Here is a 141,407-nt window from a genome sequence, read left to right on the forward strand (position 1 = left end):
CTGCGTTGGCAAAGTCATGGAAAGGATGGTATTGTCTAGATTAGAGTGACTGTTAGAGAGCAATAATCGCTTTCCTGCGTTCATGAATGGCTTTAGGAAAGGCCGATCAGCCATTGACGGGGCAATCAACTTGGTCTCCGATGTTGAACTGGAAAGATGTCGAGGCAGATTAGTGGCTGCTGTTTTTCTTGACATTAAAGGCGCCTACGACAATGCCTTACATTATGCCATCCTTGTTGTGCTTGAGGATCTAAAAATCGGTGGACGACTGTATGCATGGACCGTGAGCTACCTTAGCGACCGTACCGTGTTTATGTCAACAAGCGATGGAGATACAGACCATTATAACATTCACCGTGGTGTTCCCCAAGGGAGTGTTCTCTGTCCGACACTTTTTAACATCACCTTGATTGGACTTGCTATTGAACTTCCTGACACGGTGAAGGTGAGCACATATGCGGACGACATCTGCATCTGGGCTTCTGGAGCTACGCGCCCCCAACTGCGTGCTCGACTACAACGTGCAGTGACCATCACAGCAAGGTACCTACGTCGCCAGGGTCTCACACTCTCAACTGAAAAATGCGCAGTGCTTGCATTTACACGAAAACAAATGACAAGGTACGCACTAACTGTGAATAGAACAGAAATTCGTGCTGCTGTGCAACACAAATTCCTGGGTGTTATCCTCGACCGGAATCTATCGTGGTCAAAACACGTCACAGCCTTGAAGTCAAAGCTCAAGAGTTTTGTCCACGTTCTTCGGGTCATGGCCGGAGCAAGATGGGGCCCTTCGGAGGCAGCTCTCCTGCAACTGTAACAATCTTTATTCGTAGGGTACTTACGATACAGCATGCCCGTGCTTTCAAGCATGAAACTCAGTTGTGCGAGCACGCTAGAAAGCATCCAAGCTCAAGGGTTGCGCACATGCTTGGGCTTACCTCAATGCACATCAACCAAGGGAACTCTCGCCGAAGCTCGGGCTTGTCCACTCAAAGTATATGTGCTCCGCGAGCCTCCTCGAGTCCACCTTTGCCTGTTGACTCGACACAGGCAACATCCGCTATCAGCGATCCCTGCCAGCCACCGAGACTGCAGTTATTCAAGAGCTATATCGTGGCTCGAGAACACCATACCGCCAAGATTCTCTCCCTCACGTGTTCCTGAGACACCTCCGTGGCTCCTGCCTAGACCACTTGTCATACTTCAGATTCCTGGGATTATGAAGAAGTTCCTTGTATCATCGATCGGCCTAAAGCAACTTACACTGCTGCACATTTATACTATGTACGATGGTGTGGCACACGTATATACTGATGAATCTACCACGTCGCGTACCACCGCCGCAGTCTTTGTCATCCCGCAGATGAAGATAGCTCGACGTTTCAAAATAGACCACAAGACCACATCAACAGTCGCGGAACTTGTTGCTATTCGGGAGGCAATACGTTTCATGTCGACAGAACCCGCTCGTAAATGGACGATACTGTGCGATTCCAAAGCTGCTCTTCAAACCATCGATGGCTTCATGAGACAAAGTCCATATCATACTTTATCGATTGAAATAGCAGAGCTTCTTGGTATTGCTACAAAAAATGGACATGATGTAACATTTCAATGGATACCTGCTCATTGTGACATAATGGGCAATGAAGCGGCGGACGCTGAAGCTAAGAGAGCTTTAAATAGTGCCCCGGAAGTGTGCATAGCATTTTCTCGACAAGACACTACCATCCTACTTCGACGCGTAATGCGCAACTCCATCATAGAGCACTGGCAGAAACCAGAACACCAGCACAAGCGGCTGCACAAATGGGACCCGGAAATGAAGTTCCGTATGCCTCACAAGTTAAAGCGAAGCATCTCATGCATTATCTACCGCATTCGCCTTGGTGTGGCTTACACGAGACGTCACACCCAATTGATTGGCTGTAATGACACATGTCCCAATTGTGGTCACTGTCGGTTGCCAGAAACGCTCGAACATATATTTTGCGACTGTCCAGCATATGCAAGCGAACGTCAGCAACTGATATCTTCGATTGGCCGATATATTAGTCAACCATTAACCGATGAGGTTGTGTTAGGTCCTTGGCCTGACGCCAGCAGCACACATGTGGTTATACGAGCCGTCATCGCTTTCTTAGAAGCCACTGGACTGGATGCACGTCTGTAGAGTTACCCAGCCTATTAAGGACATATAATCTCTCTACCTTACCATCGTCATTCATCACTCTTTCACTCCCCAGTTACCCTTCTCCAGTGTAGAGTAGCAGGCCAGAGCAAACTATAGCTCAGGCCGACCTCTCTACCTTTCTGTAAATAAATTCTCTCTCTCTCTCTCTCATATCGGAGGCGGTGTATATTAAGCAAACTGGAGATCAATGCGTATCCACGTCTCGTCTTTGTCTCTGTATGAAAATGATCTTGCTTTCTTAGCTCATATGTTCTAATAATAGGTCCTGGTGCATTGCTTTTGTCGATGAAAATTATTTATTGTGTTGAGCTTAAAGCGGTTGCTAAGTCTTATGTCCGGAGTTGTTATCGTCCCATAGACGTACTGCTGGAATGGTAGTGAAAAGGCATTCCAACCTCGAATGGTTAAAACTTGTTTATTCCTACTCAGTCGGAGGCGGCAGCCGAACTGCCGTGGGTATCGTTGTGTCGAGTGGGGGACGGAGGAGAAGGTGTCTTGAAGAGCGGAGTCGTTTGCAACCGGTCGTCCACCGCTTTATTGTAACTGCCCGGAGGCTCGCTCGGGATCCAGGGGTGGTTTGGGACACAATATCTCCTCCCTTCTTAGATTGTCGCTTGGAAGCGACCTGGAGGCCACCTTTGTCGCGTAGTCGCTCTGGGAGAAAAAGAAGCCTCGGCTCGCTGAGTGTCATTTCCCTTGTGTTCAGTGCCGGTCAGCGGCGGCACCGATTCATGAGGTGCGAGATGCCAGGCTAAGTGGGACGAAATTTCTATCGGGGTGCCTGCTTGAATGGAAACTTCTCTCGGCAAACTACCTGGACGACGTAGCTGATTAAGGTGACGGTGGTTGGCCTTTCCACCGATGTGGACGAGCTATGACCACAAACCTGTGCATTTGATCACCGTCGCTTTAACCCTGCCAGGCCCTCTGTTAACTGGCGGGCGTATATGCGCTGTCCACTTTCAATTCTTCTGCTATGCGGGAGCTTTTTTTTTCCTTCGAAAAATGTCTTCGTCGAGGGCTCCGGTACAATTACTGTCAACTCGGTTCACATTTATGGGCCAAACGTCAGTTTCGCTAGTGTTTCTCCTGTAGAGCTTTGAACAGTGTTGTGCTATCTGAAGAGAAAGCGCGCGACATGGCGTTGCATTGTCCCAGTTTGATCTTTAGCGAGGGTGTGTTTGAGTTCTGCCTCGTAGCGCTCAGCTTGCTCGTTGGTCGCTGGGTGGTATGAAGCTGACGTAGCAGACGAGACGCCGTTGTCTCTATAGAACTTGAGAATCTCCGTGGACACAAACGAAGGGCCGTTGTCGGAGACAACCTTGCGTGGTAGTCCGAACGTTGCAAACAACGACCGCAGAGTGCCGATAACTGCCACCGATGTCGTTGTGGCCATTTGTTTTACCTCCAGCCATTTGGTGCAAGCGTCAACAACCACCAGGAATGAACATCCCTCGATAGGTCCAGCAAAGTCAATGTGCAGGGTGTTCCAAGGCGTTCCTCGTCTTCCCCATTTCGGTATAGGAGCTCTTGGTAGGGCTCTGTGGTTACATTGGCAAGGCTGGCAATCGTGGACTGTTGAATCAATGTCATGGTCGATACCCGGCCATAGCATGTAACTTCTGGCGCATTTATTCATGGCAACAATGCCTCGATGACCTGCATGGACAAGCGACATGGCTAGTATGCGAAGTGCCGCAGGAATCACTATGCTTGTTCCCAAGGGGACGCAGCTACGATGAGTGCTCAAGTCTGTAGCTCGCTCGCGGTAAGCGTTGAAGCGTTCCCCCTTTAGCTTGTGCGCGTTGCCTTCCTGTATAGCTGCGTAGACTTCCTTCAAGAACGTGCACTCCTGCGTTGATGCTGTTACCGTGTCAGCCGTTAGCGTTCGGCAGTGCTTCGAACATGGGTATATCACCTGGTGGGGTTGGTTTGTCTATATTGGTGTCTAGCGGCCGGCGGCTTGGTGTGTCAGCGTTCTGGTGTTTCTTGCCAGTGCGTTCTACGAGTTCTTAATCGTACGCCGACATCTTGATACACCGTCGTGTCGTTCGCGGTGACAACGTCTGTGGCATTGGTTTCTGGGAGCTCATAATGCACAATAAGGGCCAGTGATCAATTATGAAGGTCACTTTTCTGTTGATAATATACTGTCGAAAGTGGTCTGCTACGTAGACGACGGTAAGTCGCTCTTTGTCTAGCTGAGAATAATTCCTCTCTGCCTGCGATAAGGCGCGCAATGCGAAAGAGATCGCGGCTTCCCGTCGCTGGTCGTCAGCCTGGGAGAGGACTGCTCCCACTTCGTATATGAGGATGCGTCACAGGCTAGCAGTAGGGGTCTCCTTTCGTCGTAATGTCGCAGAACAGTAGACTTCCATAGCAATTCCTTAAGGGCAACAAATGACTCTTGGTGGCGTGGCGACCAAGTCCATGGGACCTTTTTCTGCAGGAGCTCGTATAGATCGTTGGCCACTGTAGCTAGATCTTCTAAGAACCATGGTCGTAGAACGTTGATAGCCCTGAAAACGACTGTAATTCTCGTTTGTTAGTAGGCGTTCGTGCTTCAGTGATTGCTCGCACCTTGTCTTCAGTGGGGTGAATACCCTGCGCGTCATTCTGATGTCCAAGAAACTTAAAACTTAAGGCACCGCGAAAACACATTTTTCCTTGCTGATGCGCAAGTTAGCATTTGATAGCATTTCAAGAATGAACTCCTAACATTCTGTGTGCTCTTCATTAGAGGCGCCCCCGACAATAACATCATCTAAGTATATCGACGCAAACTAGCGGGATCCTGCTAAGTGTAGACTCCATAAATTTCTGGAAGATTGCTGGTGCTGCAGCTATGACGAATGGTAGCCTTTTCACTTCGTAGAGATCCTTACTGGTGCTTATCGTGAGCAGTTCAGATGTTCATTCGCTCACATTAAGTTGCTGGTAGGCTTGTGTAAAATCCAAGGTGCTGAAGATTTTCCCACCCCGAAACGTGCTAAAAACCTCTTCCGGTGTCGGCAGGGAGTAGGAAGGTGCCTTTGTAGACAGGTTGATGGTGCTCCGGTAGTCTCTACAGAGGCGTAGAGTACCGTTCTTTTTTCGGACGACAACGAGTGGTGTAGCCCATTCTGAATGCTGCGTCGGTTGGATGATTCCTTGCGCTCCTGCAGTCGGTCAAGCTCATTCTTGACTGACGTTCGTAGGGCAAAAGGTACCGACCTAGCCTTCGAAAATTTCGGTGTTGCGTCTTCTCACAGCTCCAGTGTGACTGGAGGTCTGTTGCTTCTTGGTATTTCTTTCGAAAAAAACTGTCTTGTACTTCTCTTGGAGCTGCCCCACTGACGGATAGTTGGGTGCATGGTAAACTCCGCCAACGACCACTCCAAGAGCGGTCAACCAATTTCGGCCCAAAAGGCTTGATCTAGGAGCCGTGGATGACTAGCAATGGCAGATGGTGGGTCTGGCAGTTGTAGTAGATCTCTAGCTACCTTGGCACAACCAAGTAGTGGAAAGGAATGTCCTGATCATGTCCCCAGCTGCCTGTCGTCTTGCTGGAGAGTTGGCGCGTTCTCACTCCAAGTGGCTCGAAAAGTGTCCTCACTGATGAGCATGCATGCTGTTCCAGAATCCACCTCAAACTTGATGGGGCGATATAATGTACTACGATTTCTGTCAGTACATTCGGTCTCGTTCCGAGATTCGCAACGGCGTTCAAGTCGTATATAGCCGCCAACGTTAGTGATGTTCTGGTTGTGCTATCTTGCGTCTGGCCCTCTTGAGCGTCGACATAGTTGTTACGTTGCGCTGAACCTATGGGCATGGGCTGTTTGCGTTTGGTTATGCATGTCTTTTCGATCTGTCTCCGTTTTTGGCAAAAATTGCCCGTAGTTGTCCTAAATCGACATACCTGGGGATCGTGCATGTCGTAGCATCGCCAACAGCACTGTGTTTTTTTTCCCCTGAGTTGGCCGTGGTAGCAGAATGGCCTGCTACGGACTGATGTGGTGCACTGGCTCGACGTTCCATCGGACATCCCTCTGCTGGTAACCAGCGCTCTGCGCTCACTGGGCGATGTCGTATACGCTTTGGAGAATGTGAGACCCGTCTCTGCGAACAGACGTTGTTGTAGGCCTTCGTCACGCAGTGCGCACACAAAACAGTCCCGCAAAATAACGTACAATGGGAGCATGATAGTCGATCCTCCCTCCTGCGCAGTAGCTGAAGTTGCTGAGGTCGGCGTCCCGAAATTGCAGTCAGCAGCGATTTTTTTTTAAGCGGCCACGTAATCGTTTACTTTTCCACCTTCCAGTTCGTCTCGCTATTGGAAGCGGACTCGGCTGTAGACCTCCGATGGCCTTGGATCATATAGTGCTTTTGTAGCGCAGCTACGATGTCGTCGTAGTCTATACAGTTGCTGGACTGCGTGGCTGAACCAGGGCACAGACTGTGTCATATGTCTGCTCCCCACGCAGCATTAGCAGGTTGGCTCTTTTTATTGCTGCATCAGTGATGTTGATAGCTTCGAAGTAAAGTTGCAGGCGTCCAAACCATGATGCCCATGATGAGCCGTTGAATTCGAGTAGCCGATTCTAGAGCCCGTGCGTAGACATGATTGTCAAAAGCGTTGTGTAGCGCTGGTCCTAACACAGTTCCTCGTGGCCACTTTTATGTCCGGACTTGTCGTCGTCCCATACACGTACACCTGGAACGGTAGTGAAAAGGCATAGGTAACCTCGAACGGTTAAAACAGGTTTTTTTTTTTCTACTCAGACAGAAGCGGCAGCTATACTGCCGGTGGTAAGCGATCGACGGATCGTCCACCGCTTCATTGTGTACCACTGGTGGTTTGGAACACAACACTAAGCTATGAAAAATTATGGGTGTGGGGGAGGGGGGAAATAGCTGATCAACACAGTGATCAACACATTGTGTGCATTATTACACACACTACCCGAAGTTAGATGTGTTTCACATTTCCTTTAGGCTGTTAACATCGGGAGAACCATGTGGTCTGACATAGGCAACACACTAATTGAAGAAATCATGACTTGGAAATTATAAAATTTAACAATAATAATTATCGGTAGTTTAGCCCACGTGAGTTGCAAGCGTAATAAAAGATGATCTTACGCATACTAATTCAGTATAGGAAAAAAGAAATGCTGTAAGCGTCTGCTTGCTTGCGGTAAAATCGCACTGCCAGGAAACACAGGTGAAAACAATGCGAGCTGTCAGCTGATTGGTAGATTACTTTGGATTAACTAGACGCCGAACCATTGCCAGAAGAAGAGACAGAAGGAAAAGAAAGGGCATCGCTTATTTTGATTTATTCGTGGTGTTGGTTCGGCGTCTAGTTTATGCAGAGTAACTGAGCTGCTGTATTGGAAGTTAGGGGCGCCTGTAAAGCTGCGTGCTGAAAATACTACCTTATAGAATGTAACCCGAGCCGGAGGGCCGTAACAACGATGGGAGGAGGATGGGTTCTGACTCTTTTCCTCAGCCATAAAGTTTTTATAATGCGGTAACCTTCCAGGTGATACTAAAATATTTACATACATTCAAACCGACCGCAAATTCATTTAGGTTAAGTAACATGCTCACAACCTTCTCCACCCCTTGGCCCCCCCAAAAAAAGATTCCTGGGTATGGCCCTGCGCCGAACATTACCGTTGGCGAAGTTGTGTATTTGTATGTTTTCGAGATTATGAGGTCTCAAATATGTCACAAGTCTAACGTACGTGACCGAGGGATCCACCTTGTACACATCGTGGCGGTCCTCAGTGGCGTTGTGCGGATATTGTTAATAGGGTGGGGATAGTGTGCCTTTACTGCCCGTACTTACCCACGTATATGCAAACTATCTTTCGCAAAGAGTAAAGATTCCGACTGCACTTTTGACTCATTTTAATTTATACAACCAAATTCATAATACAAAACATGAGTATAAACGAGCGTTTGCTGGCTTGCAATGACACTACGCCAATAGAAGATCTGGAAAACAGCGCAATATAATCTGTTGATAAAAAAGAAGAAGAGTTTATAGTTAATTTAGGCAGTATAACAGATGGACACCTGCGCTTTTTAAAAAGGGCATGTACATAAATTTTCAAAGGCGAGATAATGAACTAGATAGATTTATGCGGAGACATACACAGCATCTACGAGATATCAAGAGAAGTATACCTTAGAACACACCGCGCGACTAAGTGAGGCGACGCCAACATCAACGCAGGGGCAATGTAAACAAACGTACGTCACGAGTTTGTGTTGGCTGGTTGCTGGCACGCGCCTTGCTCTTTCGACCTTTGATTTCGTTCTCCGTGCCTGCGGCTTCGCGCGTGCTGGTTGTCACTGCGGGGCCCGCTCGCGCACACACTCGCGCGCGGCACCGGCCACGTCACCCCTGAAGCGTACGGTTCATGCCTCGGAAGTTAGCGCGCTCCTTCGGCTTGGCCTCTTGGTATTTTAAGCCCTCGGAGGTTTCATAGTTGGTGCACAGTAACCGCGAAAGCCCGCGGTTGAAACAAGAAGCCTTTCAGCATTATCATCGACCGCAAATCTGGTAGAATAAAACTGAGTCGTCTCTGATATGAATGTTCTGATAAAGTTATTAGTGCTCAGGTTTCTCATAAAAGAATCGATCGTATGCGCGCTCATATATAGATCAATGCTCTATCGCCGAGAGAACGAGCAGATGCTTTCCACACGGGTTTCGCCCTTCTTCAATCTACGTAGTGCGCCCGTAGCATGACCGTGCGCTGCTTGCAATCTGCGCCAGATAGTAAGCAGCTATAGGCGGACCTGTGCGAATTCTGACTGAACGATCGCCTTTTCGGTGGGTTGGCAGGTTCCTGAAACAGAACATGACGCGGCGCAATTTTGGCATGTTCGCATGTTCAATCGCTTACCATGTCACATAGCTGGTGTTAAAAGGCCGATTAAGGCCCAGCAATGCATTAAATCTACTGAAAACGCGCAATCACGCACTTTTATAAGATACGACTTGCGCGCGCCAAACGCAGACATTTCTCGTCAGTTTCAGTAGCTCACTTTAGTTTCAGTTTCAGTACAAAGTGACTACAGCGCGCTGCCATTACCACTAGCCGCCAGAACATCACCTGAGGTGCGGCGCGACTTTGTTTGTTTTAATGCCATTTTTTAAACACTGCGACGTTGTTAAAGTATGTTGGTGTTCTGTAACTGCGCAACAGAATCCCCGAGTGCTCGTCTAAATCAAACTACCTTTAATTCCAACATACGCTGGGGAAAATTATTTTTGTTGTGCTAATAACGAGTCAGCAATCACTGATTAGACGCAAAAAACACTGGCTCGCCATTTTTTTTTACCACTTCTCTAACTGCACAAAAGCAGCAAAATGAAAACGCAGTAAGAAACTTTTTTTTTTCTATATATATATACAAGCACCACTACCTACACGGGGAGACGAAGCCGCTGGTGGCGCCACTTCGTTTCTGTAGAAGGTTTTTGTAGTACTTTATCACAGCATGGTTGGCATGGTCGCCCAAGATGGCGCCACTTTCGTGGCCGGAAATGTATTTCGCTTGTTTTTGGGGTACCATCTGAAGGAGGGGTGCAGTGCTGTCAAGGATTAGCAAAAGTGATGGACCGCGGTGAGCGTGATTGCGTTGAACCAAGCCTGCGAGGGCCATCTGCAGTACTCTCTTATGTGAGTAATACCTCTCGTCCACAGCACGGGTGTTCCCGCCCTTCGAGGAGGGTCACCAGCGTCAAATAATGTTAGCAAACCCTTCTCGACACACATCGGGGTTCCCTTTCGGCGAAACGAGCCCCTGTGAGTGAGCGCGCACCACGCGTCTCCCACGGAGCTTTGGCTGCGCTTTGTTGCGGGCTCTGGCCGCCAACGCCTTTCGATGATGAGTGCCGTTTCTAAGCTGGCCAACCCCAAGGCCGTGGCTGTTGGAGAGTTCAGACACCAACCTTAGGAAGAAAGCGTTTCCGATCAGAGGCCCAAATCTGAGGCCTTCATCGTGCTTCGACTTCATTCGATTGAGTTTCTTTGCTGCTTTCTTTTCCTACAAGCTCACATGTTGGGGTATTTCGATGCGTGCGTACAAAGCCCAGCCTGTATTTTATGTCTTGTGTACTCGGAAGCAAGCGCGTTCATGCGATAATCGAGCGTCGACCGAAAAAAAAAAAGCGGAAGCGATGTCACGCATGTTGCCGTAATCGCGGTTTAGATCTGAAGCATGGTGGAAGCCCTTAACTGCGCGTGGAGAAGACTCTGCATACAGCACTATCGCTGTGTAGATGACGCTATCTAAGCACCTGCACTTAATATGGGCCATTGTATAAACGACGCTGATTTGAGTTGTGGTTTTACTTGAGCCACGAAAAAAGAAAGAAAGAAAAAACTAAGAAAAAGGAACTGAAGTTGTCAGTATGCGAAAAACAAAAGGTTTATGCTACATCAAAGTGGCTTGATAGAAAGTGAATTCCGGGTCAATATATGTTGGTATCGCATGAAACATTTCAGCTGTCGCTGTGTTGTGGGTGGCTCATTAGAATACTCGTTTCTTTTAGCAACGGTTCATGTGCTCTGTTCTCAAATTGGATTCGCAAATTACGTGGAAAGTTTGGTGTTACATAAAGCAATACTAACATTTAGTTGATTGCTTGTACTATTGGTTAAAGCTATTTTGACAGTGTAGCTGTGTTGCGCCAGCCATTCATATTTGACCAACAGAAAACTATCATCCAAAGTGGGACAAAGTGAAAACACACACACAGACAGCATTAACTTTCAATGTGCTATACCTTTATATGCTATAGATCGCCATTAAGCCTGTGGTGAAACCTAAGAAAACTATCAATATCCTTAACTGGCACACTCAATGTTTGTCCTCTTCATTATTTTTTTCATTTCCTGCTCTGCTCCCAGAACTACTCTACTCTACTGTATTTGTGTGCTGATTTGTCAAGCGTGGAATGGAAAAGCTTTGATGAGTGAGAGACATAAGGAGACAGAAAGGAAAAGGAAAATTGAAATAAAAAATTATTCTTGATGAGGTGAGATTCGAAGTTGTGCACCCCCATTTGAAGGTGGGCATCATGACAGCTCAGCTATCCAGGCAAGCTAGCAGAGCCTTGTATAGCATACTCTAGCAAGGGTTTGGGAAAGTGAAGTGAGGGTGAAGAGGAGGAGAGTGTAATGCATAGCATTGAAAGAAACAAAGAGAAGTAAAGAAAGGAAAGAGAATGAAAAACAAAGAGAACTGTGTGAGCAGCAAAATATAAAAAGGAAGTGAGTAATAGCAAAAGAAACAAAAGGGTAGAAAGAAGCAAAAAAGAGAAAGGAATATGAGAAGCAAATGATAATAAAAGACAAAGAAATTGTAAAGAGAGAGAAAGGTGAAGGGGAAAAAAAAACACTTAGCCTGCGCGTAATGCGTAGCACAGTCACAGCATAAGCTGGAAGAGCGGCGTTTCTAGAGTTTTTAAACTCTTTCGGTAACTACTACAAGCATGCTTGAAGTGTGCCCACTACATTGTAAATCATCATAATTTTTATTTAGTAGGGAAGCATCCACGATATCATTCTTCATCATTATTCGGAGAATGTGGTACCCTCGGCCTTCTTACAAGGAATTGTGTTAATTTCGTTCATTCTGTGGCTGACGACAAAGAAGAACTACACCCGAGGCTTTTGTAATGGGTTGGAGCATTCGACCACCCACTCGTTACGTGATTCGCATCATGTCGTGGCTGGTTGTTTTTTCTTTTTTTTTTTGTTCTAGAACACTTCATTACACATATTAACATCATTCCTTACCCTACATGAAGCCTGCCTAGGCTTAGTTTGTAATATAGTTTCGAGCACTGGCATAGCTCAGTGTTAGAATACTGAAGTGCCAAGAAAAAGGTGCGGGTTCAAATTTACTTCTGCCCTGGGCATTATTTATTAATTTAGTTTTTTCTTATTCGGCATGCTAGTGGTTACAGACACCAGTGGTGATGGCGGCGGTGGACAGCTACGGAGCCAAACACAACCCTTGTTGGGATCTCAAAACAGCTTTCGCTGTATAACGAGAAAAAAAATATATGGAGAAATGAAGGTGACCCAGTTCACTTCCTTCAGGCTTGGCGTCGCTCATGTGAAAATGACCTAATGTTCTAACTACTTCGTGTAAATGCAGATTGCATGCTGCATCAGCGCTTTATAGAATGAAGAACCTACAAGGCCAGTAGTAGTATGCACTGATGCATTAAGCATCTTCAGTTTACACTTGGTGATTTCACTCATGTACCAAAATGTGTTAACTTGGATTTATGGTGCTGTCTTGAAGACATCAACCTAAATTTCATTTAACTGTGCTGCAAGTTGGACAGGGTCTGTCACTGGTGAACTCATTATTGGCATGTCAAGACATGTGCAGTTCTTGGCCATTATACTGCACAGCCACGGACCAAGGATTACTCGGCAGATGAAACAGCTCTATCATGCATCGTTTACATATACTATTTAGGAGAATGGTGATTTGGGCAAGTTGGTTGGTATTCATCTTGAAAACAGTGCATACACATTAGTGTGTACATGTTGTTTTAGAGATGAATACATATACTATACCACATGCAGCCATTCAACAAATGAAATGCTTGTAGATACTATAAACATAACTTGTGCATGTGTGTACCGATCATTCCACGATACCATTCATAGTCCCTATGCAGTTTCTCTTGTTCAGTGCTTAAAGCCAGAAAGTCCTAGGGTTCCAAGGGTCCTCCTACCAATACTGACGATAAATCTGAGACTCTCTCCCCCCCGGCTAGAATGTAGAGTTCAGTTGTGTGGGAAAAATCTTGTCTCCTGTGTGTACTACATACTGATGTTTCAAAGTATGTCGATATAGAGAAGCACACACTATTTTCTCACCTTTTCTCGGTGAGGCTTCCTTTACTATAGATCTTGTGCTACTGAGATTGCCTGTGAAGGCTTCATCTGAAAAACGTTTGGGATACTTGCATGTGTGCCCCCGCCCCTGAATAGTCCTGCACAAGTCTCTGTCACACCAGACTGTATTAAGACTGTTCAGAAAAAAACGCCACCTTTCTTTGGTGCCGGGAGCTCTCCTACAGCAGATACCGCTGAGGACCTTGGCAGCGCTTGGAAATCATTTGTTTCAGGTTTTCAAAACCGATTAAGCAAAATAAGAAAGAACTTTATACCATTGGCATGGCATGCAGCAAGGTATCAACTCTGTCAGCAGAACAGAAAGCTTATTGAGAAATGCGGCACATATTTATGGGCGGTTGAGTGGTAGGGAGATAACTGGGAAGATGGGCTACTAGAGACAGTCTGATGTTGTGCAGGCAGGCCAGATTAGGTAGCAATAAGTGTGCATGTGCAAAGAACATCTGAGGAGGCAGCAACCTTGAAAAATTATTTTGCCTGTAGGATGAAATGATGTGTGGGAGACAGCTGAATATTTTTTTTCTCTCTTTCTCTAATTCCCTCTCCATATTTGCCTGAATAATCAGAGGGCCCCCCTTTGATAAAGTGAGACTTTAAGGCTGGACGGTGAGGCGCACTATTCATAGAAGCTTGTGATCTTCAGTCCAATCGGTGGCGATCAAGTGTGCCGGTAATTCATTGGCTGGAAACTTCTGTACCGGAAACACTGCTGGTATCTCATTTCAAGCACCACATGGATTTTGATTGAGGCGATTTTCAATGATCAACCAATGGATCCGTACCATCGACTGAAAAGAAAGAGAAGCCTGCTTTTGCCTTCGAGTCATCTTGGGAATGCGCAAGACTGGACTGTGTTAGTTCAGTAATAAGGAACTTTTGAATGGTGCTTCATTTGTCTGCTACTTATGCTGATTTAAAGTGCAGCATTTTATTGACAGCAAAACTGTAGATTCATGGCAGAAGCTCCTCAAATCGATTACGACATAGTTTTGTTGAGAGTGGTACTTCAAGTACAATTTTATTGATTCAGTTTTATGTTTATTTGATTGTGTAAAAAATATTACCAAGGAGGCTATTTCAGAACATCCAATGGCATGGGACTCTAATATTTGTACAATTGAGTGAAATAATGACTGCTCCAGAGAACATTTTCTCCATGAGATTCACAACGAATTGATATGTTTAACTAGCTCTTCATAGCAACCCCACAATTATTCAGGTGTCTGAATGTAATGCATCTTGCTTCTCCAACGCACTTCACAATGTGAAATGAGGTGCTCTCCCAGATGCAAAATTTCTTTCTCTGAAGAGAACCAGTATGGAAGCCTGAAGAGTAGCTTTTGCCGCTGCATAATGCACCAGAATGAAACTTGCGAAAATTGCTCAAAGTTGGAAGTTCTCGATGGCATCACTGTACACTTCATCAGCCATTCTACTCAGCGCAGTCACTGTAGACGCGTGCAGTTCGATTTAGTTTTGGAATGTAAAACATCAACACTTATTAACAATTGAACCTGGCAAGATTCAGGCCATAGTCAACGTTTCGGCCACTGCCCAATATAAAAAATGGAGAAGAGGCCTTGAAAGGGGGAAGGGAAAGAGTGAACAGTATAGGGGGCTAACATTTTCTCAAGAATCGTAGAAGACATATTATCATTGCTGTCATTGTAGGTTTTGTGCTGCCCTCTCTCAATAGAAAGGGTGTCGAAGTGGAAATTGTAGCTTTGTTCGGAACATGGTGTCACCAGACTTAATCACATGAGTCATGACGTGAGAAATATGCTCAGCCACGGATGCTTTCTTTTGCAGGCAGCTTCGAACCTGGTGGCCCGGCTCTGCTGAAGCATGCCTCGCCCTCAGTCACTCAAGTGAGTGCTGGACTGATCACTTCTTCATGCATTTTCTCTAGAATACCACAATGACTCTGTAACAGGGCGGCTGCTTGGGCGGGCTGGTACTGCATTTTTGAAGGGAAAAAATTTCTCTTGTTACTCGCACCCACTCGATTATATATATAACTTAGCCATCAGCTGAGCAAATAAGTGTTTGTAATTGTGCTCTCTGTCCTATCAAATTTTTTTTGTGTGTGAAACATTTTGCGCACAAAAAATGGTTTTCCCTTTAAGAAGTCCATGTGTATTTAGAACTGTTATCCAAAAGGATAGCTACGGAGAGTCAGAGTAAACGCATGTAATATATTGCCGCGCTCGAAATAAACAGAGAACGAAGACGATGCATGCGCCAACAGTCTTGTGAAAAGGGACACTAAAGAAGAAGACGTGCTTTTGTTTATGTCTCTTGCTCTTGGCTCCTGCATAAAAACACACGCCGTCGATTCTCAGACTCAACGTCTCGGTGATCTGCTTATGTTGAACCGCGACACTGGTGGAGGTGCTTGACTGCAAGCCTGCCGACGCTCAACAGCCCATCTGGGAGCCGTTCATCAAGTCCCGACACGCAGCCACCTGTTACGACACCAGTGCACCTCTTCAGTCTGCGGTTGCTAGGCTTCTCTCCTGAGCTGACCTCCTTGGACGAACATTCTACCAGGCATTTTATGCCTCTGTCAATGGCTTTTGCCAGCCAGCTACAGGTGGTCCAAGGGATACAAGGCAGCCCCGTTTCCAGTCCAGTCCAGGTAATACATCTTCAGCCACTTGTACCGGATCGCTTCAGTGGTGCCCCACATGAAGATGTTTTAGATTGGCTTGAGCATTACGAACGCGTTGCTGACATCAACCAGTGGAATCCTCAACAGAAGCTCACCTGCATGTACTTCGCTCTCGATGACAGTGCTCACACTTGGCTTGAGAATCGAGAAGGCCGTATATCGACATAAGATGAGTTTCGTCAGCAGCTGAATGACACCTTTGCTAGCGTCGACCGTTGAAAGCGGGCTCAGCAGTTGCTCGAGTTAAGACTTCAAAAACCTAACGAAACTGTGGCAATGTTTGCTGAAGACGTGTTGCGCCTATGTCGTCGGGCTGATCCCAATATGTCTGAGGAAAAGAAGTTGCGCTACTTTATGCACAGCATGAAAGAACAACTGTTCGCCGGACTTGTGCGCAATGCTCCAACTACCGTGGCCAATTTTATAAGAGAAGCCACTGCCATTGAGCGTGCTCTGCACCAAAGATCGAGGCAGTATGCTCGCTAGTCTACTACCACCCCAATCAACGTCGCTTCAGTCACTCTGGACAATCGGGGCTTTCTACGTGACCTGATCAAAGATATTGTCCGAGAAGAAATTCAGAAGCTTTGGACTCCTCCAGTGGATACACCAGGGACCGCCGTTGCCGCAGTCATTCGTGACGAACATAGGCACGCCTTTTCAGCAGCTGATCTGCGTCGCGAGCAGTGTCAAATGAGTTACGCCGATGCTGTCCGCCGTCCACCACCTGTCCCGCCTATTACGTCATACTACCAGCCACCTACAGTCGCACCTTCGTCGCAACATTTGCAGGAGGCTTTCAGACGTCAGCCCATGTCTCTAATGTCTTTATGCCACCAGCCTTACTCACCATCACAAGAGGACATGGGATGCCCACAATTTCGCAGAAAGGACGCTTGGCGCACTGTCGATCGGCACCCTCTCTGGTTCAACTGTATTGGTGCCGGCTATATAGCTCCCTATTGTTGGTACCGTGACACATCGCTTCCCCCGTCTCGGCCAGGGTATGACGGTCGTCGTGCCAATGCTGACTGCATTGTTCACCATGACAACCCTGGTTTTCGAGGACCTTCAATAACGTGGTCTTTCTATCGTGAGTCTCTTGCCAATCGCCAGCACAACTCCGCCCACAGGTAGCGCTCTCCATCCCTGCTCAGACATCGTCACCGAATCGACGTACTTTTGCTGACCTTCGAGGAACAATGTCGCCCAGCCTTTGCCGGGGAAACCAAAGGCGTCGACCTCTCGGTGTAAGGTCGCAGCCCGACCACAAGACGATAAAAAGTCCCCAGTATTGCCACTACAGAACGACTCGACGGCGACGAATACTAACAACGATGAAATGGGGAGCGCCGACCTCAATGTAATTATTGATGGAGAGCGAGTGACGGCCTTAGTCGATGCGGGTGCTGATTTTTCCATAATAAGTCACAAGCTGGCTGATCATCTTAGAAAAGTAAAAACGCTATGGACAGGACCACATATAAGAACAGTGGGTGGCCAATCGCTGCTCCCTACTGGAAGCTGCACAGCAAGAATCAGCATAGGAGATTCCTCTTTTGTCGCGACTTTCATAGTTCTCCCAGAGTGCTGCAAAGATTTAATTATAGTAATGGACTTTCTCATGGAGCATCGCACAATAATCAACATCCCGGACCATGTAGTTTGGTTTTACAAGAGTGCCCGTCTGACTGATTCTTCATCATAAGAGCACAAATCCTTTTGTCTCAAAGACCACAATATAGTCGTGCCGCCTCGATCATGTATCCTCGTTTCAGTAGCATGTGACGTATTTGACGGTGAAGGGGTCGACGACCAACTAACATAGCTGCTTTTCACTCGGGATTTCAGTAGCACGAGGAATAGTCAATGTCACCGACGGCCGAACGAACTTGCTGTTCACGAATCTCACCTCCGAGCGACGGCACCTTCCAAAAGGCACAACTATGGCTTACTTTGACGAGATAGCAGATGTTTGTGACTGCTTTTCAGCACTCGAAGCAACGCCTACACAAGACCGAAATGACCTAGCATCTAACCTTGACGTCAGCCCTACTTTAACTCAGCAACAGCGGGAACGCCTGCTTGGGCTGCGTTCCACGACTGTTTTGCGTCGACCTCAAAAGTTGGGCGGACGTTCTTGACCAAGCACCGAATCATCACAGAGGACACGGCTAGACCAATTAATCAAAATCCGTACCGGGTGGCTTCAAAAGAACGAGAAGCGATAAAACAGCAGGTAACAAAAATGCTTGAAGACAGCGTCATTCAACCGTCGAAAAGCTCTTGGGCGTCACCTGTTGTTCTGGTCAAGAAGAAGGACGGCAGCGTGTGTTTCTGTGTGGACTATGGAAAGCTAAATCAGGTTGCAAAAAAAAGACGTGTACCCGCTTCCCTGCATAGATGATTTGATCCACAGGCTTCGAAATGCACGTTACTTCTCTTCCACGGGCTTAAAGAGTGGATATTGGCTAATTGAAGTCGACCCCAGGAATCATGAAAAAACGTCTTTTGTGACGGCGGACGGACTGTACGAATTTAAGGTCTTACCATTTGGCTTGTGCTCCGCGCTTGCTGCTTTCCAGCGCCTCATGGATACCGTGCTCTCTGGGCTTAAATGGAAAACCTGCCTAGTGTACCTTGACGACGTCATTGTGTTTTCTACAACAGTTGACAAACACCTTGAACGATTGCAGGTGGTCTTGCAGGCCTGACGCTCAAACCGGAGAAGTGTCACTTCTGCTTTGAAGAACTACAGTTTTTTGGTCATGTCGTCAGTTACGCAGGAGTTCGTCCAGATCCCGAGAAAGTTGTTGCCATTACATAGTTTCCGACACCATCAGATAAAAAGGCAGTTAGCCGTTTTCTGGGTCTCTGTGCATATTATCGGCAGTTTATTCAAGATTTTGCACGCATTGCGTCGCCTTTAACTCGTCTCACGAGGGATGAGGTTGCATTTGTTTGGGGCGACGAATAGGATGCTGCTTTCAATGACTTGCAGCAACGTCTACATACGACCCCCATGCTTGCCCATTTTGATGAGACAGTCCCTACTACAGTGCTCCATACTGATGCCAGCAATGTCGGCCTCGGAGCTGTGCTTGTGCAGCGCCAGGACGACGAGGAAAGAGTGATTGCTTATGCAAGCAGAACTCTGTCATGCACAGAAGCAAATTACTCGACCACTGAAAAGGAATGCCTCGCCGTGGTGCGGGCAGTTATGAAATTTCGCCCATACTTGTACAGCCGCCCATTCAAGGTTATCAATGACCACCATTCGTTGTATTGGTTAACAAGTCTGAAAGATCCTTCCAGGCTATTGGCAAGCTGGAGCCTTGGATTACAAGAATTTGTTATAATGATGGTGTATAAATCAAGAAAACGACACACGGACGTCGACTGCCTGTCTCGATCACCCATAGAGTCCGCTGCTTCCCTTGATGAAGAGACATCGTTCTTCGGAATCCTCGACTCGTCAACCATCGCAGATCACTAGCATGACGATCCTGAGCTACTTGGCTTGATTAATTATTTAGAAGGACGAAGCCAGAACGTGCCCAAAGCCTTTGCAAGAAGACTATCGTCGTTCTGTCTGCGAAACAATGCCCTTTACAAAATGAACTTCTCGTCAGACAGGTCCACCTACCTGCTTGCTGTGCCTACCACTCTTCGTTCTGAGGTATTTATTGCAAGCGTGCCACAACGAGGTCACATCTGGACATTTAGGCTACACGCGCACACTGGGCAGATTTTGAGGGAGGTATTACTTGCCTAGACCCACCGCTGCCGTGAAGCATCATGTTCGGACCTGCCTCGATTGCCAGCGGCGCAAGTTACCTCCGACGAAACCAGCCGGTTTGCTACACCCTGTCCAGATCCCGACAACGCCATTTGACCAGATTGGAATGGACCTTTTGGGCGCACTTCCCACCTCTAGTGCTGGTAACCGCTGGGTTATAGTGGCGACCGATTACCTTACTCGCTACGCCGAGACAAAAGCCATCCAGAGAGGCACAGCTGAGGAGTTGGCCCGATTCTTCATAAAGAACATTGTGCTGAGAAACGGTGCGCCGTCGATCGTTATAACAGATCGAGGAACATGTGTTGGTGCTCAGTGGTACTATTCATCGCAAGTCGACAGCTTACCATCCACAAACCAACGGGTTGACCGCCAGCACCGACCTGAACTTGTGCACGTAGTGCGCATTAAGCCTTACGTCAGCGAGTGACTCTGCGAAGCACCGTCGCTTGTACAAAGTGGCTTTATGCACGAATGACTGGCTCAGCCATAGCATCGGGCCGATGTTCTTTTGGGGGCATAATATTGGGGGCATAATGTTTTACTGCTCCAAGTATGTCAAATCTCTATTTCACATGCTCTGATACGCATTTTGTTCAGCTCCAAATTTTACCAATATACAATCTCTTCTGCTCTGAAACAGGAGTTTTCCTGCCCTGAAAATCGCTCCAAATCCTAAATAGGCTGAACCACAGCTGTTTTTTGGAAAAGGGTCCCTGAAGTACCATGCGTACTGACAACATTCCTGTTGCATGGGCGCTCACTGGAAACACAGGTGGTGTGGCCTGTCACGTGATGCAGTTTGGCACCGATGCTCAGGAACACCATCTGTTATGCTACAGGACAGCTCTCTAATTAATTAGGCAATATAACAATTGATGTCTTACAGCAATATTTTAATGTACCTGTTTATTAATTAACACAATAACTCGTAAGCTATCTTTTTACCATATCAAGAGGGGCTTATAAACACTAACTGTCCACGTCTTGCATAAAAAGGAAGTTTACTATTACCAAGAGTTTGCACTAATAGTGGCCAAAAAAATTTCGTCATTTACACCCATTTCATATTGGGAAATTCGTCATCACACAATCTAAGCCATTATAATTAATTATTTCTTATGTCAATGTTAGATTGTGTCACTGTTGTGGTAGCATTCATTTTTGTCGATATATTTATGGCTGATTCTTATAGCTTAGATTTAGCTAGACGTAGTTGTTGTCTATCAAAGCCTCATTAACTTTTTCTTTATCCTCCGCATCTGCATGTGCGTTTCCATCATGGGCTGCTTCCTCTATAAGGTGACTCCACAAGAGATGGAACATGCATCTCCGGTCAATATTTTTGTATTGTCTGCTCTATTTGTATGTTGGGTGTGGACATTCAAAGTGCACGGAACAGAAAATTTTATTTCCAAAAAGACGCTTTCAGCACGGTAAAAAATATTTGAAATTGGGGGCACTGGATACGGGGGCGCAGGCATTCTGTCCTTTTTTGCCAACTTTAGTAGTTTCTGATTTCATAAGTGAACTTCATGCTAGCTGTAAACATAATGTCAAAAGCTTTGTTGCCGGTTTTGATAGGCATCATTGTAAATTACATTTGTGCTTACCTTATGCTGTGCTCAAAACAAGAAATATGAAAAAAAGGCAAATATGGCCCAAATAAAAAAAAAGTTAGCTAACATTGATGCACATTTGCTTTGACGGAGAAGCTTAAAAAAAATGTAAATTATATGAAAAAGCCTTCACAACGTTACTGAAAAAGATAGCTTTTGTACAGACCGCATAAAAGAGAAAATATAGTTGAAAACTGAGTTCTTTCAAAAATGTTCATTTTCAAGGAAAAAAAATCCAGTCTCGGTTCATAAGAAAATTTTTACTGGAGAGCGCCCATGTCAGTCAAACACGGTTTCAATATTCTATGCCCTCATTTGCTTTGTTCACGAGATAAAATGTGCGAAAATAGCCTCAACAGTGTGTACACGCTTTACTATCATTGCTGGTTATCAGCTTGCATTGTGGAGTAGACCTACAATTATAATTATTCTGCTGTAGCAAAGCTTTGCTTCGGTGGCTTGTCTTCACAAAAAAATTTATTGTCAGATTTTACTTGTGTCTAGTATGTGCGGGGTGGGCAGCAGCCCTCTAAAGGAATCGGGGAGCACCTTAATCTGAGACAGTTTCATTGGTGTTAATTGCACTGCTTCTATCGCACGGTCACGAAAAGAAACAGATTATCTTGCGCAATACCTTTGTACCATGAGCTCCTGTTGTGTGACAACATACATGTGCCTCGCTTTTATTGCGGTGTATGGGGGTGCATAGTGACTGCAAAAAGAGCCAAGAGCCCATGTTTCTGTGCAATAAACTCTGTTGAAGACCAGCGTTGTTACGGTCTCTTTTTGTTCATGTGTCTGCTTTATTTTTCTATTTCGCTTAAAACGCTAGAAATGCATCACGAGTTTCATCAAGCAGACATGGCTGTTGTCATGTATAAGAACACCAATTCGTGACATGGTGTCACAGTAAGCGATTGATTGCAGGTCTGAATGCAGCACCATGACAGCTTGTTCATCACGGCGCACGCGAAGCAGCTCGGGAGACGGCGCCTACAGCTCGACGAGCGAGGCTGAGCTTGACTCGGACCACGAGCTTGACCTGGACGCTGAGGTGGACCCCCAGAAGTTGCTGGGGGCCTGGCTTGGAGAACTTGACGCTATCCACCAGGTCAGCCACATGATTTATATCTTCAATGGCTCTTTAAAATGTTTTCTTTTCTTTTTTTTAAATTCTTGATCTATACTGAAAAAAATTTCCAAGTTCGTGAAAATTTGTGTTACAATTCTAAAAAAGCAATGTCATAACTTTCATGGTACGTTGGCCTTACAAAAGTGGATCATTGTCGCCTACCTGCTTAAATGCCCCACTTTTTGGGGGGGTTTTAAATTACCTCTAAACCACCTCAAGCTAAAGTAAACACACGTGTCATGTGCAGAATGCCACTATGATCAACGATGCCACATGTGGCAGCGCTACAAGGTGTGGGCATGCCAGAAGTTCCGAGAAACAATCTTTTCACCTCTTCGGGCTTCCCCATTTACGTGTGTGACGTCAACATGTTCAATCTAGGGTGCGGTTTGCAAGCAAAGCTGCGATTGATTGAACAAGAATCTGACTTTTGGTTAGTCTTCAAGCAGTATCCCACACTCCTCACTCTTCTTGCTCGTATTATGTGCGTGTGCACGCTCGTTAGTCAGCAACTGCGGCCCATAACACAATTGTCAAATCGCTTGCGGACTATCTCGACTTGAGACAACGGTGCTTTGCAGAATGTGGCTTGGTGTCGCTTTCACCAAAGCTTTCGCCTTCCGAATCGGCATGGAAGACAGTGCTGCTTGCGACCATTGCGGCAGCAATGAAACGATAGAGCACGTTCTCTGTCACTGCCCTCGTTACAGCGCGCAAAGCCGGCAGGTAGCTGCTGCATTAGGTCATCTTGACGAGAGACCCTTGTCAGAACAGTTAGTGCTTGAAAGGCGACATGATCTGTCTTGGCACAGATAATCAGTGAAGGCCTTATTGAACTTTTTTGAGCTCTCAACTGCAGGATGCACACTGTATCTTGGTCCTTGTAACATATGAGCATATGCCACCTAGTGTGTGCCTTTTTTCTAACCGTTTTATTGTTTTCTGGCAGCACAAACAGTAATGTAGCCTAAGCAGAGATACTATTAGCAAGACGTAATTGACCTTTATAAAAAGGGTGCTAGAAATAGACTACGAAGTGTTTTCTTAGAATGTTTTCTTGTACAAGCTGTGGGAGGTCTTATGGCAGCCATAAAATGGATGCACGGTCTTGCATGCAGAACCGGTTGATTGTTCCCACTTCGTCTTGCGAATAGTTCCCTTAGATAGGCTATTCTTTGTTGCTTTTTATCACTTGCTGATGTAGAAGTGCCATTTTGAGACTGGACAATGAATTGATTTTGGCATATTGGCTGCATTTGCTTGGGAGCTCAGCTATGATGTGGGTTGCATTGCCATCATAATCAGTCATGGTTGCGCACTCTGCCTCACTACTTAGTGGCTGTTCTTCGTCATTTTCTTCAGCTATTCACCGTTACTCTTGGGCAACTCGTGAACAAAGTCAATCTGCCACGGCGTCGCAGAGCCACGTGCGAAGTGCCCTTTAATTATAGTCAAGTCTTTAATAAGTCTTTTATTACATTATAGTCGGACCCTGCTGCAACGAAACTGAAGGGGCGCGGGAAAAATTTCGTTGTAGTGAAATTGAAAAAATATAGCCGATCTGAACTAGCAAAACAATGGAACGTTTATTCTCAAAATTCGAAAAATGTCCACTGCTTCCTATTCTTTCCCAGCAATGTCGCGACGTGATTGTCACCCATGCATAGCGATGCCGCGGTGAAAAGCACGCTCAAACAATGCCTAAAACCGCCTTTGTGAATGAACCAAACAGTTGCATTAACACGTTAACACCAGCAGCTGTCCGCCGTCAAAACGCCGACGGCAGCAGTGTATCGTGGAGCAGTGATTTATGCCTTATTTTATGCCATTCTTATCATCCATCACTCGCGGCTAGCTGATTTTGTTGATAATTCTGACAAACAGTTGCTCTGATTAGTTACAACACTGGCCAAGCGGGAACAAAATGATGAGCGTTGGAATCGAAAAAGGCATCGTTCCGCAGATGCACCCAGCAGCTGCGCGAAAGCAACCATGATCTAAGCAACTGAGCTTTAGCTTCGAATCATCTGCGGCTATAATGTAAACCCAATGTTTAACATTTTGATGTATTTTCAAGTTCTGAAAATGCACCAAAATGTTAAAGATTGGGTTTACTGTACAGCAATAAATATCTGAGGCTGGAATCGCATCGTGAAATTTCGTTGAAGCGGCATTCGTTGTTGCGGTGTTCGACTGCAGAACCTTTATTGTACAAATCTTGTTGGCTCATCAAAAATCTTCGTTCCGCCGAAGAACATGGAAGCCCATAGTGGGTTACAAAAAGAAGTATGGAGAGGCCCTGCCTTGATGCAGCAGTTGATTGATTGCCTTCGTGACTAAAGAAACATTCCTATTTATGCACTCAGTGATGTCCTCTGAAGTTGGGGTTGCCTGCCGTGTGGCTCTTGACGTCAATATGGAGTGCGTGCCCACTGAGGAAGGCGTGTATGCAGCTGCCTTTAAGGAGGAGATGCCGTAGACTTGTGAACCTGTATATAACTTCAGTGTGCCAAATTAGTATTGTACTGTATGCATAGCATGTAATGAAAGGAAATACTTTTTGGTATTGTTTCTCGGGGCTGCAGCATTGTCACAGACTGCTCTGGATGAGTTTTTAAACATCAGCGAGCATACTGGTTATTGTCATTAAATGACGTCTACACATGTGTGTAACTGAGGGACGAAATGTGCTGTGTCATGGCTCATTACCCCTTTCCAATCTTGCTAAGCATTATGACACCAGTGAGCTAAGGCAAAACCAAACCGGCGGTTAGCCAGCCTGCGCTTCAGTTCTTCTGACCCATGAGGGATTGCTATACCTTGCGGCCATGTGGGCAGTGCTTTTCTTCTCCTGTAGGGCAGTGCACATTCGTTTCAAGTGTTACAGTGTGAAGCAACATTACTGCAGCACTTTGGGAGCTAATGAGTCTTGGCCTGACCCATACTAAGCTTCCTGTCAACCATGATTCAACTGCAGAAATGAATGGTCTCGGTCTGATAAGAAAGTCTGCATGTGTGAGCCTGTTGTTTTGTTACAGGATCTGAATGGGCTGACCAGTTTTCCAGCTGGCATGGCGACTGACCCAGCTTTGATGTCCACACCAAGGCTCGATGGCTACCGCTTTTCCATGGTCAACTTGGAAGGTCAGTCGAAGCTGTTTTGCAAAAAACACAGCAATTCTCGCACATTTTTTTATTTCACAATTAAGAAAAATGTATTTTACAAATGATTTTTGTGAAAGAGCACTCTGGCAGTAGTTCCGGCGTAGTGTGTATCTGCTTCTCTCATGTCCTGTGGTTCGGCTGGCCTTTCTTCAAGTATCGTTAACCATCTTGCTCAGATATCGATTGTTGTTAATGGAAGTTGTTATTATTACTCAGGCTTGTTTGCCGAGCAGGAAAATATGACCAAAAGAACTTGGTTATTGCGTGCACTGTAACTTGTAACTTATGTTAAATTCGCATGCAGAGAGCCAGGATGTGGAGCTCGATGCCATCCTAGGTGAGCTGTGTGCCCTGGAGACACAGTTTGAGCGTGAGATCAAGGCCACTGCAGCGCCTCCTCCATCGTGCACTCCCACCGCTAGCCAACGTTCATCCACTGGCTGCTGCCGAACCAAGCTGGACTACCAGGTCCGACTATTGTTGACAACATTTTATTCCCCAGCATTTTCTGGGAAATCTGTTTCATGGGCTTGTCGGAATATTTGGTGCTTTCTTACGTCAAATTGGATATTATAATTCATGTTCTGTTGGATTCAAATTTTAGTATCTGGTGTACTTGATTATAGCAACCGGTTAAGGTGTTCCACCACACTTAACGGATCCGCATGAAGTCATGTGCACCCTTTTTAAAAATTTCATCGCGGTGTTTTCATGACAGCATGACTTATGATACCACAAAGTCATAACCACGAGCATTGTGGGTATTTTCCTCACTCACAGAATTAGAGCAGCAGGGTAAACCAGTACGTGTAATGGCTATACTACTGGAACAAAGAAAGTGGCATTAACTTCCTTATTGTTTTATGTTTAATTCTATTGATGCGATGTTACATGGACAAACCAGATGCTATTCGCTGCCAAATGCACTTGCCGGAATTCATTCAACGGCAAAAGGCATACTCTAAACACCATAAGTTGCACAGTACAATATAATTGAGGCATTCGATATGACATGTATCGCATAAAAAATATTCATTCCAAACATTGAACAACATTGTTGATGTCAGGGCTTGTGTTTGGCGGACTTTTTTAGGTCTGCGTTTCAAAGGTCTCGATTTGATAGATGCTATGTTGCGTTTGGTCTTTGGATCTGACATGCTGTGATCGAAGTTGAATTTGTCAGCTGCGACATTGTAAAAGACAGGAACAAACTCCAACTGAAGGGAGCGCAGAAATTCACTTGTCTTGCAAGCAGGCTAAACTCATAAATGCATGGTTACTTTTTTTCTTCGTAATTTGAGTGTTAATCACTCACTTCACAAGATCGCGTCATTGTATCAAGTGTCATTAAATTTAAATGCAGCTGCATGTCAAGTTTAGTGCCTCTACAATCTGTATAATTCATTGTACTGTGTTACACCTTGGACATAGTACTTAGCTCAATATTTTATTGATAACAGTTGTGGGGTGTCAAAAAAACTGCGATCATGGAACACACACAGTCATGCTACGAGCTCGTGGACATTAACTAATATTTTACGGGACGATGAGCTTGCCAATTGAATCTGAAAATTATCTGAACTATGATGACTTATAATATAATGCCAACAAAACATCAGAGAACATGACACACACTAACAACAAAATCCATACAATGTACTGCGTTCGTGGCGTCACCGTCGTTCATCTTTCCTCGGGAGTCCATGGGAATGAGCCACTGTATCAAACCAACGGACCTCCCACGAGTGACGTCCATTTGAGGCCATGCCAATCACTAAAAGAGATTGAGCACCTCCCCATGTGTGTTCAAACACATGGCCTGCAGGGCTTTAGAGGTGCAGCCCATGGCATCATACGAAATTAACTTTTGTGATTCTGCTGAATATAGTGCTCGCATTATTTTCTCTCCTATTGTAATTGACAGCACTTTGTTTGGGTAAGTTACAGAGACAAGACCAGTCTGAAGCATTTTTTTTTTTCGTGCGAAATTTTATGCGGTCAAGAAACTGAATATAGGCATGTACTAGATTTAAGTCATTGTGAAAATCAGTATTGCTACATTTTTTTTTTCACCTAACCTGATGGGTAATCGCTTTCAGAAATGACCCACATGTGGGAGCTGTTCTCTCAAATGTCAGCGTTAGGTGACATTTTCTGCAACCCTACCCTCTCCCTTTCCTGACCTTCCCTGCCCTGGCCCTTACAGGGCTAAATTTTGAGACTGCAGCCTGTTAGTTTGAGACTGCAGCCTGCAGTTTGAGACCCCTGCGCTCTATGGGTGTGCCCGTTTCGATTCTTCTTTCTTCTGGTCAAGTATAAATAGAAACATCGAGGCACTCTTTGGTCGAGATGTTCGTGGTGCTGTTAATCCTAAACCAATCAGTCAATCAGTATACCCATTCCTCTGAGGTTCACAGTATTGCAGTGATGTGCAACAGGTGATTGGCAAAAGGCTTTCATTGCTTATTATTAGGCATGTGCGGATAGGGAATATTGGGTTCGAAGCAGATTTCGAAGTGCATAATGATTTTGGTCGAATAATTTGATTGAATGATATTAGATGCATTACTTGAATAGTTGTGCTAGCTCAGTATTCTAGGAAGGTTTACTTTCTAATTTGCAACATTTTCTTTTCCCACCCCAGACTCATTGCAGCCTCGGTGATCATTGCAGCCTCGGTGATTGGTCTGAGTGAAACCAAATTTATTTACTTTAGGGCACTGCTTTGGGGAAATATTTAGGTTATGGGGTGAATGAGTCATGTTATGTACCATTGGTGCTATCAGTTTCTGCCTCTGCACAGTGTCATGTTGTAAGTGCGGTCCGATTAATAGCGTGAGAAAAGCATGCAACATGCTACTCTGCTACCAGTATATGCCAAATTCTGGTGTCTTTTTGTGCTGCTTGTTTGCAACAGGACGGGACCGTGTCTACAAATGGAGGGGTCGTTGCTCGGACAGACAGCCCTGACAATGACTCGGCGTTCTCGGACAATGTGTCCATGCTCTCCTCCGAGTCCTCGGCCTCGTCCGGCGGTGGAAATAATGCCCCACGCACGGAACCAAAGCCCAACTCTGGCCTGGCATCATCACCTTGTCAGGTATTACCGTGGCATTTTGGAGGGAAACCTGATGAGGTAATCCATGTGTGTGTGTTGGTTTCAAAATACAGTAGACTCTCAGTAAACGGAACCTGAAGGGACCGGGAAAATGTGTTACATTTAACAGGAGTTCTGTTTACTGAGAGGTGAACATGAGTGCGAATACAGGCCCGAAACCAAGCAATGCAAAGGCAATAGTTCCGTTTAACAGATTTTCGTTTACTGAGAGTCTTCTGTACGCATTTACTTTTTCTAGTAAAATGCTGTACTTGCATAATGAACACACCCACATCTTTAGTCAATAGTCGGATTTCTCCCACATTATTTAATTAATCCACTCCGAACTACGACCCCCTGCAGTCCTTCAATGGCCGCACTCACTTTCCTATTTCGCTCTGTCTAGCTAATGTGATGTGATCCGAGTTCGGGAGCATTTTTGCTGTAGACATTGCTACAACGCTCCATATAAAGTCTAAATTGACAGCATCGCCCTGCACGACGTATGTTCTATGTGTGAGTTTTGAAAACATGCCAAGGCTGCCCATGAATATTGCTCGCGCAGAGAGGATACACCCTAGTCGTCTTAAGTTGGGCAAAATGTTCATGGAGATAGGCGTAGGCAATGAGCACCTCCTGAAGGAAATGAGCCCTGTGACAGTTGCACAAGTTGTCTCCGATACCTTTTGGGGCAATCGGCAGACGGCGTTGTATGTATTGTGCTCTCATCGCTAAGTTTACATTGAAGCAGTGATAGGGATGCTGCGATATCAATGCTATGAATGAGCACGATTGCGCTAACACAATAGTTCCACCTAGCAGATTTCTATTTACTGAGAATCTACTGTATTTACTCCAACCTTTGGTTAACACAACGGCCAGTCTGGCCAATGTACCGTGAAAGCTCGTTATTTCACACCTCATTAATTTGAAATTTTGGATAATTCGAAATGGTCGCCGCAGTCCAGTCCGCAGTGCATAGGAGACCATGTGTAAAACGATCGGTTAGTTCTAACAGAAATTGCTGCTTCTATGGATAATTCGAAGCACGCGCCGCCGAACGTCATCATCGTCAAACACTTGTGGAAGCTTTTACGGCCGAACGATAGGTGGCACGACCGGTTTTTTCGAGCTTCAAGTGGCCTCCGAGCAAAAGTCGAGCAAAGTATGGCTTCCAGAATCCAGGGAGCAATTTTTTTTTTTTCCGTAGCCCTCCCGCTATCTCAGCGCCTGGTGCCACTTGTATACGCGGGACCCGCGGGACGCTGAGGAGTCGGCGGAGTAGTTCTAGCAGTCCTAGGCCGCACCCGGCAGCGTCACTTTGTTCCTCGAGCACGTTGTTCGTTCATGCCGTCAAGCCGTCTTATTCCGCATCAAAGTTGCAAGATGCCGCGGGGAAACTACTGCGCAAAGACTGTCAAGGAGAAGGTGGAGATTTTGCGAGAGGTTGACCAAGGGAACTCGAGCAAATACGAAATTGCGAGGAAGCACGGCATACCTTTGAGCACGTTGTCAACCTACATACGCAACAGGACGGCCGTTGAAAACGCCTATGAAGCTGAGGATTTTGGCGCCAGTCGAAAAAGGCTAAAGACAGCGAAGTTCCCGGAACTGGAGTCAGCTTTGATTATCTGGGTTAAAGAAATGAGAGCCCAGAGTATCGCATTGAGCGGCCCTATCATCATTGCCAAGGCAGCCGATTTCGCCCTGCGCTTGGACATTGAAGACTTTGTCGCCTCCGAGGTACGGTTTCATCGTTTCAGGGAGCGGCACAATCTCGAATTCCGCACGTTATCCGGCGAGGCCAAGGAAGTGGACGCCGAAACATGCGCTACTTAGAGAAGCGACACCCTGTAGCAGTAGTTGGAGAGCTACTCACCACAGGATGTGTTTAACGCTGACGAGACAGCGTTATTTTTCAAGTTGCAGCCAGACAAGACGATCACCTACAAGGGAGACAGCTGTGCCAGCAACAAGCACAGCAAAGAGCGTGCCACTGTTCTGGTCGCCGCAAATATGACCGGTACGGAAAAGGTCCATCTTTTTGTGATTGGCAAAGCACTCAAGCCACGGTGCTTCAAAAACATTCGGTCACTGCCGACGGAGTACGCTGCAAACAAGAAAGCCTGGATGACAGGTGACCTATTCAGGAAGTGGCTACTGAAATTCGACAGGCGAATGGAACTGGGCGGCAGACGCGTTCTTCTTGTTCGGAGCACAATTTCGACGTTGAGCTGAGAGCAACAAAGTTAGTGTTCCTTCCAGCAAATACGACTTCGGCCCTACAGCCAATGGACCAGGGTGTGATAAGGAATATCAAGTGCTTTTATAGGCGTCACGTGCTGGAGAGAATGATTTTGTGCGCGGGCGACAGGAAGGACTTCGGCATTACGCTGCTCACTGCCATGCACATGTTGGTGCGCGCATGGGAACAGGTGACCGCGACCACAATCCCAAACTGTTTTTGCCACAGTGGATTTGCAGCTGGAAGAGCGCAGGATAGTTGTGACGTCGACGTGGATGGGGCTGAAAGCTCATGCCAGTGGTATTGCGCGACACTCTTCGGGGCGTACGTTTTGCCGATTATGTTGAAGTTGACACTGGTGCATCGGTGTGTGGTGCCCTGACTAATGAGGACATTATCGCTCAAGTAGCCGGTGCACAGCCTGTTGCTGAAGAGCCAGAAGGTGAGGAAGACGAAAATGACGAAGCGCCTGTGCGCCCGTCAGCTTCTGCGGTGATGGAGGCACTTAATCATCTCTTCTTCAGCTTTGAAGAGGGTGAAGAGGATTTCCTGCGCCGCGTCCGCGCGCTGGAACAGAGAGCCGCAGCTGTGGCATTCAGAGAAAAGAAGCAGATGGTCATCGCCGACTTTTTTGGCCAATAAATATTTTTCGTGCCCCCTACCCCGAAATCCACCCATTTTTGCTTACTTTCATTATTTTGAATTTTGTTTAATTCGAAATAGCTCAGCGTCCCCGTGGAATTCAAATTAACGAGCTTTTATTGTACACACTAGCGCATGGCAATGGGACTGAATAAATTACTCCTTTAATGCAATCCACAAATTTCTTGCTATGTTTAGTGGAACAAGCGGTACCGTATTTACTCGCATAATGAATGCACACGCATAATAAATGCACCCCCAACTTCAGCCATCAAAATTTTTATTTTTGTCCCCCCGCGCAATAAATGCACCCCCTACATTCATCCGCTGCAGTCCTGCTAACCGACACCTGGCATCTCTGTGTGGGACGGCGGTCCCACGCAGAACACAGTTTGCGGCGGTCCCACGCAAACCGTGTGGGACCGCCGTCCCACACAGTTTCTACGTCACCTGCAGCACCTGCTTGGGGACCAGCCGGACGGCTCGGAAACATGCATACTACGTGAGTTGTTTCTACAGCGTCTTCCACCTACCATGCGAATGGCTCTTGTCACAGCTCAGGATAAGCCACTGTCGGAGCTGGCAGAAATGGCCAATGACATGATGGGCGTTGCTCCGGCAGTCATAAACGCTGCCCACACCTCTCCGATTTCTGAAGCAGATTCCCTTCGATAAACGGTAAAAGATCTCGCAGCTGAAGTCGTCAACTTGCGTCTGCCATTGCTGAGCATTTGCAACTTAAATGACCAGCCTCGTCCACATCGACCATCTCTCACGTCAGCTGCTCAGCAAGGGCCCCTCCACCAGCCCTAGCACTGCTTTTCACCGCAGAACACATGCTATTATCACCGGCGTTTTCGTGCCGCGGCTCGCAGATGTGTGCTACCTTGCTCATGGCGCATGGGAGATGCTCCGGCTGATCGTCAATAACAGCGGCGGGCGATCAAGACCAAGCATCAAGCCGCCTCTTCCACATCACCCACAGAACCGCAGGTCTGCGCTTGCTGGTGGACACTGGAGCAGAAGTCAGCATAATTCCAGCGTCCAAAACTGACCGGCGTCTTCGCGAGAAGTCAACTCCTTTACAAGCGATCAATTCTTCGGTCATCGCAACTTACGGACAGAAGTCTCTGACCCTTGATCTCGGTCTTAACAGGAAACTGCAGTGGTTATTTTGGATACCAGACGTACGCTACGCAATCCTAGGCGCCGATTTCTTGAGGCATTTTCATCTCGTAGATATGAACCGCTGTCGCCTGGTGGATATCTATACCGGCTTATCGGTCAATGGTTTTCTGTCACGCGTTACGGCCCTAAACCCCACTTTCGTGGAACCGCCCACGTCATCATATACAGCTCTGCTCAACAAGGTTTTGGAGATTACAACGCAGTCTCCCATGGATAAGACCCCCAAGCACACTGTGACTCACTGCATCATTACCACAGGCCCACCGGTTCACTGCTGCCCTCGCCGACTTGGCCCTGATAAACTTCGAATTGCTCGCAACGAGTTTGAGCATATGTTACAGTTGCAAATCATTCGTCCGTCATCAAGCTTGTGGTCGTCGGCGCTACACATGGTTCCCAAGAAGAACAATGACTGGCGGCCCTGTGGTGATTATCAAGCTCTCAATGCCCTCACCGTTCCAGATCGATACCTGTTACCCAATATTCAGGACTGTACTGCCTTTTTAACCGGCACAACTGTATACTCGAAGATTGATCTTGTGAAAGCTTATCACCAGATCCCCGTTGAGCCTTATGACATTCCCATAACTGCAATAATTACCCCATTCGGGCTCTATGAGTCTTTACGAATGCATTTCGGTTTGGGAAACGCAGCTCAGACATTTCAGCGTTTTATAGACGAAGTCACAAGAGGCTTGCCGTTTGGTTTCGCCTATATCGACGATCTTCTCGTTGCCAGCAAGGACACTGAAACGTACAAGGCACATCTACGTCAGCTTTTCACTCGACTGCGTGATTACGACCTTGTCATCAATGTAGAAAAGTGTCAGTCTGGAGTCTCGGAGATAGCATTCCTCGGACATCAGATCACTAAAGATGGCATCACTCCTCTACCTGACAAGGTTCAAGCTATCCTCGAGTACCCGCCTCCCACGTCCATACGCAGTCTACGACGTTTTCTCGGACTCGTCAATTTTTATCGCCGCTTCATCCCTACATGCTCTACACTGGTGCAGCCTCTGGAAGCACTACTCTCGACTTCGCAAGCCGAGTCAGCCGCACTTCCCTGGGACACGGTCGCGGATCAAGCTTTTGCCGCCGTAAAGACCAAACTCGCCCAGGCCACCCTCCTGCACCACCCTTCACCAACTGCTCCCACTAGCCTCATGGTGGACGCTTCTTCAGAAGCTGTTGGGGCCGCTCTTCATCAATGGATCAATGGTGCATGGGTTCCAATTTCCTTCTTTTCCTGCAAGTTACGCGACACTGAGCGCCGATATAATACTTTCGGACGGGAGCTCCTCGCGGCCTACCTTGCGGTGAAGCATTTCAGGTACTTCCTTGAAGGGCGACAATTTGCCATTCTTACTGACCACAAGCCCCTTGTCTCGGCTTTACGTTCCTGCAGTGCCACGCACACTCCTAGAGAACTTCGACACCTTGCTTTCATTGCCGAAGTCACCACAGACATACGTTATGTAAAAGGCAGCTTTAACAGTACAGCGGACGCTCTCAGTCGTATTACCATTAATGGCACGACAGGCACCACCGACCTGTCATTGTCCTCGCTCGCGGAGGCACAGGCATTAGACGGTGAGCTTCCACGACTCCGATCCTCTACTTCCCTCCGACTGGAACAGGTCAACTTTCCCGACGACGACGTTACGCTCTGGTGTGATGTTTCACACAACTGCACTCATGTCTATGTTCTTTCACAGCTTCGTCGTGCTGTTTTTGACACCCTCCACTCCATCTGCCATCCAGGCATAAGAGCTACGCAACATCTGGTCACTGAACGTTATGTCTGGCCGTGCATACGCACTAACATTCGTGACTGGGTTCGCACTTGCAGAGCATGTCAGCGTATCAAGGTGCAACGGCACACCAAGCCTCCGTGGGGAAAATTCCCTCTCCCTGATGCACGTTTCGACACCATTCATTTGAACATTGTCGGGCCATTACCTCCATGTCGGGGAAATACGTATTTGCTTACGTGTATTGACAGGTACACAGTGATGGAAGTGCTGCGCCAATTGCGCCAAACTGCGCCAAGACAGAAATGCTGCTACATGCTGCGCCAAATGGCTGTTTTTCGCGTATATTGCGCCATGCCTGCGCCGAGGCCAACGTTTTGTGACGCTCGCCTCCACGGCCAATGGTTCCGAAACCGAAACAGTGCCGAAAAAGCAGCCAAGCCAAGCCTATTTTCAGCCACTGCTAGCCGTGTGCGAAGCGTTGGCTAGTGGCCAGAGAACGTCGCACCAGTCACACGTGCTGGGCGCATTGGCCGTGCTGGGCGCATTGGCTATCTGACAACGGCTCCGGCAGGCAACGAAATGGCTTTTACGAGGAAAGGTAAGCCTGTGACTTGTGTCGTTGATGCCTGTTTTGTGTTGGCTGATGTGGATATAATGCTTGAAAAGTTAAAGTTGAAGTGTTCGAGCCTCCGATTGTTAATTTTTGTAAAACCCTTGATGTTATTGTGCTGTTAAGCCTACTGTTTATTGTCGCGTTTTTGACGCACATTTCGTGCTGTTTTTGGGCGCATTTGCTTTGGATGTCCCCTGCTGTGACACCAGTAGCCCCTAAATGTACCGGAATCATCGAGGGGCTCCTCTTTTCTTTGTTCGACATAAGTCCTATTTTTATATCGCACATTATTAGCTCTGAACTGACGTGAACAAAAATATAAAAGGCACAAGTGCCAATAGGTGCATTTATTAGCAAGTTATTCGTGGAGACTTGTATTGCGGGATCACAGCTCATTATTTTACATTGTTTGTTTGAGATTTGTAACTGTCTCCACGCAGCACGGTTCAGCGCAGTAGCGGCAGTAGTTCGTACGAAGTGACCGTGCGGCATCAGCAGCCACGTGTTATGTATTGATGTGCGCATGAAGTTAATATCGTGTAACCTTGATCTGGGCCATATCGCGCTTATCTGTACTGACTGAACTCATAATATATCGAATTTTGGATTTTTTTAAAATTGGTCGGTAGCATATGAAACGCGGTTGTGAAAATTAGCAGCGCGCCTGTCGCCGTGAATTTTTATGTAATCATAGCATTGTATAATGATATTACCGCGCCTTGCGATACCTATTTCAATTATTATTTGTGCTATAGTGTGGCAGCGCATCACCAAGCAGGGAACACCAGAGCTTGAATTCAGTCGAATATCAGAGTGGGCAATTGACCTTTAAAGTATATCGGTTGCGGCGGAGCGGTGTGCACGGAGAAGCCAAACGAGAACGCAGCGGGGTTTGATGTCGGTCGGAATTGCGCCTCCTAATATGTAAGCAATCGCGCGCATTTGTACCAGGCAGGACTGAGCGCGAGCGTCTGAGGGTAGTGGGACGTAATCAGGCGCAACATTCCCGACTTTCCGTTCGCGGAGAGGCGCCTGTGGCGCGGCGATTTTGTCGTTGTTTGGAGTCCGTTTTAATTCTGTAGAACGGCATCGCGAAGGTGATTCTTACAACGCTGGTAATAGTTTTGCCTCAAAATTTCAGACACTATTTTCTCTTGCTCAATTTACCGTGCATTTGCAAAAATAGATATCCAAGTTTGTGTTTAAGTTGTATTATCAGAAGTTTGTCTGATCAGGGCAACATTTTCTTTCAGGTCGTCAAAGCAAGTTTAATAGCCAAGTGCTCAATGAGATTGACTCCAACGGTGACATCATCTCTGTTTGGTGCAGACAAGGGATAAAACAAGAGGAAGCGTTCTGCACCATCTGCAACACTATCATAAACTGTGCACAGCATGGTGTAGCGGCTGTGAAGCGTCATGCTGCCAATAAGAGTCACGTTGAGTTGTGCACTCAACATAGAGATGCTTCTGGTGTTCTAAAGAAGCCTGCTACTAAGCAAGTTCAGCTGGAATCGTGCTTTGCAACTGGGCCAGGACTTTCGGAGGCAGACCGTGCTGCTCGAGCAGATACTTATTTTGCGCTTGGAGTGGCGTTGTCTGGGATCCCTTATACATACGGGGATGTAGCAACGAAGATGATGCCATTGATGTTTCCAGACTCTAAAATAGCCAAGGAGTTCCAGTGTGGTAGGAAGAAGCTATCATACATTATTTCAGATGGCCTAGGTCCATATTTTAAGAAGGCAGTCACAGATGAACTGAACAGGCCACACACATATTACACAATTCAGATCGACGAAACACCGCTCCCAGAGCAACGCTGCCAACAGCTGGACGTGATGGCCAGATATTTTTCTGATACACAGAAGCGTGTTGTTGTTGAGCATTTGCGCTCTTATCACTTGGGCTCTGCAACAACAGAAATCTTGCTGGCACATGTGAAAGAAGCCCTGCAAGATTTGCCTGCAAGGAACATGCTCTGCTTTTACAGTGACGGGCCCAACGTCATGCAAAGTTTGAAAATACGTTTGAAAGAAGATGTGAATCCAGCTTTGCTGGACATTAGTGAATGTAGTTTGCACAAGGTGCATAATGCATTTGCAAAAGGTCTCGAAGCATTTGGTGATACTGTAGAAATAACGTTGCTTGACATATATCACTTTTTCAAAAATTCAGCCGTACAAAGTGCTACGCTGAAGGCAACACAGAGATTCCTAGGCTTGCCTGAAAATGTCCTTCTGCGGCATGTGAGCTCGCGATGGCTGACGCTGAGTTCAGCTTTGGATCGATTTATCCAGCAACATGAAGCTGTCAAGGAAACAGTTCTGGGTGCCCAACAAAAAAGTCGAGCGGGTGGCAATATTTATAGGCGTCTGAAGGAAAATCTAATGAAAAAGGATCTACTTCCCAAGGCAATCTTTCTTCGAAATGTCGCAGATGTGTTTGTTGAGTTCTTGACGTTATTTCAACGACGGGAGCCACTCCTCCATATATTGTATGAAGAAATGGTGAAGCTTGTGAAAAGAATTCTGGGACGTTTCCTACTGATCGGTGCATACAGGGACTTCACAGGAGTGGAACTTCAATCCCTTAATGTAGAGTGCTCTGCGAATTGGAAACAGGTAGTTGAAATTGGTGGAGACACTGAAAATTCCATTAATTCTTTCACGCCTGAAGAGAAGAAGATGTTTAGAATAGGTGCACGTAGCTTTTACATTCACGTTGCGAAGTATCTGCTTTCAAGGCTGCCCTTTGGCAATCAGGTGCTTAAAGATCTCAAGAGCATTCATCCAAGTGCTGTCAAGGAGGAGAGCGCCATTGTGGCACTCAGGAATTTGGCACAACAAGTGCCAGAAGTGGTACCACCGCAGGAAGTGTCTGCTCTGATGGACGAACTAACGCTCCTCTCCACAGAAGAGTTTTCCTCTAATCCACACGAGCGTCTCGACGATGCGTGGCAACACATATTCAGCCTCTTGTCAAAAGACGGTGGTCCCAAGTACCCCCGAACAGTGAAATTTGTTAAAGCTATGCTGTCGCTTGCGCATGGCAATGCTGACGTTGAAAGGGGATTTAGTGAAAATCGTCGTCTTCTCCATGAGCGAAGTAACCTTTCAATTGCAAGTGTAAATGGATTGCGTTCTACTAAATCATTTTGTAGCCGGTATGGCCAAGATGCCTCAGCCGTTCCTATAAAGCCCGATATGATTAAAGCGGTAAAGGGCTCATTTAAAAAGTACCAGGAACGTGTGTCTGCAGAATGTGAACCCTCAGCCAAGAAAGCCAAGCTTCACCAAGACCCCGTAGGAAGCAAAGTGGATGAGCAGCGAAGCATACAGATAGATATCGATTCTGCTAAGAAGATGCTAGCCAATGCCGAACTGCTTATTGCAAAAGGGATGAAGGCTAAGAAGTTTGATGATATTGAAAGTGGACAAACATTGCTCAAGGAGGGTCAGGCAAAACTTGCTAGCAGTCTTAGCAAGCTTGAAGATTTAAAGGAAAAGAAAAGCTGTGCGCGCCTATAGGACTAGTCTAAGTTATGAGGTTTGCATGTGAATGTCACTGTGATGTTTACTTCTTTTTTAGAGCTGAAGTACTCTGTTTAGAGACTCATGTGGTGAGAGCTTTTCTGTGATAGTCATCATCATCAGCCTGACTACGTCCACTGCAGGACAAAGGCCTCTCCCATGTTCCGCCAGTTAACCCGGTCCTGTGCTTGCTGCTGCCAATTTATACCCGCAAACTTCTTAATCTCATCTGCCCACCTAACCTTCTGTCTCCCCCTAACCCGCTTCCCTTCTCTGGGAATCCAGTCAGTTACCCTTAATGCCCAGCGGTTATCCTGTCTACGCGCTACATGCCCTGCCCATGTCCATTTCTTCTTCTTGAGTTCAGCTATGATATCCTTAACCCCCTTTTGTTCCCTAATCCACTCTGCTCTCTTCTTGTCTCTTAAGGTTACACCTACCATTTTTCTTTCCATTGCTCGCTGCGTCGTCCTCAATTTAAGCTGAACCCTCTTTGTAAGTCTCCAGGTTTCTGCTCCGTAGCTAAGTACCGCCAAGATACAGCTGTTATATACCTTCCTCTTGAGGGGTAGTGGCAATCTACCTGTCATAATTTGAGAGTGCTTGCCGAATGTGCTCCACCCCATTCTTATTCTTCTAGTTACTTCAATCTCGTGGTTCGGCTCTGCTGTTATTACCTGCCCTAAGTAGACATAGTCTTTTACAACTTCAAGTGCACTATTACCTATCTCGAAGCGCTGCTCCTTGCCGAGGTTGTTGTACATTACTTTCGTTTTCTGCAGATTAATTTTAAGACCCACTTTTCTGCTCTCCTTGTCTAACTCTGTAATCATGAGTTGCAATTTGTCCCCCGAGTTACTCAGCAATGCACTGTCATCAGCGAAGCGTAGGTTACTAAGGTATTCTCCATTGACTCTTATCCCTAACTGTTCCCATTCTAGGCTTCTGAAAACCTCCTGTAAGCACGCGGTAAATAGCATTGGGGGAATTGTGTCCCCCTGCCTTACACCCTTCTTAATTGGTATTCTGCTGCTTTCTTTATGAAGCACTATGGTAGCAGTTGATCCCCTGTAGATTTCTTCCAGAATGTTTATATATACTTCACCTACGCCCTGATTCCGCAGTGTTTGCATGACGGCTGATATTTCTACTGAATCAAACGCCTTCTTGTAATCTATGAAGGCTATGTATACTGGTTGGTTATACTCTGAGCATTTCTCTATTACCTGATTGATAGTATGAATGTGGTCTATTGTTGAGTAGCCTGTTCGAAATCCTGCTTGTTCCTTTGGTTGATTGAATTCTAATGTTTTCTTTACTCTGTTAGCAATTACCTTTGTAAATAGCTTGTATACTACAGAGAGCAAGCTGATCGGCCTGTAATTCTTCAAGTCCTTGTCATCTCCTTTCTTATGTATTAAGATGATGTTAGCGTTCTTCCAAGCCTCTGGTACTCTTCCCGTCAGGATAGTATTGCATTGTAATAACTGTAAAATGATACCTGATAGTGCAAAAATGGCAGGCATTCTGCAGATGTTGTGTGTTCTGTAAATGTGTTCATATTTTAGTTGGAAAATTTGTTAAGTGCAATATATGATCAATAATAAATGCAATTATTTTTAAAATAAAATTTATTTGTCGTGTTTCATGCACATATCGGTACCTACCTGCTGCGGTGAGACTGCTCCAAACAGTAGTTAGCTTGCTACAAACAGGACATTTTTGTGCTCCAAGGGCACTAATTCTTGCTCCAAACTTCCATTTTTCCTGCTCCGAAAGCTGCTCCGAAATGCCAAAAGCCACTTCCACCACTGGGTACACTAGGTGGCCTGAAGCAGCTCCAATGCCTGACATCACGGCAGAAACAGTTGCTCGTACCTTTCTTGCTACCTGGATTAGCCGTTTTGGTGTACCATCAACGGTGACCACTGATCGAGGCACACAGTTTGAGTCAGCGCTTTTCACCTCTGTCACATTTCTACTGGGTTGTGGGCGTATTCGCACAACTGCGTATCATCCAGCATCAAATGGCTTAGTGGAGAGACTCCACCGTCATCTAAAAGCAGCACTCGCCTCGCAGCCTCACGCCGAAGATTGGGTATCACACCTCCCCATCGTGCTTCTCGGCCTGCGTTCAGCACTGCGGCCAGAACTTGCATGCTCTGTAGCTGAGATGGTTTATGGCTGCACACTCCGTTTGCCTGGTGACCTCGTCAGCCCCGTTATTACGCAGAGTGTTTCGGATCCATCTTCTTTCGTCCAGCGTCTGCGGATCTTCATGCAAAAGTTGCGCCCATCACCAACTTCAGCTCATACTAAGAACGACGTTTTTCTGCCGGCAAACCTACAGACATCTTCACACGTTTTTGTTCGTGTCGATGCGTCTCGCCGTGCTCTTATGCCTCGCTATGACGGTCCTTTCCCAGTCATCCAGCAATCTGAACATCAATTTACAATCCTGCATAACGGGCATGAAGACACAGTCAGCATTGAAAGGATCAAGCCGGCACCCATTCTGACAAGCTCCGTCTGATCATTTTTTTTTTCTTCAAGTGCCCACGGCCACTTGTCTGCAGGGGGGCCTATAGCATACTTTTCTTCTTCTTCTGGCTGACACACTTGGGACATAAGCTAGTAGTGGGTAGTCTGCTGAGGAGAGAAGAGAGGTAGTTGGAACAATGGCGGAGATGCATTAATAAACCGCGCTGTGTTTTCGAAACCGCAATTCAGAGTGCTTTACCAGTGTAGCTGCAGGACAGCGTCCGACGACGTAGACCTGCCGTTGTCGCTGGTTTAATGAAAAGGACGAGACGGACAGGAAGCGGGCTGCTGAAGTATAGCAGCGACCACAGCGTCCCGCCAGCCAGAAGCAAATGAACATTCTAGGCTCTGCGCCCCACGAGCCACCGGCGCTTGTCATCTTTTTCATTAGCCGGCTGGCCGCCACTAGCGCTACCCTACAAGGGCTTCACGCTTAGAGTGTTACACGATAAAAAATTAACAAAATGTACAAGAGTGTCCGGGCCGCGAATAGAAAGGGCCCGTGAGCAGTCCAGGTTGTCAATGGAAGAGACTGTTGACAATCAGTGGGTCTCTGGCGGGTGACACTGGGAATGGCGCAGCGTACGAGGGTGGCGACGCAGGTACGCTGTTAGAAGGGGCAGGCTAGGGTCGGGATGAAGGAACACTTTTGGCGATAGTGAGTACCAACGAGCCGTTTCGGTGCGGTTGGTTGTCGCGCGCATTCGGGCACTGATGCTTAAAAGATGGATTGTAGCATGTGCGTAGTACGGCCAATCCAGTGGGTCCAGTTGTATGTACATGTTGGTGCTGGTGGGAACGTCAACAGGCAGTGCGGTCAACCCAGGTAATGTGTTGACGGTGCTGGTACGGTCGCATTCGATGGCACATTACTGGCTGTGGCAGCCACCTGGTCTGCTGAGTAGGGTGCAGACAAGTTGGAAGTCGGGCACTCTGGACCAACGAAGTGCGGCATGGCTTAGCGTGATGACGAGCTGGCTCAGGGGGCACTGATAGATGGCTTTTTCTGGCCTTTGACGACATGTAATGCGTAGGCATACGCCGATGAGTCGTCGCGTTGTTTGAGCGAGAGCCGATGTTGGTCGACGCGAAATCGAGTGGCGGGTCTGGGGCGTTACAGTTGTCAGGGGCCATCGACGGTGTTGAAATGCTTGAGCACTTGTACGGAGCGGTAGGCGGATGGCTTACCTGCGCGTCTGTTGGGGCATGCACGGTGTGCTCCACCTGCAATGGCAGAGTCTTCGGGATTTCCTGACATCGTCGCAGCATCATGCACGTTCAGCCGTACATGCTTGGAGGCTTGAACTTCTGTGGGATACATCGAGGATGATGTTAGTAAGTGCTGGCAGTCCACAAGGTTTTGAGCAGCAGGCACCGGTGTGCCGGGGGAACTGATGTTGTGCAGCGTCACAGCGGGCTCCGAGTGGTGTTGCGGGCCTCCACAGGTGCCGGGACAGGCGTGGAGTCTGCAGGAAGGTCAGCTGGCCCAGCTGAGGTTGTCGAATAGCTCGGGGCAGACAGTGCAGCTGACCAGGTCTCTGCAGTGAATCCGACGGTGCACGGGGCAGCGGCCGGTGTCAAATCTGCGGCGAAGAGAAGTGTCCATGTCTTTTTGGCAGAACCGGCACATCGGAGGCAGAATCCGTGAACTCCGGGGTCGTGGGTCTCTCGAACAACGGGTCGATTGGCGCGAAAGGTTGGTCCCCGTTACCCGTGGCCAGTTGTTGTTGGTAGAGGAATCATCTAGACTGGCTGTGGTGCTGGAGGCGTCCTGAAAGGTAATGAGCCAGATGTTGTTGTGTCGCTTGTGGGAGGAGGAGCGTGTTTGAGGCCATAAAACGTGAGCACGGCATCTCGCAAGTCATCGAACTGGCGAGGGCTCCAGGAGAAGTATGTGAAACGGCGTTTGATGTCTTGTGGAAGATGGTATTTCAATACCTAGTACATGAGCTCTTGGATCCAGATGCCGTTGTGATACAAGGCCGCCACAAACTCCTCGAACAACAACTCTGGGTGAGAGGTCCGGAACGATGGCAGTGGTGGGTCGAATTGGGGCTGTTTGACTTGCGCTGGCTGTAACATGGCCGCGGAGCTCGGCAGCAGTTGTGCAGTGTTGGTCGCTTGTCCTTGTGTCCGTGGTCACCAATTTGTAGCGGCGGGATGGCATCTGGCGTAGAGGTGCGGTCGTCGCTAGTTTAATGAAAAGGATGAGACGTACAGGGAGTGGGCTGCCGAAGTAGAGCAGCGAGCATAATGTCCAGCCAGCCAGAAGCAGACGAAGATTCTAAGCTTCGTGCACCACGAGCGACCGGCGCTCGTCATCTTTTTCATTAGCCGGCTGGCCGCCACTAGCACTACGCTACAAGAAAAGGTAGCCGCAAAGCGTTTTTATGGTTTGCACGGGGCGGCCCAGGGACAGCTTGCAGAAGATAACGCCATCAACCACATAAGATCAGTAAATTGCAACAAAAAAGCTGTTTCCAAACAGTGTACGCGTATGCAAATTGCGAAAGGCTAAGCGACATTTCTTTGCATTACCGCTTTTTTTCCTTCTCCCGAAAATGTTTTCATAAAATTTACCCCACGTAATAAACGCACCCCCCAACTTTGCTCCGATGTATCAAAAAAAAAAAAAAGTGTGTTCATTATGCGAGTAAATACGGTATTTTTTTTTCAATGTTGACCTACCTACAAAGTATCTGCTGTCGCATAGGCATGGAAAAAATAATGTCCACACCGTACCTTCTCACAGTCCTCAGATTCGGAGGTAGGGTGTGATTGTAGGGCACTACGGCAGCCTTTCTTGTTCGAGTGGCTGCTTGAGTGGTGCTTTCAGGCCCATTTGGGCTGGACTGATGTTTCTTGCTCAGGCGTTGCATTACTACCAAGTCTCAAAGGGTAACCAAAATTGCACAGATGCTTAACCTGGCCCCACAAACTTTCTCAAACCTTATGCTCGCATGACTTTTATAGAGAATGGTGAAATAGTGATTGAATTATAGCACACTCAACTAAATTTAAATTTGAAAATGAAAGTGGTATCACTGGCTTGTTAACTCTGGGCTCCAACAAATGCCCCTTGAACAGCAACACAATCCAATGTCCGATAATCTGATGAAATTGTCCTTTGGGATTTTGTGTGTCGGTAAAAGAGAGCTTTCGTCTCAATAGTTTATTTCAATCAGAATAATGTTATTTCAATCAATCAATCTTGCTATTCACATTGAGAAATGTGGCTTTGTTCCAATGTTCGATAAAACACATATGTATTGTTACGGTGCACGGTGTTACGGTGCTGGGACCGCGTGATTGCTTACGCCAGTCGTCTTCTTTCACCTGCCGAACGGAAGTTCTCCATCACTGAGCGTGAATGCCTAGCTTTAGTGTGGGCCGTGGCGAAATTCAGGCCTTACCTGTATGGCTGAACTTTTTCCGTTGTTACGGACCATCACGCTCTTTGCTGGCTGTCATCGCTAAAGGACCCATCTGGACGTTTTGGTCGCTTGGCGCTCCGTCTGCAAGAATACTCATTCGGGGTCCACTAGAAGTCAGGACGCCTCCACACAGATGCAGACTGTTTGTCACGTTATCTGGTTGAAACACCCGACTTGACAGACCTTGATTCAGACCCCTGCGTTCTCCCCATCCACGCTTTGGGTGATATCTCCACCGAACAACGACGTGACCCGTCGTTACTCTCCATCGTCGAGCGTCTGACCTCTGCTCCAACAGACCCTTCCGTTCGCCTGTTCGAACTGCACGACAACATTCTGTACCGTCGCAGCTTCAACGCTGATGGCCCGGAATTACTACTTGTGCTTCCCCATCACCTGCGTACCAGCATTCTCGAACAACTACATGACGTACCTACAGCCGGTCACCTAGGCATCTCTCGTACCTGCGGTCGTGTGCGATGTCGCTTTTTCTGGCCCGGACTGTAGCGTTCTGTGGTTCGCTACGTCACTGCTTGCGACCGCTGCCAACGCCGCAAGCGCCCCTCTGTGCTACCGTCTGGCCTCCTACAGCCCATTGACATACCGACGGAACCATTCTTCCGTGTTGGCCTTGACCTGTTGGGCCCGTTTTCTACGTCCACCTCCGGAAATAAATGGGTTGCAGTCGCCACAGACTACGCCACACGCTTTGCCATCACTAAAGCACTGCCGACAAGCTGTTCCACTGATGTCGCTGACTTTCTCTTGTATGAAGTCATTCTTCATCACGGCGCTCCGCGGCAGCTGTTTACTGATCGAGGAAGATACTTTCTTTCATGTGTTGTAGATGACATTCTTGCTATGAGAGGCCCAAGTTTTTGCTGTCTTGTGTTTTGCTCAGCTTTTCTTTAGGGACTGTGTGAGCTGCTGCTCTTATAGATCTAGAGAGTGACTGCACTCAAATGCTGTTCATTGTGCACTGACTAAGTTGCAAGTTTGTTGTTTGTGTGCAGCTCTTGGAGGCCATCAATGTCAAGCTGCGGTCTATTCAGGCTGGTATTGAGTTGGATACTCCACCTCCAGTGAGTCAACTAATCTCACATTCGTCTCTTTACGATATAAATCAGTCTATCTAAACTGTTGTTGCTTGGTCAATTAATCTTACATTCATCTCTTTGCGATATATATCATTCAGTCTACCTAAACTGTTGTTACTTGGTTGGAAGGTCTGTCACTTTGGGGGCTTAGACACTGCGCTGATTGTTGCATTTATATTTTTAACATTCATTTTAAGCTAACAGTTCTAGTTTTTTCCCACATGAGTCTCGACAAACATTGAAAAAAAGTTGCGGAGAGCGTACAACTTTGCCCATTGCCGAATATTTTAGAAATACTGCCGAGTATGTGAACCTGTCTATTTTCGATCTTCTGAACCTTTGCTTAGGGCACAAGCTTCTCCTTATAAAAAGCACACAACTCTGTCCATGACCATTTGAGAAAGACTGCCAAGCATGCACACATATGTATTTTCGCTCTTCTAAATTATCTGTTGGGTGCGAGCTTCTTTTTACTAGAAGCACACGACTTTGCCCATTGTCATGCATTCGAGAAAGACTGCCGAGTACGCACGTCTGTATTCTAGATCTTCCGAACCATCTGTCGTTCGTGAGCTGCTGCTTGCCATAAGGTCGAAGTCTGGGTCAGTAGTTACATGACAAAAGTGGTGTCTTCTTGCTAGGAGTGCGCGGTTTTGCCCACCGCTGAACATTTGAGAAAGGTCACTGAGTGTGCACCCATCTGTACCTTCTCACTTCTAAATCGTCTGTTGGACGCAAGCTTCTTTCTTCTAGGAGCGCACGACTTTGCCTATCGCCGAACATTTGAGAAAGACTGCCATGTCTTAGGATAGACAGGTCACTATGTTCACCACAGGTTATTGGAAGATAAGGGATTGCTTACTGGTAGTTGATCATCTAATCTCTCTGCATTATCAAGAGAGTAAGTGCGCGCTGTAATTCAATTAATGCGCAGTTATGTAGTGTCCACGGTGTAAGAATAAGTTAGGTGCTGACACCTGCCACTTCGCGTAAGGTAAAGGCGCGGGCAGATCGTTTCACTAATGACCTTGAGCTACAAGTAGTTTCCATCACGCGAGTTGGGATGGCGCTACTATATGGGGCGCCCTCGGGAGCCTTCATGTGCGCGCTGCCACGGAGGCGGCGTGCACATGAAGGCTCCCTAGAGCACCAGGTATTTGCACGCAATGGAATATATACCTGAAAGATTTGTGTGCATAGGATTTTGTGATTTAGAAACGCGTTTCCCTGTGCCTGTGAGTCTTTTCTGTGCATTTGTTTTGCTGATTTGCGATTTGTGATTCAGTGCATGTATATATACCCTGACGCTGCATACCACTTCGAGTTCGCGTCAGCGGTCTTTTCGCAGGCGGCACCTTGAAATGGGCAAGTGTGCTTTGTCCCGAATTGCAAGTCTAGGTATTGGACTTGTACGGAGCGTGTGTTGCTTTTCAAGGCTCTGCATAAATCAGAGCGCTTGCATAAGTGGCAAGTCACAGTGTATTAATTTAGTGGCTTCCATGTACTTATGTATATCGGGCGTAATAAACAAGCGAGGCTTCACAGCAATTACCTTCTACACACAAATCGGTGTCGCTCCCCAGTGAACGCCATCTGTTGCATCAGAGGGACACAGCCCAGGAGGCGAACACAACCTGGATGCAGCGCCGGCCGCAGTGTCATCACCTAACATTACCTATTCTTACACCGTGGTAGCGTCACAGGAGTGAAGAAGAGCATCTAATGATCGGAGTATGGCATATCATGAATTGTGGTAGCTCATGCGTGAACCAGCCATCAATTAACTTGCACTAAGAGGAAATCAGATGCGTTAACATAGACAATCTTTCACGTAGACCATCATGTGTACGGGAAAGATAGGCTCGTCTTTTGCCTGGGCATGCACAGATAACTTTTCGTGCCTTCTTTCTGTTTCGCCATTATGCACATTTACAGTTGTTAATCGGCATTTGTAATGTCCTGACTTCTATCTTGACTTCTTTCTTGTGTCTGCGCTTGCACGTCCTGTCTTCTAGAAGTCACCCATGCCTGTAAACAGGCGTGAGTGTGCCTCTCAACTGTGCTTCCTTCCTCTCATTGAACTCTCTTCTCACCTCTCTCTCTTCAGGCTGAGCAAGCTGCGCGTCTCAAGGCTGAAAAGATTAGGATAGCTTTGGAGAAAATGAAGGAGGCCAGCGTGCAGAAGGTAGCCTTCTTCTCTTGTGCTGCTGGCATGTGTGTGTGTGTGCGTGCAGTGGATGTAGCATCGCATTTGGCCATGACGACACAATATACAGTCAGACCTTGACATAGCAGAGTGCCATTAAATGTCCTTCGTGTGTCTAAGGATGAATGTAAACAAAAATCACAGTCAGACTTGTACGAAAAAAATGCAGCGAGATATTCCATTCTGTGTTCATTAAAATGCCTTCAAAGAACAAAGGAGACGAGGTCATATCTCTGTAGAAGTAGTGCAGCATCCAAAATGCTTTCCCAAAGGGACACATCTTGTGGCGACAGGTTATTTCGGAAACCTACATGTGTGTTCACAGGATTTATTTTGTACCAAGCTGCTTCTAATCTATTCAAGACTACATGCTCTGGAAGCTTGCCGTGACAACACGTTAGCGCTGTGCAATTGCTGTAGCTTTTTAGATGCTAAGCAGCTCTTTGACTAGCCTGTGTAACGCTGTTCGTCCGTGTTTCTGTGCCGATGGGCCGCTTCGCAGTCCCCTCGCCACAGGTGTCGGGGCAGTGCCAAGTAGGTAATGCCTTCCCTCGTAGTGTGGGTTGACGTCACTCTCTCCTTCACCTGCGCCAAAAAGCAAAGCTCCTTTGCCCGCCAAGATATGGGCCAAAGAGATTTAGGCAACCCGGCTGTCACCGGCGCTGCGAGGGTTATCAAAGCCAATTGTGTTTGGGAATGGCGACATCGCGGCTTCAACACCGACAAGGGGCGAGCCAAGGAAGTCGAATGCAAGGGTCGGCAGTGGAAGACCAACGACTCTTACGAGGCGCGAGTGAAAAACGCCGATCGCATCCGTGCGCAACGCTGCTGCTTCACATCCCATTAGGGTTTCCTTTGCGAAGATGTCATTAATTTTTGGTTTGGGTTGTGTGTTTCCACTCGGCAGGCGCTTCTGAGGTCGGTCATACAGGATTCAACCGGTCCAATTTTGCTGCAGTTAACTTTTCATTTTGTTTGTCACCTTACCCTACCTTGGTGTAGTAATTTTGGCTAAGCTGCTTTGAGTAACTCGAATATTTTGATGGACTTCTTAATTATTCTCAGCTCAGTATTTGTTACGCAGCATTGAAACAGTGACTGCATATTCAAATTATTCTTTTCTATAAATCTTTGATGATTTGTGTCACTTGGTGCTTGGCTTTTGCTTGGATCTTGACAGCGGCCACATTTTATCGGTTGCCAGCATCCCCTGCAAGCGGTTGGAGGTGTATTTCTAATCTTGCTGACAGTTTAGTTGCACATGTTTTCGCTTCTTTCGTAAGATTGGCTATGTGTTTTTTCAACTTGTCATTGCATTGCTGCCTATCTGCTTAACAGGCGTACCACCCATCGATGGTGGACATGATGACAAGGAGGGCTTGCCTTTACTCCTCGCCTAGGACGACTTCGTTAACTGATGACAATTTGTGTACACAGAACAACTTTTCATGACAAGTGAATGTGAACAACTTCTCCGGTTGTGGACTCTGTAATGGCCTTAAAGGGGCACTGACATGAAATTTCGCGGCCGAGATAGCCTGTGGGATCCACTCCCTGGAACATTCGTATATCATTAGCAAAAATAGCTGGGAAGGTATTTTAAAAGAATTTTGAAGTTTGCAAGAGCCTTTAATTCCATCGTGTCATTGATACTATCGAAGGGAAGCCTTCTGGGACCCCCTACTTTTGTCACGTCACCACGCTGGACCCAACAAAACAAGTCATGATGACATCATAGCCGCCATTTTTGTTTTGGCGCGTTTGTTCGCGCTGCATATATTTTTCGGCGGCTGGTTGCGGGTGCGTGGTTGTGGCACATGCTTAGAAAGTTTTGCGTTTGTGGACATTGTAGTCCCGTTTCCTGTTGGAAAGTAATTCTTGATGCGGACGGTGCGGAAGTGTGTCACAGTTCAGTGTGTTGACGTGGTCAAGAGCTGCACATGCTAGGTGGCGACAGTTGCACACAGTTTTCGGAGCTCTCAAACAAAAACCGACATTGATCGATAATGAGGGGCCTCTAATTAATCATCTGTCACGTGCTACAAGAAACGATGTGTCGTGTCATGACTAACAAGCCCCAAGCAACACATTGCAGCTGAAAAACGCGAGGCCAAAGTTTTCGTGTCAGTACCCCTTTAAGGTCCCCACAAAGCAGCAGCTTATTTGTTGTCGAGGCTCCCGAGTACATGCGAGCCAGGTGTTATAGCACAGCACTCAGCTTGCAGTTTGTAATTAATTCTCAAAGTCAGAAATCGTTCGCTTATCTGTTGACAAATGATGTCATATGCTCAAATGATTACTCTGTAAACCGGAAGTCCACGGCCATTGGCTAATTTCAGCATTGTGAGCTCCATAGTTACCATGGCTGCTGTGAGATGCTGTCAAGTTCTCGTGCTCGTAATAACACTGGAAGTAAGTCACGCATTTGAAGATAAAAAGAAATGCTTAGTGCTGAAAGTGGGGCACATCCTTTTGCCTCAGTGTCACCCCCTTCCTGCATAGCTTTCGGTGTGCTCACCACTACTTTGTCTGGGCACACTTCATCGAAATGAAGCTGGACCTGCAAAGTGACATGTTTCCTTTGTTGTATAAGATAAATTGTACCTGTATCAAGGTCTGACTGTATTGAATTGAGGCTTCCAAAAGGAAAATAGTTTTTTTTCCACCTGTGAATATTTACCAGCTCTTATTATATTGCTGGCCTACAATGTACAGTACTTGCAACTGCTCTGTTGTGTCCATGAAAAAAGCTGCTCTTCCTGGTTGGCACCATGTAATTCACCTATAACGAATTCTTGTCATACGTCCACATGGGAGAGGTCAGTATGTGAAAGTCGTACCCTGCTTGGTATTGCACTACTGTACGAGGTGTTTTTGCAGTGACAAACTGTGGTACCGAGTACAAGCTAACTACTGCGCACGTGGTGTGTCTCAACAAGTGAGTTGTCACTGCATTTGCAGCTGTTCATCAAGGCATTCAGCGCCGACAACAGCGCCAAGAGTCTGCTGGTGGATGAGCGCATGAGCATCGTTCACGTGACGCGCCTGCTTGCTGACAAGAACCACGTCCCCATGGATCCCAAGTGGGCCATCCTGGAGAGCATCCCACAGCTCTACATGGGTCAGTCGAGCATGAAACCATTTGTTCTAAGCATTTTGTTCAAAGAAAGTTTCAGTGTGCTCATTACCAACCGGTTTTATCATGCGCTCGAGGAGCACTTTTATACCCATAATGCACATGTCCAAAAGATTACCGTGTCAACGAGGGTTGCATCAAGGCATTTGTCTAAGCTTTATTAATACTAGTCATATAGTGACATGAATGGGTGGCTTGAGCATGCTACCCATCCTTGTTGCTGCATGTCTTAGTCATTGACTGTGTTTCGTATGATCACATAATTTAAGAATATTTGCGATATGATCAAGTTGTTTGCTTTTGGTCGAACTTTTTTCCATTGAGGTGGGAATGCCTTTTCTACTTGGACGCAGAACGTGTCTATGAGGACCACGAGAATCTGGTGGAGAATCTCCTGCTCTGGACTCGGGACTCATCTAACCGGATCCTATTCGTGGAACGAGAAGAAAAGTACGACCTCTTCGTGAGGCCAGAGGTGAGACTAAGTGGGCAGCTTCGTTTTCCAATTATCAAACGATGTCAGGTTGCTTCCCTAGTTGGTGCTGCAGGAAATATTGAAATTCCTATATTGTTGTCGTCTTACAGCACACTGGCTCTACAGCTACTTGAGACTTGTCACGTCCCAAGCTTATGGTATCGTTGAACAAAATGCTAAGAGTCATTTTGCAGATCAGTGCCTCATAGTCTGAAGGGTGTAGGGGGCCAATGATGAAAAAAAAAATGCATGGACAGATGGCAAGAAGGGATGTACTAGTAAGCAACAAGTACACTAGAAACTAAGTCACAAGAAATTAATGCATCAACAAAAATAAAAGTGCAGTAACTGCGATACAAGGTAACAAAGACAAAATAGAGTGAATTACGGTGACAAAAGAAGGAATTGTGGAGCTTTTTTCTTTGAAATTGTAGATTACATGACAACACTAGATTGAGTGCCAGAGTTTTATAATAAAACAGCTCTATATGACAGATTTCATGCCATAGTAGTTGCGAGCTTTTGATAATAATAAGACACCTTCGGAGGCATGTGGAAATTGAGGCAAGCCCGCTGCCTTTGCACGGGCTTTGCCGTCTTTTCTGCCGTTCTCATGTCCCGACATGACTCCCCTCCTCCGCTGTCTGCCACGCTAGGAGAGTAAGAAATGACGTTTAACCCCTCTCACCCGGTAGCGGATGTCGACTGTGACGCCGCGCGCGGGGTCTCCCAAGAGGTGTTGCGCGCGTGCGTCGGGAGTGAGTCAGAGATTCTCTGGGACAGCTTATGGTGAGCACACATTCCCTTTTCCGTCCGTCAACTCCCGTTGTTTGGGGCTCTTCGGACTTCGCTGATGGCGCCTCGCGCCCGAGGTGAACGCTCACCTTTTGTTGCCCCTTTTTGAATGGTACCCTTTTTTTGCGGTACGGTGTCCTAGTATGTGGCCAAGCTGCGTCGACCCGTATCTCTCCGAAGCCAACGCGAGTGCCTTTGCCCTTGCTAGAGCAACTGGGCCTTGGTCCTGGTGTCTCCGTGAATCACTTTTACCACGAAGACGTGCTCGTGGCACCCTGTGTAGTACTTTTCGCCCATGGCGTGGACAAGCCCATTTGCTTTCTCGCCGCACCTTTGCAACAGGCTGTACTGCATTTTGGTGTTTCCACAGACAATGAAGTGTTGCGACCTTGAGCAGTATCGTGTTCTCGCCACCTTGACGGTTAACGCGGGCCCTGCGGCTTGCTAAGATCGGACTCACGCTAGTGGCCGTACTCCTTCGGAATACTTGTCACTACAGGCAAAACATACAGGGTTAGCATTTTTCAACGAGTAACAGTGATTACGGTCAAAAAGTTAGAGAAGCTTTATTATCTTAAAGAGAGAAGTAAATTGATTCAATCTAAATGCATTCCAAGAGATAAAAAGTTGTATGGCCTAATTAGTATGACAGCGTTACAAAGTGGAGGTTTAAAACAATACAAATCGCTTGAAGCATGGCGACAACAACAGAGAGTTTTAGAATAGCATACATAAAGCTTTGCATTAGCATTTGCTGCAGCTGCGCATGCATGATATGCTAACCTCTTCTAGGCTCCCATTAAAGGGGTTCTGACACGATTTGGAGACATTGCAAAAGGGACATTTTCGTTTCTTTGGTATACAGTGTCAACGCTCTCCACACACTGAAGTCTGCCAACATGTACCAAATATTAAATGCGAAGCATTTCTTTGCGTACTGCTGTAGCTAGGCTGCCATTCGCTGAAGTTGATATATGTAGCTTTGGCCAGGGCTACCCTTCTCGTGAGCACCAGTGCTTTGTATCAACTTACCATTTTTGATGTTGCTAACATTCATGAGGGTTAGGGTGAGGGGGGGCTTGGCATCACTACACAACTGTAAAGAACTGGATATATATAACATATCTGGCTGTTTAACATATGTCTGTACGTGCATTTGTACGTATCTTTAGCGCCACTTGGTAATGTCTCACTCAATAAAAAATTACAATGCGGTCACCATCCATCTGCATGCTCCGCATAAAATTGATCTCTAAGGTACTTGGGATCTGCCAAATTTTTTTCTTTGATCTTAAGAGTGTTCATTGCTGAGCACCAGCAGGCCAGCCTCATCGCAATGGAGATTATCCTGATGAGTCGACACAGCTTCACTGCGTGCATACTTTGCGTCCTCTATGCAGCCTAAATTACCGAAAACACTGTCGGGTTCGCTGGAAACAGTGCACCTGTTGCTGTTGATGGGCACCACGAGCAGATGGCCAATCTGCTACTAGTTAGTTGTGAATTGCTGTCTGCCCGTGATGTGAGAGTGCCATGACATGTTACGGAAAGGCCGCTCCCTCGATATCGAAGCAAAGGTGATTTTTCATGGTAGCAGTATTAAAAATATATACGATGCATTCCCGGGCACCCTGGTCTTATATAGAGTGACAATCTGAAAATATTTAATGTTAGTGTCGGTGCTCCTTTAACCTTTTAGTGCCGAGTGTTGCTAATTCGCGACATAGTGAAAAACTTTGAGCAAACAAGTCACAAAACCTGTGCCTCCTTTAATGCCAGCTGTCAAGTACTCACGGGGAACGTAGCTTTTAGCGTAAAAAATCTAGCGCCGTCTCGTCTAAAGTATTTTATGCTAGAGCCAATTGTTTTGTAGCTAATGACTAAGAGCGCACAGCGCTTGCAAAAGCTTACTTTTTCGTTCTTTTTTGCGTGGGTGACATGGTAAGTTCCATCTTCAATGACTGTTTACTTGGTGTGGACGCACCGAAGAGGCGGCGCATGACATGTTACGATGTTCTGAAGTGCTTTTTTTTTTGCTGTAAGGTTCTCACTTCTGTGGCATATCGAGAATTCGCGACATAAGTAAAAGTATGCACTAACGTCGCATTTTAGAAAATTTAATTATGAAATCATTTAAATGTTGCTATTTAAAGCCGGAAAATTAAAACAGTTTGTATTTTGCTCTGCAGTTTCAGAATTCAGGCATTAAAAGGTTAACTAAGTGAGGGAAAGAGTGGGCAACCACAACAAATGCAAATTGAGTGTATACTATTCTAAAGCTAGCTCTATAGCAGTTCAGTCCAGCTGGGTGGTGAGCATTCGTTCCTTTAGTGAGGAGGCTGATTCCTACCTTTGGGAATGACTCTGCTTCTATTCAGTCTCAAGTATTCCTCACCAAGAACCATATTTTGTTGCACTTTATTACCTCTGCCGTTCTTTAAAGCTGCACTAAAGCTACATTAAACTTGCGTTGGTTTGATCCTGAGTAAAGTAGTGTACTGGACAAGCTGGTATTGATCCAGGGCGCGACTTAGCACGTGAAAAACTGGTCTTAGAGGAGAAGACACAAGATAGTATAAATATGCTTCATTGTATTCGGCTAACATGGTGGTAAAAAAATAAGTACCTTATTACATTGAGAATTTCATTCATGTTGATAATGGTTTTGTTGAGGTTTATTGAAGAAAAAGAAAAGAAGAAAATGATAAGGAAAAAAGTGTGCAGATTAGCACAGGCGTGAGCAAAAAGTGTAACTTTCTCTGGTGCCTCTTTTACCCCTGCACTTCTTTTCATTCGCTCATAACGGTAGTGTGCTTTTCCTCACTGATATGCACGTATGTCTTTCCTACGCAGAACTACCTGCTGGGTGGAAGTTCTTCAGAACATGGGGCCGAGCTGGATGACGATGCCAAGTTGTCATTGATTGACGTACGTACCTTCTTTTTCTCTTTCTTAGCATTTCCTCACAGACTCATTGTGAGGAAATGCCATACTGAAGCCTGACCAAATGAAGTTTTTTGACATGCTGAGGGTTGTTCTGCATTGAAATGCTACAGAAGTCATAACTAGTGCGGCGCCTAGTTGTAATTCATTGTAAGTGTCAATTGGCAGCAGCAGGCTTATGTTAGCTTCATTCCTTGTGAAGCTTGCATGTGCTTCCTGTGTGTGGTAACTGCATCCATGCCATCAAAAGACGTCTATTACAGTCATGGTAACTGTTCAAGTGAAGCTTGTACATTGCCTCCCAAATGTTATCGGTACTGCGGGAGTGCAGGCACACAGACATGGACCTACACATATGTGCTGCTTACTCAGAGAACCGGTACCCCTCCACTTTATTGGGCCGGAAGATAGTGTTACAGAGGGACGAGTCTGTTGGTCAGCCATCTTTACTCTTGCCTGTGTCTTTTCCTGTAAAATATGACACCAACACCCATAACAATATGATATAGTAAACGCTTGGTAATTCGGATTTCATGGCACTGAAACAAAGGCCGGAATTAACTGAACGTCGAATTAATGAAAGCATCAAGAAAGCAGTAGACTAGAGAGTTCTACATCAGTACACTTTTATTATGTTGATGAATGCATAAATCCAGTTCATACTTTGCATAGTAGCCATGCGACTGACACAATTTTTGCCATCTTGCAGCTTCACTCTCATTGCAACCACAGCACCAGACTCCAGTGTTTAATTATAATTAGTCCGATAAGTGTTTTGTATTCTTTCATTATTATGTGCCTCTGCCACATCATGCACGATGATTCTTTGCAGGCGAAATGGCCTGTAACTGGTAGTTCATTCATCAAATTGTAGCAAACAAGTCTTATTCCAGGAGCACACTGACCATTGCAGCGAGCTCTTCATCTTCAACAGCTTCAGCCATATTTGCACTTTGTGATATCTGCGCACACATTGCATTTAAGTTAAAGCAAAACTGCTGAGTGTCGTTTGTGCATGTGGACAAAACCTTACGGATGACGCCACCTTGTTTTAGTTGACTTCAAATGCCGTTTTTGCTCTTGTACACCACAAATGTGCCGCACTTTGCGCTCTACGTGCTCTGAGGATTGTCTGAATTGGCCTTGTTGTGGCCAAATGTCACGAACGTAACGATTGGTTGATATCATTAAACAATACATATGTTGGCTAGGACCACAGAAGAGATCAGAATGATTTTTTTAATTAGCAAGGGCCTACTTAATGAACTTTTATGGTATATTTGAGAAACGGCATAACATAAAGCTTTCCTAGCTCATGGGAGTACTGCACATTACATCTCCCGCATCACTTTGCGGCACTTAGCATCAGTTTCCTTTTCCTGCAGCAAACGTCGCGCTGCCGCTAGGTGTACAGGTTGCTGTGCTTAAGGAATATTTTTTATTTTCACCATGTAATGCACTACTTTTTGTTGCGAAAGGGCTACTTGACCAGGTCTGCGACTGGGAAAGAGCACAGTCACCTGGCCTTTGCAAAAATCATGTGCAAAAAACTTGTGACCTGGACCCGATACCAGTGCCATTGCGTAAAACGTCATCCGCACCACATTGGTTGTACCAAATCATACGAATAAACACCTATGCTTTATCCCAATCTTTATAAGACATCTAGTGAACAGGATTTGGCAGGCTCTCCATTCATCAACTTACACAAAGAGATCTTCATATTCCTATCTCGTAATAATATGTCTTGGTATTCCCTTCAACTTCTTTCTGTAATTTCGTTTTGAAGTATCGGAAAAATATTAGACAAATATTGATTCGATTAGCACTCAAGCGTCATTATTTGAATTTGCTTCCCGCCCGAAACTTGGCTATCCGCACAGCTCTAATACTAAGTTAAGTGCCACTGTGTTCTATAAAAAAAATGTGGCTGATCTCCCTATATAGGATTTTGTATAACACGAAAGCGAGACTTACCTTTACAGAGGTAGTTCAGCATTTATTGTGCATTGTTTCAGCAACAGCAAAAATTGCGAGGACTTGCAGCCCACACCTCAAGCAGAAAGAACGCATGAAATTAGCATACACAGGATGAGTGTAAACTAACAACTGTCACAGCTCGACATTTAAAGCACGCTGTTCAAACAGAAAGATGCACGAAACGAGCGCACAAGTATACACAGAACAAGCACGAATAACTGTCACACATCTTCCTGCATCGTGCGTCAGCAGCGTGCTCCTTTTGTCGAAGGCAGCATGCGAAGTGACCTTCGTCCTCTCCGGAATTGCGACTCTGATAAGCACGTGTGCAGGAAAGACCACGGTCTGTGGAGGCAACGCTTCGTCGAGGCGACGACTTACGGAGCGCGCCCAACGCGAGCCTGTCGGGCCATCTCGCCACAGATAACGAAAACGCACTGAAGTTTCAAAGCTCTAAGGACTGCAAAATGGTGTATGGTGTATATAAATGGCTTTCTGTAAACACTCCAGACAACGTATGCTCCGTGATGTAGTGGTTAGTGCCGCGCATTCAGAATTGAGAGGTTGCTGGTTTAATTCCGTGCGACAAATGCTTGCCTTCTGGTTTTTGTTTTTTTTTCTTTGCAATCCTTTAGTATACCGTATTTACTCATGTAATGAACCCACTCGCATATTCAATGCCCCCCACATTTACCATAGAAACAATGTTAAATCAAGCTGTCATATCACAAAATACCATATTTATTTCATTCTACCATTCCCTCGATTGTATCGCGCACCCAGTTTCCACGGCGAAAAAAAAAAAAAAAAGTAAGACATCGATTGTAACACGCACCCATTTTTCACGACTGAAGAGAAAAGAAAAAAAGTTCATAGGAGTCAACCTTCGCACATTGAGAACAAGTATTTGGGTTTTAATGCACTGAAGTTTCGAAAGATAAAACATAAAGTCTAACGGCCAGCCCTGTAGCTAAAACTGTGACCACTGCGGCGGCGTTACGAGTCGCATAATAGGTCAGTCCTTGTCGCTGTCGGACAACTCCTTATCGCTGTCAACGGCCCAAAGCATCTCATCCTTGGTACCGTTCATGGCATTCTATATGCCACATTTCCTGAATGCCTTGATGACCATGGCTGCTGGTATTGCACACCAAGCGTCCTTCATCCACGCAGCGAAGTCTTGGAGAGAGGGGCACTTCATCCTGTTGCCTGGTGTGAAATCGTGTCGTCCATTGATCAGCCAGTCAGTGTAAAGTGCCCGTATCTTTTCCGTCACCGGCTTGTTCAGGCAGACATCTAGCGGTTGAAATTGTGACATCATGCCGCCAGGTATGACTACAAGGTCCGTATTGTGCGCAGCGAGCTTTTCCTTGATCCACTGGTCGAGATGGCACCTGAACGCGTCAAGGACGAGCATCACTCGCAGGCCCAAACCGGCGCCGGGCCAGTTCCGCTAGACGTGATAGACCCAATCGGCGACCAGGTCTGTCGTCATCCAACCATTCTCATCGGCCCGCACGATCTCACCACTCTGGAAAACAACTCCTTTTGGGAGCATCTTCAGTTTAAATATCAGGTACAGGAGAAGCTTGTGCCCATCTGATGTGCAACAGAGCGTTGCCGTCACTCTAGTTTTTTCATGGCCAGATGTCAGCACACTATCTTGCTTCTCCCTCTTCTTCTCGACAGTTGTGGTGCCAGGCATGTCGAAGTAAAGAGGCATCTGATCGGCATTCCCGATTTGCTCAAGCAGGTAGCCGTTGTTGTGCCGCAAGTTGAGGACCAACCTCTGAAAACTGTGAATCTTTGTGCTCCTCCAGCAACTTCTGGCATAAGCCCGTTCGTTTTCGGAGGGAAAAGCCTTTCCTCTTCATAAAGTTAGTTAGCCAGCACCTGCTCGCTTTGGACTCGCTCCGCGTTAGCCCCTTTTCTAAGGCTAACTGCACAGCTTCCACATGGAGCAGTTCTGTCGTCACGGGCCGCTGTGCCGCCCGCTGCTCAAGCACATACTCGGCGAGCAGCTCCTCAATTTGCAGGAACCAACCCTGCAGTTGTCCACTGAAGCCTTTACGTGAAGCTTTGCTGTCGACAATCTTCTGCTTTTGTTTCCGCCTGTCCCGCACGCATGTTTTGGGAACTTTGAACGACCGCGATGCAGCCCGATTTTTGTCTGTTTGTGCACACGCAATGACTTTTCTTTTAAAAGCGGCATCGTGGTGCACTCGTCCAGTCTTTGGAGTCAGCCCTTCCATGCCGTTGATGTGAATGCACTACAAGATGACGAACCCCTCAGCACACGAACGAAGTGCCGCAGACAGGAAACACATTAGTAGAAATGGCCGACACGCAATGCCGACGCACGTAGGGGGCGACCATTTTGGAAATGCCGATGGCAATAAAATGACCGTATTCATTTTTTTTCGTACACGATTCTAGTGCGCATGCGATTTATGGACCCACTTAACCGGAAAAAAGGTACGCGTTAGATTCGAGTAATTACGGTTATGACACAATAAAAGTAAAAACATAGTTTGACAACCATGCTAAACAGTTGTAAGCAGTGTGGCTCGGACGACGTCAATCAAAATTTAAAAGTCTTTTTATGGCAGAGTGCCATCTGTCGAATGCAGGAGAAACCTCTTTGCTTATAGCGCCATGCAAGCACAGCGTCAAGAAAAAAGAGCAAAAACAAAGCGCACAGCCTCCGAGACTGTGGGCATGCAGCATAAAAACACGCCATGCGTCCGCCATCTCGGAGGCCATGCAAAACGCAACGGCAACGATGGTGTGTTGTGCTCCTGCTCCCACAACGTTTGTGCGCCACCATCCGACGCTGTGTTTTTGTTGTTAGTTGGACACCTGTTGTGCAGGTTGCGTTCGGCCGGTACACTATCCACACCGATGGTTCTAAGGGAAGATGTTACTCGAAGACGCTTCTTCTTTAATATTCATCCTAGAGCAATGAAACTTGAGCTGTTTATGGAACTTTTTATGCTAATTTCAAGTATATAATTAGTTTTCTTGCAAGTTGCACATATTTAGCTCTGCAACATGACAAAGTGAAAACCTTAACCCTTTTGCCCACCCCTCTTTTCATCCCTAAAATTCTGTAATTTTTTACCATTCATAGGACTATACCCCAATATATATCCGACGAATATATGCAAGATATGCCATAGTGAAGTTGTCACATTAAATCACATGCTCCGGGACTGCGCTAGAAATCCGCAAGGTGCTAAATCCGGAACCCTTCCGCCGCGGTTGGCCGCTGCCCTGTGCAGCCCTAGCCTCAGTGACCAACTCTGGGCCGTCGAGCAGGTCTGTGAAGCGGCGGTCAAGCAAGGTCTTGACGTCCCCACGCGGGAGACCTAAGGTCCGGTCGGCGAAAGCTCTGCCGGACTTCCAGTAAAGTTCTTACCGACCAATAGTTCATAATGCTTCAATTAAAATGTAGAGCGCAAATAACGAACTAGGAAGCACATACAAAATATGTACTGCAGGTGAAAAATAATAGACGTAAAAAGTCCATATTTCACCTACTCTAGTAAAGGTATACATACAATTTTTTTATTATACAATAAAATATTGAAACTAGATAATTGCATTTGTTATACTTTGAAAAAAATTTGGGCAAAATTTCATGCAGATCTGAGCACTAGAAGTGCCCGAAAAAGGAGGGGCACATTGTAAAAAATGGCGAAATTTGTGTTTTGAGAAAAATGAGTTTTAAAGTTAAAATTGAGTTTTTATTTATCAAAGACACTACTAAATCAGATGAAATTTGCGCACCGAAAACAACAATTTTTCTTGTAGTGGCCACTGCGACTAAAATACGCCAGCACCATGAGTTTGTCCCTCTCGGCGTTTTCGAGCCGACTCCTCACGGACATTTTGCTCACAGACAGGGCTATGTAACGTTTGTTAAACTTCCGCTCCATCTGGCAGAGCCTTGTGCCAACTGCAAGCTAGGAAGAAGTTCGACAGGACTGCGAAATCGAAACTAAGTCCAGTGTCATGCCATTTTGCAGCCATGTTTGTGCCACATACAGTCGTATATAATGGCAATGTCGTCCCTGCTAAGTTCTCTCACTGCGAGCTCTTTCGACCTCCCAAGATTGGCGCTGACGTCATTCATTGCTGCATCACGAACTTTCCGGCTGACGGGTGTGAATGACTTTGATGCATTGGCTTTTTCAAGCCAACAACTGCCGCGAATCTGACCATCTGCTTGTAGCCTATTCCTACAGAGCGCGCCGCACAACGGCTTCCATTTGCGAGCAATGCCTTTTTTCATTCATAACGGAGATAATTACACGAGAAAAGCATTGTTCAGCTGCGCTGCTCGACAAGACATGGACCCCGCAAATAGGTTTCACAGCACATACAGGTGCGCAGCGGCCAATGGCGGTCCCCGATTCGTACCATGTGATAAGCCAGTCGCGGCGCTCGAAAAACGCGCAGAAGAGTGATTCCTTTTATTATTTCTTGCGCTGCATCAGCGAGAGAAACTGTTGTTATTTGAAGAGTGAGGCTCGACTTTTTGACTCGTGCGATCAACAATGGCTAGCGGAAGTGAATCATCGGCGGCAAGGTGCTCGAAGACTGCACACTTTCGACCTTTTAACAGGCACTTTGTGCTCTTTAGATGAAATTTTAAAGCATTTCCAGTCAAGTCTCGACCTTTATTATTTTTTTCATAACCTCCATCTCCCCTTAAACTGACAGTTAGTCGAGCATGCGCTGGAGCATGGAAACCGACCAGCTGGACGACACTTCGGCGTCGATTCGCACGCGTTCGTTACTGGAGAAAACAAGAAGAGCTTCCGGTTACAAAAACGATGCGCTGCGTATTTTGCGGACCAAGACAAGCAATACCATCATGCTAAATTTTCGCTGTTATAATTCCTGTTTTTTCTCCCGCTTAATGAATCTTTGCCCCAAATTGGCGTAAACTTTTCTGAAATAAAGATGGGTTAATGAACCCATCTTTACTTCAGAAAAGTTGATGCCAAGTTGTCGCGAGTAAGTATGGTATGTTTTTCAAGGTCATTTGTGTGATGAAAGTGTGTCAGCAGAGCCGTGGTGGACACCGGCAAAGAACACTTTCGTTTTAAAATATTGCCATATGGAAGTTGGTTATTTATGAGTTTACCTGTACTCTCGATACTACCCAGCCCTGCTTGCTGGTGGCAAATGTAAATATAAATGCATTTTTTTATATACTATGGAATCAATCTTTGTGCAGGAATTCTTTGGCAGCTCACGAGTGCCCGAGGTGGAGGGACTCCTCTACCTGAAAAGTGACGGCAAGAAAGTCTGGAAGAAACACTTCTGCCTCCTGCGTGCATCGGGGCTGTACTATTGCCCCAAGGGCAAATCGAAGGTGATTGTTGCTTTCGACTAGCATGACTGATACGCCAGTGTTGATGCGAAGTTAGCTACTGGCAACAAAGATTTCAAGTTCGCTCTGTAGCTACACTGAACTCCTATTTTGATGATTTTATGAACCTTTTCCTTTTGTGTGTGTGTGTGTGTGTGTGTTTGTGTGTGTGTGTGTGTGTGTGTGTGTGTGTGTGCGCGCGCGCGCGCGTGAATCACAGATATAGTAGAAAGCAAGCCTAAGAACAACCCATTGTTTTAAACTTTTCTGGTGTGTTGGCAAATGTGTGCTGGGCTGGTGCACATTGAGGCCTCACCAGACAGAGCAGCATGCACGTACACAAGGGGGTGGCCAGCATGCTGCTGATGCCACTTTCCAATTGTGTCTCATGCTAACGAGATGTAATCTGTTTATCTGTACCATTACCTAATTTGACGAAAACTGTTCCACTTGGAAGTGTGACTGGGATTATCATAGCTGTGCTTATCAGCTTTGGTCTGTAGTTTCGAGAAAAAATTGTTTCGGCATATAATGTTCCAACTCAGTTCTTGCTTAAAATGTTCTGAAATCACTCTGACAAAATCTCATACTCAAGGCAGTGGTTTCAACAACTCGATCACATGAAACAGAACCTGGCCTTATAATCTTCATCAGGCTGTGACGTGTATAAACGGGATGTCATCTTTATTGCTAGTTAAGAACATTGCAAAATAAACATGGACAAGAAAGGAACAAGACTAGTGTTCACTGGTTTCATTGCGAAAACATGCCAGTATGCTTCAAAACGAAGTGCACAGGAGAGGGGAAATTATCTACGCTTTCAATGGCGCAGGCGTCCAGTCCAGTTTACTTGTTAAGGGGAACGCGGCTTTGGGATAGCAAAAAATGGCAAAAAAATCGATTTTTTGAAACTGAAGTTTTCAGTTTCTGGAACCCTTTTTTTATCTGGTTCCAAAATATCTACACTGAAAACCGCGCAGAAGTGCTTCCGAAAATTCGTTTCACCCACCTAGGTAGCAAAACTTTTTCAGGAAATGGCGAGAAAACGGCTATTTTCAAAAATTTATAGCTTAGCGATGCTTGGGCCGGGAGCCGGCTTCTTGGGCTCATCGGAAAGAGCATTTCTCTGTGTTTAACTTTCCCGCCTCAGCTGCCTCCTCCCTTTATCAACAAGCGAGCAAAAAGCAAATCTTTGAAGGTCGTTTTGAGGCCCTAGATTGGCCGTGGCCGCCATGTTGCCTCAGCTCGCCTCGCCATTGGCCCGATGCTCGCTCCGGGAAATCGTCGACTGCTGCTTGTACGTCGTGAGGACATGGCTCTCAAAAATTGCCACTTCGTCACGTGTTCCCGGCTTGATAATCACTTTAGATATAATTACACTTTCGTTACGAGCAGTAAGCGGATGCGCGATCATGTTACTACGAGTGGGCGCGCGGTCTACGAGTGCGGCGCGTCATCGGAGTCGGCTTTAGCTATAACTCCGCCGACAGTGAGACTGCGGGCAGGAACGACGCGCAAGCGCACTCTTGGCGACGTGCTTCTTCGCAAGGAATGTACCACATCACTCGCTAGCTAGCTCCTCTGAATCTCGTACGGGTATTTTACGCATCGGCAGCGGACAACACAATCGATGAATATGCCAGCATTGTGTGGGACCCCCACACAGCTGGTAATATACAGAAAATAGAAAAAATACAACGATTAGCTGCTCGATTTATATACAACCGGTATAGATGTCGCGATTCGCCGTCAGCCCTGTTGCAGGATGCGAACCTCCAACTTTTGGCCGATCGAAGGAAAACTGCACGGCTTGACTTTTTCCGCCTTTTATACTTTTCCAGATCAGGATTGCACGCACCAGATTACATAACACAGGACACAACCAGGTCTTCACGTCATAAACATAGTCGTAGCATTACACCTATATTTGCACGCACTAACATTTACAAGTATTCATTTTTCCCGAGAACTGTCTCTGATTGGAATGCTCTGCCCCATGATTCCCCTATGCTCCACACGCCGAGATGAAACTATACCCTTTTTTGTTGCTTAAGTCTGCTTCTTTGCCTGTATTTGTCCCTTGTTTTTCACGAGTTTTTAATGTACATGAATTTTGTTCTGCAGCGAATGTATACTGCAGCGGAAGTGTATGTGTGTAGAAGAATTTTGTACTGTATTGCCCTCTCCTGCATGGACCATACTTGGTCCGCAGTATGTGATAAATAAATAAAATAAAAATAAAAAACACAGTCAAGCTCGTCACCCCCCCCCCCCCCCCCCCCCTCACTGCCAAGGATCGCTCGAAACAGCGGCTAGCAGTTTCGCGCGTCGTCATTCGAAAATGCGATGCCAAGTGCAGTGCGCGCCGATTTTTTTGTCATCAAAGTTACACATTTCGCGCATCGTCATCGAACGCCGCCGGCAAGTGCATTACGTGCCGGCTGCACTGTCCTTGCGTCCGCGCACCCCACGGTCATATGGAGTGCTGTCAATAAGTTTTTGTGATGCAATTCAGATGTGCTTGGAGCCGTGCTTGATATCGCCACGAACGTCTATGAATGTTCCGAGGCTAATGAATTGCTGCAGATTAGAGTTTCCGCGACCGGCTTTATGATGATGCGTTTCACGGCTAGAGCGGCAAAAGAGCATGTATGAATCAGGGGCACGAATTTTTATATGCCCGTTTCGTGTCATTAATTATACTGCTAGAAATTCCTGTGCCACCAGTCTTCTGCCCATAACTTTATTTGGAAAGAAGGCTTAGACCGTCATGGTGTTATCCTTTTTTTTTCTTATGCAATAAACCTCTCTCCAAATAAAGAAAAGTTCAGTGAATATTTGTAATCAAGTACTTAATAATGCTAATTACAACTTCAGCACAAAAAAATATGTGTAATAGTTTCAGTATATGGTTTTATTCAATTACAATCTTTTCTGTCATACCTATCACACCACTCCTTCATACAAAGAACTTTGTTTGAAATCTATACTTGTTCTTTGTAAATCATGAAAAGGAGTAAATCATGAAAAGAAGTCAAATATCACAAGACAAACCTGAGATCACAATTTTTAGGTGCCTTAGAGACGTAAAGAAAAGTTGAAACTTTAAACGCAGCTTTCTCGATACTGTTTTTTTGATATTATGCTCAGCCCTTCCACATGGTTCAATGAAGAAATAATTTGTTTCTCGTAAAGTATTTGTGGTATTGCTTCAAAATTTTTGTGGAAGCACTGTGAGGTCATTCTTAGTGTGTGTGCCAATTTTCATCAATATCCAACGAGAAACAAAAAAGTTCATTGGAAAAAGCCTGTCGAAAACTTCGACAGGCTTTTCCTCACAAGTATGTTTTGTACATTGTGCATTGCTTGTGGAAAGAGTAGCACGGGAATAACTGAACCGATTTTGATTCAGTTTTTTTTTTCCTGAATCTCTGAACACTGCTTGTGGTTAAGCAATCTTCAATTTCTGTTTTATGGCCCTGTTATTTTTCTAGACGATGTTTTGTCCGTGCCACTGTTTCTGACAATGTCTGTCGGCAGCCATGGTGATCTCTAAAGAAAAAAAAAGAGAACTTATTAAAAAATTCTGAGAGTGCCATACCCTGTAGCTTTCTTTCGAGTAAAGATCAACACTATTCGCAGCTTCCTGGCATGTTTTGTTGCAGCACTAGGCTTTCCACGAGCAGACCATGTAATTGGACCATGTAGCATTATGTAACTTGACAACTACTGAAGCTACCAAAATGAAACTGCATATTTCCCTATTCGAGACACTTATGAGTACGCATGCCAAATGTCATTGCTGTAGGTCAACAAATAAAACAGTTTTTTTTTTCAATGTCACCTCCCTCCTTAAGTAAGATCAGTTACACAGTTAGCAACACCCCTTGTCAGCTAGATTTATGGAAGGCATGCTAACACATGCAGAAGTTTTACATTTCATTGTGAATGCTTCAAACACTTCCCGTGCAGTCTTATCCTAGTAATCTTCACCGAACGGGAGTCTCCTGAAAGTTAGTAGGCAGCCATTGGGCATAATAGCAGACTTAATGCCGTGGGGAGGTTTCATTATTTGGGTTGTAAAGAAATGTCATGTTGTTGGTGACTCCGGCTTGCAAAAAAAACAAAAAAAGTGTTCCACACTCACCATCATGGCTATGCGAAGAACTTCGTATCACTCAGGTTTACATGCACAGAAATGCCCATCAAAGTTGGTAGCAGAGCAGCCGAAGGTTGTAGGTTCGATCCATACTCGTGAAGAAGTTGCTTTCATGTCCTTTGTGATCCCTTTTCGTTTATGTCCCAATTACTGCTCCATACTTAGTGGCTACAAATAATGTTGCCTATACTTGGCTACTAGTACTAGTAAGTTTGACATACTAGTTATGCATGTTTTTTGGCGATACTTCGTAATCTTGCGTGATTTGTATCATTGAGCCTATACTGCATATTTATTCATTCGCAACTTACCTGTGGCTCGAAGACTGAATGAGAGAGAAAATATTTGCTGTTAGTGCTATGTTGTTGCTATTCGAAGAGAAATGATTTACCGTATTTATTCGAATCTAGGCCGATAGTTATTTTTCAAATTTTACTGTATCAAACTTCAGAGTTGGTTTAGATTCGAGGACTTTAAATATATCACCTATAATGTAAATGCAAGGTCACAAGCGGTATCAGCGTCGGTACAGAAGCAGCAAGAGCTAGCCGGATGTACGGGCAGCGTCGCAGCAGCAACCAGGCAGTCCTAGCTCGTGCCTCGCGCCAACGTGTCGATGTCACTGCAGTAGTGGGCATTCCTCTTCACTACACTTCGTCCCCCGTCGGAAAAGGAGCCATCCTGGCGACTTACGGTGAACAGAGTACGAGCGAATCGTAATAAAGTTTCAGCCGCTGTACGTGAACAGTTTCACGTCCCCGAAAGCGCTGGTCTGTGGATGGCGTAACGGGTTCTACGATGTAGTTAACTGGTGAAGTTGTCGAGACAATGCGGTAGGGTCCCTGGTATTTTGAAAAAAACTTCGAGGAAAGGCCTGTAGGCACAGCGGGAACCCAAAGCCACACAAGAGTGTCTGGAACAAAGTTAGGGTACGGGTGGTTATCGTCACGCCGAGATTTTTGTCTCCATTGGTCGATTGTTGTGAACGACTGGGCAAGCTTACGGCATTTCTCGGCGCGGCGGGCAGCTTCAGAGATGGGCGTAGACTCGGAGGAATCGGGGTGGTAGGGCAGAATGGTATCTAGTGTGGTGGAAGGGTCTCGGCCATATAACAGGAAAAATGGTGAATAGCCCGTAGTCGTCTGTGGAGCAGTATTGTAGGCATATGTCACAAAAGGCAGAATGAGGTCCCAGTCGGAGTGGTCTGAGGCAACATACTTTGATATCATATCCGCTAGGGTACGGTTGAATCTTTCCGTCAGTCCATTCATCTGCAGATGGTAGGCGGTGGTAGCCCGGTGAATGATACGGCATTCGGCAAGGAGTGCGTTGACGACTTCAGAGAGGAATACACTTCCTCTGTCGCTGACAAGCTCACGCGGTGCGCCGTGACGGAGAATGAAGTGCCGCAGGAGAAAAGAAGATACGTCGCGTGCCGTGGCAGCAGGCAAAGCGGCTGTTTCTGCGTATCGCGTCAAATAGTCGACAGCGACAACAATCCAACGTTTTCCGGAAGCGGTGAATGGAAGAGGCCTGTACAGATCGATCCCAATGCGGTCAAAAGGCCTGGCTGGGCAAGGGATTGGCTGGATCGAACCAGAGGTATGATGAGGCAGAGCTTTCTGTCGTTGGCACTGCGGGCATGACTGAATGTACTTGCGCAAAAAAGGTGTACATGCCTCGCCAATAAAACCGGGAAGAAAGCCGAGCGTATGTTTTGAAGATGCCCGCATGTGCGCACTGAGGGTCAGCGTGGAAAGCTGACCCAAAATGCGGTCATGGGAGCAGGAATCCAACACTAGCAATTCAACGACATAAATGAGGCCAGCAATCGCCATGCGAGCAGTACAGGCAGCGGCCGGTGTGACGTGATTTGCGCTGGCTGTACGAAGTGATATACTTGCTAGTGGTGTCATAACTTTTTTGAGCAAGCGGCAGAGTCTAGCACTTATCACTGAAACTGCAGCACCAGTGTCGACAAGAGCGAGCGAGTGCAGCGACGCCGTCCACATGTACGTCCAGAACATTCGTTGGTGAAGTGAGAGGCCTTGGTCTTTTCGCTGGCGACGCAGTTCCTGCCTCTGGAACTGCGGCAATTAGTTTTCCCGCTCCGGCGATGAAGGACGACGACGCATCGGCAATAGCGAGCGGCGTCGAGGTGATGGCGAGCGGCGTTTAACAGGAGGGGGGTGGTCGGCGTACGATGACGTCTGGTCGGGGGGCTGAGAGCCTGTGAACGAAGGGCGTGATGGCACATAAAGGGCAGGTTCGAAGGTCTGGTCGTAGCTCTGGCGGTAGACAGGGACGCGCCGACGGCAGTATCGCGCTATGTGGCCAGGTAGTGCACAGACAAAGCATATTGGGCGATTGTCGAGTGTACGCCATTGTTTACTACTCTGGACGGACCTTGGCTGAGCGAACCGAGGAGTGGGTCGCAGCGGCAGGGCTGAGGGAAGTGTCGTAAAAGCCTGAAGAGGTGGTCGAGCCGCCACTTCTGCATAGCTTAGAGGTGCATTTACCTCGGCACAGGCATTAGGGCTCGGCAATGGTGAAGTGTCACGGGCAGATGGCAGAGCCGCGCAAACTTGCTCCTGGATGACCTGGCGAATGTTTGCTGGCAGAGGTGACGGTGGTTGGCCGGCTGTTGATAGCAGCGATAGCTGACGAGCGACCTCAGCACGAACAAACTCCTTGATCTGCGATAGCAGCGACTGAAGGTCAGATGTGGTGGTCAGGCTTGAGAGAGTGTCATCCGGGACGTCAGGGCGTCGCGTGAGAAGACGCTGTCGTCGCAGCTCGTCGAAACTTTGACACAACTCGATGACCTCAGAGACAGTGACAGGGTTCTTGGAGAGCAGCATTTGAAAGGCATCGTCGGAAATGCCTTTCATGATATGTCGCACCTTGTCAGTTTCTGCCATCGACGGGTTGACACGCCGGCAGAGGTCGAGGATGTCCTCTATGTAGCTGGTGAATGTCTCACCAGTTTGTTGGGACCGGCCTCGTAGGCGTTGTTCTGCGCGAAGTTTGCGCACACCAGGGCGTCCAAAAACATCTGCGATGCAGGTTTTGAAGGTGGTCCAAGTGGGGATATCCGCCTCACGGTTTCTGTACCACAGCTCGGCTACATCTGTTAAATAAAACATCACGGTAACAAGCTTTGTGGGATCGTCCCATTTGTTAGTAGCGCTGGCTCGTTCATAAGATTCCAGCCAATCCTCAACGTCTTTCTCGTCGGTGCCGCTGAAGGTGTCGGGTTCTCGCAAGAGCTGGGCACTGGGACAGCTCCTGCGTGGCGAAGCCGGTGGGGGTGTGAAGACAGCGTCGTCAGGCATCACGGACGGCAGCTTTCGGCTACGCAGTTCCAGGACTGGGGAAGACTGCAGCACTCTCCACCAAAATATAATGTAAATGCAAGGTCACAAGCGGTATCAGCGTCGGTACAGAAGCAGCAAGAGCTAGCTGGATGTACGGGCAGCGTCGCAGCAGCAACCAGGCAGTCCTAGCTCGTGCCTCGCGCCAACGTGTCGATGTCGCTGCAGTAGTGGGCATTCCTCTTCACTACACACCATTTTTCATAGAAAAAAGTGGTGCGCAACTAGTGCCACGTAGACTGTATTGTAGCCGCAAGTAGCCGAGCCAACACCTAGCTTAAATACATGAGTAAGGCATCTGTTAGGCCGCCATTTTGATCTTTGTCGTGAGTGTTAAGGAGAGCCGTTTGTCATTTCGAGTCGCGTTTTGAGTGCTTTGTGTGTGGTGTAGCTCAATGGTGCCAAACAGACGGTGTCATTATAGTACCGCTTATAAACGGAAAGTTCTCCTAGCTGTGGTGTTGTTGTTCAAGGATTGCGCACAGTGCAAGGATTGCGCACAGTGTGAAGACAGCAACAAAGAAGTCAGCAACGAGGGAAGCAGTGACGACGACTTGGAATGAGCGCGGCATCAGCAAACGCGGTGACGAAGAAAACACACTATAGGACTAACAGCTGTATGTTTCTGGAGTTATTTGCATAACGAATGAACTGCCTTGTTTCATTTTCATGGTAAATAAATGTTCTCTCTTTGTGAATGCTGTCTTCGCTGTTTAGTTTGGCCTACATCTGAGTTGAGCTTTTTTTCTTTTTTCCAGGCATTGGCCTTTTTGGGGTCGCTTTAGAATCAGGGTGGGCCTAGATTCAAGTAAATACAGTATTGTTCCATAATAAAGACTATGTTCGTAATATTGCTGATGTAGTTGGCTACAAGCACAGTGCTAAAATTAGATGATATGGTGACCATTACTTTGTCCTCTGACCCCTTTGAAATCTGATGGCTGCTGTCACTGGGATACATGCACTGTGGTCTTAATGTAAGCGTTGCACTGCATTCAACTTCTTTACAGTTGCCCAAAGATTTGGTTTGCCTTACAACTTTCGAGATGAACAACATATATGTGGGCTTCGGATGGAAAAAAAAGTACAAGGCACCTACAGATTATGGCTTTGCAATCAAGGTAAGTTGAATCCTAGAGTGTAGCTCAGCTATTGCTTGATGAGATTTTTGAGCGTGACCCTCAGTATAGTTGTTTTCATTAGGAGTGTGTGAATGTTTGAAATTGTGAATATTTTTCAAATAGTGTTTGTTACTCGATTCGATTTGCACTAAAATTTTATTATTCGAAACTTTTCAAACTTACCAAAGAAAAATACAGTCAGCGTCTGATTAGAAGTGCCCCCCATCAGATTTTCAGTATGCTTCACCTCATCATACTTGTATTGCGGCAAAGTTGTCTTTCAAACTCCGCTGCCATTGCAAATGAATTGACTCTATAAAATGCTGCTTCCAACATGGAGATGATAGATGTGGCAGTGTTGGTGGTATTGTCTTTGCGTGACATTAGATAGTACTGGTAGAAGTTTAGCTTTCTTGCTAATCTAGAGGAACGCAGAATGGCTAGCATTGGGGCGTTGCAATGAGTTCTGCGGAATTCCACAAGGTCGCGGAAGGGTTAAAAAAGAAAAAAATAGACAACCACTCATTTGTAGCACAAAACTACAAGGAAATCCATGCGGATATCTTGGGAAGAAAAGATTTTTAGTTGTCGAGTTCGGGGTTCGAACCCGGGACCTTGACGGCCTTCCCTGTGTGGTCACTCTACCAATTGAGCTAACCAAGAAGCTAGAAATTGGCAGCAGGAGAGTGAATTCATCAACAACTTGAAGCACACAAACACTAGCATCGCAAGTGAGTTCTGCGGAATCCCGCTAGATGGCGGAAGAGTTAAGAAAGAAGAAATAGACAAACACCTATTTGTAGCACGAAGCCACAAGGAAATTCTTCTTGCAATTTGGCCAAAGGGTGTTGTAGCTTTCCTACTGCTACTGGTGCGTTCACTTGAAATGTAGCTAAGGTAATCAGTCAAGTAACAGCAGTTAGTTGAGCCTAACTGCGAAGGTAGGTCTGCTGCTGACCAGTGTGATACTGTGTGGTAAACCCTCACAGTGCGTTTTCTTCTTCTTAATAATGACTGGCACACATGGCTCATGGGTGACTCGCAATGAAAGTCATAAATGCAGCATTTGTGTGCATGGACAATGAGTCAATAAATACAGCGAGCATATCGGCTGGACAACGTTCAGCTTCGAAGTGGTGGGCAGGAAGTTGTAAGCTGAATTGGCACAAACTGCCTGGGTCAAGATCTTGTGTGACATGTGCATTCCGGTGGAATAACTCTCACCTGATTAGTAAAATGTTTAAAATTCTTTAGCTCCAGTCACTGTTCACTTTGAAATAAGCAACTTGCTAGCAGATAATTTCTCTAATTCTTGCTCCCAGCACCTGTGAAGAATCAGATGTTTCATGACCCTTTGTGTTTACTCTTGCAGCACCCCCAAATTCAAACAAAATCGTCCAAGTACATCAAGTACCTTTGTGCCGAGGACAAGCTGACCTTGCAGCGCTGGGTGACAGGATGCAGAATCGCCAAGGTAGAAAGTAAATGAATCTCTTCTGTTTTCGTCCACAGACTGGAGATGAAGGGCAGTTTCATGGTACATAAGAAAATATGAGCTGCTCCAGAAGTAGGAGGACACGGCTTTTGGTCTGCTAGCCCTGCTGCATGTACGCGCTTCAGGCACCCCTGAAGCACTGCAGCACTCCTTTAAAATCATTTTTCATAGTTTCAGCTCTGTTTATTCCCATCTCTCTAATGATTTTGTGTTAGCGAGGTTCTATTGTATTGGTAAGGTTTGACGTCTCAAATTAAATGGAAATGGAATTACTCGGGCGTCGGCACAGAGTCGACTCACAAGGGCACTGTATGCCGAACTCTGTGTGTAGTGTGGGCATGTGCATTGAAGCATTTTCAATGTTTGAACAAATATTACAGCATTCAAATCTACTTCAAGACTAATGAACCTACATTGGCTGCTTCCATAAAATGACTACATGTAAAGGTGAAAGGCCAGAAAAACGCACTGCCCTGTGCACTTCAAGCTTTTCAGTAAAGCCAGTATCTTTACAACAAGATTTAAGTAGAATAAATGTAAGACAAATCTCGCAACTGCATATATGTTGTCTCCGTTGTGGCAGTGATTAAGGCACATGTGAGTTGTGAGGACTTGCACAGTTGGAGAGCTGTACGTATTCTAATCAGACCATTGTCTGACCAAGTGACCTTTTATAAAAGCATTAGTAAGCTAAGCACTTATTTGATTTGCTCACTGTTTCAATGCAGAAACAACAAGAGTAGGTGTTTTTGTTCCGTATGCACTAGCTATCAATGCCTATGGAGAAGTTGAAATATTCTATCTTTAGCCAACCGAGCCAAGCATGGTTAACCACTCTGTCTCTCTCTGTCCTTATATCCTTATAAATAAATGGCACAAACGAAACATTATGTTTTTAATTCATTCAAAAAAGACACAACACGCCAAAGCAGTTGACAAAAACGGCATTTTATTTATCTTGTGACATAACTGGATGATAGACAGCACAAATGAATTGTGCTGCAATTCTGTTGTGAAAGGCGCTTATACAAGGCATGAACAAGCTCCTGTGTAAGCTCCTCGTGTTGTGTTGCCGTTGATGTTGTAAAGCTAGGCAGTCAGTGTCCGAGACATCCAAGTGTTTTGCACATGCACACCTATACGTTGATTCAAAGTTGGAATCGTGCGTGCTTAACGATGGCCTCCGTGGCCAAGTGGTGCTGCATGGCAGCATCTTTCAGCAGTGTAAGAACCTCTGCCGCAGAATGACTGTAGCATTTTACGACCAGAAAGTTATTGAAGAGCTAGGGTACGAGGGAGCTTTCTTCGAACTTCATCTATACCAGGAAATAAAAGCTTGCAAAACACAAAATATAGTGGAACTAAAACAGAGTTGAATTCTTGGAGTGCCGCTTTTGCTAGCCTTCATGCCACTTTCAGCTTTTGTAACACTAAATGGTGTGCTTTCTGCTGGGGAACAAAAAATGTGCTTTACACGACATCAAGAAGAAAAAATGTAAGGTGAGCCATTTCTAAAAGTCGTGTGCGACGGCATTTTCTGTTCTTTCAGTATGGCCGGATAATTAAAGAGAACTATGACAACCTGATGCGTGACATTGTGGAGGAAGACTTGGAGACCCTGGCTCATGCCCGTAGCTTTTCCATCAATTCGATGGCCAGGGCGGCTGTGAGCCCGGACAGTGGGTCACCAGAGCTGGCCAGTCCGTCATCCTCCGAGCGCAGAGGCAGTGCGGACTCAGGCTTGACCATCACGGCGAGTTCTGCCCAGCAGGAATCGTGTAGCGGAGTGTCGCTCGAGCTCACTGCCACGCCAACAGAGCAGCAGCAGATTGCCTTTTTCGATGCCGATGCACCCGTTGGAACCATCAAGAGAAAGCCGTCTATGACACCCAAGATCCCCCTGACAAACACCACTCGCACGCTTGCTAAGCAGTCGTCCGTTGATCTACCCGACAATGCCGGAATTTACGACACAAGAAAGAGCCTCACAGGTAGTTTGGGCAGAGTATCGGGAGGCCGAATGAGCCTGCGCCGGTCGCAGACTGATGAGCGCATTTGCGCCTCGGCCACACTGTCGAGGAAGACCAGTCTACCTAGCAATGCTCGGCCTCCATCATGTAGTCCCGAGCGGCATGTTGCCGTGCAACCGGCACCCGAACATACTCCCAACATTGGTGCCAATGATTTGGCAGGCAGCACGCTGAGCCTCGAGTCATTCCCTCCTCCACCACCACCTTTGCAGCTTGGCGATGTTCTGAGCTGGCCCAGCACGTCAAGTTTGAACTCACTGCCACCGCCCCCTTCTGAACTAGCTACGCCTACAAACAGCCCCGATAGCGTTACACCCACGCACAGCCCACCGGCCCCGATCTATGCAGACCCCATCTGTTCTGTGGCCCGCAGTGAAGAGAGGCCATCTTTGCAGCATGTGGTGGTGCGGCAGAAGCCGCCCCCACCTAAACGCAGCGAAAGCACCAGACTCTCATCATCTGCGTGGCGATCGTCGCCGGCTGGTCCGGTCACCTGCAGCAAGCCACCGGATGTGTTCTTGCGGGACTTGCAGCGGGTCATGGAGAAGAAGTGGAAAGTGGCGCAGCAGCTGTCCTCTGAACCAACTGCGACTCCGCATGAAATTCTGGGTTTCCGCGACCCCTGCTGCCTCCCCCCACCTGGTACGGAATGTGCCGACGATGGTACTTTTAGGCGCAAAATTCCGCCCCCGCCACCGCCAAAGCGCAGTGATGCTACGCAGCTAACTAGAAAGGTCTGTTAGGCCTCACCTGGCTGCTCTTGGTGTCGACAAAATATCATGTGTTGTGCTGCATATGGAGTGTTTTCAGTGCAGCAGCATTTCTCAGTTTTACAAAATATCATTGCCTGGTTACACAGACTCGTCTAAAGCTGGCTTTGACGGGACACTTTATTGTGCTACCAGCTGTGTGTACGATTTCTCTGCTGCTGAAAAGTCAAGTTTGGTGTTTTTAGCAATTTTGTGTTTATGAATGTTGAACTTGTTTAGGACCTGTAAAGCTGTCGCAGTAACCATCATTCTGTGACCTTTTACCAGCTGGTAAACATTGCAAAGAAAAGCACATACTATGTCAAAAAAAGGTATTCTAGTTCTAGCGTGTTTTTCTTTGTATATAACAATAATTACCTATTGCACAGAGGACAGTTGTTAGCCTTCATTTCGGCAGCAAGTCTCTTAATGCTGAACTTTGATTTACCGTATATACTCCCATAATGATCACACTTTCTTTTCCAAAAAAATTTACTCCAACTTCGGGATGCAATCATTACGCGGTGTAAATTTTCTGTGAAAAAATATTCCGAGCACCAAAAACGCAAAAAGGTCGCTAATCAGAATTTTTACGATAACTATCATGAACATAACCAAAAATAAAAGTACATTGAAGCTTACCTTTGTAATAAAATGCACACATTACGCAGGAGCTACATGCATGGCACACTGCCCTTTTATTTTTTACCTCTCTGACCCGCTAACGTTCATTCAGACTCCAAAGCGTCAGTGTCGTCGCTGCATGATTCCCTGTCGGAACCGGCAGTGTCTTCACTATCCCACAGATCGTTCAGTCGAGCCTGTTGGAAATGGCAGTCTTTTTGAAGCTCTTGACGACCACTTTGTCGACATTGCTCTAGCGCATAGTCAAGCGCCTTCAGCTTGAACGCGGCAGTAAAGCTCGCATACCGCCCTATGGTGAAACGGCGCTTCAACAGACGATCACAAAGCATACACACACACTCAAAAACAAATGTGGTCTCAGGAAAAAAAACATTGCTGCGGGATGAACACAGGTCGACCAACAGGCGGCCGCCGCTCTAATAGTGCATGATGTCAAAACAAACATGGGGGCTGACGGAGCGAAGCGACCGCATTTTTTTTCTCCTTTTCGTCAGTTATGGAGGTTGTGAGTACGTCACACGCGTCAGAACAGTTTTTTCCATCTAAATAAGGAATGCTTTCATTTAAATAACTAAATTTACGGCATTAGCATAGCGATGCTTGCTTTCAGATCGCAGAAACAATGTTAGGCACGTTCAGCTGCCACAGATATGAAAACACATGGCGGGCATTCACTGAAAACGGCGGCATTTGCCCTTACTGCAATCCTAAATGGCTCGTTTCCGCCAACGGTGGGCAAAAATTGAGAATATGCTTAGTGTGTGCAGTTGGCGAGTTTTGAAGAGTTATTAACGCAACATTTGACAGATAATAAAGGCGATGAGCATCGGCTAGACTTGGCACAGTACATATCGATGTGGCAAGTTCGGGGTGCTATCATTACGCGAGGGAAAAAAAATCGAATTTAGACGACAAAATTTAGGGGTGCGATCATTACGCGAGTAAATACGGTAATGGAAAGATGTCAGACGGGGTTGTCGCATAGCACAAGCGGCATTGACCTGCAATTTGAATTGCTATCTGATGTTGCAGTGATTTTGCATTTGCTAAGCACATCTATATGAAACCTGATAAAACAGATGACGTGATGTTTAGGGCTTACATGCGAAATGAATATGGTGGCCACAAAAAGTTGTGAACGAAGAATCTGTGTTGTCGTGTACTGATACTCACTCGATGTTCTCATCTGTAGCTTGCTGTAATGAACAGAACTTTTCTCTTTAGTGTTTCTTAGTGTGAACTGAATTGCCAGAAGAAAGAAAGAATTTCATGCCTGAGCAAGGCATCCTGCTATTTAAAACTTGGTAATGAGAAGCTGCAGAGAAAGAAAAAAAAAAAGTTGTCTCAAATTTCTTTATGCTTAGCCAGCAGTTATTTACACAATGACCAAATGTGCGCTGCAGTGTACAAAATTAGGCGTGCAACTTTCCAAGAGCCATAGTGTAAAGTGGGCTTGCTTGCCAGGAAGTTCTTGTGTGTGCTGTTGCATTGTTCCAGACTGAGCCAACCATCAGTTTGCTTTCTAGCCAGCATTGGTTCTAAAACCACAGCTTAGTTAGTTAATGCCTACATCTTAGATTAAAAAGCAACCTCTAAGTCTACCAAACGATAGCACATAATGCATTCCTGTTAAGTGATTAAGGTACTGCACTTCAATTTATTCAAGCCAAAAAACACTTGGTTGAAACGACAATCGGTGATATGTGTCGAGGTCATGTATTATTGCCATCGACCTTGTAGGCAGACCTTGGTATTTTGCTTGAAAATGGCCATTTCAAAATGGGGTGATTGACACACGGGATGAACAACAGGAACACAGGAATCACTGATAAACCAATCAGTAAACTCTGCGTGACTTCCGTAAAAGTATTCTCTTGAGCAGCCTCTCACCAGGCCCCATTTTTTATCATCACTTTAAATTGTTACTGGTCATCTGGGGGGCTTTTTACAGAAGGAATTCTTCCAGTCGGTTCAGCTCTCTAAAAGAACTGCACTTTCGCGTGAGGCAATCTTCACTGCAGGCATTTATGCTAGCAAGGTGCCCGGTTTCTTTGCCTTTGTTTCTCGCTGTTTCGCTTTTCACCGCAAAGTGTTGTGCACTCTCCATTGGATGAAAAGCAAAGTCACTTGTCATGGTGAATGACATTCCACAGCCAGTCTGTTCTACAGGCATCTGTGCGTTTCCTTTCTTTTTCTCTCTAAGTGCGAAATTGGAATCGTTAAGGTGACTCGTTTTCTGGGCGAGCCATTGTTGTGGAACAAACAGATTATCTCCTTTTACATAACGCCAAGCTTGCCAGCTGAAGGAATAGCTGTCATTAAGACAAAGAATCCAAATATAATGCAATTACAGTACACAAAGAAGATAATACATACACGTACCTGGAATGCAATTTTGCCATCATTGTACTCGCATGAAGGGAACCGAATTGTAAGTTGTCGTAACCACGTGGTGGTGGATCTGCTGCTGTCATCACCATGCAGGCACAGTGCCACCTCTCACTCCGCTGTGTTTAGGCTTAAGCTGATCCGCCGGACACATGTGTGCCATGGAGCAAAAACGACTCTACATGGGGTGATGGCTTCCCTGAACTGAACCAATGATACGAACTGACATTTTAGCCAGGGAAAGTGCAGATGACATTATTAGTTATTCTTTTTTTTTTTAGCTGTAATGTAATGATTAGGGCATAAATAAAAAGAAATAAAGCTGACGAAACAAAAACAACTTTTGGTTCGGTGGGATTCGCACCCACAACTTTGGAATTATGTGTGCAATGTCCTACCAAATTGTGCAGTGATGGAGACAGCTTCTTCGTCCACTTTTTCAGCTATTTATGTGCATTTTGTTCTCTGGGAGCATTAGCCATGCAAGCCTGCAGACTTGAGATACGTGCAATAAAAATACTGGTGGCAGGTAACAAGTTGCAGCCTCTGACCAAAGCACAAAAGAATGCAGAGGTGTGTTGGGACTTGTACGAGCTCCTTGATCGTGCTGAACCTTGCAAGATTTTTATGACAAAATATCATCAATGATGAATGGGTGCAGTTGTCGGCAGCTTTCTCTCAGTCATATTCATTGTGCCATCTGTATAAATATGGAGTCCAATAGCAGTGTCATTAGATTCTGCTGCTCTAACGTTACATTTGTGTTTTTCCAGTCAATGCACGATTATTTCAGTGTTTGGCTAGGGGACTTTATGTTTTTTTGATGGATTCTGATTACTCTTCATCTAAACTTGCTTGTTTTGTATAGATTAAAAAGAAACATTGGGTAAATCCTCCTTTATCTTTCATATGCTGGTTTATTTGTTATAATGCAAGCATGCTATTTGAGCAAAAGTTTTCTGGTCAAAGGACAAAACAGACACAAACAGGTGCAAATTTCTGACTGAATTTATTATCAAGGTGAGACATATACATGTGCATGTGACAGAACTAAAATACTAATGGCACCGGTGTGCAGTGTGCCAGCACGCATCAGCTAATCACTCCATCAAGTATAGTGCCCCTTCAAGAAGGCTATTTCCTTCTCTGTCAACGAAACTGAGGTCATACTCAAGCAACTGTTGCCCTCAAGTTGTGCTTGGACTGCCTCCAAGTTCTCATGATAGCGCTAATCTGCGTCATGGAAAACAGCAGTGCACTGATCATACAATAGTTTGCACCCACACTCGTGGCAATGAATAGCAAAATTACTAGCACTGCCTCTTTCCACCCTGTTTGCATGTTCACGCAGGCAGTGGTTCAAACATTGACCTGTTTGCCCAATGTAAGGTTATCCACACAAAAGCGGACTTTTATAGGACCTCGTTTGTCCAGTCAGTGTACTTTTTCCAGTGCTTTACGTCGCATTTTTTTTTCTTCGGTATAACAACTTGTAACGATGCAGAGCTTGGCTTCTGGATGCTTATATAACTTGTACACTGACTTTTGCACTAATCTTTTTAATACTGTGTGCGATGCCGTGCAGGTAGGAGACCACCACCAACTTTCTAGGGTGCGTGGTCTCCCCGATTGTTCCCCTGATTATCCTCTTCACACGAAGAAGCTACGGCCTTATTTTTTGTTTTTGGACTTTGCTGAACTGGATTGCACTTAGTTTATGAGAGAGAGAGAGCTATTGTTTGTGTGATGAATACTTGTGCTTTTGTATATTAATGCATACAATGTCTTTTTAATGTTGAAGTTGTAGGCAACCCCTTGGAGAACCTTCAATTCAGCACGCTGTTGCATGCTTTTACTTTCACTTATAAATTCGGCTGGTTGGAACAACGCTAATTCGGCAGACATCTCTGAAAATTTTAGACTGAAAAGTTGAGGGTGTGCGTTTGGGCGGGTTGATTTATGATTACGGATCAGCAAGAAAACAGGCCATGGTGCAAGTCTGCGCACTGTTTAAGGCATATTTAATTTTTGCAATACTAGCCAGTTACTCGTTTTTAAAAGAGTATTGGCTCTTCATAGCTTAATATAATGCTCTCGCTTGTTTCTTATAGTTCAGGCTTATGGCTAGTTGAATGATTATGATAGTATGTTTAAAAGTTATTTTTTTTGTTCAGCCAGTATTATTAGGCATTTCTATTAACAGGCTTTTTTCTTTCTTTTTTTAATAGCATTTCACTTATACCTATTGTGTGACATTCAGTGTGCTAGCAGCACCCGTGTCTGGTTATAGCATGCCTATTTTTCTTTTTACAATATTTTCCACGCTTCTTTTGCATAGTAAAATGCAGTACAGCCTGTCTTGCTGATTTTTTGTGTGCATTTATTTAGTTTTGTAATCATCCTATATCCAGTGTCAGTTTGTGAACTGATATTGGGTGGTAACGATGTGTTGACAAAACAACATTTTTATAAGTGTGTCATTTTAGTCACTTATTAACAGTGAATTATCAAAGGTGTGGTGCAGTTGCACCAGTGTTCAGATGTCTGCGTAATTTTAAAGTGTCAGGTGAAATTCATAGGGATGCTATTCCAAGACGTGTATCTTGCCTTCAGTTTGGCCCATTAAGCACATGTTTTGAGGGCTGGCAGCGTTCTACCCCCATAGACTGCACAGACCCTAGCAATGTAATGATTTAGCATTTTTTTTTATAAGAGTATTATAAACAGTGACTCACATTGGAGAAAATAGGCAATTCGCCATGCTGGGAAATGATGTTGAGCTTTAGGTACAGTTGAAAGGAAAGCATCTGTCAAACTGGGAGCAAACTCATGGTGCCTTGACAGTGTAGGAATGTTATGCCAACTATTCGTGGATAGAAGGACCCTTCTGTTGAATAATGGGGAAAAGCATGTATATAACTATAGAGTACTGAGGTTAGGCGACGGTTGGTATAAATGGCAAAATGGGATCATGTTGAGCACTTTGAGAACCTTTCACTGTACAAGGAAAACATCATTCGTTCACCACTGAACATCCCTTTTCTCACCGTATGTGAATGTAGCCCATAGAAAAGGGGTCATCCATTTGTGACTGCTTTTCTAGACCCCTTGAGCACTGATGGCCCTGCTGATGGGAGGGAAAAACCCCTTGTTGTTTATTAAAGCTTTTTACGGAAATGCTTGATGCAGATTGCCCAAGATTGGTTGTAAAACTTGGTTGTCAATTAATAAATCCTGTTGATCGTGTTGATAAATAATGAGCACCAGCTTAGAAAACATGCGCAATTTCATTGTAAGGTTGTTGTTGCGAGCACTGTCTCATTAGACGCTTGTGGACGGTTCATATACCCTCGTGCTTTGCTCTTACGAGTTAGTACTTCACAATGAGGTGACAGACTGCACAAAAACCACTTCACTCCCTGGAGAGCATTTCATCGAAGTTAAGCGAAATCGAACCCAAAAGAGTTAGTTGCTAGCCTTACTTCTTATAACATGGTAACTTATTGCTATCTCAGCCGTTGCTTTCCCCTTGCAGTGAAACATTATTTTTCTTGTACTGCAACTCAAACACTTGTTAAAAATTTAAGATGAAGACTGTATGGAAAGGATTTCATTATAGCCTCAGTAATTTTCATTATGATCACTCAGACACTTTTAAATGAAAGTTACACCTAGGTCCAACTACTTTCAATGGAGTGATCTTGAGAAGGAAGAACACTATTTCATGTTTCGAAACATGTGCAAGATGCTAACAACAAAGACCAGTGACTGCGTTACAAAAGCACTTTTGGTGGGAACACTTGCATTCACAACTTATGAAAATGGCAAAATAGGAATATTTAGTTTTAAAAAATGAAGAAATGCACTGAAATTATGAAGGAAAGCAATGTGTAAATGAGCCCGTTGGGAGGCGTGGTTCTCGATGCCAGTTTTCAGTGAATGCAGGCACTGACTCGTGCTCACCTCAGCCTGGTATTGCTTGTTGTTCTTAGTCTCAAAATCTTTAAGAAATTAGTTTTTTACAAGATTTACTCCACCAAGCCCTCTCTAAGAGCGTACTGCTTTTAATTAAAGTGGCACTTCCACCGCATTTTCGTGTGTCCTGTGTCTGCGTATATGACGCACTCGAGTTTGACAACACGTACACACATCGTACTACAGCGTACGCTTTCAATATGGCGTTCTTTTAGGCTTCGCAGGACATCAACAGTGTCTTAGTGCAAACGAAGCATTGCCTATTTCAATTCTCTAAAAGTCTATCTCGCAGAAGAACGGTGTTTAGGGGCAACTTGGCCACAGCACGTCAGTATCAAGTGGTGAAGGTTTAAAAGGAGTCATTATCTGCTGCGAAACACAGCACAGTTTGTCCTTTAATCACGCGTGTGCACGTGCAGTTGCCTGTATGGGTATGGTTTCCAGCATGCAAATATTTACTGGCAAACTTTCAGAGCAGTCTCTGACATTGCCGAGGTACAATAAGCAGGAATGTCTTTGAGTTCCCTTTTCCGTTGCAACCTCCAGGTCTACGAATCTCTCATTCTCAAAGTCCTCAGAGCAGTAGGTTATCATTCCATAGGAAAGCAAATAGTCCTTGTTGGTGCAGGTGCACAATTCCAATTAGATTACCTATACAGCATTTTTTTAAGCGATTTGTCTCTAATTTTCATGGTATTGGGTTTCTATTGATTATTGGTTGCTGCCAAATGTTTCGAGGCTGTTTAGTTCGCTCGGGCTCAGCATGAATAAATCACCCGGAAGTACAGTGTGTTTCTTATGCCCTCATGTTTAGTTATTGAATATTTTTCTGTTCTTTTTTATAAGTGTACCCTACTACTTAAGACTTTCATGACTGCATATATGGATCAGTAGGCTCAACAGAAGCAAGCTGATGTTTTGCCAAACCAGTTAATTTTAATGAAAGTTATAGAAGAAATGCTGTAAAACTGTGTGTTGGGTTCATACAGCATTTCTGCATAAATATAAAATGCAGATTGTATGTTTTTCCTAGCTTGTGCCAAATCTTAATGATGCATCCATGTATACAGAGCAGACATTTTTCTTTCTTTTTTTATCAAAGTGGTAGTATGCATTGGTATATCAGGTGGAATGTTCAACCATAAGTGCACAGTTATAGATGGGCAACACATTTCTCGTGCCAGTTGTAACAGCACTTATTCTAAATTTGCACTTTGCCATCTTGTCAGTGCTTGATTGCTGGAAGCATGGTATGTATCACTTTCATATTGCAACACTTGTGATCCATTCAATCAGCTTTACAATGATACGTGTATGACAGTGTCACTAAGTACCAACGATGCATGTGCATTTTTGGACCACCGAGTGGAAATAGGAATACATTTGCCTAATAATTTTAGGCATCGGAGCAGCATGATTAAATGGAGCACTTGAGGAGCAATATTTGAAAGCAGACTGATACAAGCACAGCGTAGACCTCACAAGTTGTGCTAAATGGAAACTTTCCTGTTTCAGTAATGTATAACAGGCAGTGAAGAGCACATTGTATGATTTAAGCTGTTGAAAATGCGTGCTATTTTTATAGTTTTGTACTGGTCAAGTTATTTATGAAATAAGTGCTTGCATTGAAAATTTGTTACAAGTTATGCAATGTACGTTAAAAGGCTTTATTTAATCTGCTTTTATGTTTGTATGTGGCACTGTGGCATTTCACAATGTCACCTCCCGAGTAGTGGGAACAGCATGGTGTATGCCAGTGCATTGGCAAATAGTTTAGTTTATTTTGTGTTTAAACAATAAAGCCAGTGATGTTGATTCTCCTTCATGCTTACTGATTCTGCACGTCTTTTCGAAGGCTTTTTTTTTTTTTGCCAAATTATATGATGACTGCCCACCATGGCCCTGTTAAGCTCAAGGATGCGACAGCATTTCGATGTGGTCAAAATGCAAAGGATGTTTACCTGGTCAAATTGACCCCCCCCCCCCTCATGCCGTGGAACCATATTGTCATTTTGGCTCATAAAAACTCGGCAACTGTTATTATTGACAATAAGGGTTCTTATCAGCATATCTTTTCAATGGCAAACTGCTCATTTGAAGGTCGTGGGATCGAATCGTGGCTGCAGTGGCCGCATTTTTGGTGCTAGAAGTGCTTAAGGCCCGTAACGCGGCGCGAGTCCAGCAGTTCAGTGGCCGAGAAATTGCGTGAAAACCTGCAGAATGCGGCCGAAAAGATAAAGGTTTGTTTTATATCAAGTGCTTCCATGGCTCAGTTTGTCTGTTTTAACAGCAGTTTTAGGGTTGTCTGCACAGTGGAGGGGAGGGCAATGCAAGTTCTTACAAAACACAGATGAAAAATTCTGGGACAGGCTCTTCTCATTTTCACACAAGAACTTAGGCACTGAAGATAAAGTGACATTGAAGTGATTATCAAAATACATGCATTCATCATTGTTCAGGGGGCCCTTGCTTACTATAAAAGTCGTAGACAGCCACAGAGTTATGGCATGTGAATGGTTTAGAAACGACGGAATGTCTCACATAATTTTAAATTTTCATTGTCAAACTTTGAAGCTAATATTGAAACTGTAAGCATTTAGTGTGCTGGAAAAATGATCGGTCTATTAAGTCAAGGAAGTGACCAAGTTTGAATGAAGGTGCATTGTGGCAGTGTCTTGGCATGAAAAGTGGCCAGTCATTTCACTTGCCTTACCTTTGCATGGGATGTTTTGTGCTTTCACCGGTTTCGCGCTTTGTACAAGCAAACCACCATATCTGTAATTTCTTTTTGTGCATGGCATAGAAACTCGCGAGAAGGGGGGGAGTAGACACTGCGGTGCTTCTTGTGGATGGCGGGTGAAATAATTGTGCATCAATTTATACTTATAGAAAGAGAAGCAATACATATCACATGCAAAGAGTAAGGTATACTTGTGTATTGCAAACTCGCTCCTTTTTCTAATTAAATCCTGCGTTGACGCTTGGTGCCTTCATTCATATTGCATGTGGTCACAGGTAGTTCCAGTTGGACATAATAAACAGCCGCGTTTCGAAAGCATGGGGTGTGATCAGTTTCGATACTGGCTTCAAAATTTGAATATATCTCCAATTTTGTGCTGCCTTTGTCGTTTTGAAACAAGAGTATGCCATGAATTGTGAAGACCTACAAGTGCCATCAGATCAACAAGTTAAAAGTTACTTTTGTGTTCTGCTGTCAGCCCCCCCCCCCCCTCGTTTTGCCATGCAACATGGCTGTAGTGGTATTCTATCGGGTACTGTCTTATGAGGGTGTTACGGGTTTTCTCCCATTGGTGTGCGCACATGCGCCCAATACATGACAAGTCATTTTTCAAGGAACTTTATTTTTTCAGTCCATAGTTCGTTTGATTTTAGGAGGGGGGGGGTACACAATAGGACCTCTTGGTAATGTAGTCGGGGGTGGACGTGCTGAGCCAATTTCGCCATGCTGTGCCAATCTGACCTGCTGCACCAAGTCGCGCCTGAACGGCAATTTGCACGTACAACGCCAAATTTAGTCCACAGTTTTATTATTGACCTAGCAACACGCGTGGACTACTCAAAGAACATCACCGCGTCCATATAAAAGTCCGCGTCCATATTAAAAATCGTATTTTGGGTCATGCATAAATCTTGCACCACGTCAACAGAATGCATGATTCTTGTTAAGGTGGCGTTTGTGTGCATACTGCATTATGTGACTCTATATATGTTCAACAGCAAAACTGTTAGGCAAGCTATTACGAAGGCAATGCTGTTGCAAAAAACTAGCCGCATCATTGCCTCAGGAACCGTCGAGAGCCGGCTGTGCTTGACGATTGCTCGGCAATGGTGTGGTGAGTATTTTTGTCATATAAACTGAAAAAAAAAATCGTGTCAGCGGCGTAGCGTTGACTGCAATAGCAACAATTTCCAATGTTGTAATGGTGGTGCCACACGCGCTCCTTTCTATGTTTTGTTACCGCACCATTGCACGTGTAACGCTGACTTGGGTAAACTGCGTCCGAATGACTGGGGACTATCTAGATAGTCTTAGAACCTTCCGATGAGACGACATTACAGTTTGTTTGTGGTCCTGCGGGATAGCCGTGATCGTGCAGCAGTTAGTACCTTGAACAACTTGGATACTGTGCTACGGCTTCTTCAATGCACATATCTCCTTTTCAGGCAGTAAAGAATTTGCTCAATTAGTTGTTGACAAGATATTTGAATTTAATCAAATACTTTAAATGGACATCAACGTTGAACACTAAGCCAATTTTAAACTAAAAAATTATTCTTTGGGAGCTCTGTTATTCGTTATTATAGTTTTATGATCACATGTTCATTTTTAGAAGTGGTCATGAAGGCCAACATTTTATTTCTTGAATTTCATTCTGATACTCCCATCAGTGCTGTGTCTTTGTGATGTCACAAATGTTAAAGTACTTTTGTGTGGCCTGGCCACGTTATCGCCATAAAACGTCTGGAAATTTGCCTTGTTAAGTCCCTGGCTTCATTGGAACACATTGCTTCAATTTTTGCTTGTAAAGAATTGCACATACTATAGCAGAAGTCAATATTTATGAATACATGTCAAACTGGTGCAGAAACATCAAGGCAGCATCACTGCTTGTTCTTTTTTTTTACACCCTTCCTGGCCTACCTATTACCTTTAAGTGCCAAGAGTGATGAATTTGTATTGTGGAAGGGTAATCTACCCGTAATCTATCCGGGTAATCTATCCGCATGGTGATGGAACTGCATTACGAGGCCTGGGGTGCAGCCTCACCGGTAACCACCGCCGGGAACGCACTCCCTCACCAGAGAAGGATTGGCCACCCTGGTGCAGTATCTGGCCGCTACCTCCCACATGCAAACGTCAAATAACTCACGGCCCTCAGTCCCCAGCAGCTGCGAAGCAACTGACCACGGCGGCGGTCAGATCTGCAACGCAGCAGAGGGTGCTAAGAATCTCTGGATCCGGACAGGCCGCCATTGGAACCTGAACTTGGCAACGTTTAACGCTAGAACCTTATCTAGTGAGGGAAGCCTAGCTGTACTATTCAAGGAGCTAGAGGGTGTTAAATGGGATATAATAGGGCTCAGTGAGGTTAGGAGGACAGATGAGGCCTATACGGTGCTACAGAATGGGCCCGTCCTTTGCTATCGGGGCTTGGCTGATAGAAGAGAACTGGGAGTGGGGTTCCTAATTCACAAAAACATAGCTAGCAACATAGAGGAATACTATAGCATTAATGAAAGGGTGGTAGGTATCGTAATTAAACTGAATAAGAGATACAAGATGAAGGTGGTACAGGCCTACGCGCCTACATCCAGCCATGATGACGCTTCAGTTGAAAGCTTCTTTGAAGATGTGGAATCGGCAATGAGTAAGGTAAAAACACTGTATACAATACTGATGGAAGACTTTAATGCAAAGGTAGGGAAGAAGCAGGCTGGAGACCAGGCAGTAGGAGATTATGGCATCGGTACTAGAAACGCCAGAGGAGAGCTACTAGTAGAATTCGCAGAACGCAAGAATTTACGGATTTTAAATACCTTCTACCGAAAACGAGGAAACCGCAAGTGGACATGGAGGAGCCCTAATGGCGAAAATAAGAACGAAATAGACTTTATAATGAGTGCACACCCAGGCATCGTGCAGGATGTGGAAGTGGTTGGCAAGGTACGATGCAGTGACCATAGAATGGTACGGTCTCGAATTCGCCTAGACTTGAGAAAGGAACGACAGAAACTAATACGCAAGAAGCCGATCAATGAGCTAGCACTGAGAGGGAAAGTACAGGAATTGAGAGTCTCACTTCAGAACAGGTACTCAGCTCTTAGTGAGGAAACCAACCTTAGCATAGATACGATGAATAATAATCTGACGAGTATCATTACGGAGTGTGCAGTAGAAGTTGGAGGCAGGGTAGTTAGACAGGACACTGGCAAGCTTTCCCAGGAAACGAATAATCTCATTAAGAAGCGCCAAATCATGAAAGTCTCAAGTACAACAGACAAAATAGAACTGGCAGAGCTTTCGAAGTTGATTAATAGGCGTAAGGTATCCGATGTAAGAAGGTATAACATGGAGAGAATTGAACACGCTCTGAAAAACGGAGGAAGCGTCAAAGCAGTGAAGAGGAAACTTGGGATAGGCAAAAGTCGGATGTATGCACTAAGGGACAAAGAGGGCAAAATAACTACCAATATGGATAGGATAGTTGAAATAGCGGAGGAGTTGAAATAGCGGGGGAGTATAGGGGCAGGGCTCTGAGGAGCTGGGGGCAGAGCACTGTTACGAAGGCGCGACGCCAACACGGTCCCGAAGGTGCCACTGCTCCGAACTCCGCCGCCAAGGTCACCAGCCGTTTGGTAGCGTGTGTTACTCAGCTTGCGACTGCTTCTGCGTAGAGCTGATAGACGAGCGGACGAGACGACGGTGAATTAAGGCAAGGTTTATGCACAGCATAGAAATAGAGGCGTTACAAATTCGGCACTGGGGCCGACAGCTTAGGGACTCGAAGAGCTGAGATGTCTTCTCTCGCACGCACCCGTCTCTCTGTTACGAAGCGCACCGCCGACGAGGTTACGAAGGGTGCCACGAAACGCCACTGCCTAGGACACCGGGCGCGCCGACTGCGAATGGGGCTCGAAGCAACGAGAGGCTTCTCTGACACATAGGTCTATTGCCGGCGACACGCGGCAGGGCCTTTTTTCATAGGCACCGGGTGGATCCTTTGAGTCACCAACGTCCAACCAGAAGTGCCGCTGGGCGTGATGTCAGAATTCTCCAATGTGGCCCGTTGCTGGACCACGTCATGCTCTTCAAATCCGGAGCCGCTGTGCGTGGTTGCACCCAAGGATGAGTGACGCCCCCACGCATTGCGTAAGACTCGCCAGACTGGAAGGCGCCGATTGCTTCAACGGGCTTGTAGATTGAGTGAGCTCGCTGTGCGTTGCGTGACAGACTGGCGCCGCCGCTTGATGACGTCGTTGAGTTGATCGCGTCAGGCGGGTTCAACCGCTGGCCTTGACACAGATTGCCTTTGCAGATGCATTGACGTTCGGTGTGGACTCGCAGGAGTAACAGCACTGAGAGCAGGGCCACTCAACCTGCCACTGGAATGCGCCGCGCTCCTGGAGGGCAGGTGAGAAGGTAACGAGTAGGGAGACCATGCGACTGAAACATTCCAAGCCTCGGCATATTCTTTGTGGGGTAGCAGCAAAATACGCGTGAAATCGGTCAGTCACGTATTCCTCATTTTCCTAATACCTAGTATGCTTGTGCTGTGACTCATTCGGCAAACGTCCAGCTCTCATCGTAGCCATTCGTACAAAACAGTGGTGTCAAACTACACATGGTTGCTACCACTGCCGCCGCGCTCGCCGGCTGAAGAAAAATTTGGAGGCTGTGACGTTCAAGGACCACGTGACTCGTCGTACTGCGCCTACTCAGCTTTTCAGGCGCGAACACTGCAAACTGCTCCTGGCTGCTCTCGGCACAGCAAAAGCACTGTCGCTTTACCAATGTATGGCATTGCTTCTGCACCTGTTCGACCACTGAAACACGCCGGCTCTGAAGAGAAAACTTTAGGCGTGCTTTTGAGTGCTGCTGCTTTCCCAATGGAATTCGCCATAAGGTGCAAATTAAAGGAATCCAAGGGGTTGAAATTTCTTGCGTTCTCCAGTACAACGTCTCTCATAATCATATCGTAATTTTGAGACGTTAAACCCCAGCAGTTATTTATTCAAGGACGTATATAACTTTTCTTTGCGCTAGTGTTTTAGGCATGTGTTGCTTGTATTGGCCATGACCAAATACGATCTGCTTGAAAGCTCTGAAAGATGTGTACCTTTTAGATGTCTTGTGCAAATATTCTGGTATTCCAAAATAATGTGTTGAATGGTTTATCTATTGCGCTTTCAACATATGCACTTCTGATGTAAATATTTAAAGCATTTTTAAGAACTGTAATAGGGCACTAGAATGACACAAAGAAGCCACATGCACGCATGCAGTCTCTGTGCTGCCTTGGTGTGGTTGTTTCTAGTGAACGAAGTAAAATGAACTGTCAACATGCCAAGAATGCCACCTTGATATTTCCTCTGTCGTGTTATTGTCTTTAGACAGCCAGCTCTGCCTTCATATAACTATTGTGTTTGACGTGGTGGTGGTAGTGGTTAGAAGATGAGAAAAGGCACCTAATTTCTGCAACCCGGTCGGGAGCACGGCGTAGTGCCTGCGGGGAAGGGAAAAGGGAGAAAAGTAGAGAGAAGAGGAAAGATTAATTGAGCGGTGGAACGGTCGTCATCAACAGAAGCAGCAGTCCAGAAGCAAGGGTAGGGGTGGCAAGGGGCCCGTCCTCAGCGGTAGTGTGTTTGACGTAAGAAAGTGTTTTATGTCAGGGTCCGTCAAGACTTCACCGACATCCTTTCCGTCACGGAAGGGACATGTGTAAAATTTATATGAGCAGATAAAAAAATATAAAAAATAACACCACCTCCCGGTAAAGGGAACTGCGTGTAGACGCGAAGCAGCGGGCGCTAACGCTTACACTGGCGGCGGCGTTGACGCTGGCGCTCCATCGCAGCGTTGCGCAGCTTCCACTGCAGAGTCTTTTAAAACCTCTTTGGGCCGCTCTTTTCCGCCGCAGTGACTGAGTATGTGTGCTTTGCAGGGCTGCGCTGCCCTCAATGTGAAAACTCCAATGCTGGTTCTCTATTGAGCGGCGCTATTTGTAGGAATTTTATGTGGTGTTTTGTGGGCGTCTCAGTGTCTGATAAACGAAATGCAGCCGAGAGAAAATTGTGCATTGCCACGTGATGGCTTTCTCGATGGTTTACGGTTACGATGTTGCGTGGGCCTCTGAAAAGCAACGGAGGCCAGCGATTGGCTCCGGAGTAATTGCTTGGATCTCGTAATTTTTTCCGTGGTCGCAATCAATGTCTTTGTAACGCCTCTTCTAGGTTTAGTCCGGATTCTCTCTAGCGAGCCACAATGCACGACGGCGTAACAAGACGCGGGGAACACGGTGCGAATTTCGGCAAAGGGCGTTTCTGGTTTCCTCTCTTGGCGAATATAACCCCCCAAAAAAGAGGAAAAAAATCAGCGTGGCACCAACACGTGCTTAAAGTTGGTGCGTAGATGGGTGTTTGCAATGGGCCAGTGCAACGCTCAAGCGCACGTAAAGGACATACGGCGGTGCTTGCATGAATAGTTTCGTCACGCTGAGTTGGGGAGAGAGTTGAACCACTGTGGTTACGAAACGGCAACCTGCGCGTGTCTTTAGGGGGCGAAGCTCCTAAAGCTTTGGGTCTGTCCATCCCTTGTATGTGACCACTTAGTTGTATTGCGTGCTCTAGTGTGATAAAAGTGAACGGACGGACGGACAGACACACAGACAGACAGACGGATGGACGCTTCGCCCCACTCATTATTCACGACGTGGATATGCTGTGAATTTTTTTATTTTTGTTTTTTTGTCAATGCCCCTTCAATCAAATGTCTCACGCTAGCGACTATTAAAATTGCATCGTGGCGAGATGATAAGTTTAAAAAAAGTCAGCAGTCATACTGGTAAGGAACATGGAGGTTTGAATTGCAGTACCCGGGCTGTTAGCATATAATGTGCGGTTTAGAGCTGAATACAGCATTGGGAGCGTGGAGTGATTTCTGACGTTGATCATCTCACGGCACCTTTAATGAAAGAATAAATCGCTTTAGGGAATTAAAGAGAGGTTATAGAGAAGAAGTGGTTCATCGCGGGTGGAGCTCTTCTGCGGGCCTGACAGCGTCGCCGGTCTGACACACCTGGACGGTCGGTGCGCATTTCTTGCATTGTTCCCAAACATCTCAACACGTTCATACGCAAGCTCGGATTTGTCGAGCTTGTTCAAGCATCATCTTACCGTGCATTTCGTGTATTTTCTTTACGCTGGGAATGTGCGTATATACGGGATCGGTGCGTTGACGTGCTCAAGAGCGCCATGGCGTCCCGACTCGCCGCTTTTTCGAGTAACTGAATGCGCTCTGCTGAAGTGGATATGCCTTGGATACATCGAGAATAAGACAAAACGGGGACCCATCGCTCCGCAGCGCGCCGCCATGAAGAGCTCACTTTACAACGCGCCTTGCATGCGCCGACGCAGTTATACAGCGTGCTACTTATATGCATCGTTTACCGATGGCGGTATGCAGATCTCGGATGAGCTTGAGTTATTATCTGTTACGCAACGCTGCTGTGTTTTCTTTCAATTCGAAAACTGCCTTTGAGGCACGCGCGGAACAGGGGGCTCCTTTCTGTACGCACTCATGATCGGGAAGGGAGAACAAAAGCTATAAAAAAAGTCATTCATACCATGCATTGCCAGACAACCCTAGCCGTCGGCCGGAACCCTTGGAGACACGGCAGCATCAAGGGCTTGACTGATGTTTTCTTGCTGGTCTGGTCTGTTGAGCAGAGCCTCTGCAAAGGCATCCTCGTTGCCGCCAATGTGACAAACAGTCGTCTCATTTTTACGCGACAATCGGACAGATTATCCGCCGCCTTAGCTTAATTAGTAAGAGAACAGGGTTCGTAATCGGAATGTGGCACGTTTGGTCCCTGTCGGCGGCAATTTCTCTTTTCGTCCCCTTAACATTCTTCACTTCTACATCGAAGTTATTGCAATACATTTTGAACCCTACAAGTATACTGTCCCACATAACTTCCAAGGCGTCAGGCTCGGATCCAGGATTTTTTTTTTTTCAAGCGGCGTCCACCCGCCAAACATCTTGACTATTTAGGGAAAACACCGATGTTTACTATTTTCGGTAAAACACCCTCCTCCAGCGTAATTTTTGTGGAGGAGGGCGCTACCCCTGCCGCCCTCCGTGGCCTCATTATCTGCTGGTTTTTATTAACGTGCAACCTGGCCCACACACGACTTTCTTCGTCCCATAGTTTCGTTATTTTAATGAGCTACACAGATGTGACTGATCTATGTGACTGATCTAATTTTTTTTTTTCGCGAGGCACCACATGCGGTCACCACGTGTTCGAAACATATCCGTTGAACACGGACAATCGTTAAGATTCGGCGTCCAGAATTTATTGATTCTGGAGGTCAGTACCGATATGTTCATAGAACCCTGACGCGAATTGCCCTCCAAAAAATGATACGTATTGATATGGGAAAAAGGCCTTCTCTTAAATAAATGGCAATACTATATAGCTAACCTTAGCATTCTTTATTGTCCTTGCGGGGTTATAAATATCGTGACTGTGGAGCACTAACTGATGTGAGTTTGATACTCCGGCGCCTGCCTTACACTCCGATTGATATGTGGGATTTAACGTCCCAAAACCACCATATGTGCCTTATCATACTCCGGCGCCTGTCTTAACCTCATAGTCGGTAGGTTTTAATTATGGCTGTTTGCAACGTAGAAAAACGATCCCTTAAGTGTTTTCTTTTTTTTTTCTTCGTCGTTTATGCAATATGGAAGGGATTTCCACAACTGCGGCTAGTTGCCTTGCAATAATACGTTTATTTCGTAAGCATGATGTCTCCGTACGATACATTCGGAACTAGGAAACATAATCACGCAAATCATTGATAAAAAGAGTGCATCTTTTTTTCATGAGACAATAAGCAGAAAATAATCACCAACGTTGAAAAACGATCCTTTAAGTGCCCTTTTTTGTCGTTTATGCGACATGGAAGATATTTCAACAAGTGTGCTAGTTGCCCTGCAATGAGACGTTTATTTCGTAAGAATGATATCCCCGTACGGTACATTCGAAACTCGGAAACATAATCACACAAATTATTGATAAAGAGAGCACATCTCTTTCCATAGGACAATAAGCATAAAATAACCGCACAGTATTAAAATGTTCAAAATATTAACGCGGGTCGACGGACAGTTGTCAAGACGTCTTGCAGGTGCTCCCTTGCGGTTGGAATCAAGTTCACGATGTTGCTCTTTGTGGGAACACAGTCGATAATGCTGCCTGAAAACAGAGACAAGCAATCGAATTATTGGCAACGCATTTATATATGTTTTCAAACAGAGGGCCTTCCAAGGACGTTACACAATACAGTAAAAGCTCGCTAATTCGGATTTCACGTCCGAGATAACCGAATACCCACTTATCGAATGAATCATGAAAGCGTCAAATAAACGGGTACTTGAATCAATGCGCTTTCATTTTCTTGAGAAGTACGTAAATTCAGTAATTAATTCACACAAGAGCACTGCAAAAGCCCGGTGTACGTGGCTTCAGGCGAGCCTCAATTCAAAACGAGCTTTGAACCTATACGTTATTACGCACCATCAACACAAATGTGGATGGCGGTCACGCCTCTCCGAAGGAGCACGGCCGTTACAAACGCCGTTTTATTGCCATCGCATCTCACATTTGCGGCGCTTCGCGTTCGGCACGCTTCAAGGATCATCCGAATCAACTTTGTTATGGCCAAATGTGACCGAATACGCGAGAGTTGGACGCCATTAAACTATACGCATAAGCTGGCTGAGACAAGAAAGCACGTCCGAAATTTTTCGAATTACCCAGTGTAGAAATAACGAGCTTTTATTGTATTCTAAATTTTTGCCGAATATCTTGCCCCGGCACTGAACACTGTCGCCTTTCGGTAAGATCTGAAACTATGTCGAATCCGTTTGGCTCCTCCGACTGGCTTCAAATATGCTATAACATGTCGGCAGGCTTCACCGAGGAATCGCAGCCTAGCTGTTTATTATATCGCGCGTTTGGGTCCTGTATAGATTACGGTGGCTCGTAGATCAAGCGAGCAGATTATGGTGAGGAGAAAGTGCGCGAAAAGAACGTCGCGTCATTCCACGAAACGACTTTGTTTCGAATCGCGCCGTTGGCCGCTGTGCTGTGGAAGGAACCGCATTCGCATCATTCCGCGAAACGACTTTGTTTCGAATCGCACCGTTGGCCGCTGTGCTGTGGAAGGAACCGCCTTCGCATTATTCCACGAAACGACTTTGTTTCGAATCGCGCCGTTGGCCGCTGTGCTGTGGAAGGAACCGCATTCGCATCATTCCGCGAAACGACTTTGTTTCGAATCGCACCGTTGGCCGCTGTGCTGTGGAAGGAACCGCCTTCGCATCATTCCACGAAACGACTTTGTTTCGAATCGCACCGTTGGCCGCTGTGCTGTGGAAGGAATTGCCTACGCCCTTGTCGCGCACAAGGCGCGGCCGTCTTTGCTGTGTCAGTCAATGCGCGCGTGTGCGACGGGGCTTTCGTCGGCCAGCTTCCGTTCATTCTTTTCTCGCTAATAACCCTGGTTCGTGTGCGATCCGCCGTGTTGCGCAATCCCAGCTGAGGCCGCAACAGTGGCCACGAAGATGGTATTGCCGTCGAATTGCAGGACCTCTATATACCGGCGGAAAACGGTGAAATGCCTCACAAGGTCTTAAAATTCGTCGAAGACTTCAAGTCGTGCGTCGAGTGCTTCGAACCACCGACCCAGACAGGTGAGTTGAAGGTTTCGGTCTTTGTAACGACGACGGGAAGCAAACGCATCAACGACACGCTTACGAGGGTTGAGAGCTGGGCTGGTTAGTTGGTATTCATGTTAGGAGAGCCGGGGTGATTGTGGTGTTTGTGATTATCTTGACTTGTTTGTACATGTTTGTACGTCCTGTCTCTTTAACAGAGGATTGTTGAGACCGTGTTAAGGTTCTCAAGGCTCGCTGCGCGCCGACAAGAGTGGTTGTCGCAAAACGGTTCGGGTATTAAAAAAAAAAAACACTAAATAGAAACAATGAGTCGGTTCGGATTGATAAATTTTATTCTGAAAACTCCAATGTCATTAATTTCAGCAACACAGATATTGAGATCAGGAAATACCCATAAATCTCGCACAAATATCTGCGCACACCGTCACAGATATGAAAGTGTGTTTTCTCGTATTCTAGACAAATTTTCCAAACAAACTTGTCTGAAATCCGTTGTCTCAGAGGGAAATGGATCGTTGCAACGGAAAAAGATTAGCGCAAGGGACCAGTGACCGGAGCCGCAAAATCGCAACGCGCAGAGCTGTTTGCACTGAGCACGCCGATAGCGAGAACTGCCGAACACATTCCATTTTCGAAAGCAGGGGTGGCCGGTGGACTGGCGGAAAGCAGCTCATTTTGCTGTTCGCCCGTCCGAAAAGCCATATCTGAAAAGAAACGCTCGTTCATATTGCTCATCAACAGACGTGGCTATGCACATGATTTTTTTTTCTTTTTTATGGAAGTTTCGAGCAACTGCAACTTTATCGATTTTGCTCCGAAGAAGCCGTATACGTTGTACTTTCCGCCAGCCACCCCTGCTTTGTAATATGAAATGCGCTTGGTACTCTAGATATTGGCGCGCATGTCAGCGCCGCATGTCACAATCTTGCCGCTCCGGCAACCGGCCGCTTCTGCCAATGTTTTCTCGTTGAGACTGTGCGCAATTTTCACCCATTAGGAATGACGTAGCTGTTAGGATACGCCGTCAAGAGCTATCGCGTCGTAGCGATCGATGCGGCAACTTCAAGGTGGCAGCATTTTTCTTTTCGCGCGCTTTTTTTTTCGTTTACAAAGCGTCTGGTGATCGTGCCGATTTCGGTAAAGGGTAATAAGAGAAAAATCGGCCTTGTCATTGTCCTCATTTAACTGCAGAGTACAGCAAGAAAACGAGTGAGTGGCAGCATTTGATTGAATTGGAGCTGCTGCGCAAGTCGTGCGAATTCGATTACTTCCTAAACGACGCTTCGAAAGACAGTTTTGTTGCTCAATTGAAGAAGAGCCTGTTTTTGTAAAAAGGCTCTAGGCTAAGTGAAGACAAATATTTGGTAGGAATCGTGTCGAGGCGTGTGAGCGATTTCCCCTATTTTCCCGCACTGGAAGCGAAGAACCGAATTAACAAGCACAGACCGTACGACCTCGTAATAAACCTGAAGAGAGCGCGCCCGATATTCTGTCGAATGAATCCTGCGAATACAGCACCCCTAGTAAAGCTGACCCGAACTCCGGAGGCGACGGACGAAGATGGTGTGGGCCTCACTTCTCCACGAGCACCAAATGTTCGTGGCCTGTGATCTCGTCAGACTCAACAAGGGTTGTCAGGAACAGGTAAACAGTGAACTTCAGTTGTATTCGTCGGCCATAATCGCAATAATTATGACGTCAGAGCCGTCACTCGCACAACTCCTCCTATGCGCGAGGTTTCGCAAAAAGGACATGAGAGACGCCGTAGTGGAGGGCTTCGGAAATTGTGATCATCTGGCGTTCTTTCACGTGCACTGATTTCGCACAGAACGCGGGCCTCTATACAGTATTTCGCCTCCGTCGAAATGTGAACGCCGTTGCCGGGATTTTACCCGCGATCAGCAGCCCAGCAGCGTAACCGCCATAACACCGCGGCGGACAACTTTGTTTTGTTGCTGTTAATCATCAGTAAAAATAATTTTTGTACTGTGTCAAGATTCTTATAGGAGCCTTTATACGATTCCTCTACTGGCAGAGTAAGACTTGCCTCATTTAAAAGAACATGAGTAAAAGGGGGCCTAAAATAGTGAGCACATATATTCACAGCGCTTGTCCGGCTGACGTTTGCTACAATATTGTGAGATACGGCTCCGAATGTTACAATAATAACATATTGCACCAGAATAGCACCAGGTGGCGCAAAATGTCAGCGACCGTGATTTGGCATGATTAAGAAGTCCGCACTAGAGGTCTATCGAACTTTTAAGCAGGAAATTGCCAAGGAAAGGATCTATGATAATACTCGAGGTAGTTCTCTACTGCTTGAGGCCAGGACAGGAGTATTGCGAACAAAGACATATCGGGCCAAATACGAAGGGGTAGACATGGTATGCAGTGCGTGTGGAGAGGAAGAAGAAACTGCCGAACACTTGACAATGTTCTGTAAAGGGCTTCGCTCTATAGTTCAGGATGATGGCGCAGAGTTTTTCAAAGCACTTGGGTTTAGAGACAGGAAGGGCAAAATAGACTTTAAGCGGGTAGAATTGACTAGAAGGAGGTTATCTGAGTGGTGGCTAAAGTCAAGGCACGAGTGAAAATTAAACCCTTCACTTCAAAGAACAAATCCTCAACCTCACTTTTTAAAAGAAAAAAAATCTAGTTTTTGGTTCATTAAGTATTACGGCTTGGTGGAGCTAGCCACCGCCCGATCTAAAGGGTACAGCCATATCCATCCATCCATCCATCCATCCATCCATCCGTGATGCTAGTGCTGCTAAGTTGGTCTGAGGCACAGACTGAACCAAGGCAGGTTTCATGGCAGTGATTTGCGCATACGTCGTGGGCTTAATCGGTGGAGGCACTAGTGGGTATAGATGTATGACAATTTATAATGCCGAAATTTTTTTACTTAGTGCCGCCAAGGTTACTAACTAGTGTGATTGTTTCACGATGCCGCAGTGCACGTTTTGTCTTCTCTTTTCTTGTGTTTTATAACTCTTTTATAATGCTTGCAGCGCTAATGCTTGCTCCAAGTGTTGAAATGTGAAAGGCAAAAGTAGAAAACGGTACAGACGACACAGGCGTTGAAAATGGACGCTGTGCAGCCGGCCCACTTGGCACGGAATCCAGCGAGGGCGGACAGCCGCTCCGAGCAGAGTGCTCCGAAGGCGCCCAATGCGATTCCCACCGAGCATAGGTTCCCGAAGCCGCGCAGCGCAAAAGTGGCCAGCATCACCGTCCTCTTCAGCCGAAATGGAAGATACTCGGAAAGTAATGCGTCACCAACTTTTCCGAGCGCAGGGTATTGCCACGCATTTGCATATCTGACACAGCGAAGAAGATGTAAAATGACTACGTATATGCAGATTTATTGCGCAAAAATGCAGTGATACACAACCCGTACAATATTGATATAGACTGGAACAACATGCAGTACACGTCACAGTCATCAGAGACACTTATTGATTTAATTTTAAATTTCGGTCTACAGCAGATGGTTTTAGAACCAACAAGAGTAACAGAGGAAACGAAAACAATTCTTGACCTTATTTTGATTATGGTGGCCGATTTCCGACAAATGAAGCAGTCGTTAATGTCGTCCCAGGGATTTCTCGTCACCATATACCAATGTGTAAATTGAAGCTAGGATTTGGCATGACATCGTGATCAACAGTAACAACTGTCCGAAACTTTCATAAAGCTGATTATGCTAGCGTTCTCGCCTACATGGCTCGCGAATTCGGTAAGTTTTCAACCTTGGCTGTCAATCCATTGACTGATGTGAATTGCATTTGGTCGAGCTTTAAGGCTATTGTCACATTTTGTATTACCAATTTTATCCCCCTAAAGGCTAAAAAGCAACGCAAACATAATCCGTGGGTGACACGCGAAGTATTGCAGGCCAAGCGCAAAGTGAAAAGGCTACGTTATGTCATCAAAAAAAAAAAAGGACAAATTCAGTGTGCGTGTCTAACCTGGCAAGTGCTATGGCAGACTTCAAGAGAAAGGCAAAACTTGCTAAAGAACATTATTTTGCCATCGCGCTACCAGACTACATTAAGAGCAACCCGTATCGATTCTGGAAACACTTTCGGCCTGGCACAGGAACAACTTCATCTCTAACCGATAGCGAAAGGACGAGTCAGGTCAATCTGTTCAACAATTATTTTCAATCTGTTTTCACTTATGACAACCGTGTCACTCCCACAATTGTTCCGATTGTCGCAAAGGCAATTGAACCATTGGTTATAAGTGACGAAGGTATTTTTAACCTTCTTTTTAACTTAGACCCCAAAAAAGCATGCGGCCCTGATGATATCGCCAACAATTTTCTGTTACGATATGCAGAGTGGTGGAGTAAATACCTGGGCATTATATATCGCAAATCTGTTCAAACTGCTAAACTTTTATCAGAATGGAAAGTAGCCAAGGTTATTCCAATACACAAAGCTGGAGATACAGCTGTTCCCTCTAATTTCAGACCAATATCGCTCACCAGTATACGTCATGCAAAATACTCGAACATATAATCCTAAAACATTTGACTGTCTTTCTAGAAAATAACAACCTTCTGTCTCCCCACCAGCAGGGCTTTCGGAAAGGGTTATCAACTGTAACCCAGCTTACTAAAGTTGTTCACGATCTTGCCCTTTGAATAAATAACCGTTCCCAAACAGACATAATACTGCTGGATTTATCGAAAGCATTCGATCGTGTCTGTCATACCAAACTGATTTCAAAACTGGAAAACATGATAGGGGGTGGAGAGATTACGAATTGGGTAAAAGATTTCATTAGCGACCACCAACAGTTTGTGGTTTACGAATGCGCATTATCAGGGACGGCTTCTGTGTGAAGTCAGGTGTGCCCCAAGGCTCCGTCCTTGGGCCATTATTATTTCTTATCCATATAAATGACATTACAGCCGACATAGACTGCAAAATTAAGCTCTTCGCTGACGACTGCGTTATTTATAGAGAAATTAAAGACAGCGATGACCACGAGGCACTGAATAGTTCATTGGAAAAAATTGCTCACTGGTGTGAAGAATGACAAATGTCGATAAACTTAACAAAAACAGTCTGTATGACGGTGATCAGAAAAAAAGGCACCCTCTGAGTTTACTTACACAATAAACAACACACCTTTACAAAGAGTCGCGCTGCAGAAATATCTCGGTGTCACACTAACTTCTGATCTGAGATGGGAAGCGCACATAGATAACGTCGCAGCTGCCGCTTTGCGCAAGCTGTTTTTCTTAAGAAGGCGTCTCCCTCTTGCACCGACACAAACTAGGCTCTTAACCTACAAAACATTTGTTCGTGCAATTTTAGAGTACGCCAACACTGTTTGGTTCCCTCAATGTGCCACTCATATCGCAAGGTTAGAACGGATACAAAGGAAGGCTGTGAGGTTTATCTACAACAAGTATAAACGCACCGACTCGCCCACTAACCTTTTAGAATCTTGCGGTCTTCATACACTAGCGACAAGAGCAAATATGGCACGATTATAATTTCTACACTACCTGCTTCGTAACCGCAGCCGCATGGATGCATCAAAATACACCTCCCTAGCAGAATCCAGAGACCTAAGACACAAACATGCGTTCACCATTACAGAATACACCTTGAACAACGATTGCTTCAAGCATTCATTCTTTCCCCTGTCAATAAGAGAATGGAGTAGTCTAGATTCCTCGATTACCAGTATACAATCATTGTCAGAGTTCACCTCAAAAATCGAGGACATGTTCTGCAAATAATTTTCCAGTTATCTTTTTCTCTTTTGATGAGCCATATTATCGTTTTCTTCTAGCGGTTATTATTGTGCAATAAATGTTCGCGTTCAATCGCGCGTAAACAAATTTGTTTTGCTGGTTGCAGTAACTGGTTCTAAGTTATCAAAGTGCGTATTTTTCTGGTGTATTGTTTTCAGTGCTCTTGTGTTTGTGTACAACTAGTGTTGTATTGTCTTTTTAGTAGCGGTTGTTTTTGTGGAATAAATGTTCGCGTTCAATTGCGCGTAAACGAATTTGTTTTGCTGGGTGCAGTAACTGGTTCAAAGTTACCTAAGTGTGTATTTTCCTGGTGTATTGTTCCCAGTGCTCTTGTGTTTGTGTACAACTAGTGTTGTATTGTCTACTAGATAAGAGCTGTCTTCTATGCCGTTTTTAAGTATGTACTGATTGCTCAGTGTTTGTATACAATTAACGCCATTTTTTTAGAATGTACTTATTGAATTTTGCCTCGAGACCCCTTCAGGCATTTCTGCCTCCAGCCACTCTTAGACATTCTGACAAATATGCCGCTGTACAAATGTGAAACTGAAAACTGTATTGTGTATCCAAGAACTGATGCCCATCTGCTTTGGTCTCGTATGAGACTGGCAGTATCGAAAATAAATAAATAAAATAAATAAATAAATAAATAAATTTCTGCGTTTGTCTTATCAGTTTTGCATCATTTTAAAAGTGGATAGTCGAATGCAACTTTATACTTAATCTACGGGAAAAATAGTATTGTGTAAACAAAAATAACCGGTTTACTTAGAATTTAGAGGCTCTAATGACGGAGGATGGTGGACTGATAAAGGGCTTCTTTCTTTTGTTAGAAAAACCTAAACCAACCGACAATGGAGGTAAGAGAGGGGGCCTTACTTTCATGTGTTCATTGTCGTGCAGTAATTACGACATAAGTGGAAAGGAATCGAGGTGCCGTTCACAGCCTTGACGGCGAGTCATGAATGCGAGCGACTCTATAGCTAACGCTCGCAGAATCACACAAAGGCGTGAAAAAGTAACGCAGCTTGACACTAGTGGTGCCAAGGCTGGGCAAAGACACATTGATAACACGCACGAAGTCAAGCTCATGTTATGAGCCTAAACGCGTCCTCTTTTGTAATACAGACACCGAAAGCGCCCTGAGCGAGCGTGCTTTTTCGTTTAAACAGCGCACTTTTCAACGTTGTGACTCGTGCACAATACGGCCGCCGTAAGAAGTCATTCCAGATTTACTACTGAAAGTTGTGCAAACATGCAGGCTATGTCGACGTATAGCACCGGCTTTTTATTGTATGAGTATGCTAACCACCTTATGTGCAATACAGCAAATAAAAAAAAGGGGGGGGGGGATGTCTTTGTACATATTAAATGGCACTAAACGAAACCAGTGCCGTAGCCAAGGGATGGAACACCTGGCTCGTGCTTCCTCCCCCCTCTTTTTTTTTCCATGGCATACAGAGCCTATACTGACACTCGACCACATCTGCCGGGCAGGTAGATCACATCTACCTGCCCGGCAGATGTGGTCGCGCCCCTATATAGTCAGATAAAAGTCAGATCGTGCCCCTGCAGTCGTATACAACTCAAGAAGCCCGAAGAGGCCCCACCGAGACGACCAAAGCATGGCAGCCGATCGTCTCCACCTCCTAAAGAATAGTCTCGTTCATCCTCTCGGCAATGTTCTCCGAAGGTGAGGTCACCGACCGTTTGGCTCATGACGTCAGTCGGAAAAGCACGCCCATTGGTGCAGGCTTGTGTGCAACCGCCTTCTAAGAGGGAATTCCATGGACTTCTAATGTTGTATGTGACTGTAAGTCTAAATACACGAACCTATAGCATTCGGCCACCGCTGAAATGTGGCCACTGAGACCAGCATTTGACCCCGTGACACTCGGGTGAACAGTTGAGCACAGTAACCATTAAAAGTTACCATGGCGAGTTGACATGTAACATCATCGCATCACGTATCCGTTCTTATCTTGGCACCCACCTGTAATGACTTGATGTGCTTCATGAGACTAATGTATGCGACGAACTCATTAGAGACGATCTTCACGCCGAGAATTCTTCCGAGGATGGCACTCTCCGCTGAGCTGACACTCATGGGAATAGCTTGTGGATGTGAAACGACAAGGTCCAATAAAACCATTTAGAACGTCGTACTCATCGTATGTTTGTAGAACTGAAGGCCTGTTTACGCTATCATTAGCAGTGGAGGCGCCCGGGCCATTCTAAACTCGCCAAGAGGAGAATGGTAATGGATTTTGTTCAGTACACACTAACAAAATCGTTTGAACATTGCGTAACTGGAAACTTCAGATATCAGGCTACACGTTCGAACAGCGCGGGCTCTCCGTCATTCATGGTATCTGAAGTTTGCGAGTCACTTCATTGCTTTAAAAGATTGAGTGGTTTGATGTGGGGAGCGAACGAGAATAGAGAGAAGCACGAGCAGGTTATTCCGTACATTCGTAAAGTTTCACAAAATATTTTTTGTAACAGAGGTACACGGAATGTATTGTAAATGTCATTATGACATTCCCCTAAGCTTTGGCTGTCGTTACAGTAGGCAGAAGGGCAGATGTTCTATTAGACGAGCAATGTGCACAATTTAAATGTATACGCAGTAAAACTGCCGTCTTCCTATAGATGAACGCTGCAAACATTTTGGTCGCCCCGCCGCACTGGTCTAGTAGCTAAGGTATACTCGGATGCTGATCCGCTGGTCGCGGGACCAAATCCTGTCTGCGGCAGCTGCATTTCCGATGGAGGCGGAAATGTTGTAGGCCCGTGTGCTCTGATTTGGGTGCACGTAAAGTACTCCAGGAGGTCGAAATTTCCGGAGCCCTCCACTACGGCGTCTCTCATAATCATATGGTGGTTTTAGGACGCTAAACCTCACATATCAATCAGCAAGCATTTTGGCTGCACGCCAAGTTCCATCGGCATCAATTTTTTCGCGAGAGCTTAAGTCGGGACCAAACGCGAAATTTGCCGAGGTGTTTTATATTTAAAAAGTCTACAGATGATTGCGTAAGCAAGTCTTCAGTTCTACTAATTGATAGTGAGTTCGACTTTATAGGTGGTTTCGTCCTACCTTGTCGTTTTGTCATGACATTCTATTCCAATGATTTTTTACAGCGAAAGCTGTTATGAGATGACAACTCGAATAACGAGCAGTTGTCCGCCGCCGCCGCCGGTGTCCGTGACCACATCGCGCGAAATTAGAAAAAAATCTTCGCAATAAAGACTGGGGCTCGCAACCCGGGTCTGCTGGGTGCCAGCCCAGTATGCTACCACCGAGCTACGCCGGTGCTGTTGACTTGTTGGCAAACCTAACACCAATGATAAAGTGGGGCTCGAGCCCGGGTCTGCTGGGTTCCAGCCTAGTATACTGCCACTGAGCTATGCTGGTGCTTGTGACTTGTTGGCAAACTTGCCTTAGGCAGGCATGATGTCGGGAAAGATATCGCGTTAATACAACTTATGAAGCGTTTTAAAGCAGCGAAGGAACATCCAGTCGTCGCACAATGCGAATAGCGCAACGAGTGGGCCGTCCAATGCTCCAACCCATTACAAAAGCTTGTTCTTGTTCTCCTATTAACTCTGGCGCATAGCTCCGCTGCGGTGGTCTAGTGGCTAAGGTACTCGGCTGCTGACCCGCAGGTCGCGGGTTCGAATCCCGGCTGCGGCGGCTGCATTTCCGATGGAGGCGGAAATGTTGTAGGCCCGTGTGCTCAGATTTGGGTGCACGTTAAAGAACCCCAGGTGTTCGAAATTTCCGGAGCCCTCCACTACGGCGTCTCTCGTAATCATATGGTGGTTTTGGGACGTTCAACCCCACATATCAAACTGTGGCGCATACCCGCTTCCGCCATAATTCCTCATCGTCGTCTGCCACTTCATGAACAATTAGCACGAAATTCCTTGCAAGTGTTTAGCGGATACCACGCCTCTCAGAATAATGACAAAAAATAGCATAGCGAATGCCGGCCTACTACCCAAAAGTTCAAAAGTTTATTATTAATTCCCTAGTGGGTATCAAGCAAGTGTGCCTACAGTAGTTACCCAATGAGTGTTTTGAAAAGGCCTCTGAAAGGCCGCTCTTCTAGCTTTTGCTGCGACTATATGATGCGCCTTCCGCGCAGGCCCGGAGTTTTATATATATATATATATATATATATATATATATATATATATATATATATATATATATATATATATATATATATATACATTTGTGTTGACGCACTTATTCATTAGACAAATGAGGTTTGTCCTTATCTGCGCACTGTTTGGCCTGTCGCCCCAGGGCTAGGTCACACAGTGTGATCTTAATTCTCTTTTGTTGTTGTTTCTTTTGTGCGTTTGTTGTTTCTTTTTTTCCCTCAAGAGCTCGAGAAACTGTTGGTTTTACTGACACTGAGACTGATACTCTAGATTGTTATATTAGTAGTGTCACCCTCACGCCTTCTTTCCGCTACATTCTTGGTCACGTGTTTATTTAATGACGAACGTATACTTCCGATTACCACCGGGACCACTTAGCTGATTGACACACTGAAGGTGTCCGGTTTTATTCTTCCGAAAGCCTGTTTTTGAAGTGTAATCGAGAGTAGCCGGTCTTGTCATCGCTGATAAGTTGTGTTGCATGGGCGCGCTCGCATTTCGTCCTGCCTGCAAACAGGCGATAATTGTTTTTTCCTTACAGAATCTTTGCTTTCTTTCTTTTGCCATTATAATCAATGTTTCGAGTCATACAACCAGGCATGGTGCTCAAAAAGGCCCGCCGAAGGCCGTGTACATGTACTCCGGTACTTGTCTAGGTCGCCTTGCATTCGTCGTGCTTTTTATTCAAGGTTTTTTTGTGCTTTGTTTTTTTTTTCCAAAAACGCTTTCGCATGGCGGTAATACGATGGTACAAGTATTAGCTATTGAGAAGTTTGTTCATTCTTTCTTTTTTTACTCACTGAACAATGCAAAAGTAGTATGTTATTCAAAGTTGCAGTTGCTATTTTTACTCGCAGTATGTTTCGTTTTTGTTGGTCTTTATCCCCTCTCCTCTGCAATGCCCTTAGCCTTAAGAATTAAATAATTAGTCAGTTAAAGATATAATTCATAAGTTGCAGCTGTCATGTAAATTGAAGACCAAGCGCAATAGAAAAACAAATATCTCAGCATATCCACGGAGTGAATAATGAGGAGTGGGGCGAAGCATCCGTCCATCCTTCCGTGCGTCCGGCCGGCTGTCTGTCCGTCTGTCTGTGCGTCCCTCCATCTAGTGAAAACTCCAAGTACCGTCATCTCGCATCTTTTCATCCTATATTCATCATATAAAAGTACCGCTATCCAGCAGGGCATTCTAAGGATTAAGCGAGAGGTGGCTACAACTACAAACACGGGACGTACGACTCACAGCTAAGGAGCTTCACTTCTAAAAAATGGCAATCTTGATTCTCTGCTGTTGCTTCGTCAGTACAATATTGCTTGAATGTAAAAACCATGATGCTGCTTCTGTTCTACTTGGCAAGAAATATGATGACAAAGTTCAATGACATGGCTACATAAAATTGAGTTCTTTCTGAAATCTACCCAATGGCAACCCTCGGCAAGCATATCTAATCAAACAAATATATATTGCATCTCGTTCACTCAGAATACGATGCTATTGGTACTCAGTGTAGTGCCTACGTTTGCAAAGTATATCATTAGTAATTTTTCTCCAATATAGGCCGCATTCTGTCGATGAATAAATGTAATGCCATCTCTGTCGCGCGCTGATAACATCAGTGCGACAAATATCAATGCAAGCTTTAGTGCACAGTACGTATTTTTACATTCTTGTGGGCTCAGTTTTACCATGTCTTTAACCAACACTCCTAGACTTTTGAAAAAAAAGGCGTTTTTGTGGATCAAACAGCCATATGATGTGGTGTTTCCGATAGCCTAAAAACCCTTGTCACCAAAAAAACGTAAAAAAAGTGGTGCGGCTAAGCTCGGCAAGGCTCAGTGATATAGGGGATAACTTGCTATGCTTGTTTACCCTCGCGGCCGAACCACTGTTACCAACCCAACGATGTGAACAGTGAAGCGTTCCACGCTGCGAAAACTCACTGCCATTTTTTCGTAACTTTCCCAAGCCGAAGGCGAGGCGTCCATTGCCACCCTTAAAGCTCGCAGCTGTCGTCTTTCTGCGTTCATCTTCCGACGTATAGCTCACCGAAACTCCCGTTCTGGCTGCCACTTTGCGCGCTGGTACTCTAATCCGAGCAACATATCTACTGAATGATCTGGCACAGCATGCCGTTTTCACCGTTGGGACTGCGCAGACAACTTTGTAATAGATGGACCAGCATTCTCACTCCTTTCTTCCATCACATAGTCATGACACAACGGCTGAACTAAAGCAGTCACCCGGCGTGGCAGAGAGCTCCTACTCACGTGTTACCCGTGAACACGGCTGGCGAGGTAGCGGTAGTCATCCTGTAGACTATTTCACTTATAAGGCATATGGGCACCGCCATCTTGGACTGTAAAGTCGATGTTTTCTTGTTTTTGTATGTCATGACATAAATTAATATGGCTGTTAAATATCGTATGCACCAACTCAAGCGTTTTCACGCGTATGCGTCTACCGTAACACCGTTTGTCTAGTTGTTAAAAAGTCACAGCTTTGCCGCAAAGGCGAAGCAATGAACGCGATAGCAACTTATTGGAAGGTCACGCGCAAAATGGAAAACATACCAAAACGTGCCCCTTGTTTCTCACTCACAAATGACGCACGAAACGTACTAACAGGTACAGATGCACGCGAATAAGCATCTCAGTTGCTACTTCACTGTGTCTGAAAAGCGCACGCTTTTCGCAAACGGAGACTGCAATGATTGCAGTGACCTTTTTTGTGCCAAGCAACTACAACAGAATCGTTCTAGGTAAAGGCCGAGGTCAGCCAAGACGTATGATCCTCCCTTTTTCCCCACCGTGAGATAAGGGTGCGCGATCGAGCGTCAACCCCCCCCCTCCTCTCCTCCGAGCAAAGCACGCGTGGGAGATCAAAGTGCGCACCGCCGCGCGATGGGGCAACGCTAAGGGGGCTTTAGGCAACGCGCGCTCATTGCGCCATCTTGCTGGTAAGGCTGAAAACACAATTCCACCCTGAGATGCCTGTCAGCAGTGGTAAGTGGTAGATGTAAATAGCTTGCCGTTAGAATGTTATCGCACGTGCTCCTCGGTGGCGCAGTGGTTAACGCCTCGCACTCACGATTTAAATGACCCAAGTTCGATTCCGCACGCGGGATTATTTGTGTATTTTTTCTTCCTTGCATATATATATATATATATATATATATATATATATATATATATATATATATATATATATATATATATTGCCACAGCTCGACCATCGCAGAAGACGCGTACCACAATTCGCGTTCGTAAAAGCCGTCAAGCAAGTAGCAAGAAAGCCGCGCCATGGAACGCCGTCCTGCACGCGCCACGATGCTACGCCATGGGACTGGCACGAGACTCGAGGGGCAGAAGAGGAGAGCGACGAAGTTAGAGTCAGGGGCGCAGACATTTTGGCTGACCATTTTTAGCTTCAAGTTTACGGGCACAAGTTCGCCCTGAATAAAGAGTTTATATAGTACCAGGTGCTATATTTATTCGTAACAATCTGGTGGACGTGCTGGGTAGGATTCCAAGCCCACCACAGGCAAGGAGAAGCCCAGATCCCAGAAGATTGGAGCCAGCAGAATTGACACCTGTGCACCAACGCACGAGTCGCCGACTACGTGGGGAGCAGCCCGAGTTTGGCCCCCTAATTATTATTATTATTATTTCTTTTATTTCCAGAATAAACGAAAACATTACATTCTGGATGGTCTCCTGGGCTAAAAGCTGTAATGAAACAGCTTGACTAGGGCCCAGAAGACCAATGACATGGCAACAAGTGACCGGTAAAAATATTTGCACCAAATTACAAGATATATCACACATTGTACAAAAATATTTACAAAAACAAAGCATATAACAATATCTGTGTAAGCGTAACAGGGAATGATTTTTTGACTAAAACACATCTCTAACAACGAACAAGACCAACAGAATACCAAAATTTATTTACAGAAAAGAAATTTTTAATACTACAAGTACAAGGAACACAGTCAATAGTACACCTGTAATAGTACAAGCAATAGTACACCTGTAATTCTAGCAGTAAACTACACGAAACACTAATATCAACACAATATAATAATAATAGAAAGCATGATAGCTAATCATATACAACAATATACAGTGAAATGTAGTACAACATTAACAAATAATTGAAATACATTAGTAATTCAGAAATATTTCACGTAATGTATTTAGCGCAGGTTTATGTAAATGATTATGCTTTTTAAGAATGCATGGGAGGTTATATTTCAATGACTGCAGTTTATAGTCAGTGCGAAAGCGCGGTATGAGCCATCCTCCTACATTACGAGTGTTGATAGCATGACTGTTGCGTTGCAGTGCAGCAGTTAACTCGATAAATTGTTTAAATGAAGAAGAACATATGTAAAATGATCGTAGGATACGGAACTCGTACATATATTGGATTTTAATTATACTGTACTTGCGAAAATATGTCGATGTCGGTGATAAATAACCAGTGTTGGCAATGTGACGGACAGCTTTCTTCTGCAAAACCAATATTCTGTTGATGTTGCGTTGAGTTGTAGTAAGCCAAACCAGACTGCAGTAACTTATATGTGATTGAAACAGTGCTTGATATATGCTGACTTTTATTTGTGTAGGGAGAATTTCTCGACAACGCGACAGAGCTCCCGCTGTAAAAGAAAGTTTCTTGCATAAATGACTTACGTGAGAGTCCCAACTTAGATGAGATGAAAATGTTACACCGAGAATTTTATGTTCTTCTACAATATCTATTTTTTGATCTGCACAAATAATATCTTGTTTAACGTTCAGAAATTTATTTCTAGCTCTAAATATTATAACCTTCGTTTTCTTAGGGTTAATTTTAAGTTTATTTGATAGTGACCATGATGTAATATTGCAAAAGAAACGATTACAACTTTCTATCAACCTATCTGTATCTGCGCCGGAAAACAAGACCGTGGCATCATCAGCATATATTATAAATTTTACCGACTTGTTGATATTAACAATATCATTTATAAAAACATTGAAAAGAAGGGGCCCTAATACACTTCCCTGCGGGACACCTCTACTGACAGGCAATGAAGATGAGTGATGGTTACCTAAACACACACATTGTGATCGTTCTGCTAAATATGATTTTATTAAAGCCAGGGGAGTGCCTCGAACACCATAGATTTCTAACTTAAGAAGTAACGTGCTATGGTCAATGGAATCGAAAGCCTTGGTGAAATCAATGAACAAACCTAATGTAAATAGCCTGTTTTCGATGTTCTCTAAAATAATTTCTTTTAGCCTTAACAAAGCTAACTCCGTAGACCTTCCTTTACGGAAACCAAACTGAGCGTCGCTTATAATGTCACTTCTAGTGAAAAAGTTGGATAATCTGGAATGTAGCATTTTTTCGAAACCCTTAGCAAACACCGGAATAATCGATATTGGGCGATAATTTCCCAGCATGTTTTTGTCGCCACCTTTAAACAGAACAGACACACGAGAGCGCTTCATTTCACGGGGAAATTCCCCGGACTCTACTGCTAAATTAAATATGTACACAAGTACAGGGGCTAAATGCTCTAAAACAAATTTTATGGGACCGATCTGAAGATTGTCAATATCTAATGCACTGCTATTCTTAAGACTCATAAATGTTCTGAATACTTCTGGTTCGTCTGCCGGGTTGAGAAATATGCTTTCAGCATTTCTAATAATTGAGCTAGTCATTTGCAGGGTATTCTTAACTGGCGGTATACCAGAAGTGAAATATTTATTGAAAGAATCGGCAAGTAGTGCACCAGTTAGTACACGATTATTTAACGTAATTTCACGTGGCATGAAGTCTGCCTTGTGGCGTCCTAAAACACTGTTTATTGCTTTCCAAGCTGCATCGGGGTACCTTGTACAGATACCAGAAAACAATTTTTCATAATACGCTATCTTCGCCTTTCGAAGAGCGCTGTTTAGTTTATTTCTGAAAGCTTTATACTGCTGTAGTAATTCTTCCTCTCGCGATTTCAAGAATGCATGGAAAAGCTTATTTTTTCGATTTATCAAACGCCTAATAGCAAATGTGACCCAAGGTTTTCTTATTTTCTTTGACGGTTTAAACGTTTTAAAAGGAAAATGAGTGAGGTAGATATTTGTAAAAGATTCTATAAATTTTAAGTACGCTTCATGAACATCTCTAATCATATAAACGAAAGACCAGTCATGCATGCTAACGGCACGCTTGAAAGCCTGCAGTGACCCATCAGTGATATTTTGTACTTGTACAGTCTGATGTTGACGCCTCTTTTCTGTTTTTGAGGAACTGTATTGCATGAACACTGGACAGTGGTCACTTATGTCTGATGAAATAGTACCGGCGTTAGAAACAAGTGTGTCAGCATTCGTAATCATCATGTCTAACAGTGATGAACTGGTTATTGTGATACGAGTTGGCGTTGATATTAGATTTGTAAATCCAGATGAGTGAAGGCACGATATGAACTCGCACGTGCTTTGAGTGTCTTCCAAAAGGTTTATATTAAAATCACCACCGCACACAAACCGATATTTGTTTGAGTTGATATATTCTAAGAAAGACTCAAAAAAATTAAGAAAATTCACGATGTTCCCATTTGGGGGACGGTAAATAGCAGTAACAATTTCTGAGTCAGTTTTAAGTGTTAAAAATTCAAAGTCATCCGTAATCACAGAAAAATCGGAAACAAGTTCATGGGTCCGATAAGCGTCAACAAAGATGCAAACGCCCCCTCCTCGGCGATTCGGACGATTAATAAAAAATCGCGAGTAACCGTCCAGACGAAGCATATCACAGCCATCGTAGTACCATGTCTCTGTCATCATGATTATGTCAAACTTAAACGAGAACTGGTTGATAAAGCAAGTAATGTCATCTTTTTTCCCAACTGCGGAACGTGCATTCAGATGTAAAGTGGTTTATTCAGATGTAAATTGACTCATCAAGACCTCTCGAGACCTCAAGCACAAGCGTCACTACGATGGCCACCCAGTCGATGCCATCTCCATCTCACCTCATCGTGGATTCGCCACGTACACCAGAGGTCTTCCACGGTGAGACCTTTGAAGACGCCGAGGACTGGCTTGAAGGCTTCGAGCGCGTTGCACGTTTGAATGGTTGGGACGAAGCCCGAAAGCTTCGTTACGTTTACGTCGCCCTGCAAGATTCGGCACGTACGTGGTTTGAGAACCACGAAGCGTGCATGCTGTCATGGGACGACTTCCGACGAGAGCTAATCGCAACCTATCCGAACACGGACCGCAAAGAGAAGGCAGAGGCTGCTCTTCAGGCGAGGAACCAGCGGAATAACGAGAGCGTGGCCATGTACATAGAAGACATGTCACGGCTCTTCCGCCGAGCTGACCAAAACATGGCCGAGGAGAAGAAGTTGCGGCACCTAATGCGCGGAGTAAAGGAAGAAATTTTTGCAGGCCTGGTGCGTAATCCACCGCGAACTGTGGCGGAGTTCCGGTTCGAGGCAACGACCATGGAAAGGACGCTACAACAACGTGCGCGACTGTACAACAGAGACTTCAGCGTCTCTTCAGTCAGGGTGGAGTCAACAACCTTCCCCACCAACGTTGACGTCCTCCGGGAAATGATGAGGGCTATTGTTAAGGAGGAGCTCCAGAAACTGCAACTTCCTCAAAGTCCTTCAGCGATGCCCTCAATCGCAGACGTTGTGCGTGAAGAAGTGCGGCAAGCAATTATTCAACCGCAGCCTCAGGTGCCACACTACACGCAACCGGAACCTCAGCCACAGCTGTCATACGCGCAAGTCGTACGGCAAGACATGAGACGCCCGAGCTTTGCAGAAGCTCCCGTTATGCCACCGACCTTTCCTCGCAGTACTAAAGCGCCGATGCCAGAAGCAAGACCCCGCAAAAGTGATGTATGGCGCACGGCAGACCGGCGGCCCCTCTGCTACCACTGTGGGGAGGCAGGTCATCTTTATCGGACATGCCACTACCGTCGGGTCGGGCTACGTGGCTTCCCAGTGAATGCGCCCTGCCCTCGTAACGGTGAGCGCCCTTACGAAATCGAAGAATATTTGTCTTCGCGCTATGCCTATCCAAACACTCAGCGACATGAATCGCGGTCGATTGCACCAATGCGCAATAGGTCGCCGAGTCCACACCCATCATCTACTTTCCCGAGGCGTCGTTCACCAAGCCCGCGACGGGAAAACTAGAACCGGCGACCTGCGGAGGCAGGGCCGCTGATTTTCGAAAAACTGAAAACCCTCCATCGCTAACCGGATCAGACGACGACACTGACACAACGACGGACAAGCGCAGTAATGGTGACGTGACATCCGAGCTACAAGTCAGAATAGACGACGTAGAAACCATAGCGTTAATAGACACAGGTGCAGATTACTCAGTAATAAGTAGCATGCTCGCAAAGAAGCTGAAGAAAGTGCTCACTCATTGGACCGGACCGCAGATACGCACCGCCGGCGGGCACTTAGTCAGCCCCGTAGGATTGTGCACAGCGAGAGTGGGAATAAGAGGCCATGTGTACGCCTGCAGTTTTATTGTTCTTCCTGAATGTTCCCGTGAGGCAATTCTGGGCATAGACTTTCTGCAAGCAAACAGTGCCATCATCGACTTGCAGAAATCCCAAGTTTCTTTCTCTACAGAGAACACTGTTGCCGTGTGTCATGCGGAGCAACCAATTGTTTCGTCTCTTCGTATTGTGGATGAAGGTGTGACAGTGCCGCCACGTAGAAGCGTGACAGTTTCTGTGAAAAGCGACATTTTTCGTGAATATGCCGGACTAGCTGATGGAAATGTCGAACTGCTGCTCACAAAGGGAATACGCGTGGCGAGAGGTCTAGTGAACCTGCGGAACGGATATACTGATGTGCTATTGACTAACTTTACCAACGAGGTACAGCATGTGGCGAAGGGAGCAGCTATAGCATCACTTCATGACTACTTACAAGTCTCAGATGTTTGCACCATAGAAAAAGTACCTACAACGCCCTCAACAGTGGAAAGTGTCCTCGAGAAAATAGATATTGACCGAGAGCTTTCATCTCTGCAGAAAGACCAGATTGTGGAGTTGATCAAGGAATTCGCAGAGTGTTTTTCTTCTTCTTCGAAAGTCGGACGTACGCCTGTAGCAAAGCACCGCATTGTAATCGAAGGGCATGTTAGACCAGTATGTCAGCATCCATACCGAGTAGCTCCAAAAGAAAGGGAGGCGATAAAGAAGCAAGTACAGGAGATGCTCGACGACGATGTCATACAGCCCTCCAAAAGCCCATGGGCATCACCGGTAGTATTGGTGAAGAAGAAGGACAACACCATGCGGTTCTGTGTTGATTACAGAAAACTCAACCTCGTCACGAAGCGAGACGTGTACCCACTCCCACGAGTCGACGATACGTTGGATAAACTGCGCAATGCTCACTTTTTTTCATCGTTGGATCTAAAGAGCGGGTACTGGCAAATAGAAGTCGACGAACGAGATCGGGAAAAGACGGCGTTTGTGACACCCGACGGACTCTACGAGTTCAAAGTACTCCCATTTGGTTTGTGTTCTGCTCCCGCTACCTTCCAGAGGATGATGGACACTGTGCTCTCCGGCCTCAAATGGCAGTCATGTCTTGTCTATCTGGATGACGTAGTAATTTTTTCCACTACGTTCGAGCAGCATGTACAGAGATTGAGAACGGTACTGGACGCTATTCGTATGGCTGCACTTACGATCAAACCCGAAAAGTGCCACTTCGGGTTCCGGGAGCTCCGGTTCCTCGGGCACATTGTCAGTTCTCACGGTGTCCGCCCAGATCCGGATAAGATCACTGCGGTTGAAAATTTCCCAAGGCCAAGAGACAAGAAAGCTATGCGACGTTTCCTGGGGCTTTGTGCCTACTATAGGCGCCTTGTTGAAAATTTCTCCAAGATTGCGGAACCACTGACACGGCTTACGAAGGAAGGTGTGCCATTCATTTGGCACCAAGAGCAAGAAGACGCCTTCTCTGAGTTACGACGGCGTTTGCAGTCACCTCCCATACTTGCTCATTTTGACGAAGATGCCAAAACAGACATTCATACGGACGCCAGCAACGTTGGCCTCGGTGCTATTCTTGTTCAATGGCAGAACGGGGAAGAAAAAGTTATTGCTTATGCAAGCCGCACTCTGTCGAAAGCTGAGTATAATTATTCAGCTACGGAAAAGGAATGTCTCGCAGTGATATGGGCTATCAGTAAGTTCCGTCCATATTTATACGGTAGACCATTCCGAGCCATCAGTGACCATCATTCATTGTGCTGGCTTGCGAACCTCAAGGATCCTTCCGGAAGACTTGCTAGATGGAGCCTACGTCTACAAGAATATGACATCACCGTAGTCTACAAGTCTGGCCACAAGCACAATGACGCGGACTGCTTGTCACGAGCACCAATCCAGAACTCGTCTCCTGAGCATGAACAAGACTCCGCATTTCTTGGAGCTGTGAATGTGTCGGAGATGGCTCATGATCAACGAATGGACCCAGAATTACTTCTGCTCATTCAATACTTAGAGGGGCAGCAAGTCGAAGTACCGCGAGTTTTCATCCGTGGACTACGTTCCTACGTCCTCCGCAACAACGTTCTCTACAAGAGAAACTTTCAACACACCGGTGAAACGTTCCTACTGCTGATACCATCATCACTGCGAGCGGAAATTTTAGAAGCGTGTCATGATGACCCATCGGCAGGTCACTTGGGCATTAGTAGGACTTTGGCAAAAATCCGCCGCAGATATTACTGGCCAAAATTGATGGATTCAGTACAGCATTACGTAAGATCATGTCGAGAATGCCAAAGACGCAAAGTACCACCCCTAAAACCAGCAGGTCTTTTGAAACCGATAGAGCCACCGAAAGTCCCGTTTGAGCAGGTCGGAATGGATTTGCTAGGACCATTTCCTATGTCATCGTTTGGGAAGCGCTGGATAGTTGTAGCAACCGACTACATGACCCGGTATGCCGAGACGTCATCTCTCACAAAAGGAACGGCAAATGAAGTGGCTCAGTTTTTTGTGACCCAGATAGTGCTGCGACATGGCGCACCTAGAGTTCTTATAACTGACAAAGGAACTGCGTTCACTGCCAGGCTAGTACAGTCTGTCATGAAACTAACGCACACCGACCACAGAAGAACTACCGCATACCATCCGCAAACTAACGGGTTAACTGAAAGGCTGAACAGGACGCTTGCTGACATGATCGCGATGTATGTGGACGTCGAGCATCGGACTTGGGACACCATATTACCGTATGCTACATTTGCATACAATACCGCAGTACAAGAGACAACCCACTTCACGCCATTTCAACTTGTTTATGGTCGGACAGTAATAACGACATTAGACGCGATGCTGCCTGTCAACAGCACGAATGAAGAGGACCCTGACATAAGCGAATATGTAGAAAGGGCAGAAGAGGCGCGACAACTAGCACGGAACCGCATCATTCAACAGCAGAACGTCGACGCGCACCGTTACAATCTAAGACGAAGGGATGTTCAGTACTCCCCTGGAGACCAAGTGTGGGTCTGGACGCCTGTACGTGCACGTGGCCTATCAGAAAAGCTTATGCGGCGCTATTTTGGCCCTTACAGGGTTCTTCGTCAGCTAGGCCCATTAAACTACGAAGTGATCCCTGAAGGTCAAGTATGCACAACACGACGCAGGAATCTCCCGGAAGTTGTACATGTAGTACGTATGAAACCGTACTACGACAGGAACTGAACAACGTCGTCTAACACAAGGAGAAGTCCTATTGTTTAGAAACTGTCAGCCGGCTCTACGCATCGGGGCGATGCGTGCTAGGAGGGGGACTAATGCCACAGCTCGACCATCGCAGAAGACGCGTACCACAATTCGCGTTCGTAAAAGCCGTCAAGCAAGTAGCAAGAAAGCCGCGCCATGGAACGCCGTCCTGCACGCGCCACGATGCTACGCCATGGGACTGGCACGAGACTCGAGGGGCAGAAGAGGAGAGCGACGAAGTTAGAGTCAGGGGCGCAGACATTTTGGCTGACCATTTTTAGCTTCAAGTTTACGGGCACAAGTTCGCCCTGAATAAAGAGTTTATATAGTACCAGGTGCTATATTTATTCGTAACAATATATATATATATATATATATATATATATATATATTATGAAGTCTTGGTAGTCTTGGCTGCGACAGCGTTTATTTGAGGAAAGACCTCGCAAAACGAACGGGCAGAGCCAGCACACAGACGATGACGATGATGATGATGACCCAGAGTGGCAATGAGGGCAAAGAGACAAGCGGATGATGGTGATTGTGATTATGCAGGGATGAGGACGATGTAAGTTACAAATGCCCACACTAATTCCCCCCACTTGGAAGCGGACACCCTGGCCGCCGAAAGTCAAAGTGACAAGGAACGTCGCGTGAAAGATTTCATGCGACAAACGTGGACAATCTCTGTGCTGCGGTAGCGGCGGTCTGTTGGGGCGACGAGTGGTGTCACACGATAATTAACCGGCGAAGTCTGTTCTAAAACAATGTATGGCCTGATGAAGCGTGGTTGGAATTTGTCACAGAGACCAGGAGTGCGAATAGGTGTCAAAAGCAGCACCTCGTCACCAGGTTGGAAAGACACAACGCGGTGGGATTCGTCATAGATGATCTTCCGCTCGTGCTGTCTCGCTTCAGTATTGATGCGAGCCTGATGGCGAGACTGGGCCAGGCGGGAAATGTATTCTTCGCTAGGAGACTGACATGAATTCCCATGGCTGCTAAAGAAAGAGACGTCGAGAAAGGTAGTCGGGGTGCGTCCGTACACGAGGTAAAACGGTGAGAAGCAAGTTGTTCGCTGAACGGCGGTGTTGTAAGCGAATGTCAGGAATGGTAAAAGAGTATCCCAGTTTTTGTGGTCGGGTTGGACGTAAACGGCTATCATGTCTGCAAGGGTTCGGTGAAATCTTTCTGTGAGACCATTTGTCTGAGGGTGGTAGCTTGAAGCTGTCTTGTGAGTAGTTCCAGAAGCGCGCAGTACTTCATTTACAACTTGTGACAAGAACACTTTGCCGCGGTCACTAAGCAGTACACGAGGAGCCCCATGACGCAGTATTATTGCGTGAAGAATAAAGTCTGCAACTTCCACCGCTGAGCCTGTAATAACAGAGGAAGTCTCAGCGTAGCGTGTCAGGTGGTCCACGGCAGTCACTATCCATCGTTTGCCAGCAGATGTGACAAGGAGAGGCCCGTAAAGGTCAACACCTACAACCTCGAACGGCATTGAAGGGCACGGAAGTGGTTGTAGAGGTCCAGCAGGTGCCGACGTGGGGAGTTTACGACGCTGGAATGGGTAGCAGGAACCGACGTACCGAGCTACATTAGAAGAAAGGCCAGGCCAGTAATAACGACATCGAATGCGGTCAAGAGTTTTTTTAAAACCAAGATGACCAGCAGTCAAGTCGTCATGGAAGGCTTCGAGCACCTGAAGTCGAAGAGAGCGTGGCAGTACAGGAACCCAGCGCTGACCGTCAGGGTGGTAGACGTGGCGGTAGAGAACCCCATTGTCCAGCTTAAAGTGCAGGAGTTGACGACGGAGTCGCGCGTTTGGTGGATGAGAAATTCCCGAAAGGTGGTCCATGATGCGTCTGCAGTATGAATCGGACCGCTGGCGGGAGATAAATGTTGGCTCGTCGTCCGAAAAGGGTGGCGTTATTGATGCGAGCGTATGAACTTTGGTAGATGTGGCGGTTGAGTTCTCACCAACGCTCATATGGGTAGTTGGAAGCGGGCAACGAGATAAAGCATCGGCGTCTTGATGTTTTCTGCCTGACTTGTGAGTTATGTCAAAGTCGTACTCCTGCAGGCGTAGTATCCACCGACCCAAGCGTCCGGACAAGTTCTTCAGTGTAGAAAGCCAGCATAAGGCATGGTGGTCCGTAACGATTGTGAAGTGACGGCCGTGGAGATAGGGACGGAACTTCTGGACCGACCAAACCACAGCCAAACACTCTTGCTCAGTTATAGTGTAGTTCTTTTCAGCAGCGGTGAGTACGTGACTGGCATATGCAACTTTCTCTAGGGAAGACTTGTCGCGTTGTAGAAGAACGGCTCCTATACCAGGGCCGCTAGCGTCGGTATGAAGGATAGTCGGGGCGGCTTCGTCAAAGTGGCAGAGCAGAGGTTCAGACGTGAGTGCCCGCTTCAACAGGTAGAATGCTGTTTGGCATTCTTGAGACTACAGAAAGGGGACGTTGGAAGCAAGTAGTTGGTGTAATGGAGCAGCAATAGAAGCGAAGTTCTGGATAAACCGGCGAAAATAGGAGGCGAGGCCAAGGAAACTGCGAAGCTCCTTTGGTTTTTCGGGGCGCGGAAAGTGAAGGACTGCAGAAATCTTGTCAGGGTCGGGCCGGATGCCATCTTTGCTAACGACGTGTCCTAAGACCTTGATAGATTTGCTAGCGAAAGAGCATTTCTTCGTGTTTATCTGAAGCCCGGCGCCGGCAAGGCACGTCAAAACTTGATCCAATCGTTCTAGGTGCTCAGGAAACGTTGACAAAAAGATAATAATGTCGTCCAGGTAGCAAAGGCAACTTTTCCATTTCAGGCCGCGCAACACGGTATCTATCATGCGCTCAAAAGTGGCGGGTGCGTTGCAGAGCCCGAAAGGCATGACGTTGAATTCATATAGCCCGTCGGGGGTTGCGAATGCCGTTTTCTCCTTATCGTCTTCATGCATGGGGATCTGCCAGTACCCAGAACGCAAGTCGATGCTTGAAAAGAATTCCGCGCCTTGTAGGGAATCAAGGGCGTCATCAATGCGTGGCATAGGGTACACGTCCTTGCGTGTGATCTTATTGAGCGTCCGGTAGTCCACGCAAAACCGCACAGAGCCATCCTTTTTATGGACCAAAACAATAGGAGACGACCAAGGGCTAGATGAGGGACGGATTACTTCCCGTTTAAGCATGTCCGCAACGTTTTCTTCTATAATTTTTCTTTCAGTTAGAGACACGCGGTAGGGTCGGCGGTGTACAATAGATGTCCAAACAGTTTGAATTCGATGTGCTGTAGTATTAGTGCGGCCCAGCTTTGTCGAGCAAGTATCGAAAGAATTTGCATGTTTCTGTAACAATGTGAGCAGCTGCTGCCTCTGTGAATATGTCAATTCGCTGCTGATAGTGGTGGTAAAGGCGGAGGAAGAAACATGCTCACCGAGGCAAGGTTCTTTGGATGCGATGGCCTGAAGTGGCGTGACGAGTACAGGCTCGAAGTCAGCAACACGGGCCACAGTAGTGCCCTGTGGCAGTAAGATCTTCTCCGGTGTAGAGTTGACAGCGGTGACAAGTGCCGAGCCATTGCAAAAACGAACGACACCGGACGGAAGAACTATACCTTTGCGAACGCAAAGTGGTGACGGTGAGACCAATACATCCCCGTGATAGATGTCGTTGGACGTAATGCTGACAATTTGCTCTTGTAGTGGCGGGAGTTCAATGTCTTTCGCAGCGACCAGACGAAGTGGCTTCTGATTATCGTCGTCAAGCATGTAGTCGGTGTCAGCGAGATGAACGACGCGTTGTCCACAACAAATCGCCGCGGAAGCAGATGATAGAAAATCCCACCCTAAAATTAGTTGGTGAGAGCAGCGGGACAGGACAGCAAACTGGACATGATGGCGGATGCCGTCGATGAAAACACGCACAGTACAAAGCGCGGACGGGCGAATGATGTTCCCCTGGGCAGCAACTAACGTGGGGCCATCGTAAGGCGTCATTACTTTCCTTAAATGTTCACACAAATCAGCACGTATCACAGACAATGTCGCACCTGTGTCCACCAAAGCATCGACTCGCACTCCTTCCACTTCCACAGAAACCATGTTACACGGGCCTAATGGAGGAATTTCAGTTCTAATTCCGAATGCAGTTTTTCCTCCACAAACTGCATCACTTAGTTTTCCGAATGAATATCAGAGCTGAATGAGGCGGGCCGAAGTGGAGAAGTGGAACGGCGGAAGGGCGAAGGCGAGCGGCGTCTCGTGTTTCGGCTGTTTCGTGGTGCATTCGATGCTGGAGGAGATGGAGACCGGTGCGGGGGAGACGAATAACGCCGACCTTGATAAGACGCTCCGGTGTACAAATCCCGTTCACGCACATCGTTCCGACGCTCATCTTGCTGGCGCTTTCGGCAGAAACGAGATATGTAGCCGCGATAGCCACAGTAGTAGCATACAGGGCGAGACGAGCGCCACGGTGGGGAATAGAAGGCATTCGGGGCACCTGGAGATAGCGCGGTCAGGTGGGCCGAAGGGTCAGGGGCCACGGAATGGTAGCTCACCGGGGTAGTGGCAGCAACTGACGCGTAGGATGGACGTGGCAATGTCGGGTGGGCGTCGCTGGGAGGCACGGCAGCAACTTGAGGGTACGTGGCTATAGGGTGAGAAGCAGGTGGCTGTACGGGCGCAGAGCCAGTCAGGGATGTAAGTTCCTCCCTGATGATGTCACGTAAGGGCATTCCCGAAGGCTGTGTAGGTCGCGGTGTCGGAGGTGTGAAGCCCATGGACCGCAATTCTTCGCGTATAATGTCCCGGATGAGGTCACGCAGATGGCCATCTGACGTGGACTGGTGGTCGCCGATGTCTGGTTGAAGGCGGACGGAGTCCAGCGCATCAAGGCGCTGGCATGTCGCCACGACATCAGCGATGGTAGCTGGGTTTTGCACAGCGAGGGCATTAAAGGCAACAGGCCCAATGCCTTTCAATATGTGGCGCACTTTGTCCGATTCCGGCATGAATTTATTGACACGCCGGCAGAGTGCGAGGACATCCTCGATGTATGAAGTAGACGATTCACCGGGATGTTGTCGGCGAGTATCGAGTGTCCTCTTCGCGACGGCGGATCGAATGTCTGGTGTCCCAAAGACGTGCCGCAGCTGCTGCTGGAAGGTAGCCTAGTCGGGTAAGTCAACGACGTGGTTAAAGTACCACGTCTTCGCGACTCCAACCAGATAAAAAGGCACGTAACGCAGTTTGGCGGCCTCGTCCCACCTATTAGCGGCACTTACGCGGTCGTAGTCATCAAGCCAGTCTTCTACGTCTTCTCCCCGAAGACCAGCGAAGAGCGGGGGTTCCCGCTGATGCCCGTGTATGTAAGTAGGAGGGGCAGCTTGCGGCGGTGCGTGGTTGATGACATCAGTGCCGGCAGGCTCGGTCTGGGACATGCTGCCTGACTGTGGGCGCAAGCGGCGGCCTGAACGAAGCTCCAGGGGGTATAGCGCGCTGCGGGAGGTCAGAGGACCGAAAATCCACCTCCACCACGTATGAAGTCTTGGTAGTCTTGGCTGCGACAGCGTTTATTTGAGGAAAGACCTCGCAAAACGAACGGGCAGAGCCAGCACACAGACGATGACGATGATGATGACCCAGAGTGGCAATGAGGGCAAAGAGACAAGCGGATGATGGTGATTGTGATTATGCAGGGATGAGAACGATGTAAGTTACAAATGCCCACAATATATATATATATATATATATATATATATATATATATATATATATATATATATATATATATATATATATATATATATATATATATATATATATATATATATATATATATATGATCTAACAGACAGTAAGGCCAAGGAATGTACAGGGAAGTCATTAGAACCAATTGAATGTAAATAAGAAAGAAAAGTGGGTGAAAAAATAACCAGCCGTGAGCAGGAATCGAACCTACGACCTTCGAATAACGCGTTCGATGCATGTCTGTTAGATCTCATTAATGTGTCAAAACACGGAAAAACGAGCCCTTAGGTATACACTTCATTCCCTCACACACACACACACACACACACACACACACACACACACACACACACACACACACACATATATATATATATATATATATATATATATATATATATATATATATATATATATATATATATATATATATATATATATATATATATATATATATATATATATATATATATATATATCTGTGTGTGTGTGTGTGTGTGTGTTGAGTAACGGTGTCGCGGTCACCGGCGACAAAATCCAGCCGAGAGTGTCCATAGAATTGCTTTCGCAATCAAATTCAAAACACAAATGATGATAGTACAGTATGGCGGCACTCTAACCCCTCCGTAAATATAGTCTATAGGATCAGTCGGAGCAGTGGTGGCGGTGGTATGCGGCAAGTCACAAGGTATTTCTGCTTCGCTTCAATCTGAAACTGCGACACGCAGCGAAACTCACTTGACTAGGCCAGTAACGCTTTCGCTTCAAAATGAAGTCTACCAAAGACAGAACATGCAATTACAGATGACATCAGCAGATGATGTGCACGCACGCTTACCAAAAAAATCCGTATATTAGTCATTTGTGTAATACTATGCAGTCATCGAAATTTCGTTATGTCGTAATTATTTAACAATGGCTGTACGAGATTGTCATCTCATATTCTCTGCTTCCTCGGCCCTGTCTTTTGTTAAGCACAAACAAGAAGACTGAGAACCCTGGTAACGTGGCAGCTCGAAGAAACGAACAGTGTTTCGCAAACCACGAGGGCTGTTCTGAAATGACCTCTGAAAACCTAGTTGGAGAACTGCGGCAATGTTACAGAACACAAGTGAAGATATACAAAGCATGGTTATGCCCCGCCACGGTGGTCTAGTGGCTAAGGTGCTCGGCTGCTGACCCACAGGTCGCGGGATCGAATCCCGGCTGCGGCGGCTGCATTTCCGCCTCCATCGGAAATGTTGTAGGCCCGTGTGCTGAGATTTCGGTGCACGCTAAAGAACCCCAGGTGGTTGAAATTTCCGGAGCCCTCCACTACGGCGTCTCTCATAATCATATGGTGGTTTTGGGACGTTAAACCCCACATATCTAGCAATCAATCAACGAAGCATGGTTACGCGTGCGTCACAAGCGCTTGTCTTTTCTTTCCTATATATAGCGCTAATTACATAGATAACCACGATGCCAGCGTCACAGTCCTTCACACTTCGACCCCTCCATAGGCGCAGGTAATACAGGATGGAAATAAATGACCTGTTGGGAAATGACACAATGCCGCGAAACGTTGCAGCATGCCGTACCAACAAGACCCCCAACCTTATACGGTCCTTGACGATGGACCACACTTGACTGTACCGGAAAGGACTAATTAAAAGCTGAAGTGGGCGTCTGAAGTGGCCGCCGCATGCTGGCTACGGCTGTGACGGTTGGTCAACATCTGGCAAATGAAGAGAACGAATACCGAGCGGCCGGCTTTCCCTTTCCGAACCACGGGGCCGCGCTGACGACGTGTGTGCGGACGTTGTATACTCTAGGCTTCGCTGAATAGGACTGCTCAACGCTGCGCGATCTTCTGCTTGTCACTATCATTAACAATTAATACAATGGGAAATTGATTATAGCGAGCGTCATCTAGCAAGATGAAGTCGTAGTTGTTTACTGGTAATTTTTACATATAAATTGTCACGTGTTCAAGAATGCCGCTGCACTCCATTCTTTGCCGGATACTATTTCTGTGTGAGCCGAATGCTCTTGTTCTCACCGTTGTCACGTCGCTCACGGCGTAACTTTTGTCGACACGGCCTCATCAAGTGTGAAGCCCACGTGACGGCTTTATGCTCTCCGATAGTACAGTAGCAAGTAGTCTAAATTGTTGATCACTTTTTCTAAACATTGCATGTGCACGTGAGTGTGCAAGTGAAACCTTCAAAAAGGTTTCCTACGCATACCTCTCGCGTGGCACCAATTGAGGCACACGTCCCTGCGCTCTTTAATGGAAATCAGAACAGCCTTCGGGAATCACTTTCTGACGGGTTTCTGTGTCAGTGTCACTTTGAAGAACAGTACTAATTTCGTACAGAAAGAAGGTGAATTCGTGGCCATGAAAATGTCGTCATGCCCACTAAGGAAAAAAAAAAAGATTATGCGTTACTTTTTTGGGTGACTGATGATTAGCCGCGCATTCGATCCTCTTTAAAGGAACCCGTAACTCCTCTTTTCATGGAGAGTTAGTGCATTTTCGGAGCGTACTTTGACTCCTTTAGGAAGAATGTAAGGTATCTTCGCTAAGAGATTACATGCACTCTTACGAGAATTTGCTTTTTCAACTAGCTTTGCCAAAAGAGTGAAATGACACACAGTATACGGTGTGGAATGACTGCATGAGACGCCTGCAGTGTGAAGCGAGTCAACTGACTCGTATAATGTCGTGCGACTACTGATAGAAATCTTGTAGTAATCATTCTATTAGGTTCAATGGTACTTGTCGCTGCATCAAGTGGCTGGAAAGAAAGGAAGTTAAATTTTAGAATATTGTTGAGAAGTAATAAAAAGATACAGCCAGTCCCACTTCGCGAACACTGTCGAAACAGCCAAGCAGATTATCTTCCTTCGTTAAGTCGTCGTACTTATATCGTATGTCAGGCTATCGTGGATCTTTAACATGCACATACATCCCAGTACACCATTTTCGTCTCAACTGAAAATGTGGCTGCTGAAGGCGGGATTCGATCCTGCTACCTTCTGGTCATCAATAAGCACCGTAACCAATAGTGGCGGGTAGACAGTCTTCCGGAGCACTATTAGAAGATGAATTACAGCTGTTGGAAAAGTGGTAGGCATGCAGGTGGTGCATTAAGAGTGCTATTGAAGGACACATCACCCTGTTGGTCGGTGCTTTCCTCTGCTAATCAGCTTGCAGAATGTGTAGGACTTTGGTTTTGTTATAAGGTTGGGTGATTGCTTTGTATTTTATACTTTTCGAGCAAGCGATTCCCGTGAAAAAAAAAAGTCTTTGTTTAGTGCCTGTCCTGTGTGGTTCTTTTCTTCTGTCTGGGTTCATCAGGCAGTGACCTCAGTAATTAGAATAGCTGTTTGAGTGACGTCACATCTTACAGTAGGTCAAGACCAAGAACGGCCGAGAACTCGGTTGATTGATAGATATGTGGGGTTTAACGTCCTAAAACCACCATATGATTATGAGAGACGCCGTAGTGGAGGGCTCCGGAAATTTCAGCCACCTGGGGTTCTTTAGCGTGCACCCAAATCTGAGCACATGGGCCAACAACATTTCCGCCTCCATCGGAAATGCAGCCGCTGCAGCCCGGATTCGATCCCGCGCCCTGCGGGTCAGCAGCCGAGTACCTTAGCCACTAGACCACCGCAGCGGGGCAGTTGAGAACTCGGTACGACAGTACTGCTGCTATTTAACACCGATGCACACAGCGCAAAAATTTTTCTCCTATTGAGGCGCACAACTTACGCTACAATTGCATCAGTCTTTCTTTAAACCGACACAGCTCACGTGCGCTTAAACGGCCCCTTTAAACGGCGAAGAATTAAACGGCCGTAATCATATTACATTGATGAAGCGTGAAACGTACATTCATGTCAAATACTCAAACTTACATAGAAGGTGACAGGTTGCAGAGCCTCTTATTTTGCAGCCACAAGATGTGCACACTGAGAGTGTGGAAGAACTCGAACCCTGCCAGCACTGCTGATGACGTCACGTTCGGTACAGCCCGCAAACAAGTATAACCTGCAGGGTGGTTTGTTTAGAATTTCTCCTCAATGCTGCTTGCAGCAGCTCATGAGCGTCACCCTAAAAAAATAAAAAAAAGAGCTTCCGGTATAGCAGTATCATGACATTTCGCGATTTTGTAAGGGCGTACGTGACTCCGTTATTTGCAGAGTAGAGACACCCGCGAAAGGACGTGGGCCAGTCCCTAAAGAGAAGCAGTTTGGGCGAGTAGATATGCCGTGACGTTCCGAGTGTACAGCGCAGCTCAGAGTAAAACGAATGAAAGGTATACGGTAAGAAGCGGTGAACTGCAAGACATGTTGCTGCGCACATTGTTTATAAAGATGTGTCACGGGTCGCACCTACTATCAGCTGACATGGGAAATCACGGAGGCCTAAGTTGTAGAAATGCTTGGTGCCGCATGTGTGAGTTAACCATCTATAGACTTGTGAAGCAAACAATTGTCCTTTCTCGGTATGGCGGTGCACGCATGTAGAGTGAATAATCGAAACCTGTTGACATGTTCTTTTTTTGTTCTTGTCTGAGTATCACCTGTGACACGTGGCACGCTGAGCGCATGAAAGAAGGGTGATTTTAAAGGCTCGTTTTAGCACAGTTCTTGGGTGCGCGAGCATGCGCTAGTGGCGCCGCCGTCTGTGGCGCGCATACGTGTGCGAACGAGTGCGCGCCACAAGAGGTGGGCAAGTCCCCTTACCACATATGGAAGTGGGACTTGCCCACTTCTTGCCCACACACTTGCGCACACATTTCGCTTTCGCTTGACGACCGAGCCAACTGTATACAGCAGGCTCGGTTGTCAAGCGAAAGCGAGATATGCGCCACGTAAGCTAGGCAAGCAACGAAGACGACTGGTCAAGTCCCACTGTGCACAACGGGTCCGCCTCTGTCGATCAAGGAATAAAGTGATCGGCTGCCGACCCGAAGGCCGCGGCGGCCACATTTCAGTGGAGGCGAAATGGTAAAGAGTCGAGTACCGTGCGATGCCAGTGCATACTAAGGTATGCACTCTAAGGTATGCAAGTATGCAGTATGCACTCTAGGCATACTAAGGTATGCAGTGCATACTGAGGTATGCACTCACATCGCACAGTACATGCCAAGGTACTCGGCTGCTGACCTGCGGCTCGGCAGTCGAATACCTTAGCCACAAGACTACCGCGACGGGGTGATTTACAATGACCAACGCTTTTAAAATATCTCGCTCATATTTTGTCTTTCCCTTATCCCCGGTCTTGCGAACGAAGGAGGGCTGTTGTACTGGGCAAGCGTTGTATAGGAGGTAGACTATCAGCTTTATTATTTTTTTTCGGAAAACTTGCTTGAGAAAAGGATTAGTTTTGCCACTGAAAATACGGCTTTGCGTTGTAGCTATCTACCTGGTAAACTGTCGCTGATGCACCGTAGAACAAAACCCCCAACATTGGATGGTTGCAGGAGCAGGTTACCCAGGTTGGAAGTAGGCTTTCTTTCAATATTGAACAGCTGTAAGCAGTAAATTTTTCATATATTGAAATGCCTTACATTATACGCAGTCAGAACTTTCCGTTAAGGTGTTTAAGCACTTAAGAGAGAAAAAAATATTTTTACCATGACCGGTTTGTTGGCCAAATGAAGCACTCAAGTAGGTAAGTTTTGCTTAGTGTGCAAACATAGACATATAGAAAGAACGTTCTCCCGGGAACACATTAATCGCGCAATCCTCGCCGTGTATACCAAAGCATAAACGCTGGCCTCGAACTTACATTTCGCTCTATGGTCAACTTTACCAAAGTACTCTGAAATTTATATCGGGAAGACTCGGTTTATCTATTTATTGTTCAGCAATTGTTGAGTGTGTTACACAAGGTACAAAAGTCCACTGCAACCTATTTAAAGGGCTATGACACCCAAACGTCACACAAAATCTGTGTTATGCGAGTTATTCCCTCAATGTTCGCGATCAAGCTGGTGAAACTTCAGTGCATTTGGTCGCGCACTGAATTTAAACATTGTAATAAACGCGTGAGCGGTGCGATAGTGTGACAACACTGGCACACTCGCGGGCCGCGATGTAACAAGCCGTTCGGTTTGCCAGCCTCTGTGTTCCGGCCAATGATTTTTTTTCGTGGTCAGCTTCGCGTACAAATCTATTTCGGTTTTCTTGGCATTGAAGATTGGATGATTTGCAGCTGCTGAAACTCGGGTAAAAGAAGACGGTGGCTCTGTGAAGCACGTCATGTCACACTCGTCAAGCGGACGCGCTGATATAGGGAATCCCCCGCTTATTCCACGCATATGAGCCAGGTCTGACTTCGTATTATATGTAATTGATTGATTGATTGAAATGTGGGGTTTAACGTCCCAAAACCACCATATGATTATGAGAGACGCCGTAGTGGAGGGCTCCGGAAATTTAGACCACCTGGGGTTCTTTAACGTGCGCCCAAATCTGAGCACACGGGCCTACAACATTTCCGCGTCCATCGGAAATGCAGCCGCCGCAGCCGGGATTCGATCCCGCGACTTGCGGGTCAGCAGCCGAGTACCTTAGCCACTAGGCCACCGCGACGGGGCCGTATTATATGTAAGCCTTCACGCACCTAGTGAGTCTCAGAAATGGTTTTTAAATTTTTGCAAGTGCGTGGGTTATAGTAAAGCACTCGCACCATTACCTTAAGCGAAGCTCCTAGAGTAATGGAAAGTTATGGGCGATGAAATGTTACCCTCCTGAGTTTCGAACACCTTCAGGCAGAGCGAGAAGACTGACTGGGAATGACGATGACGTTTCGCAACAAGCAGCCTGCTTTTAACGAAACAGAATAACGAATATACAAGGAAAGGATAACAGAAGCGCCATCTCACGTGTAAAAGGCAACAAAAGAACACAAAATAAAGCAAGTGATTATCAGACACGTGCCTGAATAATCGCCCAGTAATTGTTCAGCGCAGAATCTAATCGTACATGGGCAAAATGTCATTATCGCTATTCGACAATTTTAACGATTGTCTCATGGTGAATCAGGATTTTTAAACTTGTTTCTATAGAGCGACTACAGAAACCAGGGTGGGTGTAAACAAAACGATGGCGACCGAAGTAGCACTCCTTAAAAAGAAGAGATTGCGGCGTGTACTGCCTCGATGTGAGTGTGTCAAAGAGTGTTGTTACTTCAGCGCGCATTCGTGTCGGTGAGCTCATCTGTGAGCGAGTGTCTTGAAGAACCTTCTTCATCACTCTGGACGGGCATGTGGATGTTGGTGGGGATCCCTTGAAACGTGCCTTTTGCCCATTACAGAGAATGATTCGACAATGACTAACTACTTAACTAGCCCCAAGTAGTGTAATACGAAGAAAACGAAAAAGGAACAAATTGGAGCTCCTTTATTTAATATTAACCGCCGGTTTAATGACCTATTCCCCGTAGTGGATACGAACTACAGCATAGGTAAAAGCAAAGCATTAAGCTCCACACTCGTTGCTCAATTAGCAATTTGCGATGACTGGTTCTTGTTTTACTGTCGTGCAACGCTCTATTTCATAGGTTAACGCGATTGCTTGCCCGACATGACAGTAGGGTGTTTTTTTTTGCAAATTTGATTCTAGCACCAGCGTGATTCTGTCGTGCAATATTCGACTCGACTGCCACGCTATGTGCCCACTGCGAATCCCATTCAATCTCGGGTATATTTTAGGGGCGAAGCTCCTCGTAATTCTACCTTGTCTCGCGTCAGGCGTAACCGGCAGTATCTCCCGAACAGCATAAAAGATGGCGCTGTCTCATAGAAGTGCAAAACGTCAGGAAGCCTCTAGGGAACACAGACATGCTAAGCAGCGGGGTGAACCGACAGATGATGTTGAAAGAAAATGGGCAACCTTTCTAAGCTGTAGAAGGGATGCATCCCTTCTGATCAATGAAAAGATTAGAAGGAAGGGAGCTCAGTGGCTGGCAGAAGTACATAAAAAGATAGAAAGGCAGCTGCGAAATTTTGGAACCATCTAAACTCCCTAAGAAATGAGACGAGCCTAGAGCAGAGTTTTATAACTACAGCCCAAGGTGCTAGGCCAGAAGGGGACGAAGCTATTGAATATATAAGAACAAGGGTGACAGAAAAATTTCAACAAAGAAGTACTTTATGCACCACAATAGACAAGGACGAATCAAGTGGTGCAATGGCTCCATTTTCACAACAAGAGTGGGAAAGGGCTGAGAAAAGGGTTCCTGGTAGTACATCAACAGGCCCAGATGGCATTCCAATTAGGCTGATAAAGACATTAGGTCCGAAGTCTAAGCAGGCTTTGAGAGAGGCAGTGAGCAAAATAATAATCGATGGGGAAGTTCCCAATGAATGGAAACTTAGCAGGATGAGTATGATCTATAAAGGAAAGGGGGAAAAGCTGACATAAACAACTACCGTCCTATAACAGTGACATCAGTGGTCTACAGGCTGGCGATGCAAATTATAAAGGAAAGACTGCAGGCGTGGATAGAGGATGTGGGGGTGCTGGGGGAACTGCAGAATGGGTTTCGGAAACACAGGAGGTTGGAAGACAATCTGTTCTCACTGACGCAGTGCATCGAAATAGCAGAAAAGGAACACAGGCCCCTGTGGCTAGCATTTTTGGATATCAAGGGAGCGTACGATAGCGTGGTTCAAGACGAATTGTGGGGAATACTGGACACACTAGGCGTGGAACATGTAGTCACTAATCTTTTAAAGGGTATCTATAAAGGTAACAAGGTAGTTATAAAGTGGGAAAAACAGGTATCCAAGCCTGCAGAGGTAAAACGGGGGCTTAGGCAGGGGTGCCCCCTGTCACCCTTACTATTCATGATGTACCTACAAGGATTAGAGGCAAAATTAGAGGGAAGTGGACTGGGCTTCAACCTATCTTTAGTCAAACAATGAAAACTTATTGATCAGGCACTACCAGCATTAATGTATGCAGATGATATAGTGCTAATGGCCAACAACAAGGAAGATTTGCAGAGATTGATGGACATCTGTGGTAATGAGGGAGATAGGTTAGATTTTAGATTCAGTAAGGAAAAATCAGCAGTCATGATTTTCAATGACAACGAAGGTAGTGAGCTTAGAATACAGGAGGTCACGCTAGAGATAACAGATAAATACAAATATCTGGGCGTATGGATAAGCAATGGGACCGAGTATCTGAGGGAACACGAAATATACGTGACGACTAAAGGTAACAGGAATGCAGCAGTCATGAAAAACAGGGCACTGTGGAATTACAATAGGTATGATGTTGTGAGAGGAATATGGAAAGGGGTCATGGTTCCTGGGCTGACGTTCGGCAATGCGGTCTTGTGCATGAGATCAGAAGTTCAAGCAAGATTAGAAATTAAGCAACGTGGAATAGGTAGGCTTGCTTTAGGAGCTCACGGGAATACACCAAATCAGGGAGTACAAGGTGATATGGGATGGACATCATTTGAGGGCAGGGAAGCTAGCAGCAAGATAAAATTTGAGAAACGATTGAGAGAAATGGGGGAAGAGCGTTGGGCTAGGAAGGTTTTCAGCTACTTGTACATGAAGAATGTCGATACAAAATGGAGGAAGCGAACCAGGAAGTTGACTGGTAAATACTTATAAAACATCATGTGGCCAAACCAAAAAGAGCTATCGGTTAAGAAGAAAGTGAAGGAAACGGAGACTGACATGTGGAGAATGGGCATGATCAAGAAGTCCGCACTAGAGATCTATCGAACTTTTAAGCAGGAAATTGCCAAGGAAAGGATCTATGATAATACTCGGGGTAGTTCTCTACTGTTTGAGGCCAGGACGGGAGTACTGCGAACCAAGACATATCGGGCCAAATACGAAGGGGTAGACACAGTATGCAGTGCGTGTGGAGAGGAAGAAGAAACTACCGAACACTTGATAATGTTCTGTAAAGGGCTTCACCCTATAGTTCAGGATGATGGCGCAGAGTTTTTCAAAGCACTGGGGTTTAGGGACCGGGAGGGCAAAATAAACTTTAAGCGGGTAGACTTAACCAGAAGGAGGTTATCTGATTGGTGGCTAAAGTCAAGACACGAGTGAAAATTAAACTCCTCACTGCAAAGTACGAATCCTCAAACTCACTTTTTAAGGAAAAAAAATAAATATAGTTTTTGGTTCATTAGGTGTTACGGCTTGGTGGCGCTAGCCACCGCCCGATCTAAAGGGTACAGCCATATCCATCCATCCATCCATCCAGCATACAAACTGCAGTTGAGGGAGGATATTCTACATAGTGCTGTGCCGCTGCTCTCCGATTGGCTGCTCCGCGTGCTGTGCCTGGGTGCGCGGGGAACGAGTGCCTCTCTGTTTCCTGGATCGTCGCCGTACGTGGAGCATGGACGAAGCTGAGCGGCAGGCGTGGAGGGCCGTGGCGCCTCGGGCTCGTCGACACACAGACTAACAGATAGACAGAGAGACAGACAGAGAAGCAAACAAACAGCGACACACATACAGACAGATAGACGGACGGATGCGACGGACGCTTCGCTCCACTCATCATCATTTACTCCGTGAATATATGCTGTGAATTAATTCTCTCTCTCTTTTTTCCATGTCTATCGGTAACGCCGCCGATGGCAACTGCGACAGTGACGCCGCTCGACGCAGAAACGGACGCGTAAGATTGAGTTGCGCTCCAAGAACAATGCCCGTATGATACGATCGGCTTAAATTAGGGCTTACGCTGACCGGAAGTAGTAACCTTGCCCTCTTCAAACGTTTTCGTATTAACTTTCGCTTCTCATTCCAAAAACACACTCCACAATGTTAAAGAGCTTCGGTAATCAGAACAGCTATTTGTAGCTGTATAACATGAATGTAAAATAAGCAACGCAAGAGCAAGTGATAATGCAAAGGTGCACTTTTTTTTCGGATGACATGGCGTCCCACATAACCTTCGTTGCTGCATGAGTAGCGTCGTAAAAAACGCAATTAATAAAGACGCTTTTGCAGTATGAATTTGGTTGGGGTAAGCGAATGTACCGCCGCGTTAATTTCGTTTCCATTGTCATGACGCAGAATACATTTATTCAGCGCACTGTGTTGATTTTCTCTTCATAGCTATGTAGATTCATTCAATGAGCTGCAAAGCTCCAGTGAAGTACAGAAAGGAGCGTAATTTCCTCGTGTTCTAAAACCATTAATGTCGACGTTGGAAAAAGGGAAATACATCCTTTAGGGTAACGACCCAGTCAGGTGATTTGCAGCTCGTAAAATGGCGAATCCTGCGAGTGCGGAAGTAATTATGCGCTGTCCATCCGCCGTTGTCAGCGGCACTCTCATTTGCGTAATCCACTTATGCAAGCTGCCCGCCATTCAGTGTAAAGTCCACGTTGCGGGTTCATGCTGTTGTTCGAGTAATTGAGTCAGTGTGTGATTAGCCATGCTCCAGAGGCTCGAAGGGGGACATATCGATCGCGAACGAGCGTGCCGTGCACGAACCAGCATTATTTAGGCAGCCGTTGGGCGAGCTTCGACTGCGATTCTGAAACAGAGCTCGTGAACGCACGTGTTTGTCACAGAAAAACATATTCATCTCGATAATTTGACATACAGACAGAAGAAAGTGATGTAGTTATGTAGTGGCTCATGCAGGCACAATGCCCTCATTATTTTCAAGAAATTTTCGCACATGAACATATGCGGTGCATTATCAGTCAAAGGAGTCGTTCGATATATATCCACCAAAGTTTATGTATAAGTGACTAGAATTGACGTTTCCCTGCTAGTGCGAAATCAATACAAGACGAGATTTGATACTGATTTTGAACAATTTTAACAATCTTAAGAATATCTACTCAATCCATTCTATAGGTTAAAGCTAAATGAAAGATAGATATGTGGGGTTTAGCGTTCCAAAACCACCTCATGATTACGAGAGACGCCGTAGTGAAGGACTCCGGAAATTTCGACCACTTGGAAATATTTAACGTGCACCCAAATCTGAGCACACGGGCTTACAGCATTTCCGCCTCCATCGAAAATGCAGCCGCCGCAGCCGGGATTCGATCCCACGACCTGCGGGTCAGCAGCCGAGTACCTTAGCCACTATACCACCGTGGCGGGGCAATAGGTTAAATCTACGTACGACCTTGTCAACGCAAGGTGGATACGGCTGTTCGGCTTGAAGGAGTTCTAGGGTACTGCTATAAATTTGGTATGGGAGAATCTTCAAAGACCAGCAGAAGCTTTTACGCATGCTGGTGAATTTTGAAGTACGGTGCACTTCAGGGGTCGCGGCTGCCTGTCATCTGCTGAAATCGAATGTCGTCATTTGGCGTCATGCCGGACAAAGGCATCGACAGCGTAACCATGTATAGCTATATGGCGGGAAAGGGAAGTGGGGAGGGGGGGACAGGTGCAGAAGGGAGACTTAATAAGAGCATAGTATGGCGTCACGTGTACGTAAAACCATGTATAGCATTGTCATGTAGAGCAAAAGAGAGAAGTAAAATTTTAACGGCTCGTTTTTTATTTGTTAGATACACAATAATGACAAATAAAAAACAATGATACCCAGGAAAGTATAGGGGGTATTATCGGAAGTGATTGTATGCAAGTGTGAAGAAAGGAAAGTGGGCGAAAAGATAACTTGCTGCTGGGCGGGGTCAAATCTGCGACCTTCGAAGAACGTGTCTGATGCGGTACCAACTGAGCTACAGCGGCGGTCATCCCTACACTCACTTTTTGGGTATACATGTAGTACATTGGGCGTAGTAGTACCATTCAGCACCGCTGCTAGCCATTACGGTGAGTATGGAATACTATTTTGCCTTTTAGCGTCACGTAATACGTGATCTTAAGTCCCAAACAAGCGCTGAACGAAGGGAACGCCTACGAATTCTAACTGCTACGTCCAAATGATGCGCCGGCCAGACGCTACAAAAGCCGCCCCGCCGCTGTGGTCTAGTGGCTAAGGTACTCGGCTGCTGACCCGCAGGTCACGGGATCGAATTCCGGCTGCGGCGGCTGCATTTCCGATGGAGGCGGAAATTCTGTAAGCCCGTGTGCTCAGATTTGGGCGCACGTTAAAGAACTCCAGGTGGTCGACATTTCCGGAGCCCTCCACTACGGCGTCTCTCACAATCATACGGTGGTTTTGGGACGTTAAAGCCCACATATCAACGCGACGAAAGCCGGTGCATGGAAGAAACAAGCATCAAAAGACGCCGCGCGCGCGCCTCTTCTTCCCTTCGAAAACGCCGTCGCGACGCCGACCAATGTCCTCGCATATCGCCGGGCGATCTCTAGGAACATCTCTAAGAAAAAATTGCCCGCAGCTTCCCTCGGGGGAACACTGAGGAGGATGCGGAGCATATAATTGGTTAACGGGGTGTTAAAGTGCGACTTACTTGGGTCGATGGCTAAATTGGTTAACGTGGTTGTGAAATGGGGTGTTAAATTGCGACTTACTTGGGTCGATGGCTAAATTGGTTAACGTGGTTGTAGGAGGGGGTGTTAAATGAGTGAACACGTACACACGTATGCGAAAGGGCGGCGCTGGTCGAAGGGACGTCGATCATTGTGTTTGTGGATTCGTTGGAATTAATTTCACCGCGACCTTGGACGTCGACGCGCCGTACAAACCAACCGACGAGCGGCAACTGAGCGAGCGAGCGCCGACCTTGAGTATATATACAGCTCGACGGCGCATGCACTGTCAGCTGTTGAATGTTCTCGAAGCGCGACGCCACATGCGCGTCCACTGGAGAATCAGGAGAATTGTAGATGTCGAACGCGGTGTGTAGAGGAGGAAGGGTGCACAGATGGTGGAGGAGTGAAGCACGCGCGGTGTGTAGAGGAGGAAGGGATGCACAGATGGTGGAAGAGTGGGCGACGGCGCGACGGCGCATGCGCGCGCGTCAGCTGTCGAATGTTCGAGAAGCGGTGCGGACGGCGCGGACGGCGCACTACAAGGCGCGAGTATAAGATGCTCCGCATCTAAAAGGGCGGGGTGCTGCAGAGTTGCGTCACGTTACTAGAGAGAGGTCCTGCCCTTTCCACAGCATTGGCTGTGTGGTGCGCCGACGAAACGCCTAGAAATTTCGGGAAGACAGGGACTAGTGCGTATAAGCCAGCAATGGAGTGAGTCACATGAGGAGATGAAAATGAAGAGAGTTTTCCACCAGCGTGCGAAGGCTTCTCTTACAAGCAGAAGATGAATACGAGTTTACCGCCCGTGGGCGAAGACGTGTTCTGCAGTAGCAGCGCGTGAGTGGCCGATGTGTTTCGAGCGAAGAAGTTTTGTTATTGAAGTGCGGTCAGCGGATGACGCGAGAGTTTCCTGGAAGCGAAACCTCGATTTGATTGATGAATGACTGATATGTGGGGTTTCACGTCCCGAAACCACCATATAATTATCAGAGACACCGTAGTGGAGGGCTCCGGAAATTTCGACCTGGAAGAGAAACTTCGGACGCAGCGGGACGACGACCGGCGCTGGACTCTTGAGTGAGCATTTCCTTGAAGAAAAGCATTCAAGCTTTGTTCTAATAACTTCGGACTGAATACTTAGTTAATGCACGAGATTGCATTGCAGCGCGTGTTGTAGTTTGTGTCCATTGTTTTGAATTTATTGGAGTATCTTGTGAGTAATGTCGTATTATATTTGGTAACTGCAGAGTATGCATGTTTGTATGTTAATTGTTTTGTCCTATCTGAGAATATATATTTTGGTTTTGTTATCAACTCTCGGCTCTGCCTCGTTCTTTGGACCACAGCCGGCGTTTGCGGGATACCAAAGGGACTAATTCTAAATTGCCCGCGTATTCCTGGTGCGTTTCGGGGGGGAAGGGGGGTACATCCGCCCTTGGAATCAACCAGGCGATTGCCTTCCCAATAACGGGACTAGTGACATCTTATTGTGAGCAGGCAGCTGACCAATAGTCCATCGCTTACTATACTTAGGCATCAAGTCTGCCAAAACGAAAGCCTCGCAATGAATGAAGGAGAGTGAAGGGCTCGTCATGAGTCCGTGATCTCACTCTCAGCCGGCTGAGCCTTTTCAGAAGCACAGAGAGAGTGCCCTTTCAGCAAAGCGACAAATTCTAACTACGACGCGCAGGAGCCACGAGGTAAAAGAGACTTGACGCAAGCTGATAGCAACCCCTCGAAATTGTTCACAACGGAAATCATTCATTCGTTCATTCATTCATTCGTCAAAAGGCCCCAAAATGGGTAATAAATAAGGCGTAGTTACAAAAATAGAAAGAGAAAAAATATGGTGACAGAAATGCAGACACTTCTTCGATGAACTCAGGTGGGCAGGTGATAGTAGCGATTTTGTAGGTAAGGCCGTTATAATCTACAGCTACACGAGGGAAAAAGAAGATGTGCGCACTTTGTGGCGAGCAACATTCAAAGAACGACGAGTGCGATGTGATATTCGTGCTGGTGGTGAGATGTATGGTGCGATCGCAAGGGAACTTTAAAAAGAAAAGTCTTTGAAGTAATGATAAGCTAGAAATGCGACGTCGGCACGAAATAGATGACAAATGAGAGGCTGTTTTTAATGATGATACTCTAGGGTCGGGCGCGCAACGCGGATTCGACTACACCCTGGATGCAATGAAAGTGGCCCGCAGGCTGCGGCAGGCTCGAAAAATAGTAAATGAACGGGAGAAGTGTCAGCAGGAGAAGAACAAGCGCAGCTGTGATGCTAGGCGACGAAGTGTTGTTTATCATCAGGGCGACTTGGTGTACTTGTGGACTCCCTCCCGGGCGAAAGGGAAGACGACGAAGCTTCTTCACAAATATCACGGACCTTTCCGTCTTGTGCGCCAGGTAGCCGAGAACAACTGGGAGGTGGTAGACCAAACTGGGAAAAAACGTGACGTTGTGAATGTGGCGCGTTTAAAGCCCTGCCACGTTCGATTGGGCTCCGATGCCGACGACGCGGACGATGAGTCTGATGATAATCATGAGGTGCGCGATCTCGGTGGTGATGTGCGCGAGGGAAGTGCCAGGAGAGATGACCACGGATTGCATCGAAGTGTTGTGCGCGAGTGCAGTGCAAGGAGAGATGACCACGGATTGCATCAAAGTGTTGTGCGCGAGTGCGGCTCCAATGGTGATGTGCGCGAGTGCGGTTCGCGAGTGGGTCAGGAACTCCGTTTGCAACATTGTGTGCGCGGGACACAGACCAGTGTTCCAGTACAGCAGTGCGAAAGCTACGACACGGACACTGAACTTTACTCGGACTGGAAGACATTTTCAAGTAATAACAACGCACAACAGAATGTCAGTGCTTACGAAACGGACACTGAATTGTATTGCAGTACCGACGAGTAAACCTATATATTTCTGTGCCCAATGATTTTGTTTTGTTTTTTCATCTGTTGTTTTTATGTAATTTTTTTAAAGCCTCTCACCTTTTATACACATGCATAAGTGTCTTTAAATAAGCATCTCACACACTTGTTGAATGCAAAACCTTTTTGTATAATTAGTCTATTTCTTGTCGCGTTTTGCAGATAAAACGAGTGGGACACTCTTTTTCGTAGGGGGGAGGTGTCGCGGGATCAAGGTTTCGCGGAGAATCTTGTTCTTTTACGGCTTACAAACGGAGCAGTCAAGGTCTAGAAGGGGGCGACCTTGACTGCTCCGTTTGTAAGCCGTAAAAGAACAAGATTCTCCGCGAAACCTTGCTCTCGCGACAATACGCTGATGTCGTATGAATATGCGGAGTGAATTAACCTAGCAGCACGGTTTTGAAAGAGTTCAAGGGCATTGGCAAGGTAAGCTTCGTGTGGACACCAGACTGAAGAAGCGTATTCAAGTTTAAGCTATTAGCGATGTGTATACTAATAGTTTTACATAGAGGGGGGGGGGCTTTCATTAGATGACGTTTAAGGAAGCCTAGCTTTTTGTTAGTAGATGCTATGATGTTAGTGTCAATATGTTCCATGTAAACGGCAAGAGATAACAAGCGCCGACCAATCCTTCATGGGTGAATGGAAACAACTTTGTTATACCAATCCTTTATGTAATAAAAAAGCCATTTTCGGCCCCAGTACGGGGGTCTTGTGTAATTTTTATTTTAACGATTGGTCGGCGCTCGTTTTCTACCGCCATAACTTTTCCCGAACAGACGGGTTTGCGTCGAATGCTGTATTTTTGCCGTAAACGTCGAACACTGTCCGCGTGTTTCCAATGAATGCAAATGCTTTTCGCGTTAACTTTTTGCTTTGCTATCCCATGCATGTGTTCCGGGGAAATCGATGCTTTAAGTGAGAGAAAATCGTTCAAGAGGGAATTTCTGCCTGATACAACACTTTCAAAAAGTGTACTTTGGCCGAGCTGCCCAGGCGAAGGCGTATAAGGGGGCGGCTATTTCATTTTCGATGGCTTTTCCTAACTTCGAGTATAGCTGGTAATACGTAATGCCTTTCTGTAAATAACGACAAAGGCAACCGTGACACCTTTAAACTTGGCTAAGCTGTTGTCGTCGGCGCTTTTATCTTACGCGGCAGTTCCTTCGTTCAGACTAGCAAAACAATATTGTCACAAGCGTCGGGATGAAGTTTTTTTCAGAAGGGGAGGGGGGGCTGTGTCACCTCATTTTTTTTCTATTTTTATGTCAGCCCCCGTTGCCCCTATATATGCTGTCTTGCGCAAATCGCACCCGGACTGTCTACATTATCTCAGACTCTTTCGATGTGATTACGCGCATGCCACGAACATTAGAGTTTTCTTCTCGACTTTTGATGGCCGCCAGCGATAACGCTATAATCTTCGTTGGAACATGTATGTACAAATGCAGACGCGCTTCCCAGCTTGTCAGTTTTATCGAATGCTGACACTGTTCACCGTATCAATTCAAGTCGGAGGTGAAAGTACCAAGGCAAGCAGTAATCGTACTGT

General features: G+C 46.0%; 1 protein-coding gene across 3 annotated transcripts; it reads left to right on the forward strand.

The window, feature by feature from the left end:
- The first annotated feature begins 9,672 nt into the window (after nucleotides 1–9,672).
- On the forward strand, nucleotides 9,673–84,346 carry LOC142803737 (ras-associated and pleckstrin homology domains-containing protein 1-like). Of its 3 annotated transcripts, none has more exons than XM_075889587.1 (15): nucleotides 9,673–9,879; nucleotides 14,953–15,011; nucleotides 22,160–22,343; nucleotides 25,403–25,508; nucleotides 25,834–25,997; nucleotides 28,447–28,629; nucleotides 45,592–45,660; nucleotides 47,783–47,860; nucleotides 50,843–51,002; nucleotides 51,371–51,492; nucleotides 55,141–55,215; nucleotides 62,456–62,593; nucleotides 71,134–71,244; nucleotides 72,617–72,718; nucleotides 74,289–84,346. In XM_075889587.1, the coding sequence occupies exons 2-15, from the start codon at nucleotides 14,989–14,991 to the stop codon at nucleotides 75,510–75,512; spliced, it is 2,739 nt and encodes a 912-aa protein (XP_075745702.1). In that variant the 5' UTR covers nucleotides 9,673–9,879; nucleotides 14,953–14,988; the 3' UTR covers nucleotides 75,513–84,346. The 3 variants fall into 3 exon arrangements, with proteins under 3 accessions (XP_075745702.1, XP_075745703.1, XP_075745704.1); XM_075889588.1 differs by having other exon boundaries at nucleotides 22,172–22,343; XM_075889589.1 differs by lacking the exon at nucleotides 47,783–47,860 and having other exon boundaries at nucleotides 9,674–9,879.
- The last annotated feature ends 57,061 nt before the right edge of the window (nucleotides 84,347–141,407 follow it).

Source organism: Rhipicephalus microplus, chromosome 3, assembly GCF_043290135.1.
Source record: "Rhipicephalus microplus isolate Deutch F79 chromosome 3, USDA_Rmic, whole genome shotgun sequence".
NCBI classification, from domain to species: domain Eukaryota; kingdom Metazoa; phylum Arthropoda; class Arachnida; order Ixodida; family Ixodidae; genus Rhipicephalus; species Rhipicephalus microplus.

Coding starts and splice junctions, on each gene's coding strand:
- LOC142803737 (XM_075889587.1), top strand. CDS start 14,989: ATGCCTCGCCCTCAGTCACTCAA. Junction 15,012..22,159: donor CCTCGCCCTCAGTCACTCAA/GTGAGTGCTGGA, acceptor GATTGATTGCAG/GTCTGAATGCAGCACCATGA. Junction 51,493..55,140: donor ACCTCTTCGTGAGGCCAGAG/GTGAGACTAAGT, acceptor TTTCCTACGCAG/AACTACCTGCTGGGTGGAAG.